Source organism: Callospermophilus lateralis, chromosome 4 (genome assembly GCF_048772815.1).
Source record: "Callospermophilus lateralis isolate mCalLat2 chromosome 4, mCalLat2.hap1, whole genome shotgun sequence".
NCBI lineage: Eukaryota > Metazoa > Chordata > Mammalia > Rodentia > Sciuridae > Callospermophilus > Callospermophilus lateralis.
In genome coordinates this window covers 152,605,868-152,726,576 of record NC_135308.1, presented here as the reverse complement: position 1 = coordinate 152,726,576, position 120,709 = coordinate 152,605,868, and the positions used below count along the sequence as shown (strand labels likewise).

The following is a 120,709-nucleotide window of genomic DNA, read 5'->3' as shown; positions in this document are numbered from 1 at the left end:
TTTCGGTCTCTGAGATTCCTGCCTTCCTTCCTCCCTTGCTTGCGTTCGTGTCCTGCAGTCAGTTACGCGGGGAATGAAAGCCAGTTATCTCGGGATGAAAGGGAACTCGGCGAGTTTTTTGCCTTTATGGTAAATGCCGCCGCGCGTCTCGTGCCAACGGAGTCCCACACCGTGTTAGGTGGCTTCCATGGAGCCTCTGATTTCACAGCACAGATTTTTTTGTGTGTATGGAACTAAAAGGAACCCGAAGAGGTTCAGCAATTTGGCCTAAGAGAAGTCGAGATTTGAATGCGGGCCTTTCCCTGAAGGTAGATGTCAAAGTACCGAGGCAGTAGGAGAGGGGGTAGCGATGGAAGAGGCTCGCGTTGGCGAAATGTTGACCAGCTGCCAACCACGCACTGTCACATACTTCCTGTGTTCGCTCAGTTTCTCACAAATTCATTCACAAATATCGAGAACCTGTGCTGTGGCAGGCACTGTTCAGTGCAGCGTGGGTACAGTGGGCCCCAAAGAAAGTCCCCGTCTTCGCGGAGCTTTGGTGCTAGTGAGCAACTAACTCTTTGAACAACTCTGTTATAATCATGAGGAAACAGCCTTAGGTTAGTTAATTTATCAAATTTGCAGATTTTGGAAACTGTGAATTTAGAGCCCGTGCTGTTTCTGTTCTCCCAGGCTTTTTGGTGAGAGTGGATAAATTCGTGTCCAAGTTCTGCACTCTAAGCAATTGTCTTTGATGCCACCCCCTCCAGCCTGTCCTTCTTGAGCTGTGTTGAAAAGGAAATGGAGTACAGTTTTTTCATCTAATAATATTTTTTCTATATTGTGCTAAGTATTCTGCTAGACTTTGGGAATTTGGAGGGGAAAAAAAAAAAAACTAAGCCTGTGGGGCTTTGGGTTTTTCTGAGGATTATACTTTTCATGCAGCAAACATTTATTGAGCATATTGTTGAGCCAGGCATCATGGTGTGTTAGTCAGCTTTCCATTACTATTACAGAATACCTGAAATAACCTAATAAGGGAAAAGATTTATTTTGGCTCATAATTTTAATGAATGGTTGATTGGCCCCCACTGCCTTCCCACTGTGGTGGGAAGTTGAGGTAGAAGAAACTGCTCACTCATAGCAACTAGGAAGCAAAGAAGTAGATTAAGGGGCAGGAGTCCCAATGTCCTCTGTACACCATTCCCCAATGACTTAACTTCCTTCAATTAGGTCTCACTTTTTAAAGGTCTCACTATCAGTAGTGCCATGGGCTGGAGACCAAGCTTTACCACATGGTACTTTGAGGGACATTTCAGATCTAAATTATGATCTAAATTAAGTGCTGCATCTGTAATGAATTGTAGGAAAGATTTAATCCATCTCTTGAAAAAGCACTCTTAGGTCATGAAACAGTAAGCCACAATCCTAAGATGATAATAATATCTTGTAATTATTAACAGTTTATAAAACATTTTAATATACAGTATCTCAATGGATCATTGAAAAAGGTATTGTCCTCACTTCATAGATAAGAAAACAGGGTCATGTGAATTAATTAACATCAATGGGACTGAAACTTTTAGCTGTTGACAAATATTTGTATACCTACTCTGTGTCCAGTAATGTACTAAGTGCTTTTTGGGTAACCTTATATTTATTTTTGGAATAAGGTTCTCCTGAAGAGGATATTAACAAACAATTATCTCAGTAAAGATGTTTCCTTTAAAAAGGGTCTTACACATGTCTTGGAAGTGTCTGTCTGCTAGAAATAAGCTATGTTTTTATGCTTTCAATCCTATACTTCTAAAAAGAGATGGAAAAAATGTGAAATCACATGAATTAATGGCTTGGGAAATTGTATTTTAGTAATTTTAATTGTTAATATTCTGATTTCATAATGAAAGGATCTTTGATTGTAATTCAAGTCATCCTTAAACCACTGATGAGCCTCTGGACCCTGAAAAATTAGTTTGTCCAAAGTCAATAGTGAAAAGCAGACACTGGGACAAAGCCTAGACTAGCCACTTCATCACTGTACCTCCCTAAGTATTAGTTATGTGAGACTTTCAGTGACCAGAGACTTTTATCCAGCACTTACTCCAGTACATATGGATTTTTAGGTGGTGTGGTACAAGGAATTAGGACTTAGAGCCTGTGTGATCAGAGCAATAAGTCATTTATTCTCAAGTCAGTGCTCTGAGAGAATGTAATAATATAGATGAATAGTGCCTCACTATGGTCAAAATATATTCACATGAATATCTGATTTAACCCTTATAATAACTGAAAATGTAAGGTCAATAGGACAGGCATTATCTTCTTTCTTACAGAGAAAGGGGAAGTTCAGGGTGTCTATTAGCTTACTCATGAGCAAATAAGTCTGCTAATAAGTGGTATCATTCAGGGGTAAGTGCTCTGGGCTCCGATAACAAAATGTTATGGACTTTCAAGTTAGTGCCAATGAAAAAGCCTGCAAATAGATACTAGTCATTTATTTTGGACTTTGATATATCCTGCTGTGGCATTTCCTCTTGCCATGACAATGGACTAGTTGGAATGTGCCAAATTCAAGGTCTTTAAGGAGTACCTGGTGCTAACAGCTTTTAAAATCCACACTTCCACTTGCAATACTTCTGTATGTTTTCTTTAGAAGAAAGCAGAAATTTAGAAATTAAACAAATCAGTCTAGTGATTGCAACTCCAGAATTGGAGTTCAGAGCATTCTATTCATTCAAGGTGAGGTAGTATAAAAAACAAAACAAACAAAAAAACAAAACAAATGATAGGTAGAAAGGAGACAAAGGAAGAAAAGGGAAACTGTAGCTTTAATCTGAAAACCTTGGGCTAAAATTCCTCATTCCTTTTCTCCCCAGACCAGTTTTCTCTCCTAGTCCTGTCACTCCCAAATTCTTGAGAAATCTGTAAATGTTAAAGTTACTGTAAATTCACTCACAATGTTAAAGTTACTGAACATTCACTTACTTACGAAAATTGCCTGGTGCACTGTGAATTTGCCTACGCAATGTACTAACACATGTATTTTTAGATTAGATCAAACAAAGGGAGATATCATATTTTAAGGCATCTGTAATATAGGGTACATTACCAAGGTTATCTGCTGATCAGATAGAAGAGACAATGTCAACCTAAAGACCCTGAGAATGGCCAGACCCCACCATAAACTGTATTGTGATCACCAGGCTGATGTCATACCCACATACCATTCCATGCCCATCCTTCATAAAGCTTTCCTTAGAAGTCTGAGATTCCAAAGCACTGCTTTTCACTCTCAAGATAACTGGCATTCTTCCCTAAAAATATGAATAATCACCTTTCACTTTTTTATATATATATATACCAGAGATTGAACCCAGAGGCTCTTAACCACTAAGCCACATCCCCAGCCCTTTTTTGTATTTTATTTAGAGACAGGGTTTCACTGAGTTGCTTAGAGCCTCAGTAAGTTGCTGAGGCTGGCTTTGAACTCACAATCATCCTGCCTCAGCCTCTGGAGCCATTGGGATTACAAGTGTGTGTCCCCTCCCCCCCAAGTAGAGGTTTCTTTGCCTCCTCAAGCACCCTAATGGTGATAAAGACATGATCTGTCACTCAGCAAACACCACCTATGTGAGGCCACTCATTCAGTATCCTCAGCTATAAAATAAAGGAATTGATCCAAGTATTATTTTTCTCTTAGTTCTAAAATTTTGTGATTTTAAAACAAAAAACATTGATTAGATATGTTCAATCTTAAGAAAAATGTATTAATAAGAGGGTTTGCACACATCAACTATCAATACTATGATATATGCAAATTATTGCTTGAGCATACCCACAAAGATTCTACTTCAGTTGAAATAAGCCAGCAGGATTGAAAACCACTTAGCCAATATTTTGGTAGAGGATCAACAACTGGACTAGATTTTAAACTCATGTGCTTGTAACTTAGTCTTTGAGAAATTAGAATAACCTGGCAAAATGTAAGTTACTCTTTTCTTTTTCTACCAAGAATGAAGACTCAGGCTTGGCATGTAGTGGTAAAGCACTTGCCTAGCATGTGCAAGGCCCTGAGTGTTTAATCCCCAGCACCATAAAACAAAAAGAATGAAGTCAACCTTTCAGCAAAGCTGATTAATATATTTTTTTAAAAGAAATACTTAGTGCTCTTTGGAGCACAGCATTGTCTTAGACATCATGAAAATTAAAAAGTAGAAATAATTGATCCTCTTTTGTGGATATAAGAAACAACTATACAATAAATTGATTTTACTGATAAGGAAATTGTACATAGTTACTGTACAGATTAAAGCAAGATAAATTTAATTGGAAGGGGAGAATCAGAGAAGCCTTCTTGGAGGAGTTGAGCTATAGAGAATGATGGAGAGAGTTTAAGAGAGCTCCCAGACTGGGAAAATGCTGTGTGAACAGGTCAGGAGGCCAAAATTAAGATGTTTATTGACAGATGATACTGACTTGGTTAAACTTGAAAGCCAGCCACAGATTTCTTAGAGATCAGTTTGGTCAGTGGGATAAACCTGAGAGATGTTTCATAATCATTGATGGCTTTATTACCAGCCAGTCCAGCTTCAGTTTATAATGTGTTACATTCCTGAAAACAACCTTACAATGCCAAATGACATAAAATTAAGTAAAATGGGGAGACAGGAAAGGAGGGAGGGTCTGTTGCTGGCTGGCTTCAGATCCTTATGCACATTTTGTCTCTGGATCTCATTTAGAAAATTAAATAGGATGTAGATGACTTCAAAATTTTTTTAACACTTAAACATTTATGATCACTGGATCCCAGCCTTTCAGTACCTTTATGAGATTCCTTAGTAATGTTTTCAGTATTCTCGTTGAGCTTGTTCCATTAGTCCTTGGCAGATTTACCTATAGTTGTTTAAAAGTGACTGTTTACGGTGGGGATCTCACATGAAATGGGCCCTGCCCTTTGGTAGTTTTTTGGTTTTTTTTAATCCAAGAGTTGGAATGTGGGTCAGACCTATTTGCATCTCACTCACTTGGAATCTCATCCAAACATCTCTTGGGAAAACCCAGCGCTTTGGGTGGCAGTGTAATAATGTGTTGAAAGAACCTGGACTGGGAATTGGAAAACCTGGTATTTACTCCCACCTCACTACTAGAGTCTCAGAAGCCAATGGTTGTCAAATAGGCTTGAAACCCTTCTGGCAATTTTTTTTTTTTTTTTGGTATGTAAAAATATGAAAGCAGAGAGACTCTTGTTTGAATTTTAACTTTGTCTCTGTGTTTGGGGATAAGGCACTTGTCCTCTTTGAGCATGAATTTCTCAACTGTAATGAGCATAATTTCATCTCCTCCACAGGATATTGAAAGAGTTAAAAGAGATGACTGTAGAAGTATCTGGCACAGGAGACCTGGCAAGGAGTGACCACTCAAGTGTTAACTGAACTGGATTGAAAAACTGAACATTCCTCACAAGGAATGCTGTGAAGATTCAGGACTCAAGGCTGTTATTCCTATGGGAGCCCAAATGCATGAATTTTCAGTTGTTGGTGCTGTGGCTGCGGTTGTTTTTAACAACAAAAAAACAACAAAAAGTAATTCCAACTGCTTTGGTATTTAAGCCTTTGAAATAACATCTTTAACACTGATATGGTATAAAATTTTGAGATAATGACTGGTTTTGTGTGGGCCCCCCCCCCCCCCCCCGTGTGAGATAAGGATCTAAAATGCTCCTTCAGCCCCCTCCCCATATCAATGCCTTTGCAGTTAACTTTATTGATTCATACATCAGAGAAAATACATTCTCACAACTCTTCTTCCCACCACCTTTTGCAGTAAAGCATTAATTTACTTACCAACATTTGATTAAACTCTTAAGGTTCAACCCTAGGAGGAGGTGGCAGTGGACAAAGAATTATTGTCATTCATCATCAACACATTTTAGACTTCCCCTCCAGTTGCCTATGAAGGATTAGCATTTTCCTGAAAGGAGGAGGACAGAATAAATTGCATCTACGGCCAAAGAACTGCCAACTCCTTTCAGCTGGGGGCACATACCGGGAGCTTTTCCCATATTAGTCAGCTTTATCTCAACTTTTGGGCAGGGCCTACATCTGAATTTCATGGGTTTCAGGGTCAGGCAAAACAGAATTGTAGGGTTGTTGAGGTCAGAGGCCACCTCTGTCAAAGGGTAGTGACCTTAACAGCAAGAGGTAGTCAGGCCTCCTCTTTCTCCCCCACTGCACCCCACCCCACCCCAATGACTTCATTCCAGCCAGTGCTTGGCTCATTGCTCCTCCCCTGCAGAGCTTTTTTCAACCTGGTAATAAAAAATCCTCCTGTGACCTGGTATTTTTTTTTACATTATTATTTTCTTTGTTCTTTTTTCTATAGAATGACCAAGTCTTGGACCTTGATAATGTATTGGATTGTATGTACCTTGGGAAACGATAGAGAGGAAGCTAGTCTGTTGTTCATGTATAGTGGGTGGAATGCCACCTTGGGTGCAGAAGATGATCTGATGCCCAGCTTAGAAACCGCCTTCATTTAGTGAGCATAAAAATTTCCCAGAACTTCTGAAACTCTCTGGGATCCCATTGGATTCTTTTACCACGGTCAAGGTTGATTTAAAAACTGCAAAGCCGCTTAGGACAGGGGAATGGGGGTGGGGGTGCTGTGGGAACAAAAGTAGTGAGGAGGAAAAAGACAATGTGCTATAGTAGAGAGGGCACAGAGGGACTGGGGAGTAGTTTTCAAATCACAGTTCTGCCCCTTAAACTGGGTGACTTTGGACATGGCACTCAATTGAACATGAGTGATTTTACCACTGACACGGCAGAGAGGTTGTGAGAAGTGGAGATGGTGCATTGATTGTGACTGATGCACCGTAGATCCCAAGAAATGAGGACTGCGTGGATTAGGGCAGATTGGTTTCAGCAGTGTGCTACAAACCTCTTGGTATGAGGTGAGAAAAGAGGATCGCAGACTCCTCTTTTGACAGTTGTCCTTCTGCCTTGACTACATTTCAATCCTGGAAAAGACATTTTGCAGTTTATTGTTTCTCAGGGGTGTAGCCCAGGCCAGGACATTTTTGGATATCATCCCTCCCTCCTAGGGGCACATTTTGACAGTTCCTTGAGAGTTCACTTTTTTAAACTTTTCTCAGGCTCTTCTATTCGGAGACTATTATAAATACCAAATAGCAGTGCTGCAGCTGTTTCTGAGGCTGATTCTCTCTCCCCTGCTGTCACGGTCAGACCTCATTCTTTTTCATAATAGATCCTAAACGACTGGTTTTAGCTCTTGAGGCATTTATGATGAGAAAGGGAGGCGTAAAGCTGGGGAGTCCTATTTCTCCCACCCACTAGCTCTTGTCACCCACACTCCTTTCCTAGCAACAGCTTTTTCTTCAACTCTGGCCCACATCTTCCGCCCCACCTATACCAGCAGCAGCAAAACATGGGGGTGAGAGGGTTGGGAGGGGGACTGAGGTGCAGGAGAAAAAAGGGGGGAAGAGCATCAGGGAGGAGACAGATGAGGCACAAAAGGTTCTGTCCCAAGGCCTGCATCCACACTGGCTGAGCTCAGGAGGCTGCCAAGGAAGCAGAGAAGTTGCAGGTTAGAAGGGCAGGCAGCAAAGTGGCAGGGAGCTGGTGTGACTGGAGGGCCGACAAAACTGTGTGGTAGGGCCAGGTTTGCAGTTAAGGGAGAACTGCACAGTGCAGGCTGCTGTGAGCGCCCCTACCTGCACAGGGCACCGTTCACCACTCGCGACAGACTGGAGCCCTGTGAAAAAAACAAACTGGCGAACAGGTTCAGGCAATAGTGGTGCTCAATGTTAGAGCTTCAAGATGGAAGGTTTTGTGGTTTTTCAACCTTGACCACATCTTGGAATCACCTGGGGAGCTTAAATACTGATGCCCAGGTCACAATCTGGGTCAATTATCCTTCTTAGAGTAGAAATGACCCTTCTACAACCTATGTTTGGTAGAACCAGGATTTGATTTCAGAGTGTTTTCCTCCTAGGCTCCAGAAGACTTATAGTAACCCCTTTTCCCATATCCCCTGACCCTGTAATAGGGAGTGTATTTATACTACCTCCCTCCCTAGGGTTTCCTATTTCAAAAGTCTACCTTTAAGAGGTACAAGAAATTGGGACAAATATTGTCCCATAGAGAGCTAAAACTCCTTCAACAGACTTACCTCTACCATTTTGAAGGACTTCAAGGCAAAAATTAATGGCAATGCTAAAAGGAAACTTTCCAAAGAACACTCTCCAGAGTGGTAGAAGAGAGGGTGGGGTCAGACACGAGGCAGGGTAGGGCTTTCCTGGTGATGGTGCAGGTGTATGGGCTGCACTCATGGGCATGAACCTTAGTCCATCTTGGCATCAGTTCCTGGAGCAGGCATCTACTCCTGTGGCTGCTTCCCCGAATCGCTGTCCAGCTGCCAGTCCAACCCATTCCTTTCTCTAGCTCTCCGCCCTCCTTACCCAGCCCTGCCAGCCCCAGTCCGTCAGCATACAGACTGTAATTTGGAATGTCAGAGACATATAACATGCTTGTTGAGGTCCAGAGCAGGGAGGCAGCCCTTCCAGCATCATACGAAGGGGAAGCCATGGTATGTCACAAGATTTCATCCCTCTTACCCCATTAGATTAGGCTAAATCAACAGCAAAAATTTTTGTATTGGACTGTGCCTGGATTGCAGTCTCCAAGGAGCCACAAACTCCCTTTCTGTCCAGACCAGGAGTATACCAGGGTCTGACAAAGGACACAGCAGGATGGATGCGAGGACACCACAGGCCTGCAACGTGGGTGAGCCATCCTGGCTGCTGTTCGTGACTTCAGCCAGCTTCAAGCTGGCAGAATTCTTTTCAGAAAAAGTCCTAAGAGGGGAGCGTTCCTTTATTGCCAAAACTCCTCTGTTATTTCTCTGACAAGTGACTGGCCCCTCTCCCAGCTGCCAACCTTGCCCATTCCCATTCTGGTGACTGGCTAAGAACCATCAGAGGGAGAGAAGGTGCTTTGAGTCATGTGCTCACGCAGCTGTTCACTTTCCCTGATCAGATCCTTCCCAGTTCTGAAGTTGAAGGTTTTAGAACAATTGGAAACCTGGGTAGTGCTCTCAGTTCCCAGGAGATGGGCACCTTGTGCTCTGGAGAAGACACCCAGTGACTGTTTGCCCTCATCTCAAGCTGCCTTCTTTTCCTCGGTGCTGGCAGCTCTGAGTCAGTTTTTGGTTGGTTGTGCTGTACAAGGAGGCACACATTCTCTCCCTTGAAAGTTCCTGGAGTGACCTCTCTACCCTTGGGCCTCAGACTCTTATTAATCATGATTATTTTTGTTGTACAGTTAATTACCTTGTGGCTGTTGCTTGCAAGTGGGTGTTGTTTGTTATGTGCTCCTGATACCTGGCTAGAGAATTTGGTAATTAATTTTTTTGTACCTAGTAAGTAAAAAGTTATACTTGACTACACCTTGTACATTTATAGAGCACTAGCTTTGAATTGCAAGAGAGCAATAGGGCTGGTCATCCTCATGTTATTTTAGTTATTAAATCTGAGAATCTATTTTTCCTCTCCCTTGCTATGGATTGTAGATGAAAGATCAAACTAATTTACCATCAGAGAATGAAACCCAACATTACTTTTTTTTTTTCATAGAACAATGTAGCTAAATATATTTAAGAGGATGCTATGTATAATATATAAATAATTTTCATCTTAAAATCATTTTCAGGTATAAATATGTTATATAATAGCAAGTAAGAGCTTGGCTTTAAATACATCTTTCAAAATGCAAATTAAATTGTCAAAGTCTCAAGGTCTTTAGCTAAGACCTCTACTACTGCCATTTCTGGGAATCTGTGGCTCAGAATTTCTCTGAGCTCCTAAATTCTTAACATTTGGGTAAAATGCAGTCTTTTAAATTTTCTATATTCTACTTCCCTAAGCCACAGAATCAAACTACAGTGCTGGAGAAGAATTTAATTCTTATCAAGTATTCAGTAATGTTGATGTTCTGTTCTAGAAGTTTATTAGCATTTAAAGCACTGCACTTGGAATATCTTTACACCCAGTGATCATTAAAGTATAATGAACTAAGTACCAGGGGAACTCTCAATATGCTGGTAGTGAAGAAGAATATTCTCTGTAAGAGCTGAAAGGCAGCCTTTTGCTCACATTAGCCATTATGCAAAGTGAGGACAAATTCCTGTATGAAGAACAGGTCAATTAGGCTGTAGGTACTATATTTATTATACTTAGTCAAGGACAGGATTCGTGGCCTACCTGGGCTTTAATGATTACTGCATGACAGGATGATAGGGAACTGGTTAAGCCAATCACACATGACACTTAGTTTTGTTGTGCTTACTTACACCCTAATGCATTTTAAAAAGAAAAAATAAAAAGAATGCTATTAATATATACACACCAAAGCCATTTCAAATGCAAAATGAAAAGGAAGCAGGTCATTTCAATACTTTTTATTTGAGTGTGAAACCATTCATATCTTGCACAAATGTACAGATAAAACTTTCCAGTTTAGCTGTAGACATGATTATCACACTGTGTGGTGTGATCAAAGATTTTATTTACAGAACAATTGCTAAAACATCCGATGTCATATTTCCATTTATTTCTTACCCATAGGGTAATAGGTCCACCATAATTGCTTGGTGCATTTTATAATACAGAAAGAAAACCTATGTTAATCTCTAACAAACCTCACAAATTGCTACAAATCTGACAGAAAAATGCCTACGAAAAAAAATTTCCAAAAGTACAATACATTTTTATTTCCACACATACACAGTATAGTATAGGCTCAAAGGCACAGCTTTGAATTTTTTTTTTCTCTATCAAAGTGTCGGAAATTATTATAGTCTTATGAAGGAACCAGGAAAGTTGTTTTCACACTTGGTGCTTGGTAAGTGAGAGTTTGGTCCAACCAGCTTCACAAAGTTAACACAGCAAAGCGGAATGTGATTCTCGATACCATAAATGCACATTCTCACAGAACTTAAAAAACCTTCTCCTGCATTTTGCTGACACTAGCCATTGTGCAAACTTAGGACAAATCCTTGTATGTAGAAGAACCGGTCCCCTACAGACCTCAATCAACTTAAGGCAATATAGAACAGGCCTCTTCCTTCCCTCAACAGTGCTTACATTCCAGGACAATGCAGGTGCCGTGGCAGATGTGAGTGTAACAGGGACCTAGAGTTTCCAGACACCTCCACTTAGCCCTGGTGCTCCGGGAAGCAATGCTGACACCATCGGAAGAGTGGAGGTGCAGAACGTGTCTAAGGGCTGTTCATTGTACAGAAAGGTGACAGACAGGTGGCCAGGTTCATTATATGCCCGTCCAAGAACATAGACCAGATTCTGTCTCTAGTATCCATCCTTCAAGACTAAAGAGCTTTTGTCAACAAGAAAATAAGTAGCCTACAAGGAATGGTTGCCAGCATAAAGCAGAGTCATGGAACAGAGGGAAAAGGCACAGCTTGGCCTGCCCAAGATAGTGCTCTATAGAAACAGTCAAGTCTGGCTTGGCTACAGGAACCCAATCCCACTGACGTTTAGTAAGTCCTGTTTCTGAACTAAAGTTTCTTCATCCTATATTGAACATCCTCCCATTTATTAAGATAATGGATGCTTAGGAACAGCCCGCGAGTTATGATGTATAGAGATAAAGTCTTCTGGAGGGTGGGTATTGGGTTTATTATTATTATTATTAATTATTAATATTAAATATGGATTCCTATGATAGCAGTCATTTAGCCCATCCTGTGGAGGCCTCTCCGTTGATGTAAGCAAAGCCAGGAAAGTGTTGCATGTGCTCGTACTCAGAATTCCTGCGCGTGGTCAGGGGTGTGTACATGTCACTAGAGTTTCCATACCTCGTGGAATGCACAGACGGGCTTGTGTAGCACGTGTTGGCTGTGGGTACCTCTGGCCATCGGGGAGTGACGGGGGCAGGATGCAGCCTGGGAGTACTGCTCATCAGACAAGGTTCCATCCGGGAAGTGGGGCTATTAAAAGGGTACTTGTTGGGGGAAAGAAATTCCACAAGGTTAAAATTAGCTTGAAGTCACATACACACAATTTCAGTCATGTTCACAGTTTAAATTTCTTGAGCTACTGTTCATGAGAGTTGATGGAATCAGTGAACTTCTGTAAGATGGAGTCTTGGTCTGAGGAAGCAATGAGTAGGAAAACTGCAAGAGATTCATAGCCAGTCTGTGGCTGGTGTTCACTCAGGTGATACTATTGGCTTTGCGCTCCTAATCTGAAAGATTTGGGGAAGTCAAACCCCAAAGGAGGAATAGCCCCATAAGGAATACCAGGGTGTGTGTGTGTGTGTGTGTGTGTGTGTGTTGATAACAGTATGTCCAGATAAACATAGATGTATGGCTGGATGGATGTATTTTATCATTAGTTTTGGAGATGTGACAAGTCCTACTCCATCAACCCAGCGAACAATATTGCCAAGTAAAACACATGACATAATTAAAAATAGCATTTTACAGTTGAATTCAATTATGAACTGCAGCCTAAAAGCAGGCTTTTGAAGAGAAAGCAAGTCAACAGCTTCAAAGGTTATTATTAGTGCCTATCATTTAGAGAACATCTTTCTTTTGGGTTCACATTCACTGAAAGATCTACAAGTAGGAAGTGGTAAATTATTTGGCTTGGTGTGATTGTGGAGGAAGGAGTCAGGATAAGCCAATGGAGGCGGCGGAGGGCGGGGGCTGGGAGAGGGCTTTTGTGCAGGTCAGAAGAACAGGTGTTAGTGGCTACAAGAAGAGGGGAAGCAGCTCTAGAAAGGATTAGGAAGAGAAGTGCCTGTGAAGTGCTGCTTCTTTTACATTCTTTTCTGTTTCCAAGACAGCTATGCAAATAAGCCCCTTTTAGTAGGATCAGAGGGGAGGAAGGGGAGGAGCGAAGGGCTCCCTTTGAAAGCTCCGATTTGCAGGCTAGTCAGCACAAAGATCTCCTTGCTGTGCTGAGGGCCACCCCAACAAGGACAGGAGCCAATCAACAATGATGGCAAGGACTGTAAGGAGGAGAGAGAGTGTGTGGATGTGTGAATTCTTCTGCTCCCCATCTGTCTTCCCTGACAGTTGGAAAGTGGCGCCCCAAGGGATTAGGTGGGAGGCTGCCTCCAGCGAGGGAGGCAGACAGGCTGAAACCTAGACAGCAGGAGGGGGTTGTGACAGTGGCTGCTCACTGTAGTCCAGGTGGACAAGGGAACCTCTCTGCCCCATTCAGGGGCAGTCTGAGGGAAGCAGGGGAAGACTCCTAGGCCTGAAGCATTGCAAAACCCAGCTGGCCAGAGATCAGGAAAGAGGGATTCCAACCTAGCAGCGAGTGTTTCCCCTAGGTAGGCCAGCGTGCCTTACAGCACAGCACAGCCCCCTCGCAATGAAGAGAACAGTCAGGAAAGAAGGAAAAGCGTGTAGGAGGTGTCTGGGGAGGCACCAGGCTGTTGCCAAGGAGACTGTGGACAGCACGCCAAGGCTTTCATACTCCCAAGTCAGATCAGAAACACTGGCGCCTACCCATGTGCTTTGCAGGATGCTATTGGTGTGGCAGCCATGGGCGGCCCTCAGGCCTGTGAGGTAGGCTTTTCAAAATCCCAGAGAGACTGACCAAGGAAACAGGATGCCAGCTGTTTCTTCCCCTTTCTGGTACTCTCCCCAGTGAGCCTGCTGGACACGTACACATGTCATATCATCTTGCCCCATGGTCTCTTGCTGGTACCGAGGCCACCCTCTGGTCTTGTGGCACACTGAGCTGGTCCTATCTGTTGCCTCTGCCTAGAACCCTTCTTGACTGCCCTGCCCCCAGCTCCTGGCACACCTGACTTTGGATCCTTTTCAGATCTCAGCTCAAATGTCACTTCTCCAAAAGACTTTTCTGGACATTTTTATCTCCAGAAGTTGAACGCCCCACCCTCCTTCTCTGAGGCCAGGACCTCACCATCCTACTGAATGGCTGTCTCATCTCCAGTGGGGCTTTGTTGTGTTCATACTGTATTCCCCACATCTGGCACGGTGTCTGGCACCTTGCAGGTGCTAAACCGTATTTGGTGAATGGACCTTGGAACATCACCACCAGAAAGAACTTTAGGGATCATGTGATCCAACCCCATATTATAGAAATGAACAAATTAGGACCCACACCAAAGGGACTTAGAGCTGGTGAAGGAGCTGACATATAAAATCAGTCCCACCCTGGGTAGCACATTTTCCCTATGTCAAACTGACTGCCCTAAACCAGGCTGTCCTGCTGCTGCCCAATCATAGGACAACACTCTTCTGGAAGCCAGCCTGAGAAGCTGCCCTCTTCCTTCACCAGGCTCCCTCCTTCCCCACAGACCCCAGGGCTTGGAATTCTGGCCTGGCCCCAGCCGGCTGGTTCTGAGGAATCCTCCCTGCTCCTGCTTGTGTAGGTAAAATGTCATGGTATGGACTGGAGCTTCTTCCCACAGAGCTCAAGAGAGTGTGTTTTTGTTCCTCGTCAAGGACCCTTAATGCAGCTGTGCCCAGAGGTTGTGTCATAGAGCAATTGCCTGGAAATGAGACTGGCTCAAAATATCTCCAGTGTGACAATACAATTCTGTTACCAATGAATCCAGCATGGAAAATTCTGTCCTGTTAGGTCAGCTAATTGCAAATGAGTCAGTGACTCGTTTTCCCCGTGGTGAAGAGACCATTGAAAGGAAAGAAGGCTGAAGTGCCGCTGCCTTGGCCTGGTGATTAAGAGGACCAATGAAACCACTATTTAGTCTGCTGGGAGTAGCAGGGGCTGGCCGGCCAGTGGCACCCTCCTCACCTTTCATACTTCACATCTGGTTTCACACAAGGTCCTTAGGCATGCTGGGCACAAACCCGGGGTCCAGAAAGCTCTGCCTGGAATAAAGGCACTTTTTGTTGAGGGCCTATAACAGGAAGTTACCATTCTCTGGGTCAAATCACAAGCTGTTGCTACCAATTTTAAAATGGAGAGAAATCACCAGCTACTGGCCCTTGAGAAAGGTACATGAGGGGTGCTTGTGGGCACATGTGTGTGTGTGTGCACATGAGTGTGTGTGTGTGGTTGAAGGTTCCACCAGAGGGCCATTGCATAAGTCCATCTCGGCGTGATCAACTCTTGGCCTCTTTGGAACTGAGTTAGGAAGTCTATTTTGGGAAATGACTCCCCACACTAGGGGCTGACTTCCCTACACTTGGAGAGGGAAGAATGAGCCCTTTATCCTTGCCCCTTACCAAATGGACTGCTACTTGAGTGAGGGGTGAAAGGTGGCCGAGTCTGGAGCACAAACTGTTTTCCTATGAAAGGCGGCTCTCACAGCACCCAAGTACTGCCAGGGCCCGCCCCCAGGAAGGCTTCCTCTTGGCCTCTTCTGGAAGAGGATGTAGCTCCCCAAAAATCTATCTCAGCCCACATCTGCTGAGCTTTTAGGGTCAGGATGAACTAAATTAATATATATGAAACACAGGATTCCCATGTAGTAAGTTTTTAAAAAGTTTTCATTATTATTAATGTTCTTCCTTTCTGAGTTGGCATAGGATCATGGCCCACTAATGATAGTCACTAACCATCTTGTCCCACTTCTCATTTTACAGGTAAGTGAATTGACATCAAGAGAAGGGAAATGACCTGCTGAGGTCACACAGCAACATAGCCCCAGAATGAAGATCCACTCATTCATTCATTTCATTAATAAGCACTAACTGAAAACCCACTAAGGGCCAAGCTCTAGGCAGGGCCTTGGGAATAGTGAGGAAAAAAGAACCCAGTCCTTGCCTTCACAGAGCTTGTTCAGTGAAAAAGACAGAAGTTAATTATATGATCACACAAAATGTATTAACATTACATCTGGTTTTACAAAGGATAGTAATATGTACAAATTGTGTTAACTGTGAGCAAGGCCCTCTTCTAACCTTTATCAACTCACTTGACCCTTACGGTGACCCTATGAAATAGTAGTGTCATTATCCCCATGTTTCAGATGAGAAAATTGAGGCACAGAGCTAATAAAAGGCAGAGTTGGAATTTGAACCCAGGGAACCTGCCTCTATATTCAGAGATCTTACAACGTTATGGTTGGCTTTTTTTTTTTTTCCTCCTTGGCCCAAGATACTATCCTAAGATGCTAAGAGTACCGTGGGCTACTTTTGGCCCTGGGCTGGTTTGGGCTGAGTAGCTGGAGATCTTGTGAGAGGTAGTGATTGGCTAACAAGGCTGGGTCTAAGCAATTCAGATGGGGAATAAGGAACAGTTTTCTGGTTCATTCTAAGCATATTCCCAGGCATACAGCTTCTGATTGATGAAATGGTATTTGAGCTCTAGGGCCCCTGTTCACATTCATGGCTGCTGACAGGGCAGAAGATTCCATAAGCATGCATTGAATGAGGCTCAGAAATATTTTATAGCTGTGTATCTGCTCTGGTATTTTCTTTTTGGTCAGACATGGGAATGGGGAGCTTGGGAATTAGTAGTCAACTATCCCTTGTTCACTTACTTTGATAAGAATGAGTGCTGTATAGTAGCAAAATGGTCTAAAATGATTCCAACCTTCCAGTGTGAAATCTCATGCATCTGGACACATGGATTCATAGGTTATGGGAATTCAAGCAGGGCTGGTAGGTTTACTTTTGTACTTTGGAGGAAGAAAGCAGGTATTATGCAAACGAGTCATGTAAACAAGGGCATATACACATTCTACATCAAAATTCATTTGAGTTAAAATTACTGTGAGCATGTAAATGCAGGAACGCATATGATCACTGCCCTCCTGGGATGTGTATATCAGTTTTTGCAGGCAAGCCCAGAGGCATTCATTTGCAGACGTTAACTGCAGTCACTCGGGTGCAGATGACCAAGTATGCTTCTTGAATTGTGGTTTTTCTTCAATTCAGACTGGTCATCCCCCAGTGAGTCTGATAGCGTGAATGTGGTGTTCACTGAGTCAGGATTGGGACAACTTGACCTTGGCTCTGGACAACTAAAACTAATTAGCCCTGCAGTAAATTTAACCCTGTGTGCTCAATCTTAAAGAACCAATCAATCAAAGGAAAGAAATAAGGTATCTGCTTCTGTTTGAAACTTTCTGAATTTACATTCTACCCTCCAAAGCACAGCAGTTTCAGTGCCACTGGCTTCAGGTCAGGGCTGAGACTCGGGAATCTGTATCTGAGTCTGATGAGCCATTCACTAGATACATGACATGGGTATGTGGCCTTCTGCAGCTGTTGCCTCATCTTTAAAAACGGAAGAAAAATGCCATCTTCCTAGGTTGTGAGGGGAATGCAATGAGTCCATGTATTTGAAAGTGCCTAGAGCAGTGCTTGTTGCACAAATGTCAATGAAAAACAATGGGTGCTTCCTCTTTAGGCAAGACTGTCCCTTGCCCATCAAGTTGGGTAGAATGTGATATAAATATCTTGACTTCACATGGAGACTAAGGCATTAACCATAAAGTACAGAGAGAGAAAGAAAGGGGTGTGTGTGTGTCTGTCTGTCTGTCTGTGTTGGGACAGGAGCATCACAAACCGTAGTGACAAAGAAGCTGGACAAGGACCCTGGGGCCGCTCATACCCAGTCTAGATAGAGAAGGCCCCTCCAGGGGCTTTGGTTTAGATCTTGGGTCCTTCTATTAAGACAGGCTATTATATGATAGTGTTCTACTCTCGGACTATTGCAGCCTCCAGAGCAGATGCTGCAGATCTATCTTTGATCACCAGGGTCTGCATAACCCTTGAGGAGACATTGGCTTCTTTTTATGTCAAGACTTTAAAATATCACTCCAGAAAACCAGCTCCTGAAATTTCCTGGAAGGGGTGTGGGGGGGGTAAAGGAGGGAGGGAGAGAGGGAGGGACCATAATGCCTGGAGCTGTGGCTCAGGGGACGCTATCTTGCACAGCAGACCTGCTCTGCCTCCAGCAGTGCTTGACCCCAGCAACCACTTGAAGAACAGATAAATGAATGAAGGAGCTGCCAGCGTGTGCCTAGGGTGACCCAGGCTGTGGTAGCAGTTCTAGACATTCCCCAGATCCCAGAGGGGAGGACGGACTCTGCTCCCAGGAGAGGCAGTACCTAAGGAGCTGGCATCTCTGGGTGACGTAGCTGAAGACCTATAATGAATGCCCCAGGTAAGCAGTTAGTGGAATCAACTTCATGGCCTGTCTGGGGATTAAATCAGGGCTCCGCTGGGTACTGTACATGGAAATCAAAACAAACACCTGTTGGCCCCCAGTGCCCCTGTGTTATGGCTACATTCTCCTCCTTGCTCTCCCCAGGAGGCCAGAGTGTGTGCTGACAGTTGATGTCATTGCGGCCTCCCTCCTAGTCTCATCCTGCTATCCTCTGGTCCTGCTGTGTCTCTCCTAGGCTCTTGCAAGTGCTTTGGAGCTGAGCCCTCTGCCTCTTCTTCCTTTCTGGTTCATCCTATGGGGTCCCTGAGAGGTCTCTTAGGCACAGCTCTGATTCTGCCACTCCCTGAATCAGCCATGGCTTCCCACACCTGCAGCACAGAGTGCATGCGCTCAGCTCACTAAACCATTGTTCGTGCTGATGGTACCTTTCATATATGAATGTTTAGGGACAGCCCATCTCTGAGAGGCAGCACAGGGTGGGGGGCCTGAGAGCCTGGATGGGAGTCACACTGCCTGGGTTCAAATGCACAGGCCAGTTACCCCGAGTCTCACGTTCCCTTCTGCAAGGGTTATCTAGAGGATGTGCATGGTGCTTCGCGCAGAACCTGGCCCCTTTTTAAGAGTACAGGAAAGTTAGCTGATCTTTTTGATGGTGCCTTCTCCTGTGACCTGGGGATATAGATTTAATCTTTACCTTGAAGGAGCTTGGGGTCTCCTGTAGAGTTAGGCAGGAAAGTTGGTGACAACAGGGTGTAAGACGTATGACTGAAAGCAGAATCTCAGAGAGTAGCACTTGATAAGGAAGTGCCAGGAAGGAAGGTGGAAGCCAGTACTGTCAGGAAATGTCACAAAAGAGGTAGATGTTTGTCTTGAATGAGAAGCAGAAGAGACACCCAGCCAGAGGAATAATACATGGTGAGGACAAGGGGTAGAGAGGGTGGTGGGTAGACCAGAAAGATAACAAGTCTTGGGAAACAAGTTAAAGAATTGAAACTGACCCTGAAAGCAATGATGTATCAAAGAAGAACTGTCATGGTCAGTTTTTTCCAAAGACTCTTCCAGCTGCAGTGTAGGGGATAGACACGAGATAGGGCATGCTTTAGAGATACAGAGGCCACCAGAAGGTCTTCTGTCACTAAGTTAGAAGTGATAAAGGCTGAGGCTGAGGCAAGGGCAGCACGGAGGTAGAGACATTTAGATGCAGAATTGAATGGACCTGTGAGCAGTTGTGTTTGGGGCCAACGCAGAGGAAAGATGAGCAGAATGCCTGGCTCTGGTGTCCCACGTGTATCCCCAGTCCACACCTGCCCCGGGCCACAATGCAGTTTGTTAGTGAGAAACCCAAGGAGATGTGTGGCCTAAGAATGATCAAAAATGGGTCCATTTTGGAAAGATTTTTCTGGTTCCAATTACATGTGGACTGGACTGAAAAGGGACAGACCAGTGAGAGTGACGCTGAGATGCTAGTCCTGACAGGCTCCATGACAGTGGAGCTGGGAAAGGAGACCAGAGGCCAGCAGTGAGAGTGGCCTCCTAGAAGGGGACAGCAGATGCATGGCCCATGGGATCCTGACATTAGAGAAGTCAGAGAGAGGAGCCGACTAAAGAACTGCTAAGTGATCCGGACCAGTGAGGGAAAGTGGCACGGGACTGCTGGCCAGGTAGCCAGCGTGGGCCAGCCACTGAGGGGCAGAAGTGACGCTGATGAAAGATGGTGCTCTCCTTGGGGACTCTCAGGCCACACAGAGTCTGCAGAAGGTGCTTACTGGTTGTGTTAGTTGACTGGACGTGGTACCAAGCAGGACCACCCACTCACCTGGGCAGAGCTCCTGTGATACGGGGAGTAGTGGAGTGGCCCAGAGATGGCCGAGTCGTGAGGGAGGGCCGGATACTGGCTCTGCATTGGGTGAGGGTGCTGGTTGCCATAGCTCCCGTAGTTATAGCTTCCCGTGTACCTAAAATGCGGCAAGCGCATTGAACAGGGTGAGTCAGAACAAGGAGAACAAATCAGTTTGACACCTTTAAAAATCAACCTCATCTATTTTTTCCCCTTTTTGTTCTTTTTCCTATTTTTCTTCTTCTTTCTGATTCCTATCTCCATGCAGCCTTGTTTTGGTAAGTTTAAAACCCCAGGTAGCTTTCCCTTCTCCCTCAGCGCCCTCGACACAAGCGCTCAGGGAATGGACTCCAGCTCTGAGCAAAACGCAATTTGTGATGGAAACTCTCCTCCTACCATGCTGAGCGGCCCCCCATGTTACATCCTGAAACCAAACAGGGGAGAAGAGAAAAGAAGTGGAGCTGGGATTTGTGTTTCTGTGAGCCCCTTCCTCTTCTTCCAGGAAGTGCCACGGCAGGACCCACTGGGTGTCAGAGACCCTTGTTGTAAGCCAGAGTCCCTTATATTTTAGCTGTGTGACTTTGGGCTACTCACAGTCCTGTTTTGCAAATTTGTGCAAATGTGGCACAGGGTTTTTCTAGGGATCATGTGTGTGAAGACACTGGATACCACAGAGCCCTTATAACATCTCCATGGCAAGGATGCTGACCTGTGACCCTGGAGTGTCTATTCTGCCATTCCTGCAGATTCAAAACACTCTCTGAAACAAAACTACAGTCTATTCTAAAGGTATAGAAAATACTCTAAAAGCCCCCCTGAGGAAATAATGGCTCCCCATTGGCCCTCAGGGGCACCCAGACCGTATGGAAGAGTACACCAGCCTCCAGGCCTGTATCCACCTTCAGGGTTTCTGCCTTGCTGCCTTTAGGCGGGGCCTCTTGGGGCAAGGGACCAGAGAGGGCCTCCCCAGCTCCTCTGGTGCCCCACAGCTGGTGCCTCAGAACCTGGCCTGTGAGTGGCTGCAAGGGAGGCTCCTTGAACTACAGGGTGGCATCTCTTTCTGACATCTCATTCAGATCTACTCACTAGGCCTGATAAGCTTAGGGTCTTTAACGAAAAACAGTGTGTTATGGGCTACTGTGTCAGGGGACACTCGCAAATGAATTGCTTTGCAGTTTATTCATCACACCAACATCACTGCCCAGATTTGAAAAGAAAAAAAATATGGGCAAAACAAATGATTTATTTATCTATGGTACAGAGCTGGAACCTCCAGGGATTCCCTGTGCCTGGGAAATAACTACCGCTCTCCAGGGACCTCCTACCCGCAGGTATGGAAGCCCTCCTCTAAACGGAGTCACAGAGACTTGGACCTAGTACAAAGCTATGGACATCTACAGAGCTCACAAGAAGCCTTTCAGGAAGACTGGACTGCTGGAGAGGGTAAAAGAGGAAGAATGCAGGCTTGGAGCAGACACACTTGCTCTGACCCCCAAGTCTCAGCTTCCTCCTCTGCAAAATGGGGTTGCTAACACCAACCTACCTACATCACCTGGTTGCGTGGGATTATGAGTAACAGTTATACACAGTACAATACTGAGCATACTATGACAATCCAACAAAGAGTGGCAGCCTTCCTATCCTTTGGGGAAATAGCTGCTAAGTGAACCCCACCTTAAATCTAAAGTCTCGCTGCATCCCAGAAAGTCACCTACCCATGCTCCTCTCTGTGGGGGTAAACTGGTATCCTGTGTGTGACGGAGGAGGAGGGCACATGAGTGCTCCTCATACAAGGCAGCTGTTGAGAGTTTTCAGCTGGGGACCCAGCAGCCGTAGTCACTGTGTATGTTAGAGACCAGGTATACGACTGCATTGCTCCTGCAGAGACAAATTAAGATGCATTGGTTACTAAGCTTTTCTTAGAACATTTTAGTGGCTTCCAATCACTCTTGAACTGAAGGTCAAAGTCTTTTCAAGGCTTGTGTCTCTGGCTTCGTGGACCTTTCCTGAAATATTCCTATCTGGTCCAGCCACAGAATCTTTCATTTTCTCCAGAGTACCACAATTCCTAGAACTACAGGACCTTTGCACATGCTGTTTCTGTTGCCCTAGCCCTTGTCCCTCTCTTAATACCCACTCATTCTTCATATCTTAATCCAGAGGAGCTATCTCCTAACCCACACCAGGTCAGGGCCTTGATGGCTCCTATTGCAAATTAATTCTATACCCATTAGAGAAAATGATATGATTAATGCCTGCCTCCCCTACAGACTGTAAGCTTCATGAGGATAGAGACCTTGTCTGCTTTGTCCACCATGAGATCCCCAGTGCTTAGCACAGAACCTGGTGACCAAAAGACTCTTAATAAAAAATTTAAAAGGAAGAAAGGGGAAAGGAGAGAAGAAAGGGAGGAAGGACACAGGAAATCTCAGGCAATGGAGCCCAGGCAGGCTCTGCAAATTAACTTTTCAGCACTCAACAGGTGTTAAAGATCTAACAAATTGCTTTAAGCAAACTTAAGTAGATTATTGGGCTCTGCCTGCCCAGGTCTTTTTGAAGATTATTAGACAGAGACCTGGACTGTGACCAATTCCATACATATCATTAATTTTATTTATTTTCTTTTAATTGGGTACCTTGAAAGTGCTCCTTAGCACTATGGTGGGGAGGGGAGCCGGACAAAAATAAAAGCCCTCAAGATGCTTAGATGTAAGATGGTTATTATTTTCAAAAAAGAAAATTTAAGAAATTGGCAATGAGCTTATAATAAACTCATTGGACAATTTCATTTCTGATAAGTTTTAAAGTATGTTAACATAGTGGGGCTGGGGTTGTGGCTCAGCAGTAGAGTGCTCTCCTAGCATGTATGAGGCACTGGGTTCGATCCTCAGCATCACATGAAAATGAAGAAATAAAATAAAGGTATTGTGTCCAACTACAACTAAATTTTTTTTTAATTAAAAACAAGTTAACATAGTGAAAATAAACATATGTGGAGGGAAGAGGATTCAACATCCTCTTTCTGGCACATGAAAAGCTGGAGAATTGGTTAAGGGAAGCCATTTTTTAAAGGTGAAATAAAAGAGAAAAATTTGGTCCTCCAATTCTATATTTTCTGCAGCAGACCATTTCTGTCTTAAAATTCCTCTGGGAAGTTAAAGAAAGGGGGTTTGCATTTTAAAAAATCCAGTTCATTTCATTTCCAGGGCTTTGCAAATGGCACAGGAGAGTTGATGCATTGACAGGGGCATAGCAGGAGGTGGCACAAAGTTAGTGGGGATCAGCACTGTGCCAACCATGTGATAGGACGTCGGTAAGGAATACCCTCCCTTAAAGAAGGTGGAGATGGAAACTCATTTTAAATACATTGCTTTATTATTAAAAGAATCTTGTTGTGAGCCCTTTTGTAAACTGGAGAATATTTTAGAATGCAAATAATGCCCTTCTCTTTTATTTATTTTTATGTGGTGCTGAGGATTGAACCCAGTTCCTCATACATGCTAGGTGGGCACTCTACTGCTGAGCCACAACCCCAGACCAATGCCCTTCTCTTTTAAGGAAAAGAGACAAAGATTCATCCCAAGAATAAGAAAAGGAGATATCATTTTTTGAGCACTGTGCTCAGGGCTTTTCAGACATTGTTCAGGGAAATATTGTCCCCTGTTTATGGGTGAGGAAACAGAAAGATAAAATAAATAAAGGAAGGAAGCACATAGAAATAAAGAAGATTCAAGAAGATAATGTGAAAGTGGATATGAAAAGAAGAAAAACAAAATTGAAGGTAAAAAATGAAATCAGGAATAAGGCAAAACACAACATACCCTAAAGATCCAAACTCTTCCTATGTAAGGATCTTAAACTTGACTCTGAGTTTTCTAGAACTAATGCTAAAAGGAAGCTTAACCAGTTAGGAGCCATAAGATAGTAAACAAATTTCTCAGAAGTAATATTATACTTGGAATTCAGATCAAACTGGACTTTCTTTCAGATACCCTCAGAAAGAGGCGACTGTGAATTGTTCAACAACACCCTGGACAGCATCCTCACAATAGGCTTCATCTTGATTCTTAGGACTGTCTCCTCATGTCAACATGGAATGCAGAGGAGGCATCAGAGAAAAGCACAGAATGTTAAATAGCTTGATCAAAGTCCCAGAGTGCTTTGGTGGCCTGTGGGACCCAAGACTGCCGCACACTTTCTATTCTATCACAATGTCTCTGTTATGCATCCTGATTCTGTGTGTACTAGCTAAAAGATCCTGGGCAAGACTCTTCAACTTTATGGGCCTTTGTTTCATCATTGGTAAAGGAGAAGTAATAATATCTATCTTGCTGGACTGTTATATTAATCAAGATATGTCAAAAAACCTGACATGTGGCATATTTTTAAATGGTATTCAAGCTCTCTTCATTATGAATTCAGGTATTCTTATATAAAACTTGTATTTTCATATTTTTCATTCTAGACCTCAAGGGATGAAGACAAGTTTCTTGGGTCAATTCTATCACTGGATGCTATAGTTTGATCCTAAGTGGTCCCCAAAGGCCCGTGTGTTACAGCTTTGATTCCCAGGGTGGTACCACTGGGAGGTGGTGGAACCTTCAAGAGGTGGGCATGGTGGCAAGTGGGAGATTTTTGGAGGGGACTCTGTGGCCAGGATCTCCAAGGGCTTTTGCTTCTTGGCCTCAAGGTGAAAGGTTGTGCTCTGCCACCGGCTCAAAGCAATGGGGCCAATCGATCATGGACTGAAATCTCTAAAACCCCAAAAGTACACTTTCTCTTTTCATAAGTACGATATCTCAAGCATTTTTTAAAATAGTAACAGAAAACTGCCTCACACATTAGTGACAGAACACTTATGGGAACAGTAATTTAAAATCAATTACAGCAAATGTCTAAACATGTTTTCCTCTAAAATCACTAGCGTCCTTATTCAGCAGTATGGCTGAGAGTACCTCCTCCTGCTTTATGCATCTATTCCACATTCTTCCTCCAAAAGATAATGACTTTGGAAGACTACATGTTAGGCATCACTCATAAGAAAATGCAAGAAGATCAGAAGGAAAAACCCCCAAATGATCACATCTCAGATGACTGTATTAAGCGTGTCTGCCCTCTATGTTTTAAACCTATGTTTAAAATATTATTATTTTAAAAATACTATTTTTATTAAACCAGGTTATCTCTGGGAATTTAGGGATGATTTTAAAAATTTTCCCTTTATTTTTTTCTAACGAATACATATTGTCTCTGCAAAAAGTAAAACAATACATTAAACAGATTTTACTCTGGGAAACATAATTGGTGTGGGGGGGCATAGTTTGAGAGAACAATGAGCCAGCCACAACAAGCAAGTAATTAACCCTTTAAGCCCCTGTGACCTCGGGGGAGTATAGCAAGGTCAGTGGATATTTATAAGGGGCAGTCCAGGAAACCAAAGGATTTTTTTTTTTTTTTCCAAGCAGTAGGAAGACATCATGATAATAGCCATCACCTGAGAGGCAGCAGCAGAAGTTACTTTTGTAGGAGCCCCTGGAGCACAGCAACTGTTCCTTATTCATCTCTGTATCCCCAACAGAGGGTCTGCCAAATAGTAGGTGTTCAATAAATTTTTGTTCCATAGAATTTGTTGTTGAAGGAATAAATGCTGCTAGAAATAGACGTTATCAAACAAAAAGCTAGTGGAACTCTTGGAAAAATGGGCTCCTGTGGTCTGGGGAACAAAACCTCTAAATGGCCATGTGCCAGCAATCTAACACGTCCACTCAGGCAGGCTTAAGCAGATTAACACCTACTGGCTTGGGTGAGAAACCCTTTTTGCCTGGGGAGCAGAAAAGAACACCCCTTGAATTCCCTCTCCTACCAGAGGGACCTCCAGCGAGAATTGCTGCGGCAGTCATTTCTTTTTAAGGAAACTAATGAGAGAATCTGTGCAGCTAACACTTTGTGCTTAATTTTAAAGACGGCTCTAGTGCTTTTTATTTGTTGGTAAAACAAGAACAACCGTCTCTTATTTGTCTAATTCCCATATTTCCCCGTATTTCATGCTCCACCCACTCCCTTCTTACATCCCTATTTATCAGAAGGCTGAGGAGAAGGTGGGAGTCCCTGATCCTTGAGAATTCAATGAAGATCTCACAAGAGGCAGGGAGAGCATTGAAAGTGCTAGAGGGGAACATTGCTTCCCATCCCCAACAAAACATTCCTCTTGCTGAATGTTTTTTGGTTTGTTTTGGAAGGGGTGTTAAATACAGGACAGGAAGGGAGCTGGGAGCATAATAGCTGTCAATAATGATTTGCTGAATACATTAGCAATGATCAGCTAACATAAGCCAGACCCCACGCTAGTTTCTCTTCATACACTGACTCATTTAATCTTCACAACAACCTTTTGAAGTAGGTAGTATTACCTCCTTGTAGAGGTAAGAAAAGTGACGGCCAAAGGTTGAAGGACTTGACCAGGAAAATGGCCGAGTTGGGATCCGAACCCAGATCTGCCCAACTCTAAAATCTTTCCACAAACAGCCATTCTCCTCACACCTGGATGGGTGTTTGAATTCCCAGAGATGCGGTTCAAATTGCAGCATGTCCTCCAGCTTGCACTCATGGTTGTCCCTATTGCCTAGAATGTTCTTTTCCTCTCGTTTATGTGGCTGGCTCCTTGCGATTCTTCAGGTCTTTGGTAAATATCACCTCCTTGGAAAAGGCAGTAGACTAACTACCAATTCTCTGAGGCATTTATAGAATTATGGGATGGCAATGCTGTTGGTCCATGGACCATATTTTGGGTAGCAAGGCTGTGGGTGTGGAGGGCCATTCCAAATCAAATTGTGAGAGCCTGCTCTAAAGTTGTGAAAAGTTAGACTGCTTCCCAGGCTACTTGTTATACCGTTCCCTTCAAATCTTGTACCAAATCATTTGAACTTTTTCCCCACTGGGATCCTAAGCCTTATAGATATTACTCAAATTTTCCTCTAACCTAAGCTATTTGTACTTTTTAAAGAAATAAGCTCCTTTAAGTGTTGACGAGATTCTAGAGCTGCCCTACCCTATGCAACAACCATTAGCCACATTTGGCTACTTAAACTTAAATTAATTAAAACTAAATGCAATTGAAGATTCAGTTCCTCAGCTGCACTAGCCACATCTGATGTGAACAATAGCCACACAAGACTAGTGGCTCATTTTTTAGATAACAGACTTTTAAAAATTCCATGATCACAGAAAGTTCTATCGGGGCAATGTTGCTTGATTTCTGCTTGATTCAGGAAATGTTAGTAAACATTTCCTGTAACCTTCAAGACTGAGACAGGGAAAGAAGATTTTATATCTATATTATATATATCCCATTGGCTGTCCTCTGTCCTTTAGATAGCTGTGCTTAGGAAGAATACCTCCTGGCCATGGAAACCTCCCATTTCACTAATACTTCCATGGCCAAAATCTGACTGACACAACTGAACAGGGGCAAGCAGATGAACCGTTTCCCAGAAAGAAATGTTGGTTCATTGTTCAGCCTCTGCCTCTCTCTGCAACTTCATCAACTGACCCTCTCTTCCTTATTTATGTGCTCCAGTCCCTCCTCACCTATTCCAAGCTCTTTTCTGCCTCAAGCTTATACACATGTTGTCCCTATTGCCTAGAATGTTCTTTTCCCCTCCCCAACATTTATGTGGCTGGCTCCTTGTGCTACTTCATGTCTTAGGCAAATATCACATCCTTAGAGAGGCAGTCTCTATCAACTAAGGCAGGTCCGCATTTTATACTTTTTTGTACCACACTTTTATTTTCACTTGTAGAACTGACTTTTTAATGTTATTTTATTGGTACCAGGGATTGAACCCAGGGGTGCTTAACCACTGAGTTGCATCCCCAGCCCTTTTTATTTTTTATTTAGAGACACAGCCTTACTAAGTTGCTTAGGGCCTCACTAAGTTGCTGAGGCTGACTTTGAACTCGCAGTCCTCCTGCCTCAACCTCCCCAGCTGCTGGGATTACAAGCATGCACCACTAAACCCGGATGACGATTTGAAACTATATATTTGCCTGGGGGGTTACTTCTGCATTGACTCTCGCCCACAAAAGCAACAATGTTGTCTTTTTCACTTCTGTACCCCTAGGGCACAGATGAGACACAGAATACATATTTAGTGAAAAAGGGAATGAGAAAACGAAGGAGCAAATCCGAGGTCCCAACAACACCAAGCCAAGACTTGATGTGCGAAGTCAGCATGCATCAAACAGTCTGGTTTTAGTCCCGGTTTATGTATTTATTTTAATTCTTTTCCTTTAAAGAAAAGGAAGCAGCCGGGATTGAAAGGGGAGGAATTCACGATAAATGAGTCACCAAGGTCTGCAGGCAGGCTGCACATGCACCATGTCCCACTCAGTGTAGCTGTCCTCAGAATAACTGGGCTTTTGTTATTTGGAAAGACTAGGGGTCAGTCATCTTTGTTACATCCTCAACTGATGTGCTGAAAATGCAGCTGGGCAGGCAGATGTTTTACAGTTAGGAGCATTTATGAGGAATTTGCTTCTTGTTTCATTAGGCATCCTAACATCTCAATGATTTAATTTGCTGGTTTTGTGTTGCAGGGAACCCATGGTGGGAAGTTGAAAACATGAGTTTAATAGTTAACTTTTATTGTCATTGTTGAAGGAGGTGATACTTAACGTGACATCATAAACAGGGGTTTTAGAGCCCTTCGGTGGCCCGACCCAGACAGCATAGAAGTCCAACATTTTCTTTAAATGACATTAAAGAATTACAGTCCAATGTCATGTTAAATGGGTGATAGTTTGGCACCACCTGCCATGTTTTTGAGGAGGAAGAGCCCATTTTCCCTAAAGTTAAGATAGCTGGACTTTGCTGGCCATGGAAAGGTGGCAAATCCGCAAAGTTGGGGGTGAGAGGACAAATGGACTGGATTTCACCTTGCAGAAATCCACTGAAATGGAATCCTTGGCCTATCTCTTAACATGACTTGGCCATAGACTAATAAATGCAATCAACATTGGCCATATATCAGGTTCAACTTTAGGGACCTAGTGAGTACTTTCTTTGTCCCTCCCTGCTTTGAAAACAATAAGTACAGTCTTAAGGAAGCCTATTTAAAAATATGTGAATTGTGGATATGGGACTAGACAGATGTGAATGCACAGAGTGGCCATTTTCCTGAGAAGCTGTAGCTGTACTGCTTTGAATTCCCTATCCTTGTATCAAAGAATGCCAGAAGTTCTGTGCAATGGACTTGTTTTCACTTTGTGCTCACTAAGCAGTCATGACACTGTCCTCTCTTTCGCTGCTGGAAAAATGAGGAAGTGTCCATCCACAGTGAGACTTTGATTTGTTGGAGGGTCATGGGTACGATTAGCCTTGACTCTCAACTAGTTCAACCTGATAATGCATCCACTGGTCAGTAATAGTCAGGGTATGCTGGAAACCCAGCAACAGAGCTGGGCCACTTAAATTTTCACTTACAGTTTAAAAACAAAACAAAACAAAACTTTTTAGCCAACTGATTTTTGTTTTACCTCATCTTTCCTTTATTTCTTGCTTACTGATTTTGGTCTTTTAAAAAAAAGATTGGTTTTCCTGTTTTTATCATAAACTACTTCAGAAACTTTTTGGGAAGTAGATGGGATATAAATCAAGCAATGATTTAAAAACAAATAAAAATTAACTGGGCATGAAAACAATGTTCTAAATTAACTTTAGGAAAAAAAATGGCAAATCCATTTTATAGGATTTACATAATTATTTTCTAATTTGCAATGCTGTTCAGTGAAAGTCCTCAAATTTAAGAAGTCTACCATAATAAATTTCTTAATTTTAGGTGTATGTCATGAATAAATAATTTGTGCTTTATTATAAGCCCATAAAACCATATATGTTGTTAGGAAATTATGTTTCCTCTAAGACTGTGACCCATTGCCTGCCAAGGTCCAGTCTAATTTAGCAATGGAGTATTTCAAAAGTGGTATTTGAGAAAAATATTATGCATAGTTTTATATAGGATGACATTTTAATGCCCCCCAGAGATATCTGAGAACAAAGCTGGAATGTGCCAGAATCTTCAAAGCTTACAGTCATCTGAAGAGAACCTGTTTCACATTTGTATTTCTAAGAAGCTACTTTTATGACTCTTGAACACATTGCACAAAAATCTCTGAACACATTTGTGATATTCCTGTGGCCTTGACTATTATCACACCTGCCACACTTTAGGCCTCCAAATTGCTATGAAGAGAGCTAGTCAGACTCACTAGCCGGATGGGAATTATGAGGAGCTAGCTTATAGAAATCTTTCCTGCACACTCTTCCCTTCTCTCATGTCCTGAGAGTCCCCTTGTTTGATAAGTTGACACACTGTGAGAAACCATTTCACTCAAATTAATTTCAGCTTAAAATGCAGAACTTTTTTATTTGCATAATTTCCCTGTTTATTTCAGAAGTAAGCATGTCATCACTAACAGACATATGTGTCTCTCTGGTGGCAGTAGGGACATGTGGGCAGGACTATTCAGAAACTGCTCCTGGCTGCTCCCACTGCCCTTGTTCCTCCTGAGGGAGGTGGGAGATATAGGACAGTTATCCAATCATAAAAAACACCTGAGTGACCAAAGAGCTGCGAACAGCATTTTGTGCTCAGTGAACAAAGTTGTTCTTTTCTCTACAATTTCTCTGAGTTAGAAAATTACCCACTATGAAGCTGGAGTAGAAATCAAAATATGATTTCAGGTACATCTATGTAAAAAAATATGGCGGTGCTCAAATCTACATTTCTCCAAAGAGGAGGACCCTCTGTAGCTGTCTACCCCAAGTGAAATCCAACCTTGACTTAATGCCACTTATTGACAACCCAACTTGTCAATACTTTGAAGAGTCCAGCTTCCTTAGTAGTGGCTGAGACAGGGCCACTGAGTTATTTGGCAAGTTTTTACCCCTGGAAAAGTATAAAAGAGGGCACACCTTGTAGGCTCTTAAGTTTCTGCTCATCCCCTCTCTGAGTAGTACTTCTGGACTGATTCCTTCATTTTGGGGAAGGAATTAATCCAGGGATATATATATACTCAAAGTTCCCAGAAAATAATATGATTTCCTGTCCCTTCAGGACTTTATATCAGTTGCTTCTTGTGCCTAGAATGGCTTCTCCCCATTCTCCAGCCTTCCCAGTCCCTCCAAATACATGTGGGAGGTGCCCCTCTTCCCTGTCCCTTCTCTCAACTTAGCACTGATCACACTATCTTGTAATTGCCCACTTGCTCATCAGAACATTTACCTCTAAATATCAAATCCCAAGGAGCCGAACCATAGTCAAACTGTTCATTGTCACACAACCATCTATCCAGAAGGGTTTAGAAGCTACTTGAGCCAGGTGTGGTGGCACATGCCTGTAATCTTAGTGACCCAGGAGGCTGAGGCAGGAGGTTTGCAAGTTCAAGGCCAACCTCAACAATAAGCCAGACCTAAGCAATTTAGCAAGACCTTGTCTCAAAATAAAAAATAAAAAGGACTGGGGATGTGGCTTAGTGGTTAAGTGCCCCTGGGTTTAGTCCCTGGTACAAAAAAAAAAAAAAAAAGCCACTTGAGAAATATTTTTGGATAAATGGATGGATGTGAGTGAGTGAAAGAATGAATGACAAAAGATAGCATCCTGAGAGGAGCAATCTGATCCTGTTCTGTTGGTCCCTCCCCCCCAAAAATGTACTTCCCAGTTTATTCTGAAAACAGCCCTATTCTAAGCAGAACTGGGATATGACTAGACCCATGCTGTGGGATCTGGAAGAAGATTCTAACTTGGGGGTGAGAAAAAGTCAAAAGAGAACCAAGGGATGGGTCAGGCAGACAATGGAAGGGGGTGGTCCTGGAAGGAAGAACAGTGTGAGAAGAGAGTTGCAGATGGAGAGCTTTTGCATGGAGCTGCCGGTTCTTTGCCCCAGCACTTAGATGAGGCAGGAGCTTCTCACCAAAATAAACCTAGTGGGCAGTGTAGGAGCTGAGAAGTGGTGAGAGTCGGAACCAGGTGGCATGAATGGGATAGGAAAGAATGGATCAGTCCAGGCGTGTACTAGGGCAACAGGACATGGGGGGTGTGAGGGAGAGTGCCAGCAGTTGCCCCCAATCCGTTCACCTTCCCTACCTGGTTACCCACTATCCTGCGTTTCACCATGTGATTGAGTCCCTGCTGATTGACTGAGTGGAAGTGTGGTATGCCATCTCAGACGTCCTCCATACCCTCTGTATCTCTGTCTGCCAGTTACAAACTTGGCACAGACTGAAGGCAGTGGTCCTCAAACTGGTGAACATCAGAACAGTTACAAGTGTGTTGAACAAGATTGCTGGGCCCCAACCCTAGAGTTTCAAAGTCAATTGGTCTGCTGAGACCTCCTAACAAGCTTTTTTAAGCAGTTTCAAGGAGATCACACTTTGAGAACCACACTTTGAGAACTTGCTCTAGGGTATGGCAGAGTCTAATGAGGAAATGTTTGCTTCTAAAAGGTTGCATGAAAAGAGATTCTCCACTGACAGAATATCCTGCCTGTATCGTTTTCAAACATGACAGATTTCTGTTGCATTAACATGTTTGGGTCTACTTGTTTATAGCACCTTAGCCTATCCTAACACAGAAGTTGAACAAGAACAAAGATTTGAAGCAGACTCCCAGATTTGGTACCTGGGTAATGGGAGGATAATTGAGTAGGACTAAATAAAAAAAAAATGAATTAATAATTATCACAGCCCTACCAAACCCTCCACTCCACAAAGAGCCTTTGGGAGATCTCTCTTGATACCTCCAAACAAATGAAATCTCTTCTTCCTTAGGAACACTATAGCATTAGTTTATACCTCACTTATTGCACATGCAACATTATTTCTTCTATTATTGTTATTTCTATACTTCTCTTATCCCTCTGTTAACTCCTGGTAGCAAGCCTTGGCATGTTAATATATATAGTTCCCATAACACCCAGCATAGAACTTGGCAACTTGGCTCATAAAATAGTCCTCAAGGGAAAAATACCTATATAAACACATGGACACATATATGTATATTATATGTATATAATGTATAGAACTTAGGATTCAAGGTTTGAAATGCATTTTTCTCTGTACTTTAAAAATACCGTTTCAGATATTGAATCTAATGTTGCTGATGAGAAGTCTGACACCATTCTGATTCTCTGTCCTTTGGAGGTTATCCATTTTTCTTTTGGGGAGCGGATAAGATGTCTTTATCTGTGATTTTCATCAGTGACTTTAGAGGGTTTTCTTTCTTTCTCTCTATCCCTCTCTCCCTCTTTTTCCAGTACAATGTTCATGAAAAGCTTTCAATCTTGTCTCTTTCCATTCTGTAAAACTGTTAGCCATTACTTCTTCACTTTCTATTCGTTCTCTGGAACACTTATTAAATGAATATTGAAATTTATGGATTAATTAGCTCTTAGCATAGCTTTTTTTTTTTAAAAAAAAGAGAGAGAATTTTTTTAATATTTATTTTTTAGTTTTCGGCGGACACAACATCTTTGTATATGGTGCTGAGGATCGAACCCAGGCCACACACATGCCAGATGAGCGCGCTACCGCTTGAACCACATCCCCACCCTTAGCATAGCTTTTATCCTTCACATTTCTTTGTGTCACATTATCAGAGAACTCCTCAGCTGTGTTTCATTCACTAATTCTCTTTCAGTGGATCTAGTTTTCTATTCGGCCTACCTGTTGAAATTTTTACTTCCACAATTCTTTGTCAAGGTCCCTACTTGATGCTCATGGGTACGATTTCCTCCTTTAGCTCTCACCCTAACAGTTCTTTTCAAATTGTCCTGTTAACTTCATTCTTTTGGACAAAAATTCTCCTTTTTCTTAGTTTGTTATTCCTCTTTCATGGAACTGGGCCTCCATCAATATTTTGGTGATATTTTTATTGTGGTAAAAAACATATATCATAAAATCCACCGTTGTAGCCATTTTGAAGTGTATGGTCTGGTAGCAGTGAGTACGTTTGCTGTGTTGTGCAATCAACACCACCATCCATCTCCAGAACTGTTCATCTTCTCAAACTTAAACTCGGGTTCCATTTCCTCTGCCTCCAGCCTTTGATGACCACCATTCTACATTCTCTATGAATTTGAGCATTCTAGGGTCCTCATTGGGTGTAATTGCATGATATTTCTTCTGTTGTGTCAAGGTTCACCCATGTTGCAGCATACATCAGAATGTCATGCCTTTTGAAGACTGAATAATATCTCATTGTATGTATCTAACCACATTTTATTTATTCATCCTTCAGTGGACACTTGGATCCTTTTCTACTTTGGGCTGTTGTAAATAATGCTATTAGGATCATAGATACACAAATATTTGTTTGGATCTCTGCTCTCAATTCTTTTGAGTATGCATTCAGACTTGGGTGGTTCTTGGTTGTGAGTGGCATCAGCCTCACAGTCATGTGCAGGGCAGCCTTAGTTTGGCTCATAACCAGCTCTGTTCACAGCTCCTGCCTTGCTTCTGTTTGCCATGGCTTAGAATACGGCTTCCTGTTTGTCCCCCTTTCCAGAGATATTTCTCAGTTTGGGGTTCATAGAGAGTTTCTTTTCTCGTTTTCAAGAATGGACCTTTTTTTCAAGATGGCAGAATAGACGATGTTGCTTTCCTGACTGCTCTGTGGTATGAACCAGAAAGCACACAGGAGCTTCTCAGCAAGGTGGATGGGAAAAAAAAGGGACTTTGTTTTCAAAGTGTATTGATTTATCTTATATATCACTTTAATAGTTTCAGTGGCTTCACTCGGGCAGTGGAGATTTAATCAGGTGCTTAATCTGCCAACTTGAAAACAGCAGCATATGGAAGTCACACCAATGAAGACATGCAAGTCACCCACAAATCCAGGAAGGGTCCTTGGTTTTAGCCCTGTCTTTCATAGTTTAAGATGAATGTTTTTCCAGAAAGCTCTTGCTTTCCACACCCGCTCCCCCACCCCCAGATCTTGCATTACCTGTAGTGCTGAGGCCAGTGTACTCTGGGGAGGGGTTGCTGACAGGGGAGGAGGGAGGTGGCACCTCCACGGACGTGGCAGACTTTGCTGGAGAAAACGAGGGCACTGGTGAAGGGGTTGGTGGGGCAGCCTCTGTCAAGATGATCTCCTCACGGACTTCTGCTACGAGTAGAGAAAAAGTGAGTTCTTAGAGCCAAATGTCAAGGCAAGTTGTCCTCAAGGGACTTTAAGAAATCCAACACACTTCCTAATCTGCGTGGCACCAGTTACTTCCCTGCTTAAAACCCTTGGCGACTCCCAGTCACTATCATGGCATTGAAGGTGCTTCCTGCAGACAAGCAGGCCCGCTCATTATTGGTTCCATGGCACTTGGCCCACTCACCAGAACTAAATTCTTGGGGATAAAGAAATGCAGCACAGAAGGAGGGAGGCACTTCCCACTGCCAGGAGGTCAGTCCCCAGTGAAGGGCCGGCTTACCAGTGCTTCCTTCCCCTTTCATGGCTCGCATGAGCTCGTTGGCCCGCTCCTGACAGTGCAGAGATTCCAACAGGTAAAGCACGTAGTCATCAAACATCAGGTGGATTAGGTGAAAAGACCCTGGTGAGAAAAGGTCCAACAGAGAAGTCAGTCATGTCATCTCACATGTCTCCCTCCACCTGGTGGACAACGCGCACTCCCACATTCTCGGGGTGTTCGGGGAATCTCATTTCTGTACTCCATTATGATCTCCCTAGGGTCAGAGGTTGCTCTTCTTTGTTGTGCTCCCAATTTCATTAATCCCCCTCTCTGTTAATATGCCACCATTAAAAAATGACAGCCACTGAGCCATCTTTCCTCATGCTTCTGAGTTCCCACCTACCCTCCGGCCTCCCCTCACTCTCTGCAGCTTATTGACATAGGGTCATTCATTTTTCTGCCTTCCTGAAAGATATTTTATTTCCCACTTGGCTTGTAAGTAGGTTCACGGCAGGGACTTTACCTTCTAGTTCACTGGTTTCTGCCAACGTACCCAACATAATGCTGGGAGCAGAATTGAAATTTCAAATTTGTAACAACTAAATTCTTTCCCTAAGTGTTTCTGAGACTTCATTTAGCACACGGGACTTAGAAAAGGCATCTGATTGAGAAGATTTGTTGTCTTCAAGCAGTGCTCTTCATTTTCAATGTAGGGTAGATTATTTCATAAAAGGGAATGTGAGCAGTCATTTTTAAAGATTTTCCTGTGTGCTGGTTTCTATGCTTAAAGTCTTATACTCTCTGGTTTCATTTCTACAACTCTCTTGGAAGGAGGGCTTTTTAAAAATTAGTGCATATTATATAGAATAGTAATTTTCATTGTGACACATTCAAACATGCATATAACAGATTTTGATCACTTCCTCTCCCCCGTTACTCCCCTTTGGTCCTCCTCCTGATTCCCCTCCTTGTCTCTTAATTGTCATGAAGGGCATTTTTATTCCCATTTTTCAAGTTACTCCCCTTAGTCCTTTTGAATGTTAAAATCAAAATCAGATATTTATTGAGCTTTTGCTTTGTGGCAACCACTATGGGAACCACTGTAGATTATGCACGTGATACTCATCATAACCATGGGAGATAATACTGTTACAAAGGAAGAAATTGAGACAGAGAGGTAAAGTAACTGTTCAAAGTCACACAGTTATTAAATGGTAGGACCAGGACTTGAACCCAAGTCTGACTGCTCCTGAAGTTGCTTTTCAAACATTATGCAATGTGATGCTCTCTAAAAGCAGGATGATAAAACCTACGTTGCAAAAGTGCCAGAATGAGGAAAAGTACATATCAGATCTTAGTAAGTGGTATCTATTGGATGATTATCTGGAGAACCACAAAATGACTGTGATTTGTTTCATAGAGTTAGAGTCAAATAAGTCAAAAGACAGCATTAAATACTTAAAAGGAAAAGGTGTCCATATAAAGAAATCATTTGCTGGGATGTTGAGCCGAGTTGACATGGATAGAAAGAAACAACTACAAATTAATGAATTAGGATGGAAAACACTGGATGGTCAAAATGGTTTTAGGCTAATAATTGTAGAACAATTTTAGAACCTTGGAAAGCATCTCCTACGAACTTCTGGTTTTATGGGTCAAGAAACAACAAGATCTGATAAAACAAAGGAACATGCCTAAAGCCACACTTAGGAACACCAGAGCTGGGCTCGGAGGCCAGTACCTGGGGGGAATTGTTGATCTGGGCTTCAGCTCTCTTCCTTAATGGCACCGATCTGTTACCCAATCCGTCTGTTAATTTTCAATCATCTTTGAACAACAAGAGTTTGTAAAGCTACTGCCACCTGCCTGCTATTGTGCTGTATGCTGAATACAAAGAATGCATGAAGCTCAGTCTTTGACTTCACAAAGGCTACTGTGGTCTTAGTAAGCAGAAATCCATCATTAAGGTTATTGGGCAATAAACAGTTCAGGAACAGAGCAAACAGAATACAGGAAAATAAAAATGGAGATAAAGATTAATGAGAGAAAAAATATTGCAGCTAACACCCCCTGCTTCATCTATCTGTAACACTTACCATCATCTATTATACTATGTATTTATCTCATTTATCTTTATGATGTGCCTCCCTCCCCTAGACTGTAAACTCCATAATGCAGGGATTTTTATGTCCTTCCCACTGACAGTTCTGTGCCCAGCACCCAGAACAGTGCCAGGCTCGTGGTAGAGGCTCAAGCAAGCCTGATATGAAAAAGAGAATAGACACAAAAGATATTTTTGTTGTTGTGATATGGTAATCTGATTGCATTTTCTTTTTCCCTATGAAAAAGCTTCAAACACAGAAAACCCTAAGTTTTAAAAATGAATGCCAATATACTTATCACCTGCCTGTATAATATCTTAACATTTTATCACATTTGAATCCATTTTTTTTAGTTGAAGAAAAGATAAAGCTCCCTGCATTCTCTTCATGAATCCCTCTGTCCCCTCATTATCATCCGAGTAATCACTACCTTGATTTATTGTTCACATGCATTTTATGTTCTTGCTACATGTATGTATATATGTATGTATGCATCTGTACATGTAATATTGTTTTCTGTTTGCAAATCCAATGTAAATGGTATAATACATGCATAGGTCTATTTTAATGGCCACTGTTTGGATACACCACAATTTATCCATTCTTCTGTTGTCAATTTCTCACCATTGTTGAAAAACTGGATGCAATTAATATTTCTCTACCTGTCCTGGTGTCTGGGACTTAAGTGGAATAGATGGTCCAACAGCACTTCCAACTTCAGTCTTATGAGATCATGACTCTTGCTCACCAAAATGTTGCATGATGTTTCTGGGCTGTGTGAAATTTAGCATTTGCCAGTCCGAATGGTATGAGATACTGTCATTATAATTTTTATCACTCTAATTACTACAAAGTTGCACATCTTTTCGTATGATCATTGTCCATTTGAATTTACTCTTTTGTGGATTGTTTATTCATATTCTTTGCTTATTTTTCTGCTAGTGTATAATGATCAGACAAACGCTGGGTATTTGTCTTAAAAAATCTAAAGAGGTTTATTATACATTGTATGATAGTTACATGCACTGCAAAATATCTTCTCCCTCTCTGTGGCTTTTATGTTTCACTTTGCTTATGGTCTACTTGTTAAACAGAAGTTTAAAATCCAAATGTGTCAATTTTGGCAATATTTTCCTTTGTGCTTATCCTTTTCCAAGATCATAAAGATATCACTTCATGTTTTCTTCCAAGAAGTTTAAGAACTGATTTTGTTGTTGTTGTTATTTTTCATTTAGATGTTTCTTTTCAGAAGTTGTAGGGAAGGGAATTAAATTTATTTTATTTACTCTAAAGTTCTTCTTTCAGAACATTTCTCCACTGATTTTAACACTTAGTTTAAAGAAGCTGATGAAGGCCAGCTTCACATCAGTCTGTCTAGGCCTCTCTGTTCTATTTCTTCCCTCTTTGTATGACATGGACAGAATGCCACACCTTTTTTTTTTTTTTTTTTTTTTTTAGAGGAAAAGCACAATTATTTATTCAAGGTTTTATGCTCAACAGTTTTGGAATGTGATTATAAGGAAATATAATAATACTTAATTTAAATGGCTCTTCAGTAACTAATAAGTATATCTTTTTTTTTCATCTTTCATACATTTGATTCAAGTGAGTTATGCATTTCCATTTTTACCCCAAATACAAATTGCAGAATCACATCAGTTACACATTCACAATGTTTACATAATGCCATATTAGTGACTGTTGTATTCTGCTGACTTTTCTATCCCCTACTATCCCCCCTCCCCGACTTTTTTTTTTTTTTTAGAGAGAGAATGAATTTTAATATTTATTTATTTTCTAGTTTTCATCGGACACAACATCTTTGTATGTGGTGCTGAGGATCGAACCTGGGCCGCACGCATGCCAGGCACGCGCGCTACCGCTTGAGCCACATCCCCAGCCCCGCCACACTGTCTTTATGATAAACCTGAGTCTGGGAAGTGAATCCTTGTCCCTTGCTCTTCCTTACCTTCAACATTATCTTTATATTCTGGGTCTTTTACTTTTCCAAAGGAACTTTAAGATCAGGTTATCAAAATCGAAGAAAGATTTGGGCTGGAATTTCAATGAATTTATGTATTAATTTGAAGAGAGTTAACATCTTTTGAAATTGAGTCTTTCCAAACATGAGCATGGTATAATTTACTTTTAAAAATCTGTCCTTGAAGATCTTAAAACAATTTCTTAGAATTATTTCTAGGTAGTTTTTAATTTCAGTTTCTATTATTCATGGCATACACACACACACACACTTATATACACAAATACATATTATATATTTGTAATTCAAGTAAGTATTATTCAGTTACTGAATCTATAACCTGGCTGAATTCTTATTTACTCTATTAGTTTGTGGTTTCTCTTTTCTTTGTCTGCAATCATGACCGCTATAAAGACAATTTTGTATTTTCCTTCCATTTCTTATGTTTTTTTTTTCTTATTGCAGTGACTAGGACCTCCAGCATGTATTTATTAGTAACAGAAGTCACTCCTGTATTTTCATGTCTTAAAGGGGAAAAACTTCTAAAATGTCACCATTTAATATGATGTTTATTGCAGATTTTTAGATAATCTTTTATGTTAAACAAATCCCCTTCTCAAAAACCATACTCGAAAGCTGAATGGCATCAAGTGTTTTTCTCTGTATCCCTAGAGATGATGGTATGATTTTTTTTCTCTTTTAATCTATTAATATAGTAAGTTAATTAGTCATTTTTCAGACTTTGAATCATACTTGAATTTTTGGCACAGTCCTAATTAATCTTGACTAAAAAAAAAAAAAAAAACTGCTACTGAATTAGATCTGCTAGTATTTTCACCAGAACTTTTTCATCTTTAATTTCCTCTTTTTTTGCATGGGGTGGGTGGTGTTTTGTTTTTTGGTACCAGGGGTGCATAACCATAAAGGCACATCCTGGGTCCTTTTTTAAATATATATATATTTTAGTTGTAGACACAATACCTTTATTTATTTATTTTTATGTGGTGTTGAGAATTGAACCTAGCACCTCACAGACAGTGCACTACCACTGAGCCACAACCCCCGCCACCCCCGCAGCCCCCCACCCCCAGCCCTTTTTTAATGTTTTATTTTGAGACAGAGTCTCATTACATTGTTTAGGGTCTCACTAAGTTGCTGAGGCTGGCTTTGAACCTGCAATCCTTCTGCCTCACTTTTTTGGGCCACTGGGATTATAGGCATGTGCCACTACACCAGGCTCCTCTACTGTTCTTGCCAGATTTTGAAATTGGGATTAACTTCATTAAATGAGTTTTACTGTGCTTCTTATTTTAATTTTAATTTTCTTAAATACTAATTTTCATGTCTTCATGTTTATTTTCATGTGCTGAGAATTATATGCTTCTTGTAAGTTTAGTAAAACTTGCCTATAAAAATATATTTGTCTGAATAAATATTGTCAAAATGGCCACTATACAGATTTAATGCAATTCCTATTAAAATTCCAATGATGTTCTTCATAGAAATAGAAAAAGCAGTCATGAAATTCATTTGGAAAAATACTCTTATTTTTCCAGATTAGCCAAAGCAATCCTCACCTAGAAGAGTGAAGCAGATGGCAATCACAATACCAGACTATACTTCAGAGCAACAGTAACAAAACCAGCATGGTATTGGCACCAAAACAGACATATAGACCAGTGGTACAGAATAGAAGACACAGAAACAAATCCACATAAATACAGTTATCTTATACTAGACAAAGGTGCCATAAACATGCATTGGAGAGAAAAGATGGCCTCTTCAACAAATGATGCTGGGAAAACTGAAAATCCATATGCAGCAAAATGAAATTAAATCCTTATCTCTTACTCTGCACAAAACTCAACTCAAAGTGGATCAAGGACCTAGGCTTTAGACCAGAGGCCCTGTGCCTTCTAGAAGAAAAAGAAGGCCCCCAAATCTCCAGCATGTGAGCTTAGGAACTGACTTCCTTAACAAGATTCCTAAAGCATAGGAAGTAAAATCAAGAATCAATAAATGTGATGGTATCAAACTAAAAAACTTCTTCACTGCAAAGGAAACAATCAAGAACCTGAACAGAGAGCCTATGGAATGGGAGAAAAGCTTTGCCACCTGTACCTCAGATAGAGCATTAATCTCCAGGATATATAAAGAACTCAAAAAATTTAACACCAATAATAATAATAACAACCCAATCAATAAATGGGCAAAGGAACTTAACAGATACTTCACAGAAGAAATACAATCAGTCAACAAATGTTTGGAAAAAATGTTCAACATGTCTACCAATTAGAGAAATGAAAATTAGAACTACACTGACACCAGTCAGAATGACATTTATCAATAATATGAGTAATAATAAATGTTGACGAGGATGTAGGGAAATGGGTACACTCATACATTGCTGGTGGGATTGCAAATTGGTGCAACCACTCTGGAAAGCAGTATGGCGATTCCTCCAAAACCTTGGAATAGAACCACCATTTGAGCCAGTTATCCCATTCCTTGGCTTATACCCAAAGAACTTATAGTCAGCATACTATAGTGATGCAGGCACATTAATGTTTATAGCAGCTTAATTCACAATAGTAAAGGTATGGGGACAACCTAGATGCCCTTCAATAGATAAATGGATAAAGAAAATGTGTTATATATACAAAATGCAATATTACTCAGCCTTAAAGAAGAATGAAATTATGGCATTTGCCAGTAAATAGGTGGAACTGGAGAAGTGAAATAAGCCAATCCCCAAAAAACAAAGGCTGAATGTTCTCTCTGATATGTAGATTCTAACACACTATAAGGGAAGGCAGAAGGAAAAATAGAAGTTCATTGAACTCGACAAAGGGAAATGAAGGGAAGGGAGGAGGGATGGGAATAGGAAAGATAGTAAAATGAACTGGACATAACTTTCCTAGGTTCATATATGAATTCATAACCAATGTAACTCCACATCATGTACAACCATAACAATGAGAAGTTATATTCCATGTACATATGGATGATATGTCAAAATACATTCTACTGTCATGTATAACTAAAAAGAACAAATTATATATATATATATATATATATATATATATATATATATATATATATATATATATATATTTGCCTGATGTTTCTCAAAGGAAGAGATTTTTCATTTACTTTATCATTTAGTCTTTATGTCTACTATACTATTTTGTATTTTCTATGATTTTATCTTTTTAAATCTTGCCAATTTTTAAGTGATTCTTTTAATGATGATTCCTTAATTTATCAACATATATCCTACACATTTATTATGTTTAATAAAATCATAAAATTTTCCAACAAATTCTAAAGTTATTTAGTATTCCTAAATAAGACATGCTTTAACAATTTTTTGAATATTCTCTTCCCACTACTCCATGTTATATTTTTCCTCAAACTTGGTTTTATCTTTTTAAAACATACTTTTAAAAGATTAGTTCTAATATTAGAGTAAGAAGTTCATTTATTTACATATTTAAATTTTTATCTCATCTGAAAACAGAGCCCTCACATTCTTTTTTTTTTCATAATTGGCTTTTTTGTTGTTGTTGTTGTCAATGGAACTTTATTTATTGATATGTAGTGCTGAGAATCGAAGCCAGTGCCTCACACATGCTAGGCAAGCGCTCTGCCACTGAGCCACAACCTCAGCCCAGAGCCCTCACATTCTTTCACATTTTTCCCATTGAGAACAGTGGGTCTGTGCTGCCCTTGGATCTTTGTAGACCTGTGACTACATGGACCAATAACATGGCAGAAGTCACACTGTGTCAGACAGTGGATCATAAAAGCAAGGAAGCCCCACCCTTCGGATAGTCGCTCCTGGAACTCCAAGCTACCTTGTCATCACCATTAATAAAATGGTTATATCAGCCTTCCCAGTAGACTGCAACAATGACCAGAAAATTGTGGTTTCTTGTATTGCAGACCTTACCTGTGGCTTTTTCTTTTTGCTGAAATGCATCTTTTGTTTTTTGTTTTCGTAAATGAAGACCTGTGGGTGCCAGATTCCCTTAGTCTTCCTATAACTGAGTATATCTTTTAGTTGTGGTGCTGGGGATTGAACCCAAGGCCTTGTGCATATGAGGCAAGCACTCTACCAACTGAGCTCTATCACCAGCCCTAGTTGCCCTTACTCTTGAATAACATTTACTATTCTATTGTCCTCTGGCAAATGTTATTACTGTAATCAACGTTCTTTTCTCTCTTAGCCTCTTTTAATTTTAACCCATAGACATGTGTGTATTTAAAACCATCAGTGACCGCGATAGCCCTTTTGTGCCATGCATCGGAGCCCAGGGTAACTGTGATAATTGAATAAGCATGGGCATTGTGATCAGGCAGACCCAATTTGACATACAACTCTGCCACTTGCCACCTTGATCTTGGGCAAAACACTTCTCCAAGCTCTCTTTTCACTTTTGTAGAAAGGCACCTATTTTTACCTGCCTTGCCGAGTTAATGTGAGAATTAAATGTAGTGTGTGCTTACTAATATTAGTTATAATAATTATCACTATTCCATCTTTGTCTTCTTACTGTGTCTAATCTTAGGGAAGTCTTCAAGTTCCACCTCAGTTTCCTCATCTGTCACATGAGGGCACTAATAGGGACCCACAGTATTATGTTAGAAGCGAATGAGAAATGCCTAATGTAAATTCTACTAGGCCTTTGTTGTGGGTGTCATTGATATTCGACCCCCAGGGGAAGAGGCAGCTGGTGTAGGAGAAGGAGCTCCACTTGAGCCTGGGACCCAGTTCAGGCTGAATCAGCCTGCCTCCTGCACAGTCCATACAGATCCTCTTCTCCATACAGAGAGGGCAATCCCTGCCTCCTCATGCTTGGAGAGGGCCTGCGTGACATTGTGAATGTCAAAATGCTGCAGTTTTTAGCAGGTTCTGCTTGACTCAGAGACAGGCCAAGACATCTGAGTGTACAGAAGCAGTCTAGAAGGCTGGTCATGGCCACTTGGTCTGGGAACCGCTCCCTGACAGACACCCATGGGGCCTCCCAACCCCGCCCAGGGGGTGAGATTTGACGCTAGTCCAGAAAACACACATGTAAAAACACGAACCACAGAAGTGACATGCAATCCTGCCCCCTCAGCTGTCACACGGGGGCTCTTTTCAAACTGTTTTACACTGGAGTGCTTATTGCCCTTCAGATGTTCCTAACAGTGAAAGAAACCCAGAGTGCAATGGGAAAGCCCAGTGCTGACTGGGGTCCAGGTAGCCTCTGAGCTGAAATCAGACCAGTCAACTGAAAATGTGGTGTATTTTATTGAAATAAATTTGCTCAGCTCCATCAGGACTGAAAGTTCACTGCCTGCCACCTTTACTGACTAATTTTGCTAGAAATCATTGCTTACAGCAAGGACAAATCTGGTTACTTTAGTTCACAGCATAAGCTCTCTCAGTGGAAAGGAATTAGGGAGGAAAGAGTGAAAAGGAATTAAGGAAAAGAAAGGAGTCAACTACCTTTGAAAGGGGCTGTTCTGGGAAGAGGTGATCGAATCCCCCACGGGATCCTTTTGGTATCTCACACGATCATTGTAATGGTCAGCCCGTGGGGCTGCCACCCATTCACAGCCCCAAGGACCGGGTGGGAGTTATGAGATACATGGAGCTGGCCCCTTGGGGTGGGGGAGGGGGCCAGGGAACAGAGGGCTCTTTTTCCTAATTAGCTGTTTTCATACAGGGAACACATGACCCAAACACAGCCACCAACTGGGTCTTTGACATATACAGGCAGAAAGGGGGAGCTGGGCTTTTGTCTGCCGCAAATTCTTTCAACTTGCCTGTCACCCCAAGCTGCAAAACTCAACAATGAGTCAGATGAGCTGGACCATTTCAGATAGTTTGCTAAATGGACTTGGAGGCAGGTATTATTTCAACTCATTCAAGGTTGAAAAATACTGTAAAAGTGAAATTGGGTTAATATCTCTTTCCTTTTCTAATTTTTTTTTTTTTTTTTGGCCATTTGCCTGAGCTTTCAGCATATTCTAAAATAGTGTGTGGTTCAAAAAGAAATAAACACATTTTAAGGAACCATACTTCTCAGTAATAAATTCAACCTATTTATAAACCCTAATTGTCCTAAGTGTCCAAACTTCCTTTTTCACATTGACTATTAATAAAAACAAATGAATCGCAAGAGGTAGTAGAAAGGGAACTGCTTTCCCTGTCTAATGGAAAGTAGTCAGTGCTATACTTAGTTCACGAATCAGCAAATTTAAAGGAATAAAACAAAAAGGGGATGCTTGCTTTGTGGATGTGTACATGTGTGTTTATGCGTGACACTGTTGAATCTTTGATTTTTGAAACAACGACAAAAATCTCAAATAGTTTTCAACCATTTACTTAAGTGAAAACAGTTATGCACCAATGATTTTTCCAGACCTAGAGGTAACATGTGCTAACAGTAACTCTGCTGACTGGAAGTCATCAAAATGCCATGCCTGATGGCACTGCCCAGGTAGCAGTCACCAGAGCATTTCCATACTCAGCTCTCCAAGAGAATTTCCATCTGTAGCCACACTGCAGGAAGGTTCAGAGAACTTTCAGAACTAAGATTAAAGAAATCTGCAACAAAATGCCTCTCTGAGTGGGCAAACATGGTCTTTCATGGACAGGGCTATTTAGAAAAAATGGTGCTCTGTGTTTCACCCCGTCGTCACTTCCTTGTATAGCATGACTGGAAAATGGTGACAGAGACCATAGAAAGTTAGATGGAAAAGTGTCAAATTAAACCCAGTGCAAAATCTGGAGCTGACCAGCTTAATTAGAGATGAGAAATAAAACCACATCTCTACTTGCAAAGTTAATAGAGAACTTAAGCAATTACCCAGAAAATTTATACCAATAGTCCTTTACCAAAATGCCTATAAAATGAAGACCAAAGTGTTCTGTGATTTCAAATGTCCCCACTTTAAGGCCCCAGACTCAATGCACACTTCATTCTTTTCAGTGAAAGGTAGAAAACTGTGTCCTACTATGTAGCAGAGGCATTCACATTAACTTGGTGATTAGGTTTCTGCCTGCAGAAACAGGACCACTGGGCAGAGATTTCAAGGCCTGTTATACTAGAAAGCAGCAGGTAAGGACTTGGGTAAGGAAGTAGAAAACCCAGGGGGCCAGTAAAACAAATGTCAATCATTTTAAAAATAAAAAGCCAATTAAAAAAAAAGTTTCCATCGGGTCACTTGCAAATGTTTAAACTTGGAGGCCTCTTCATGGGCCCACTTGAGAAGTCTGCAACTATGGAATTCTACAAAACAGTCCTGTGGAAGCGGCACGATAGCACTGGGGACATCTTGTAAAGGGGGGTGCCCAGTCATTACTGTTTACTCCTCTTAAACTCAGGTCATACTCTGTGTGTGATCCTCTCCTTTTCAGACTGGATACTTCATTTTCAGAAAGCAGTGTCATCTTTCTTCTCTGAAAGTCCCAACAATGTTAGGTCCCCAACATAGACATGTTTCCAACAGAGGAACTTGTGGCCTCAATACAAGTAGGACTGCAGCCAACTAATTCACAGAGGTGGATTCAGTCCATACAGCTCAGAGAAAAGGAATGTGGGGAGGAGTGGGGTGTTCTTACCAAAACTGGGGGCGCTATGCAAGGTCATGTCCCGAATCACTCGGGTGCCAAAACAGGACCACATCAAGAGGAACTGCTGGGCCACTTTCTTCAGGGACCCTTGTCTCTTGGCGGCCACCTACAAGGAATTGAATGGGGTTAACAGTGATCATCTTGACTTTTCATTTATTTCTATTTGAAAAATGACAGGGAGGCTCATGGGTCTTAATACTGTGGAACAATGTTCTGCAGCAAAAATACACTTAAAATTTGAATCTTATGCCAATACTCAGTGCACACAGTAGAGAGGCTGACGTGACTGAATCAGGGATGGGAGATGCAGAGTCGGGCTTCCACCTCCCAGGGCTGAGGGCCAGGTCTCCCCTTGGAACCCAAGAACTCACAGCTGCCCATGGCTCACTGGGGGCTCTGTATTAGCCAGCTGTTCACACAGACAAGTGAAGTGCTGCAGGACCCAAGGCTGCCCCTTCCGCTCCAGCTTACCAACCTTTACAACGCATCGGTCCACCATGGTATCCAGCCACTCGATGTAGGACTCGATGGGCGACTGCTCCTCCAGCAGGTGGTCAAACTCCTGGTACACTGTAAACAAAGGAGAGCCCCACACAACTCCTGCAGTTGTGTTTAAGTAGAGGTGCACCTCAACAGAGTAGGGGGTGCAGGATGAGCAAAGTAAAACTGAATGAATCAGACTCCAAGTCCCAGCAGGGCATTCACAGCATGAGGACATTAGCGCCCCCCCTGACCTTCCCTGGCTCATCTTCCATGCCTGTGAATGCTGTGAGGTCAGGCCATCTCATGTATTTGTCAGTTCCCAACATGCTCTGCTGTTTTATACCTTTTGTACTGAGGGGTCTAACCCTGCCTGGGGCCCTTGCCCCAAACTGATCAGTCCGCCTCTGTTCTTTCATAGCACTTTATTCTATCACTAATAACGCAGGGTTTACAGTCAGGTCTGTGAGTGTCTCCTTGCTAGTTCTTTGTCTGGTATCTTTATTATCTAGTGCATTATCTGCTAAGCAGCTGTTAGCCAATAAAAACAGGCTTGAATGAATGGGCGGAGGGGCTGCTGCTCTGTTGGTCCAGTTCACTCTGGTTCAGGGACTCCCCAACTGTCTAGTGGGGAGATTGGGGGCTGACACCCATGCACTGGGCCGTTGGCCTTCAAGCTTGGAACATTTCCTCAATCTCCCCTTCCTGACCCTGCATCACAAAGCTCAGTCCTCTTTGGTAAGATGCAGTGCATTTGTGAATTATTTGTTCAACTTCTGATTTGCCATTAATTCTGGTTGTGAGGCCAAGATGAGGCCTGGTTTCACATCCAGCTTTGCTACTTTGCCACATGACTCTGGGAAGCCCTCCCAGTTCTTTGGGGCTGTATCTTCTCATCTGTAAAGTGGGGGTGACAAGGGAGTGTTCCTCACAGGGCTGATGGACAGATTAAGTGAAGTCAGCATATGGTGGATTTGATGCAGAACTTGGCACACATCAGACAGTCAGAAAACTGCATCGTTATTTCAGTGATGACCTCTAAAATTCTTAACTGAGGAAGAGTGGGCTGGGGGCAGCTGCAGAGGAAGAAATGGGAGCCTGAGTTGAGATAGGGCTTGGCCAGGAAAGAAGCCTTGGGAGGGTCCAGTATCCAGCTGCCCTATTTGCCTTTGAAAAGACCTTAAGGGGAAAGAGTCCTCTAACAAACACCTTGGAGGATTTTTTTATATAAGCATCATAAGCTCAGACTGGGGGACTGGAGATACATGACCCTCAAGATGACAGTACAGAGGGTATATCTTGGAATTCAGAGGGGCCTGGGAAACTCTGAATAGCCCCTCTTCATGGGGACAGCTTCTCTGCAGCATCCTGAACAAGGTCACTTGCACCATATAGAAGGTGCAAGGTGCTTTAGCCATCCCCCTGCTCCACCCCTGATCTCAGCATCAATCTTTCTAAAATCCCCCCGGAAGGAGTACTGATCTCCCCCTTGCAGTCTTCAAGCTGCCTTCTCCTGAGATGCATGGCAAAGAAGAACCACTAGAGTGAGGAGGTGGCCAGGGACCCTGAAAGGCTGTGGGATACCCTGGGCAGGACAGAGTGATGGTGTCCTCTGGCCCTCTCCTGCTGCTTTTCTCCTCAAAGCAGAGGCCCTGCCCAGGTCAGGGTAGTGTTTGGAGCAGCACACACACAGTCTGTAGTTGGCAGTCTCTGTCCACATGGACATGAATGTATGCTGGCAGAAGTAAATCACTGTCCACCCCTTCTCAAGCATTAATGTGCCTGGAAGTTTCTCCTGCCAATAGGTGCACCGACTCAAGTGACCCTCCCCTGAAGCAGCTGTGGACTCCAGACTGACACATGCGGGGACACGCAGTAAGCTCTAGTCCTCATTGTTTATGTCACCACCAGGGAGGTATGCCTGGCATCCGGGGTCATACGTGGGGTCCTTTGCATGACATTGTGTGCTGCCCAACTGCACCAGCTGTGTTGACACATGTCAACTGGCCCTTCTGTCTGGGTCAACCCATCTGATGGGAACAATAAGGAGGATGAGACCCAGGAAGAATGAAGGGGCAGAATGCCACTTAAATAAATACCAAGATACTCTGTCTTTCTTTAAAAAGCAAAATCAGAAGGAAATGAGCCCTGGTGGAACACCTTACACTGGATGATGAGTTTCCGGTGCTCATCTCGAGAGTCCTCCATGGTGTAGAGGGTCTGCTTGGTGATGCTGTTCAGGTCCACGTTCCTCCAGTCCTCCAGCATTTGGAACGTGATGTCTGCACTGTGGATCACCGTCCGAGACGCCTGTGACCCAATCCAATCCACTCATTAGTTTGTGGGCTTTAGGTTAAAACACCTAACATTGTTTCCTTTTAAGCCTCTTTAATGAATCTGTATGTGGAATTCTGTAAACTATCCTGAAATTTAGGAAAACTCCCTTTCAGGAAAGCAGCAGACAAGTCCATCATTCAGAAGACTCAGACACTGTTTCCTCCTGACTCTTCCCTTCTCTCTCTCTCTCTCTCTAAGTAACTACCAAGGTGGCCTAGGCCAGACCAGACCCTGCTGTTCCCAGCTCCTTTGGTCTTGACCCCATCAAACAATGGGATGAAGGCCAGAGATCTGTCAGCTTTCTGATGTAAGCCTGTGGGACGGGCGGTCTCTGCTTCATAGCCCGCGTGTCTCTAGCACTTGAGAAGCAGCAGGGCCAGGCTGGATTTAGGAAATGTTCCTGCTCCTCTGGCCTATGATAGGTTTAACCCCAGAAATTTCAAAATGTGTAATTATCATGTAAATGCATTCTAGATTAGTTTAAGCTCTAGTTTTCTGTTTTTTGTTTGTTTGTTTTTTTGTATACTAGGATGATTAAAACCAATATGAATAATCAAGATGGAGGAAAAAGAAAATACATTGTAAGGATCAATTCTGTGTGTATGTGTGTATGTGTGTGTGTGTGTGTGTGTGTGTGTATGTGTGTGTGTTAGGGCTGTGACTTCCCCAGCAAACCTTCACTAGTAAACTTAAATTTACAAGTTGGAACAAAATTGGGAACAACATTACCAATATGGAACAATACCAATAAAAGCCAAGAAAAACATACCCTAGCTCGTTTCCTTTACTTGCATGTATTCAAAACATCATTGAGTAAAATAAAAAGATTGAAAATACACAAGGACATTGTAAATCTCATAATACTTCTGACCTTCCAGAGGATGGTAAATAATGTCAACCCTTGTTAAACCTAGACTGTCCAAGCACAATAGCTTACTTAAATAACTCTTGAAGTCTCTGAAGGCCAAAGAGGCCTAGAATATATAAATACATAAATTGCATCAGTGTCTAATGATAACAAAAGCAACTGGAGGTAAGTCAGGTTTCTGGATTCAAACATACCTACTTCATATCCTGGCTTGGCTGCTAACTAGCTCATTGATTTGGGACAGGCAAGATTAATCTCAGTTGTCTGTTTCATGAAATGGAGAAGTGATAGCACCTATGTATTAATGAGGGCTGCAGTTGAGGGTCTGGAGATAATGTTTAAAAAGCATAATTCACAGTAAAAATAGCTGCTGCTGTTCTGGTTGGTTCTCTTTGCCGTGGCTGTGTTGATATCTCAGGGCCTTTGCACGTGATGTTCTCATTCTTCTCCCACTTTGCCCCAGCAGCCCTGCAGTCTTGATGGGCTAGCTTAATTGACACACCCAGAGAGGGGCTTCCTCTGACTGTCTTATCTAAATAGAATGTGTATATATTCTATGCCTGTTTCCATTCTCTTTCCTTTGTAAAACTCGCATTTAATTTTTTGTTTGTTTGCTACCCCCACTCCCCGCTGCCCCAGGACAGGTGCCATTGAGCATAGTGTTTTGAGTAGGCTGAGATATGAGTGCCAAGTGGCTTGCTTGGCGTGCCTGGAAGAGCTTGGGTATGTGACAAGATCTTGGATCAGAGAGTTAGGGGGGAGTCTTTGGTTGACTTGTTAGTCTGGTTTGCTCTGTGTGTTTAGGAAAGCTCACTGGGATACTGGCGCAGGTGTTCTGTGGTATTTCATTTCTCACAACAACCCCGGTCCTCTGGCTGATCCAGGAATATGTCTGAGGCTGTCCAGTAGATGCAAAAGTGGTGTTTTCCAATTAAATTGCATACTGTCTTTGAGTGTGGGAAGTGGAAAAATCGCTCACGGTGGGGGCAATTTCACTCCCCAGGCTGTGTGTGTGTTTCTGTGTGTGTGTGTGTGTGTGTGTGTGCACGCTTGTGCAACACTTAGTTGTAGGCATGCATATGGATGCTTATACCTGCATGTGTGTTGAAGGGGCAAAGTCCTTCCTAAGCCACCTGAGCCCCAGAGAGAAGCACCAAGACCATGTCTGTGTTCCCTGATATGACCCAAGGAGCATCCTTCCAAGCTGGCCTCTGCCCTCAGGAAGGTTTCTTGGTTTTGCTGATGCTGTCTTCTGCCCTGAATCCCCTTAATTTATCAGGCTTTGCACAGGTTAACCTCCTTATTGAGGGTTTCCTTCCTTCCTGAAATCATCGCTGTGCCATGTACACCAGGCACAGGACAGGAAGTGTGAGATGTGTGGGGAGGTGCAGTTTTACTCTCTGGATTCTGTTTGGAGCCTTCCCTCCTTCCTTGACCTTGAAGAACCAGCATCACCAGACCCAGCAGCACTTTATGGGAGAAGTTGCAAACCTCAACACACAGAGGGGCAGGCAGGTAACACACATGAGCGAGGTGGGCCAACTCTAGGAGAGTTGGTGGGTGAGGAGGGCGGTGCCTGCTGAGATGCTGCTGCTGCCAGGGGAACTGCCCTCTGGGCATGATACCAGCTCTCCAAGGGTTTCTACACCAATCTGGGTATTTAGCTGTCATCTAGTTTCAACTGTTAGTGACCAATTGAAAAAAAATACCTGATCATATGCAAATCAAACAATAATCTGACATGTCCTAGGGCCAGATTTGGTCTGTGGCCATCAGTTGGTCACTGCTGCTTTAAGGCTATTAGTAATTGAGTGTGATATTAATGGGTGGCCTTAACAGACTTTAATTCCTAGTTGTAACTATAGAGTACATAGAGCACAGAGTGGAGTCTTTCACTTTTAGTTTATACACTTTCACGTTTGAACTTTTTTATGATAAGTGCATGTCACTTTTGTGCTAAAAATAATGCAGATCTGGAAAAACTAAACAAAATTGGGCAAATATTTAAGGTACTAGGTAGCTTTGAACTCTTGGATGCCACAACAAACAAATCATCCTGTTTATCCCTTTTGAATTATCTGACTCAGAGGCTCACAGTGGGGCAATTTCACCCCCAGGGTGAACTGGCCTTCTTGTCTGTCACAAGGGCTGGGTGGGCAGGACTATTGGCATTTAGTGGCTAGAGGCTACAGACACTGCACAAACAAGAAATCATGCACACCCAAATGTCAATAGGGACTGAAAAGCTCTGACTTAAGGGATCCATAAATTTGCAGCCTCTCAAATACATCTGAAAGGCTCAGGGGCAACTGATGTCAGAAATGATTTTGCATATGAGTTGAAACAGGTACTGGCTACCAGTTTTATTCTTCATCTGTAGAAGTTAAACACAGAAGTTAAACACTGTCATCAGCCTGACAGAGCTACAGGAAATTGTTTTTCTGGATTTTCCCTGGGATTTGCAATGACTAAGCAGTGGTTAATACACACAGAGGATATAGCTACCTGGCAAAGATGATTTAGCGATGTTTGCCGTCTCAGGATTTGGGAAAACCTTCTCGACACTGCAGAAAGAAAAAAGTTAATTGGAAATATGTGCATCCTTTATGAGTCTACCTTGATTTTCAAGAGGCAGATTTCAAAAAGTATCTTTCTCATTTTACCTAAATTTGTCACATGGCCCACCCCCACTTTATGCACCCACTGACAAAACCCTGCATTTGATTCTTTGTTCTCCTGTTTGGGCTTCAACAACTATTTCCTAATGGTGATATTTGGGGTACAGATTTCAAAGTCACTCACATGCCACACTTGCAGGTGTGAGAAATGGTGGCGTCAATCAACCGTGAGTAAAAGCAATTATTTACTTGTCTTTCATTTCGCTAATTGCAAGCTCAATCACTTCTCTCCATAAATAATTGCAGGAATCAAATGGAAGCTTTGAAGAAGTCCCTTTAAAAAGTAGTATGTCTAATAGGAAATCTTGATTGAGCCTCCGTGGTGTGTGGGGGTAGGGAGTGCTTCTAGGGTGGAACCCGGGCTCCACAGTGATGTGGTTTTGCATGTCTAATCTGACATTTTTATCAAATTATTTCCATAACCTATTTGCAGATTTTAATGGTCTCTGCCTTTAGGAAAAGATCTTGTTTCCTCCACCAACATATTGAGCTGATCCATTTCAAGTGAGGTGACCTTATATCTGTGAATTTTGTAGCAGAAAAGACACACTCCTGCTCAAGGTCTTAAAGTTTGAGTGGCATTTGTTACCAACACCCCCCCAAACACACACACACACACACACACACACACACACACACACATTCTCCAGATGCACTCGGGGCTCCCTGGGAAGAACGCTTCCTCCAGGCACGCACAGGTGGAAGGTTCAGCAGACCTCCTGGCTACCGACTTTGAACTGGTTGGTTTTGTCAGCATAATTAAAATGGGCACGGGGTATTCTTCTCATTAATTTCTGAACTGGTCAAGAAATAGTCCGAAATTTCCCTAGGATTATTCTAATTTGTACTCAGAGTTGGTTTGGTTTGAAAAACAGGGTGTGGGTGAAGGAATGGGGATGGGGGGGGCAGATGAACTTCTAATTTTCCAGGCCGATCAATCGTTAATCCTTCTCCTTAATTACTTTTTCTTTAACTTTGTGATGTGGAATTTAGTGCTGGAGAAAAGAAAAGAACTGAGAGCCGTGAAATAAAGCGGGCTTTATCAATAGGTGATGGGCACTGCAGGCGGCCTCAAAGCACCTCTGAAAGGGCTCCTTTGCCTGCGGAGAGAGGGTAATTTGATCGCCTTCATTTTCCTCCCTGGCACTTATTTCGGGCAAGAATAGCAAGCTGCATTCAAATGGGGCTTTAAGAAACATATATTTTAAAGCCCTGTTTTGCTTAAAATCATTTCATCTTTGTTTAATAGCAACAAATGAGCTGCACACGAGTCTCACACAAGCATGAACACATGGTGATAGAAAAATAGAAGCAGTTTTCTTAAGACCCAGCTAGTGCTGGGGCATGAGAGGCGATGCTCTGCAAAGATCCACAACCCCAGGCCCCTTATGAGAAATATTAATTTGGCTTTCTAATTAGGCAGAGACTACATGAAGCCCTGAGCTGTTCCGTCTTCAGCTATCACAATTGCAAAGCTTCAAGGAAATCTCAGAGCTCCTACTTACCAGCTGTGTGGCTTTGGGGAAGTTGCTTTGCCTCTCAGATTCTCATCTGTAAAATGGGGATACCCTTTCCTATGTTGCAGAGGTGGCATGAGGATGAATTGGAATAAGGAGTATGGTGGTGATAAGCAGAGACTTGGGCATCTGAGAGTCTGGTATTAAATTCTGTCTCTGTCACTTATTACCTCTCTAAGCCTGAATTCTTTATGTAAAAGGAGTAGTAGGCCGCGCATAATAAACAATTTATGAGAATTAAATAAGTGCATGCACATACAGTCCATAGTACAGTACCTAGTGCTCTACAGTCAAATGGTAGCTGCTAGCTGTTATTATTTTAATAACAATCATGTACAATGTTTGGCACTAAAATATTATATTCTGCTCCTAAATTTGTACTTACATTCAAATTTGATGTTCCTCAAATTTTCTGGGAGGTCGTGGAGAGCCACTTTTAGCCACTCATCCAGCTGCTTGGCAAACTTTCGAATCACCTGAGTTAAGCTAAAGAGAGAAATGGTGCTTTTTGAGTGCCACGTGTGTTGCTCAGTCCTCCCCAGAGGTCCTCTTTCTCCTAATCCTGTGTGGGCTGCTACCAGTAGGCTCAGTCTTCTTAACAGCTCAGGGACAGAGCTGGAAGCCCAGACTTTGTGGAGAGCAGGTGGGTATGGGAGGGGACTAACCAGGGCTAACCCTGGTCCATCATGCTCAACTGTAAAGCTCACTGCAAGGTGAGGTGTCATCCAGAACTCTTTTTGCAAGAAAAACATGTTCCTTCGTATTTAGGAAGATGGTGGATGAAGACAGTGGGTTGTAGCCTAAGAAGGCTGTTTTGCAGTTGGCCTTCCTCCTCATGCTGTCAAAGCCCACTCTGGTCCATGTCCCCTCAGACAAGTTGAAACTCATCTGCAGCATATGGAAGACGCCTTCCCACCCAACTTACCAAACTGCTGCCATGTGTCAGGAGCTGGGAAGTAGCCATATTTTTTAAATTGGCAAAGAGCCCTAATATGGGCCTTCCAACTGTACTAGATTTGGAGAGTTAAGGACAATTTTGAGATAAGAAGTGGGAGGGGGTAGGGGTAAGAAACTGTGCAAGGGATGGTAGGTTGCAATATGAGATGGGACTTTGGTGTTGAAAAGACACTGAGTGCCCCAAGTCTCACCATCAAAAACATCTGCTCATAACCCCACCTCCTGTTTCCTCCATCTGAAGTCCTGCTTGGCCACACTGGATATGTGGACCTCTCTGATGCTGATCACCCACATCATTCCTGCCTTCAGCCAATGCCACCTACACTGCCCTGGTTCCGTCTTTCACCGTCTCTCTCCCATCAGATCATGCTCACCGACCTTCACCCCACCAGGCATTCCATCCATTTTCTTTGGTCACCTGCTCTTCCCTTTCCATGACTAACTCTGACCTTCTCCAAGACGCCCACACCTCTACCCTCTAAGTCCCCTCCCCACAATAGATGGTGTCACCCCCTGTTTCTCAGGAAAGACAAACACAAAGGAAGACCACCACTGACCTTCCACCACCTACGTGGATCATCTTCTTTCTTCCTGAAAGAATCAAGGAGCAATCTCTCCTCTGTCCCAGGACTAAACTCCCTGTCCCACCCTCTCCTGCCTTTTAGGAACCTACACGACCACTGGCCCTTCCCTTCTATATTCAACTTTTTACTCTCTGCTGGATTATTCTCTCAGTATTTTAATGTATTTAAGGATGCTTTGCCTTAAAGAGTAAAATAAATAAAATACTCATTTCCTCAACTCTCTTCAAGCTACCACCATGTCTATCTACCACTTTACAGACATCTTCACAGAGTGTTCCAGACTCTTTTCTGGGGAGGGGATCAGGGATTGAACTCGGAGACACTCAACTACTGAGCCACATCCCCAGCCCTATTTTGTATTTTATTTAGAGACAGGTTCTCACTGAGTTGCTTAGTGCCTCGCTTTTGCTGAGGCTGGCTTTGAACTCGTGTTCCTCCTGCCTCAACCTCCTGAGCTGCTGGGATGACAGGCGTGCGCCTCTGTGCCTGGCATTCCAGACTCTGTCACCTTTTCTTCACTTCCATTCACTCCTTGCCTTGCTCCTGTCCCTCAGCCTAAACAGCTGTCACCTGGGCAGCAAGCTCCATCAGTGGTGCAAACCCAGAGGACACATTCTGGTCACCTTGCAAGGTCATCTTGGCAGCACACATCTCTAGTGCCCACATCTGCCTTTTGGACCCCCTAACTTCCCTTGGCATCTGTGACTCCTCACTCTACTGCTTCTCCCAGACACGGAGCCCATGGCCCTCTCCCTGGCCGTTGAGTCTTCCAGATCTAGCCCTGGGCCCTCTTCTCATAAAGCCCTTTTCCTTCCCTGCTTAGTGATCTCTCTTTGCCCTCAGCTTCAGTCAATATCTACAACCACTTTCATGTCTGCAGCGCAGAGGTCTTTAGGACTCCAGGCCCACTGGGTATATGACCTCTCTATTTATAAGTGCCAGAGTCAGGTCAAACTCCACATGTCCAAAATAAATTCCTGATTTCCCCCTCAGACCTGTTTCTTTTCTCATGTTAAAACTCTACTTCCCATGAAGTTTTGTTTTTAACTTGTTTATTATGAGAAGTTCCAAACACACCCCAAGAAAGAATAACAAAACAAAACTCCAAGTACCCATGACTCAGCTTCAAAAATTAGCAATATTTTGCCAGTTTTCTTTTTCAGAGTGTTTTAAGCAAATTAATAATATCATTTACCCCCAGAAACTAAGTGTGCTTTTCAGAATCACAACGTTTGAGCATGGATGTGTGCACGCACACTTACGAACACGCATGTAACACCTCCACACCATGAGAATGCTCAGCACGGTGAACGGTAATTCCTTAATGTCGTCTAAAGCCCAGTCAGTATTCAGATTTCCCTTTTTCTCTCTAAGACATCTGTTTGTTTGTTGGAATCAGGTCCAAACAAGGTCCATATATAGCATGCAAGATACAACATTGCTTCTTCAATTTCTTAAATCCTCTTTTTTCTATTTTATGTTGTTGATTCATTGGTGACACCATGTTACTTGTTCCTTGGGGTGGCCCAATCTATGATATGGCTGATTTCTTCCTTGTAGTGTCATTTAATCTATTTATGTTCAGTTTCAGTTTTTTAGGCAAGGAAACTTGGTCGATGCCCCTGGGATGTGAGTTGCATTGTATGATGAGGATTAAATGTCTTGGTTTTCTTCATTAAATGTGCTCATTTGGCCTCTTGTCCCATTACAAATATTTCAGGTTTTACCTCCAAGTTCCCTCTCAAACACTATTCACTTTCCTCCCTTTTCTGCCACATTCAAGTCACCATCATTGCTCATCTGGACTATGACATTAGCTTCCTGAGTCCACCCTACCTCCTTCCCACCTCCACCCATCCCACTGTGAAAGGGATTTTGGCAAAACACATGCAATGCTGATCAGTATTGATCCAAAGTCCTCAATACTTTCACATATTCTAGGAGGACATGAACCCAAATCCTTGCCACAGCCCCCAGACCCATCCTCTGGCCTTTTTAGCCCTCTGCCCACCTTCTCCTTCTCCTTCCTTCTCCTGGCCTTTGCCCCCTTCCCTCCTCTCTCCAGGGCCTTGGGGCTGGCCTTCTTTCTGCCAAGAGCACCTCTCCTGCTCAACTGCTCCGCCTCCATCTCACCTGCAACCGGATGTTACTTCTATAGGGAAACCTTCCCCTGAAGCCCCTGAGTCCCTGCTGAGTCCTCCTTGAAAGGCCTGTGGCTGTGATTTGCACTAACTGGTGTGGTGATCTGATTACATCTCTCCCACTAGAGTGTGTGCCCAGGCAGAGGGCAGGGACTGTGTTTGTTCATCACCATTCTTCAGCCCCCAGCATAGTACCAGACACAGAGCAGGCATGCAAGCCCTGCTAAGTGGAATGAATGGATGAATGAATGACTCCCAAAGGCCAGACAGACCGCCCTCCAATATATATTCCCCCACAAGGTCCTGCCCAAACGTCACCTCTCCCCACTCTGATGACTGAATCGTTTCTGCCTCGGCTGTGGCTTACTCCATTCCCACAGCACTGGCTTTCTCTCTCTCTCTCTCTCTTTCTGACTACTGGGGATTGAACCCAGGGGCACTTAATCACTGAGCCAATCCTCAGTCCTTTTTCTATCTTTTAAAATTTACATTACTTTCTCTCTCTCTCTCTGACTACTGGGGATTGAACTCAGGGGTGCTTACCCACTGAGCCATATCCCATGCCCTTTTTTTATTTTTTATTTTGAGGCAAGGTCTCACTAAGTTGCTTAGGGTCTCTCTTAAGTTGCTGAGGCTGGCGTTGAACTTGAGATCCTCCTGCCTCTGCGCCCAGGCACTGGGATTACAGGCGTGAGCCCCCACGCCCAACTCCCCTCCTTTCTCTTTCCCAGCTCTCTAGGCTCCTGTGCACCTCGCAGGGCTTTGTACTTGTGTCTGCTGGTAACATGACTCTCTCCCTTAACAGCTTCCAGGGTTGACTGTGGTACTTCCAATCACCAACCTCCCCACATTCTCAGATCCTCACTGTCTCAAAATTCTCTACATTTTGCTACACATTTTTAAAAATCTCTTTGGCTTCCGTGATGAAAATGGACTACAAGGTGGCAAAGGCAGAGAACTCAGTTTGGATGTTCTGGCACAACGTGGTGATGGTGGAGATGGTGCGAGGCCAACAGGCTTTCCTGATGAACGAGCGGATGTGGTGCATGAGGACAGAATCAAGCGTGTCTTTTTGAAGCAAAGGAAGCTAAGCCCCCCTGTGCCTTGCAGGGCACCTGGTACACGGGAGGAATGAATGTTGAGTACAGAGGGAGCCAAAGGACTGCGGGTGTCATAAAGGCCAAGTTCAGAAATGGTACCCATTGTCTGAACACTGGATCCAACTTCTAAGTGAGAAGACTTCTTAGAATGTCGGGAGGCTTTAGACACCAAAGTTTAGAAAAGTTCTGGTGACAGTCCGATGGTGGGAGGGCTGCTTGCCCTTCTCCATCCATGATGTGTTGCAGGTGCTGACACGGGGCTGGAGCGGGGGACTGGACCTTTGTCTGGGAGCAGACACTAAGCAGCAGGACTGTGGGTGGGCCTTTCGCTTCATGCAATCATTTGCTTTTATTAAGCTGATGAAAAGTGGGGAGGAAGTCAGCCCAGAAAAGATTCTACTTGGGAATTTGGAATTTGGGCCTGTAGTCTTTTAGGGGTCATCAAAACATTCAAGCTGCTTTGCTGTGGTGTCAGCCAGCAGTGAGGAGCTGTCTTCCCTGTCACCTGCTGTGAGAGATGCCTCCCTAAGCCCCAGGCTGGCCACTCCCTGCAGCGTCTGTTGAGGCTGTTACCCTGTCGAGGATGGCTCTCCCTCTTCCAGGGGGTTCACCTGCAGCCCATGCTTTCCTGAGCTGTCCTTCCTCCCCTCATGTCACTCTCTGGGCTGGGATTCCAGGGATGGCCGAGCACGTTCAGAGACATGAACTCTTCCTCCCTTTTATGCACATGGCCCCTGTGTCTGTGGTTCCCACTATGGCCCCCTCCTGCATCTTAACTCGCACTGGCAGGTCCCTGTGTGACCTCCGACGGTGATGCTGTTACAACAACAGCAAAGTGTGATAACAGCAAGGACTGTTAATGAGTGCACCGTGCCAAGTGCCGAACACCTCACACCTCCCTCTCGTTAATCCTCACCTCAACCCCATGAAGTAGGCACTGCTGTTAGTCCCAACAGAGAGGTGAGAACCCAGGCCCAGAGAAGCTGTTCCATCCTCCATTCGTCCAAGGAAATGTGGTAAGTGACAGAGCCAAGATTCAAGCCCAGGTCTGTCCGATTCATGATTGTTCTCCCTCTGCAATCTCAGATGGTGAAAATACCCACACCTGCCCCTCACAGGTGCCTGGGTTCTCCTCATCTCCAGAGCCATCTCCTGATTTTCACTGCTATTCCTTTAACACCTCAGGGTTGGTCCTCAGTCTTTGCTCTTTTGATATCTTCTCCTCTTTGCCAATCAAACCACACACACACACACACACACACACACAGAGTCTTATGGTCAAATAATTGCTGTTAACAACCACTACACCAAGATCACTTGAATGAGGTGAAAAACCTAAGTTTGAGAATTATATACCTTTCCTATAAATAAAAATATACGATTCATGTATACCCTGTAATAGTGTCACTTGTCACCTGAAATTCAACATGTTTTCTGAGTTGGAAAGAAGCAGGGGTCTGAGTCAGTGAGTTGGGAGTGGCACCTCAGCCTGGCCAGGGTGGAATTAGAATGTCTAGAGCTGATGCTCATTTCCATCCAGACTGAGCACAGGGCCCAGCACACAGAAGGCACTCAGACAAGATGAGAAGTGAATATGTAAAACTGAAAAGTCAGCTATTGGATGGACCTCCATCTTTTAAGTAACTTTATCCTTTTGATTTAATGTGACAGGAAAATAGATTTATAAGTCAAAACTCACAGTAGTGTCAGGTGCAGTGGCACATGTCTAATTCCAGCACTCAGGAGGCTGAGGCAGGAGGATCTAGAGTTCAAAGCCAACCTCAGCGATTTAATGAGGCCCTAAGCAATTTAGCAAGACTCTGCCTCAAAATAAAATATAAAAAGGGCTAGGGATGTGGTTCAGTGGTTAAGCACCTCTGGGTTCAATTCCTGGTACAGGGGGAAAAATCAGTGGTAATTATTTAACTATGTAATATGTGTGTACATAGCACCTGTAATGAAATATTAGAAGCATGTGAGATTTTCTTATAATTGTATGTCTTACCAATCACTCAGAAGGTACCTTTGTGATCCAAAGTGAAAATAGAGATTTAGCTATTATCTAGTTCACTTTATCAACACACAAGAATGAATTCAACAACACAAAGCCTAAGTGACACACGTTTATACATAAATATGATTAGAAAGTTGAAATTCTGTCTTCACATAGAACTGTTGAATAATGCAGAAAAGGCTGAGAATAAAATCTGGCTATGATCTCACCTGCAGGTGACTTTTGTGAGCCTATTGGTGTATCTGTTCCATTTGATGGAAAAAGCATCATTCCTACCATAATAAGAAAAGGCCGGACAATCTATAAACTCAAGATTTTAACTCATCAGAGAGTTCAAGTCACAACCATGTAGCCTGGAACTGTGAGGCCCCAGAACCACAGGACTTGCTTCAGACTGAGACAGTCCAAGCAAAAGAGAATCCCACTGCTCTCCTCAGCTCCAAACTGGCTAACAGAAGCACCAAGTCTCAGGCAACTGTAGTAGAGTAACATAGGAGAGGCCCTGCGGCAGGAACATTGAGGAAATTAAAAGCCTGAGAAACAACTTCCAACCTAAGTGAAGGTGCCCCAGAGAAATTAGAAGCTGGTGGCACCCTGAGGGTAACCCTAGCAACAACAAGGCCCAAACCCAGTGACCTTCGGAACAGACTGACTCCACTCCTTCCAGTCAGAGCCTAGAAGAGGCATGCCCATTTCTAGGCACAGATACTATTAACCTCAGTGTCTCCTCTCATAAACACTGTTCTGCAGTCAATCAAAAATGATAAGATACACACAAACATTGAGAAAAAGAACTTACTCTCAAGAGAAAGCAAGGAGCATAACCAGCCTGTTAAACGTGGAATTAAAATAGCGACTATTCATATGATTCATAGCAACACGAATCTCATGGAAAAGATGAAACAGTAAGTGTGAACCCAGGAGGGATTTCAGCTGAACGCAGGGATTATACAAAAGAGCCAAAAGAAATGTTAAATATGAAAGGAAAAACAAAATATGGTGACAGAGATGAGCAATGCTCAACAGTCCCTTTACACTGACATATCCAATTAAGGGAACCAGTGAATCTCCAGGCAGGTGGTTAAAAATCATTTGATTCAAAGTCAAAGAGAGAAATCAGTGAAAAAAGAAAAACAGAGCTTTCAATAGTTGTGGGACCTTATCAAATGGTCTAATAGTCCTGTCTTTGAAATACCAGAAGGAGAACATGATGAAATGTCTTAAAGCACAGGTCCTAGAAGCTCAGAAAACTCTTAAAAAAGGCACCTTTCACACAGAAATACAGAAAGAGGTACAAAGGACAAACGTGCAAGTCAAAAACAATGGGATGAAATCTCTAAATAACACACACACATTTGTCAATTCAGAATACTGTACACTGTGAAAGCATTTTTCAAAGATGAAAAAGAAATCAGTTATTTTTCAGACAAACACTAAAATAATTCCTTACCACCAGATTTGTAATGTTATCAGAAATGTTCAAGAAAATTCTGCAGGCAGAGGAATATGATATCACACAGCTAGTAATGTTTACCAAAGAAATGAAGTTCAAGACTCATTACAATGAAGATGGATATAAAAGACTGGCACCCATATCTTGAATCACTCTGAAAGATAACTACCTAAAGCAGAAGTAGTTACAATATTTTCTAAGTTTTTAGCATATATAGAAATGAAATGATAATAGCACAACAAATGCATGACAAAATAAGAATATACAGTTGTGATTCTTATACTACATGTGAGGCAATATAATAGTATTTGAAGGTCTATTTAACTGAAGATATACAAGCCCTAAGCAACCATTAAAATTTTTTTAAAAGTATAAGTAACAAAACTGAATAGACACTTCACAGAAAAAATACAATTGATCAACAAATATGTAAATAATGTTCAACATCTCTAACAATAGAGAAATGCAAATCAAAACTCTCTGAAATTTTATTCCATTCCAATCAGAATGGCAATTATGAAGAATACAAGTAACAATAAATACTGGTGAGGATGTGGGGAAAAGGTACACTCATACATTGCTGGTGGGACTTCAAAATGATACAACCACTCTGGAAAGCAGTATGGAGATTCCTCAGAAAACTTGGAGTGGAACCACCATTTGACCCAGCTATCCCACTCCTCAGTTTATACCCAACGAACTTAAAATCAGCATACTATAGTGACCCAGCCCTATCCATGTTTATAGCAGTTCAATTCACAATAGCTAAACTATGGAACCAACCTAGGTGCCCTTCAACAGATGAATGGATAAAGAAATTGTGGTATATATACACAATGGAATATTACTCAAGCATAAATAAGAATGAAATTATGGTATTTGCTGATAAATGGATGGAACTCGAGAATATCATGCTAAGCGATATAAGCTGATCCCAAAGAACCAAAGGCCAAATTTCTCTGATATGCAAATAATTGCTAATCCACAACAAGGAGGGGGCACTAGGGAAGAATAGAGGTACTCTGAATTTTACAAAGGAGAATGAAGGGAGGGGAGGGGGTATGTGCATAGGAATGATAGCAGAATGGAATGAACATCATCACCTGACATGCACAGGTGTAATTCTACATCATGTACTGCATCATGTATAATGAGAAGTTATACTCCACATCATGTATACTCTACATCATGTACTACATCATGTATAATGAGAAGTTATACTCCACTCATATATGATGTGTCAAAATGTATTCTACTGTCATATATAACTAATCAGATCAAATTTTAAAAAAGCATAAGTAACAAGCCATGGAGATAAATAGACTGATAAAACAGAATTAACCCTGTGCTGGGGCTGTGGCTTAGTGGTAGAGCACTCACCTAGCACATGCGAGGCCCTGGGTTCTATCCTCAACACCACATAAAAACAAATAAATAAAATAAATGTATTGTATTCAACTACAACTAAAAAATAAATATTAAAAACAAAAACAAAACAAAATCAACCCTAAACCAGACACAAAAAGAGGGGAAAAAAAGAACAAAATCCAATGAAGTTAATAGAAAACAATTAGCAAGATGGAAGACTCCATCCATATAATATTATGACACTAAATGTATAGGTCTAGATAGAGCAGCTAGAAAGGGAAGTTGTCAGATTGGATTTTTTTAAAAAAAGGCAAGACCTCAGTCTATGCTGACTATAAGAAATTTATTACAAATATGAGAGACAGAGACAGAGGAATAGGGTGGGAAAAGATGTCATGCAAACACTAATTTTTAAAAAAAAACTAGAGCATCTATGTTACTATCAAAGTGGACTTCTGTATAATAACTATTGCCAGGGATAAAAACAGATATTACATTTATGAAAATGAGTCCATTTGTCAAGAAGACATTACATCCCAGCTTGTATGTATTTAACAGTAAAGCTTCAGAATCAACTTCAAAATACATGATGCAAAAATGGATAAAAATGGCAAATCCCAAAGTAAAGTTGGAGATGCATTCAACAGAACAAATGTATAGAAAGTCATTGAAAACAAAGAAAAACTAAACATTATCAATTAACTTGACCTAGTTGATAATCTATAGAACACTTCACCAAATAACAGCAGAGTATGCAGCCGTTTCAAGTATGGAAAAAAACATCAACATAGACCACATTTCTGGAGATAAAACAAGCTTCACTAAATATCAAAGTATTGATATATTACATATTATATATCAATAATTAATATTGATATATTATATGTGTAATCTAACCACAGGGAAATTAAACTACAACTCAATAACAGAAAGATACCTGAACAATTTCTAAATATTTAGAAATCGAACATTCACTTCTAAATAACACATAGGTCAAAGAAAAAGCAACAGGAAAGTAGAAAATATTTTTAATTGAATTAAATTGAAACTACAACATATCAAAACTTGTGGGATGTCTCTAAACAAAGACTAGAAGAAAAATTACATCATTAGATGACTTTATAGAAAAGCAGAAAATTTTGTAATCAATGACATAAGCTTTCACTTAAAGACATTAAAAAAGAGGACCAAAACAAATCCTAAATCAATTAAAAATACAACAAAATTGAAAATAGAAAGACTTTAAGAAACCAGAGAAAACAAAAGCTATTTTTAAAAAAAGATCTATATATAACATTGATAAATCTCTAGGCATACTGATCAAGAAAAAGGAAAGGAGGGCTGGGGTTGTGGCTCAGAGGTAGAACGCTCGTCTACCATGCATGAGGCACTGGGTATTGATTCTCAGCACCACATAAAATAAAATAAAGATATTGCATCCACCTGTAACTAAAATAATAAAGATTAAAAAAAAAGAAAAAGAAAAAGGAAAGGAGACATTAGGAATGAGAAAGGGGACAGACCCTATAGTTTTAAAAAGGACAATAAAGAAATAACAACTTTAAGCTCATGAATTTAAAATTCTAGGTGAAATTCTACACTGACGCTTCCAGAAAAAAAGAAGGGAATATTTTTCAGATCATTTCATGAAGTCCGGAAAATCAATCCACCCAAATCAGAGAAAAGTATTACAAGAAAAGAAATCTGAAGATGAACAACTTTCATGAACTTAGATATAAAATACTCAATAATTTATTAGCAAAATTCAGATCTAGCAATGTACCATCTATAAATCATGACCAATTAGATTTACCCTGGGGAAGAAAGGCTGCTACAATATTTGAAAATAAAACCTAGTAAAATCTGCCATATTAGTAGGCTAAAGAAGAAAAACCATATGATGATCTTGAACCAAAAAAAAAAAATCTAACAAAATTAAAAAATCCTTTCATGATAAATTCTCAGCACACTAGGAATGGAAGGGAACTTTCTTAATGTGATAAAGGGCACCTGTAAACCCCTATACCTAGCATCATATTTTATAGTGAATGATGAATACTTTACCCTTAAAATCACAGAAAATGCAAAGATGTCTGCTCTTGCCTAGAGGACCTAGCCATTGTAAAAACATAAAGAAGAGAAAGGTTATACAGATTGTAAATCAAGAAACAAAATGGTCTTGCTGGGCATAGTGGTGCATATTTGTAATCCCAGTACCTTGGGTGGGGGGGCTAAAGCAAGAGGATTATAAATTCAAAGCCAACCTCAGCAACTTACAGAGATCCTAAGCAACTTAATAAAACCTTGTCTTGAAATTAAAAATAAAAAGGGCAAGGGATGTTGCTCAGTGGTTAAGAACCCCTGGGTTTAGTCCCTGACTCTAAAAAACAAACAAAATGGTCTATAATCCTACATTACACATTTATACTCATAAAATTCCAAATAATCTACAAAAAGAGATATTAGAATAAGTAAATTTAATAAGATCTCATGACAGAATCAACACACAAAAATACAGTTTCTGTAAACAAGCAATAAACAATTAGAAATTGAACTTTAAAAATAAAGTATGATTTACAATAGCACCCAAAGCATGAACTACTTAGATACAAATCTATCAAAACATGAGCAAGATCTACATGCCAAAAAACTATAAAACACCAATGAAGGAAATAAAGAGGACTTAAATAATATGGAGGTATATACCATGCTCATGGATTGGAAGATTCAGTGTTAATAAGATGTCAATTATTTCAAAAATTTTCTACAGAATTCTCAATCAGAATCCCACAGGACTTCTCAAGATTCTACAAAATTAATATGCCAAAGCATAGGATCAATTTTGACAATGAGTAACAAAGTCTCACTACTTTAAGACTATAAAACATTACATACAAGAGGAAGTGAGGGGAAAGGAGGAAAAATATAAGGGGGAGAAATGAATTACAGTAGAGGGGGTAGAGAGAGAAGAGGGGAGGGGAGAGGGGAGGGGGGATAGTAGAGGATAGGAAAGGCAGCAGAATACAACAGTCACCAGAATGGCAATATGTAAATCAATGGTTGTGCAACTGATGTGATTCTGCAATCTGTATATGGGGTAAAAATGGGAGTTCATATCCCACTTGAATCAAAGTGTGAAATATGATATATCAAGAACTATGTAATGTTTTGAACAACCTACAATAAAAATTAATTAAAAAAAAGAAAGTTAAAAAAAAAGACTATAAAACTATAAGACTACAGTAATCAAGCCAATGTGGTATTGGTGAAAGGAGGAGCAAATAGACAAATGAAACAGAACTGAGAGTTCAGAAATGAACCCAGAAATATATGGCAAATTAATTCTCCACAAAGCTACAAATCAATTCAATAGAAAAAACTACTTAATAGAAAATAGAATTTTCTATTAACCTTATAAACAAATAATACTCATAGACAAATGATACAGACATATTTGGATCTTCATCTGCAAAAAAACAAAATTGAATCAAACCTTGATCCCTTACACTTCACATCATATATAAAACTAAAAAATGAATCAAGATGGAAATGAGAGGTGCATGCTTGTAACCCCATCTACTACTCAGCCTAGCTAAGGGGAGAGCATCACTTGAGCCCAGGAGTACTAGACCAGTCTGGGCAACATGATGAAGCCCTGTCTCAAAATAAAAACAAAAACTAGGGAGAAAATTATTGTGACTTTTCTTGGCAGAGTTATTAGACAATGCTGAAAGTGAAATCAATAATTTTTTTTGTACCAGAGATTAAACTCTGGGGGGCACTTGACCACTGAGTTACATCCCAGCCCTATTTTATATTTTAATTTAGAGACAGGGTTTCACTGAGTTGCTTAGTGCCTCACTTTTGCTGAGGCTGCCTTTGAACTCATGAACCTCGTGCCTCAGTCTCCTGAGCTGCTGGGATTACAGGCGTGTACCACTGCACCTGGCAAAATTATTTTTGCTAAATCAAAATTCATTTAAAAGTTCTGTTTATCAAATGATAATACAAAAATCAAAGATTAGGGGAAAATATTTTCATAACACATGTCTGCTAAAGAATTATAACGAGAATATATAAAGAATTCAATAAGATAAAACAACCCAATAAAAACAGACAAAAGATTTGAACAGATATTTCACCAAAAATAGATACATGGATGGCGAATAAGAATATAAAAAGCTGCTGGGCACGGTGGTGCACTTCTGTAATCCCAGTGGCTCAGGAGCCTGAGGCAGGAGGATCATGAGCTCAACGCTAGCCTTAGCAAAAGCGAGGCACTAAGCAGCTCAGTGAGTCCCTGTCTCTAAATGAAATACAAAATAGGGCTGGGGATGTGGCTCAGTGGTCAAGTGCTCCTGAGTTAAGTCCCCAGTACCTACCCCCCAAAAAAAGAATGTGAAAAGATGCTCAATATCCTTAGTCACTGAGATAATGCAAAATTAATCACAATCAAATGCTACACTTTTAGGATAGCTAAAACAAACAAAATCCCAATTATACCAAGTGCTGTTGAGGACATTGAGCAACAGGGACCGCTAACATTGCTTTGGAGAACAGTGGCAAATTCTGAGAATGTCAAATATATATTCATTACACACCTTGGCAAAGGAAATGAAAGCTTTCACAAAAATCTATGCATATTTTGATACTTGTATATTTAGAGTCTTGAAAAACTGGAATCAACTTAAATGCCCTTCAACTGGTGAATGGAACACAGTAGTACATCCATGCTGTGAAATACTAGTGAGCCCTTAAAAAGAACAAATTGCTGACACAACACGGGCTATGCTAAATGAGAAAAGTTAGACTCAAAGGCTACTGTATGACTCCATTTATACAAATTTTTGGAAAAGGCAAAAAACTATAGAGACAGAAAGTTGAAGAGTGATTGCTAGAGGCTGGCAGTGGGGAGAGGGATGGATTAAAGAAAATGAGGGATTTTTTTTTTAAAGTGAAGGAATTATTTTTATTTTGATCATATAGAGTAAAAGTAGTGATGAATGGTAATGAATGTAATTCAGGTAATACTCCAATAGACCTGAATTTAAAAATTCAAGTTAAATGAACAACAATTATAGGAGGTATACAGTAAAATTGGTTGGCACACATTCATAAGTCTTACCTTTCGGAGTACATGACAGATCTAAGACAAAAGACATTGATAAAGCAGAAGAACTAAGTGACAATAAAATTGATCCAAAATGTGGCAAAAAAGTTGTTAAATCTTATTGATGTTGGATGTGGGTGCACATTAAACTCTTCTTTTCTGCATGTTTTAAGTATATATTGGCAAAATAGAAAATAAAATCATTAACCAAGGAGAAAAAATAATATTGATCCAAATAATATATGTGTAAAAGTTTATACCTTAGAAACTTGAATTTCTGGGCCTGGGGTTATAGACTGCTTGCCTAGCATGTGTCCTGGGTTCAATCCCCAGCACCACAGGAAAAGAAAAAGAAAAAGCTAAGTTTCTTTTTCTTAAGTATCAGTGGAACACTCACTAAATCCAGTCATATATTAGACAATAAAAAAATCTAAATAAAGTCCCAAGAAGAAATAGTTTGGGCAATTGTCTCTAATTAAAAAGTAATAAAAAAGATGATTATGAATCATATAACCAGAAAACAATAGCCCTCAGCATTTTGATATTTTAGAATACCCTTTTAAATTCTTGATAAAAAGAACTCTAACATGAAATTTTAAAGTGCCTAGAAAATAGTAATATTAAAATATTACACACCAAAACCTAGGAGCTATAACTAAGATAATGCTCAAAGAAAAATCTAAGCCTGAAATACTCATTAATAATCAGGAATGAAAGAAAATAAACAAATCTAGTATCTATTTTTGGGTTAGTTCTGTTGTTTTTTATAAAACCCAAGCACCAAACACATAGGTAGCACTCAATAAATATTTGTTGAATAAATGAATAACAGAGTGAACGTGAGAAAAGTAAAAGGAATAAGTTAATAAAATAAAGGAGAAATTAATATATGAGAAAACAGAAAAAAAAAATAGGAAACCATAAAATACCTAGAGTTTATTTCTTGGCAAAAACTTACACAAATAACAAAGAAAAGGCAGAAGGTACCACTACAGAAACTAAAAGAAAACATAATAAAGCAGAAAGTCAATCATCATACAAATACAAGCCCATTTGGTTCAGTGATAAGCAAATAAATTTAAACATCCGGAAAAAAATGGAAAATTTTCTAGGAAAATTTGCCAAAACTTAGAGAAGATAGAAAAATCTAAACTGACCAGTTTCCAAAGAAAAGGAAGAAAAATGTTAAAGATCTTCCACCATAAAACATCAGGCATAGATGCTTTCAAAGGAGAATTAGTTCAATATACTCTTCAAGTGCAAATAATTATGACACTTTGTAAACTGTTTAGAACTTAGGAAAAAAACAGGGAAGCTTCTTTTATGATTTTTTTATGAAATAAGTATAACATTTATAGCAACATCTGACAAAGATTAAATACCCAACAAAAACTGCAAATCAATCTCACCTAGGTCTTTTGATGAATAAGACCCAAATAAAACATTAGCAAATAAAATCCTGCAGTGCGTCTTAAAGACAATAAAATGCTATGACTAAGTAGGTCTGTTTTGTAGGAATGCAAGAATGCATTTTGAGAAATGGACAGTATGATCATCTTGGTAGATGATGAGAAAGTGTTGGATTATAGATAACAACTGTACTTCACAGAAATTTTTAATGAATTAAAATGGTAATTTTTTTAAAGTGCTAAAATATGTCAATTGTCAAATCAACTAGATGTACTGTCATTGAAGTCTAGGACTTCAACATGTTCTTGAGGTAGAAGCCAACATAATTAGACAAGGGAAATAAATAAGGGGTATAAAAATTAGAAAGACAGATATAAAATTGTCTTTATTTGTAGATAATATGATTTGAAACCTGAAAAATCCAAGAGAATTTTTTTTAAAAGTATGCAATGGTAAGATAATTAAATTTAGTTTTGGTTAGGCCAAATATACAGCTATCAATAGCTTTCACATATAAATATGTTTTTAAAATATGTAAAAAACCACTAGTCACACGAGACATGAAGGAAAAGATTGTAAAACAATAGTACCAATGCCAGACACTCTGGCACATGCCTATGATCTCTGTGACTCAGGAGGCTGAGGCAAGAGGATTCCAAGTTCCAGGCCAGTGTGGGCAGCTTGGCAAGGCCCTGTCTCAAGATAAAATAGAATAAAAAGGGATAGGTATATAGTTCAGTGGTAGAGTGTCTCTGGGTTCAATCTCCAGTATTGGAAAAAAGAAAAAGCAACAAAAAGATGACATAGCTAAGAATAAATCTGTTCGGAAATATATGATATTTATATGAAAAATATTTATGACATTCCTGAGGGTCACAAAAGGAGGTCACAATAAATGGAAAAGTAAACTGACTAAGTTAGAAGTTTTCAGTTTCACAAAGATAAAAATCTCCCTAAACTGTAGTATAATCTCCTGTGTGTATACACAGTGTGTATGTGCATATTGTATGTATGTAAACAAGTGGTATATAGTTAAATCAATAAGCCAACGCTAAAACAGCTCGTACTGGAAAATAAAATGTGACCGTAACAGGAAAATTCTCAAAAAAGAAAGTAAGATGAGGAGCTAGCCCTACTAGATTTAGAATATGTTTTTAAAAGTACAGAACTTAAAACAAGTGATCCTGGAACATGGATAGAAATATCAGTAGTATAAGATAAGAGGTTTAGAAATAGCCCCAAGTACATACAAAATTTACTATATGACAAAGGAAGCATCTCAAATAAGAAAAAAATCTGAATAATTAATGGAAGGTTGGGGGACAAGAGAGCTACAGAAAAAAATGTGAACTTGGATTTCATATCTTATACCAGGATGCATTCTAAATTAAGCAAAAAAATAAAAAAGAAAAGAAAAAGAAAACATTAAACCATAAAAGGATTAAGACAGGCCATGGAGAAATTATTTCACAAATGGAGCAGGAAAGACTTTTTAAACTATGACACAAAATCCAGATACTATAAAAACAACCCATAAACTCAAAATAATATAAACATAAATATATTTTTTCATATGGCATAAGGTGGGAATATTTGGGATTCTTTATCACATATAAGTGGTTAACATCCATAATAAATAAAGAGCTCCTAAATCAATATAAAAAACATCTGTCACAAAATAGGAAGTAGATAAGACCAGCGTTCACAGGAAAGAAAATATGAATAGCTCATAGATAAGAAGAGATACTCAAGAGAAATGAAAATCAAAACTTCACTAAGAAAAGTATCAGTCACATGTCCTTTGAACCAGGAACTTGGCCCTCTAGGAATATATACCCCATGCAGAGAAATGAATAATGGCTCCCAAATACATGTCCACCCAGAACCAGTGAAGGTGAACTTATTTGGAAAAGGCCTTTGCAGATGCAATTTATTAAAGGCTTTCCAATTGATATCAGTCCAGATTAACCCATTGGGCCCTAAATCCAGTGACAAGTGTCTCTGCAGAGACAAAATGAATAGAATACATTTATGTTGTTTTAAACCACTCAGCTTGAGGTACTTTATTACAGCATCCACTGGAAACAAAAACACTCCACCATGAAAAGAAGGTATGTACAATGTCATTCCTCACAACATTGCCTGTGGTCTATGAGACTGGAAACATCTAGAGAACCAATTAAATTCAATATGGCGGAAGCATCTACAGTTGCAGAAAAGAAAAAAAGCACTTTATAAACTGATGTGGAATAATTCTCTCTGAAACAGTCCCAATAATTCTCTCTGAAACAGATGCCCCTCAAAATGGGAGGACTTATTTACAAGAGACAAGTCCTAGAGGTGTGGACAGGTATAGGGGGACTCTTGCAACCTGGAGCAAGGAGCAGCTGGGTTCTCACCAACCCCTGGGTCCAAAAGATGATGTGGAAGAGAGACTGCCTGAAAGGGAGTAAAGTTCTGGGGAAGGACATGGCCAGTAGAGGCAACCTCTCGGGGAGAGGACCAAAAAAATCTCCTGACTTCCTTGTCCTTCCCTCCCTGGGAGGAGCCCATGGGGCAGTCCAAGTGGTCAGTACCCCAGGCAGAGGGCAGCATGGAGTGTGATGGATAATGAATCTATAGGGCCCCTGTAAGCTGTCCAGCATACTTTCCAAGCTGAGGTTATTTTGTTTTATAACAAGGCACGCAACAGTCCGTGCAGTGTTACCAAAAAAGAAAAATATAGTATGCATTGGTTACATGAGCATAGCAGGTTAAGATGGATCCCCCAAGATGATGATTGGCTTTGATGCTCTAGGGAGTGATGGGGTTGTCTGGGAACAGGAGGAGGCAGGGGAGAGACTTTTCACTGTATACCAAACTCTTACCTTTGGAATTCTGAACCACACAAATGGTTCAAATATAAACATTATGTTCAAAAATATGAACTTTAATTTTTAAAAGTTCAGTGTTAATGATCTTGCCAGGGGACAGTACATGATTTTAATCAATAAAAGAGAAGCAGGAGTAATCAGTGCCAGGGATCCCCCACAAGGGGAGATGAGAACACGCGTGCCCACCTGTCGGGTAACGCCTGCAGCACTGTGGGCATCAGCACCCCGGAGATAGCTTTGTAGAGGATGGAGTCGCACACGCCGACGATGTTCACCACCGTGGAGGAGCCCAGCACGGGCAGCATGTGGGGTGGCATTCCTTGCCAAAAGTGCAGAAGGAAACTTTGAACCTGTATCGACCCACAGAGAAAACCATGAGTTTAGATGGGGCTGTCCGGGAGAGCCCTGGGACTCTGCCAAGGCAGCCCAGTCTGCAACGCTGTCATCTACCTCCCCTGCAGCAGCCTGGTGTGATGTAGGGAGCCCTCCCACCCCAGGCCATCCCTGCACATGTGTGTGGCATCTGCACTACTGGACAGACAGCCTGAGGTCTCCTCTGCCTGGAAGAGAGAAGCACATTAACCCACTGGCCTCTTGGCCCTTGTAATGCTTTTCAATGTCTGAGAAGTGTTTAAGGAAGGGAGGGTGGGGTATTGGTTTTAAAAAGGTCACATCATGAGTACTCCTTATTCTTGAGACCACTGCTTCAGGGGGGAAAGTGGGGGAGGGAAAGACGTGGGAGTTGCACATACCGGGAGTGTAGCCAAAGGGAAGAGAGTAAGGGCCACATGCACAATTCAAATCCATGCGCCCAAAACAAGGTCAAGTGCAGGGACTTTTCACATCTCATATCTTCCTTTTCCCAAAGAGCCCAGCCAATTGATGCCCAGATGGAATGGCAGGTGGTAATATCTGGGCAGAAAGCTACATGGGCCATGAAGCATGCTGATCAGCTTTTTCACATTATTCCCTAGACCATTAGCACTGAGCAGGAATACAGCAGGCACTCAAAATGGAATTCTGATTATTGTGACCATAGCAGGAGTTCAAGCCTCGTGTTGGTGGACAGATGGTGGAGTGTATGTCCAAAGCGAGAACCCCTTGGTGCTCCCCCACCAACATCTTTCAACATGTGAGCTCAGAAACATGATAGAATAGGGGGTCAGGGGTGGAGATAAGGTAAGGGAAGTGGAGGGAAATGGACCATGGTGAACTCATGTAGGTAACAAATACCCCCCAAGTATCCAGGATTTAGTTGACATTGAGGAGCAGTCCATCCTGAAGCTGGGGAATGGGCCCAACTTGGTTTCTGGACCACATGTATTCTTTTTCCCCCCTCAGATGGACAGTCTGGAGCCCCACATATAGCATTTTACATGTTCCTCTTTCCCCAAATCAATCCTGATCAATGTGGGAGCTACTTCAGTACTTTGGGGCTGGTGTTCTTGCCATCAGCCTTCCTTACTGAGTGCCTCCTTGTGCCAGGTGTTCTGCATAGCTCCTCTCTTGTAATATGGGGATACTCTAGCTGAGAAGCTTTACTCCCACACCCAGAGTCACTAAGCCTCTGTCTCGGTCCTTCCACCAATCGGTCTCCTGGATGATTTGTTGTTTTTTGTGGTAACTGGGCTTATACCCTATTTCTAAGGCCACGTCTCTCCCCGGGCTGCTGTCCACTTCCCAAACGTTTATCCTGGAATCCTACAGCATCCTTTTGGCCCCTCCTAGGAGGAGGGTCTTGCTTTCTTCTCACCAGGGAGAGGGGGACTCTGCTTGACTCCAGCCCAGAGGTCTGAGCACCGCCGACTTTCCCGCCACCCACAGCCTGACTGAACTTCCCAGTGTAAGCTCGGGATAAGGAGCTGGGGGAAAGGAAAGACCCTTCTGACTTCCTGGGAGAAAATGCTCATTTCCAAAAGCATGACCAAAGCAATGAATGAAGTCAGATGTTTAAGTTGTAAGCCTTAAGTTATAGCCTGACTTATTCCATGACAATTAAAATATTGCCAAGTTTTCAGCCAGATAGAAAATTAAAACAAAATCTGGATGAGCAAAGAATGACTTACAGGATTCTAATCCTGGCTCCACTAACAACTAGGGGTATAATATCCCTAAGCATCAGTTTCCTTATCTGTGAAATGAGGACACTAGTGGTATTTACTACATAGGTTTGGCAAAGATTCATACAAAGTACTTATTTCAGGCTTCATACAGCATAGGTGTTTAGTAAAGGTTAGCTGCTATTATTGTTGTTGTCTACATTAACAGAGGCACCGCCACTACCAAGCCCACGAAATCAGTGTACACTTGCCCAAGTGTTCAGGGTACCCCTGCCTTCAGTCTCTGAGTGTCACCAAGCCAGGATTCCCCATGGTGGCTTTGCTCACCTCTCAAGGTTCTTATTCTATTATTTGAGATATCTGATGGCTGACCATTGGCCCAGCCTGGGGCTGAGGATGGCCATCATCTTGGACAAGGTGCTCACCCTCCAAAGGACCCTCCTCTGTCCTGCTCCCAGCTCATGCCTGCTCCTCCCACTCTGAGTAAGAAGCTCTGTTCAATTGATCCCTAAGAGTTGGTAGATTCTAAATGCATCTGCCTTACTTGGCTCCCCTTGCAATGTAGCCCTATCTATCTATATCTATCTATATCTCTATATCCGTCTCCATATATGCAGTCAGTTTCTAGCAAAGAGTCTGGAAAAGATCATCTGTTGTGTAGAGTAAAACAAATCTGTGGGAAACCAGTGTCTTTAGCAGGCATCTGTCTGTTTCAAACTGGCTCAGACTACATGGGGAGCCCTGATCACTCCCCAGTTTCCTGACGGCTTTTGTAGAAAGGCTGTCATCCCATTGAGACCTCCCTCCCTATCTGATTTAGGCCATTTATTATTGATCAGTGTTCTGGTTCCTCTGGGTGAGAAGGAACAGGAAGGAGGAAAAAAAGAAAGCTCAAGAATTGAGACCTGGAGGTAAGGCATGACATGGACAGACACAGTGTTCTCTTCAGGAGAGAGAGAGGACCTGACCTCCTGGTAGACTGGAGAGCAAGGGGAGGGACAGGCAAGAATCGAGGCTTATGGCTTCAGCAGCTGGTGGAGGGTGGTGAGGATCTAAAATTTGGGAGAAACAGATTTGGGGCAGGAAATTAAGAGCTCAAATTTGGCCGTGTGCATTTAAGTTCATTATCTGTGTCCAGGACATATGGGAGATAGCAGCTTTTCTAATGTGAAGAAAATGATCATTAATAATAAGTTACATAAAATGCCTGGCATTGTAGGCATTGAAAGCATGGAAGTATATGTCTAATAAGACAGGTTCTTATTAGGTTCGAATAAGAACCTAATTCTGATAGGTTCTCCAAATTCCTTGAAAGCACTATTAGTGAAAGGGAATAATTGAAAAAGATTATTTAATGTAAAATTTTTGGGTTATCTGTTTCAAGCTCCTAAATTCTCAGCTCTTTTCCCCTTCATCCAAAAAAGTATCAGGAGATTTTCTTAAGAATACCTAAGCAAATTTTCTATTTCTTTTCCAGGTCCATGTTTAGTTTATTGCTTACACATTGGCAGCTTGCAGAGACACATCTGAAGGCTGGTAACTGGGGCACTTAGTTGCCACAGGATTGAAAAGATCTCATGAAACTAATAACCACCCTAAATACCTACCATTTATTATGTTCTGGCACAAAATCAGACTCTTTATACATACAATTTCATATATATCCCATGTATTTTACTATAGTTAAGTATAATTATTATCTCCACTTTTTCAACAAAAGACGTTGAGTCCATTTTGCCACTGATTTTTCTACATTGAAGGAGAAAGTCATGCTCCTCAAAGGTAAAGTAACCCCCTCCTCCTCCACTTTTGTGGTTGAGTACAATGAATCATGTCTTGATCAGCCAATATCCCTGCCAGGGGAGCGGAATGGACTTCAGACTAAAGGTTTCAGGTGACAAAGGGTGAGTCTCTCAATTTTGGGGGGTTGCATCTAGTAAGCATTTCTATGATTGTTCACAGTTCATAAAGAGTTTTTAACTGGTCATGCTATTTTTATCTTCATTTCTAAGATGAGGAACTGAGGCTTTTAAGGCAGAGCCAGGTTTTTTAGCCAAGCCTGGGACTCCGAGTATGGTGCTCTTCCTATAGGGCCACTCAGCTGGACCACTCACTGCATGTCCTGCATCCTGACGGCTAGCTTGCATGCTTTGATGCTCTCTAGGCCGTGTCTCGCACACCTCTCTAATATTGTGTGTAGCAACACTGGGTGCTCAGTAAGGGTTGGAATTAGGGGAATGGAAGTGAAATGAGATACCGAGCGTGAGTTTTCAGTTAAATAAAGCTGCGTGGGAACATGAGAGAGGACTGTCACTAATTTTGTTGTTTTTGAGGGACAGCTATCCATTATAGGTTGGAGTCCTTTTTCCATATTGTGTAACTGCCTCCCATCCCCAGCTGTGTCAAGATGGGATCATGGGACCAGCTCTTGCCAATCACACAACAGTAATGGTAATGTGTTTTGTTTTTGAGTTGATAAGGGGGTATTATATCTTTCCTATAGCCTTTTTCCCCCTCTCTCATCAGCTGAATAATAGAACTCCAAGGCTCTGGGATGGGGTATAGCCATAAGATGGAAGAAACCTTGGTTCCTAAACCACCCCCAGAAAACAGCCTTACAACTGAGATCATCCACATTGGATTTGACATGAGGAACAAATTTCCAATCATCAGTTCAGATTGAGGGTTATTTTTTGTACTGCAAAGCATTGTCTTAACCAATCATGATTCATCATTTGCCCGGATCTCAGTGATCTGTGGAACATAAGCCATAGCCAAACCACAGTTTAAGAGAAAGCAGCCATTTTTCTTTCTTAAAAAAATTCCACCAAAATGGTCGCTCAAGTAATTTGGAGATTTTAAAGGACATTTTAGGAATCAAGCCAAGAGGAGGAAGATGAGTACTTCTCTACCAACAAACACTTCTGTTTTCCAGAGCTGTGTCTCTGAGTCAGGTAACAGTGAGTATGGGGCTCAATAAACACCTGCTACCTCGAGGCACAACTGTGGAAAGGCAGGAAAATATGGGCAAAGAGCCTGTGTACCTTACATCATCTTCACCCCCTCCTCCATAGGACTCCCCATCCCACAAAACACAAAAGGAATTTCCAACATATTTTCTACCAATAACTACTGATTTTTACAGCTCTTTTCATGCCTACATTATCTTCCCTCAAATTAAATGTTCATATCCAATTCTAGGGTTGTGTTATTGCTCTTTTTTGCCTGAAATGTATTTCTTCAAACAGCAAGGGCTCCAGCTAAGAGGGTAAAATTTGTGGTTTCCTGCCATCCCTCTGGAAGGCTTTTTGGGATGGCATTTTAGGCAACAGGATTTTATTGTTGATGTGGTTATATAATAGGTGCCTCAATCCTTTCCATTTCCTCCTCTCTATTTTTTATTTAATTGTAAAAATGAAATGGACTGCTTACATTGTTTGTGTTTAAAGATGGCCCTATAGGCAGGATTTGATGGGAATGTGGATCAGACCTTTAAAGGTAACTAGCAACTAAAATGTAGATGGCCAGCAAAGTAGATGGCCTCGGGAAAAGGCTAAATCCAAAATATAAGAACTTTTTTCTTATTTTTCAGAATCTGTAATTCTGGGAATACTGAGATTCAGGCAAAATGGTCTTCCCAGTGTGCCAATATGGCAGGATATGGTTCACTAGTTAAATCAAGGAAAACTCATGTCACCTGCTATGCATATATAAGCTCTATAAAATGGGAATAATAATAGCATCTGCTTTGTAGGGTCCCTGTGAGGACTAGGGGAGCCAGTGGGGGTCAAATGCTTCTAGACACCAGGCCCAGCATCTGGCAGAAGCTCATGAAGTAGGAGCTAGTGTCAAGTATAATATTTTAATACAGAGTATTCACAGCTCAACACTTGTTGACCTACCTCATCAAAGTTGGCTCTTATTACAGTGTCCAGTATTCTCTGACAGTGTGTTCTGTACATCATAATAAAGGTAGAAACCTGCGGGGCGGGTGGAGGATCAACAACAAAGGCAGACATTAATACACATCATGGCTGCCCTTGGAATTTCAGGGTTTAAGTCATTTGTTCCCTGTTGGAGGGACTGATTTCCCTAGGTGGTGTGCTCGGGCCCCAACCCCCTGCTCTGGGCTCACATGGCACTGAAGTATGCATCTCTATCAGGGCATCACCCCAAGATACAGAAAGCCCTAGTTCCTCTCACTGCCCCCATTGTCCACCCTGAGTCTGTAGGCTCTAGGAAAATAAAAATGGCATGTTACTCATGCTCCTGGACCCAGGGCCTAGCACAGTGTCCAGCACATAGAACTCAGTGGGGCTTGTTGAACCAAATTCTCCTCATTGGATAAATTACTGAAAAACTAAAACCCAATGTGTATTTATGAGAAGTACTTCTGTTAAAATCACCATAAGACATTTGGAAATTCTTTGAAATCTACTCAGTAAAAAACAAACAAAAAACCCCCCCAAAAAACAACAACAGCAACCATCTCCCCTTCCATTCATTCAGGAACCTTACCATGGTGCAATTAGTTTGTTGACCAAAAAAAAAAAAAAAAAAAAAAAAAAACAAATTTGACAAAAAATATTTATCTAGTTCTTAGATTTAAAAATACCTTTATAGATATGTTCTTTTTCTTCATTTCAGAATATAGACATGCATTTTATATAGATTAAATTTGCTTAAGCAGGCATCTATCTTCTTGCTAGACTATAAGACTATAAGCTTCTTGGAAACAGAACTTGGGTCCCTTCCTCCACTGCATCTCTGCTCCTGGAGTGACCTGTAGGCTTAGTAGAAGCTAGATGCATGTTGGGGTCCTGGCATGTTAGAGACATGCTGCTCCCAGAAAACCTACCCAGGCTAGTTTCTCTAGTTGCTGGCGCCCAAATACCCTGTGATCAGAATTTTCTGATTTACTCTATCCATAAAATCTTTATTGTCTATAAGCTTTCATCAAATCCCCCACAGCACATGGGAAAAGGAGCTTGATTCTGTGGAAAAGCAATCCACAGGAGAGGGCTTTTCCCTTGTGAAATGAGACAGCATAATGTTTTGGGACAGTTGTGTAGGAGGGTGGATAGGTAGATGATAGAGTTGAGTAGATGAGAGATAGACATGGAGATAGAGGATGAGAAAGGTAGGCAGTAGATAGGTCAGAGTAAAATTTTAAAATTTAAAATTTTAGAATGGTTTTGGATTTACAGAAAAGTTGTAAAAATAATATGGGGAGTTCCCACAGACCTCACACCCAGTTGTCCTTATTGTACATGACTCTGGTACACTTGTCCCAACTAAGAAACCAGTACTGATACGTTATTACTAACAAAATTGCTATGTTATTTAAAGTCACTGTTTTGCAATGTAAGTGTGTGTGTGTGTGTGTGTGTGTGTGTGTGTGTGTGTGTGTGTAAGAGAGAGAGAGCCACCCACTCCGGCTACCCCTTCAGGTATGGTTACCTTCTCCTCAGGCAGGCTGGCTGGCAGATTTAGATCTTTGACATTTGGAAACTCTGGCAGCAACGTTCCAAGTTTGGACCGGGGTGAATATGCCACTGTCTGTTTGCTCACTTCTTTCTTGCCCGTCTCGCTCACCCAGGCGGCTCCTTTCTTGGAATACATCACATCATAATATTGGGAGCTTTCCTTCACCGCAATGCCGTAGTAATGGTACCTGGGCCACAAAGAGACAGAGGGAGGCCCACATGCACTATAATTAGCTGGGGTTTTCTGAATTGGTGCTGGTGGTGGGGTTCACCTAAGGTCAAGGTGGCTGGGTACATCCTCCCCAGGGCTGGAAGTGTTAACTCTCCTATAAGGCTTGATATCTCTTGAAAACTAGAATTAAACCAAAGTTCCATGTTGCCAGCCATCAATCAGGCAGGTAAAAATAACCAAAATTGCCTCCTACAGAAAATGTTAAGTCAAATACTTTGCAAAGCAGAGTGGGGATGAAATTTTTCCATTTGTACTTGATCTACTGCATGTGATTCCAGGGCACAGCACTTGATGTCCCCCTCTGTGGGGACCCAAATGGCAGGATGTGTTTATGACTGCTAACTGCATTCCAACAAAAATTCATCTGGCCTATGATTGTGTTAATTAAAAAAAATGACAGTCTCATAGAACTGTATTTTTAAAAAAGATAAATCCCATGCTTCAGTTGACATCGAATGTCAAAAAAAGACCAGAACTTTTTATTAACTCAAAATGAGCTTAATAATAGTCATGTTTTCTATCAAAACCAATAAGGGTTGGCAGCTATGCTTTGTTTGGATGTCAGCCCCATCTATGAGTACCTGCTACTACTGGACACTTTGCAAAGTGCTTTATATACATTGATTTGTAAATAACCCTATGAAATGAGGACTATTATTGTTTTTCTAAAGACGAGACAATGCAGGCAAGAATGAACAAGCAATTTGCTCAGGGACCTAGAACCATTTGGGACAAGAACATGTTCTTTTCTACAGGTCTGTTTGACTACAAAGTCATTATATTACATTAGCAGAAACAGCACAGTGATATTTTAAACTTTGAGATGTGTCAGGATCTCTTAGGGAATTTAGCAAAAATTGAAATTTTTAGACCCCCTTCCTGGGACCTACTGATTTGGAACATCTGTGAACAGGGCCCAAGAATCAGCACTGTAACAAGCACCATCAGTGACCCTGAAGCATATCAGGGTAATCTCTGGTACTAAGGGCTCAATTTACTTAATCTTACTAAGTCCCCAGAAGACTGGAACCAATTATTACCCTACCTTACAGACAAGGCAACTAAGGTCCAGAGAATTTAAGTCACAACCCCAAGGTCCCCCAGTGAATTAGTCGTTGAGGCAGGATTTGAACCTCTATAAAGTGCTTTTAAACACTAAACCAGGGATCCTCAAACTTGACTAACAGTAACTCTCCTGCCCCTCCTGCCCCCAAGATTCCAGGTTAGTAAGTCTGGATTTTCACAGTCCCGGGCTACACCAGCCGGAGGCCCTCAGGGACCTTGCTTTCAGAAACACTGCACCACACGTTCACTACTTTTCTCCACCCATGGATATGTGGTGACAGTCACAAGATAGTGAACCGAGAGGCACTTGGATGAACCAGAAAGGTTCTCACAGGGAGGGAGGAGCTGAACACAGAACCTTCCCTTCCCGACCCCATTACTTCTAGTACCATTCTGTGATGTTTCTGCTGAGTGGGCACCTCGCCTCTATCTGAATGCCTCCTGGGACGAAGAACTCGGGCCCTCCAAAGGCGGCCCAGTTCATCTTAAGCCGATATAGTTATCAGAAAGTTCTTTGTGTTGAGCTGGTATCTGCCGTCTGTGCCTTCTACTGCCCAACTGTCACGTAACTGCCTTTCCATCAGAGGCGCTCCTTGGGGGAGGGGCTGGTTCCTGTGGCTCCGGAATCACCCTTCCGTGGGAAGGCAGTTAGGACAAGCCTCCCTCACTCAAAGAAGTTCCCCTTTGTAACTTAAGATCATCTGTGTCTATCTCTATGCCTGTATTTATCTATACACATAGTTATCGCATGTCTAGACCAGACCACTTCTTGATTAGTCAGCAGGTATGTTGCTAAACTTGGCAACCACAATAAAGCTCTTGGTCCCTTCTCAGCTTTTCTATTTTGGTTCTGAAGGGCACATCAACACTCCTCACTGGCCACCCCCCACATTTCTTCGGTCAAGGTGGATTTGCTGGGGAAGAGCTTTTCATTGACTTTCCAGGGGCTGCCAGGGTGGAGGTAGACCTGGGAGGATTCTTCTGGAAAGGATACAATACGCTTGAGTATACCAATTTATAAGGAGGATGTTGCCCCATTTGTCAACCCACAGGTTAAAGAAAACAAAAACATGTTCTTACATGAAAACAGAAAGGAACTTTCTCCAAGTTTATGCAGGAAGGGAAACCTTCCTGTTCTTTTTGACCATCTTCTCTCTGACTTTACTATCTATCTTTACTATTTCTACTCTTCTTGGAAATGGGCGACAATGTATTATTGGAGCCAGTGACTCTTTAAAGACCCTAAGTTGGACAAAAATCACTCATTTTCATTCATCCGACACCCACCCCTCCATCCATCCATCAGTCCACTCATCTGTTTCAACCAACATTTTTGTATCTTCCACAGTGTGTTCACCAGCAAATAATGATGGAAGAACTTGACTTCTGTACTGTATAAGCTCATCAAGGTTGAAAACTTTAAACAGATATCACAAATTTTCTTTAGAGTAATCACCTTGGAAAATTGTTAGGAATTTATTTCAAGATGTTCTTTGCTCAAAATTTTTCTGGTGGTCCCTTTAGAATTTGCCCCGACAGCTTCTGAGCCACACAAAAAAAGTTAGTCTCATTATTCTCAGAACTTTACCAAAAACAGGTTTTCCCCCCAGTTTGATCATCCATTTTCTTTCCCTAATGTTTCCAAAGTCAAACCCCCTATCCCTCCTTGGAGGATAAGAATGTGTTTGCTGCCAGGAGTGACAGAAGCAGGTTAGGGGACTGGGGGTTTTGCATAAGGTGGCAATATGGGCATGCTTTTGAAACACCCCCAGAAAGAAGGCCTACAAGTCCTATATGGCTGTTTAAAAAAAAAAAAAAAAATTGTTGAGGGTTTCATACTCACTCTGCTGACCTGCTCACTCCATGCTAAGGCACCCTCTAGTGGAGTCGCAATGAACATTAGCATAACAAAGAAAGCTGCTTAACTCAGGGTCAGCCAAACCCCCAGGGCCCCTGCCCTTTCCATGGAATACCTATTAACTTCCAACAATTTTTGAAACATCCTTGAGACAAGTCCTATGATGTGGATTTTAATGAAGCCTGAGCAGGTAGAGATCCCCTTCTCTCTGACACACCTGAGACAGGTGTCCTGTGGTGGCCTCCTTAGGTCTTCCCTAAGCATCGCCTCCCCAGGAAGCCCTCCCCATTTTGTTGGAAATCCAGTTCTCTTTTTCTTGTCTGTCTTGCCCACCAGAATGTTCCCAGTACCTAGCACGAGGATATCGTCCCTTGTGTACCACAGGCCTTTTGGACCAGCCAGAGCATCCTGTTGGGTTACTAGCCACCCATCTCTCCTCTGACCTGCTAGATCCTATCAGAGCAGACTGCTCAGCAAAAGCAGTCCGAGGAACCTGGAGTTGGTCCAAGAAGCCACAAGGTGCTCCTTGAAATGATGTCCAGCCTATTTGACAAAAAATATCCTTTAAGACAGGGTGGCACAAAATCAGATTCCATCGAACAGCTGGACCAAAGGGTTCCAAGCTACTAAAGGGTTTCTCTCCCAGTGGTCCTGAGAGAGGGAGCCACTGTCCTCTGTGTTCCCTCTGGGCACTGGCCTGCAGACAGAGGTCAGGATGAGCAGTCTGGCGTCCGGCCTAGCTCCAGGCCCAGAGAGGCCCTTCTGTGGGCAGCAGAGCAGTGAGTGCTTACTTTGACTGTCCTCGGGTCCCGAGTCTTCTGGTGGTCAGCTGAGGAAACTGCTGCCTTATGATCTGTAAGTCAACACAAGAATCAGTTACCCACAGGCTGAAGTTGGGGCACAGTGACTGAGTTTTTTACAAATGACAATCATATGAGGGGAGGAAAACAGGTTCTTGTGGCCATGACTTGTTAGGAGTCTGTGGAACCCTGGAGAAGACAGGGCTGGGGAGACAAAGGGGAGCTCCCGGATGGTGGTGGGCTCTGATCCTGAGAGCCTCTCACCTGGCCCCTCTGAGTTTCACTCCCCCCTACTTAACATAGAAGAGCATTCTAGACCACTAGAACATCCACTCCCCACTCAAAACCCTCTGTCACACTTGAACCCAAAACCCACCCTCAGCCTCTGTGATGGCCCTGCCCCCGCTCGCTCCCCACTGGCTTTCCTCTCCTGCAGTACCACCCAGATTCCCTCCAGCTGGCTCCTAATCTCAAACCTTTCAGAATTTTGGGCACTGTCATGCCCACAGGCCTTTTGGACGAGCCAGTTTTGAGCAGCACAGCCCCATCCCTGGCCACCAGTGGGCCCTGACTTATGTCTTCTTATCACTTAGCACCATCCAGAATTACCTTGCACACTAAGATTGTGTCTCTTCCTACTTGAGTGCAAGGTCCATGAGAGCAGGTCCATGACAGTCAGGACCTTGCACAGGGCTTGGCACATGGAAGAGCTTGATTCATATTTGCTGAATGAAGGATAAAACCTCTGATCCCTGCCAGGACCGCCCTTGACCTGTCTGCAGACGAGGGATGGTAACCGCCATGGCCCAGGACAAAAATAGATTCACAGGCAACCTGGAGGAAAGTCCATCGCCTAGCTAGAAACACAACCAGGGGCCTCTTTCTGGGTTCTGAGATGATGTTCATGGAGAGCCAGTATAAAGCCTGTGTGTAAGAATTGTGCATTTGGACTACCGGATCAGGATCAGGTCAGAGCTCAATATTTTTTAGGCTGGATGCCCTTTGGCAACTTCACATGCAAATGACTCACTTTCCCTATTTGTGAAATGGGAATGATAAGAACCATTCCCTTAGAGAACACTTGTAAAAATTTAAAAAGTAAATGTGTGTAAATAATTTGCAGCAGAGCCTAGCACTTAGTAAATACTCTGTGTTATCCATCATTACCACTGACTATTCTGACGACTCACATCCTTCTAATTCCATGGACTTGACTTTTCAAGTCTAACTGAATTCTCCCAGGGCCTCTTCCCTTTTAGCTCAGCACTGAGCAGACATGCATGGTCGGAGAGCAGCCTGGCACTGCTCTCCCTGGGAAGAGAGGCTGTAGTTGATTTCCCACAGGTAGGACATAAACCTCGAGTGCTTTTTCCAGAGATGGGGATGAATCTCTCTCCCTCCATTCACACCATCTTTCCCCCACGCCTTACTCTTACTGACTGATTTACTCACTCATTCAACGGACAGGTACTGGGACCCTGAGAGCTGTTTGAACTTGAACATACTACTCCACCTCTCTCTGCCTTCGTTTCCTCCTGTGATATCCAAGGACTCAGGAGTTATGAAGTTATGAAGTTACCCTATCTGGGGGGGACAGATGATGCTGCCCCCTAAGTGACTTGGCCTTTGTGTGATGGAAAAGATGTGGCCAAAGGAAAGAGGAACTGAGAATCCAGAGTGGGTGGCATGAAGATGGCCTATGTTGGGAGCTGACCATCTCCACTGTAGAGGATGGGTGGGACAGCAATTCCTCATCCGAAAATGGATGAAAATGATCACAGGATGTTTAGAGAAGCTAATGTGATGACATCATAAAGCCACTTCTGGAAGTATAAAAGAAAAGAACTTTAAAAATATTCTGGTGATGAAGCATAATGTCATGAGTGATAGCAATCCTGAAAGTGAAGACATGATTCAGTCGGTTCTGCGCCTTCTGTGAGAGTGTGACTTTCTTAGTGACATATCCCAGTATCTTTCACACTAACTCTTGTTAAACTAAGGACCTGGGCTTCTCGCTTCCTCTATGTCCCTCCCAGATTGTTGTGCCCTGAAAAAATATGCAATATTAAAGGTGGGCTGATGAGAGCCTTCTTGAAACCCTTGGCCCCCACGTGTGGTCTAGGAGCGCGTCGAGGCTCAGCGGCCCCATCACGCTGGGCTAAGGGATGGCCAAACTCTCTAGACCCTCATCACGGGACAGGTTTCAGAGTGAGGATCTGACGCGCTGCTCATGAAGTGCAATACTGAACAGAGATGCTGGTGTAGATAGAGGGGACACAAGAAAAGCGTCAAAGTGGAGCTAGGAGTTCTTCATGTTGGTTAGAAACGTGATGATTTGGGTTCTGAGTTTCCTAACCATCCATGCAGGGAAGGCAATAGAATAGAATTATAAGAGTCCCAGTTTTAACAAGGGGAGCACATGCTAGGTGCTGAGCTGTGCTTTCCTTATGCTCAGCCCTGGGAGGTTTCTCCTAGGCAAACGGGCACAGCAGTGAGGCACCAGGTTGGACCCTCTGATGCTGGCGAACATGGAGAAAACGGGACGACTCAATGCCGTCAAAGCTGGGAGTGCTCAGGTTGCTGAAGACAACACTTGTTATACCACCCCTCCTGAAGGCATTTTTACAAAATATATCAAGAGCCCCAAAATACTCATAAGGAACTCATCTAAAAGGAAGGAAAAAACCAAGCGTGAGGCTACTAACAAGTGTGAAAAATTAGCAACAATATAAATGTCCAATGACGGAATGGCTAACTACAGGACAGCACATGCACTCAACAGAACTCACGTGCCATTAGAAATGACGGCAACAGAACCATCAGGATGTGAAAAAATGCTAGGGCAAAATACTGAGTGAAACAGCAGACCTGCACCATGTTATGCTGTGGTTATGCTTTATGTACAAATGTAGGAACACACAAGGAGAAATGAAAATGGGCATTTGTTAAGGTAGTGAGATTGTGGGTAGAACAACATATTGGATGATATTTGTGTACTAAGTCAACTTTCTATGCAAATGGAAAGGCATTTTCTTATTAGAAATATCCGTAACTGAAAAAGGAAGTTCAAGAAAATCTTGAAAGCAGCACGAAAATCTACCAACATGCTACAGTGCTAGTTTTTCTTGTCCTTTTCTCTTTAAAAAGCAAATCACTCCCCATTCCCTGCAAATCAGCTGTAAATAATAAAAGAAAGCAGCATTGTTGTGCTTGGTTGCTAAGTCTTCTTATTACTTGATTTAAGAGACTGGGCTGGGTTCTGAGGTCCTCCGAAGTGTTTATTTGAATGGTCTCCCACACAACATCCTCCAAACACACAGGCAGAGCCCCGATGCCTGCCCGAGGCCAAGGGACCAAGGGCTGCAGCTCTGGCCCACTGGGAAGTGGGGACGGGTCTTCTGGGGCCATTTGTTCCACTTTTGTGAGTTGACGCTGCACACAAGCGATGCATTTATGATTCTTGGCACTGTCATGACGTGGGACTGGGAATTCACTGACCAATTTTATCTGTGATTAAACCTGTGCCAGGGTTTTCACTTATTCCTTTTGAATAGTATCCATGCAAGCAGTTTGCATCTTTGTGACCAGCATCACCTGCTGAGTCACCCAAGACAGGCTCCTAACCCTGCTTAACCGGATGATGTCCCTTTGGTCCTGCCTTCCAGACATCTCCTGTGCCCCGCAGCTTCTGATTGCTTCTCCACTCCCCGACCCCCACCCCATCCTCCCACTGGCTGCCCTGCCTGCCTCCATTCTTGCTACCTCACCAGCAGACTCTGTCTAAAGGGCAAATGCGATCAATTCATTTCTTTGTTGGAGGTGCTAGGTGCCTTCTCTCAGCCTGCTCTGGATAAAATCCAGGCCCTGCAGGTTGGTCCACGAGTCTATTCCTGCCCAACTCCCCAGCCACAAATCCAGCTCCCCAGGTTCCATGCTGGTACTGGTCCTCCCACCGTTCATACTACCTTCTCTCCCAGGACCACCAAGCCCACAGTAACCCCTCCTACCCCCGAGAAACTGCTCTCCTTCTTTGAGTGTCTGTCTCCCACTTCCCCTGTTTCATGTCCCATGAAACCACAGGAGCACCAGGCCCCGCTGCTCTTCTCTCCGTACAGATGGATAAACTGAGGCCTGAGGCCCTAAGCCACCTACGGAGCTACACAGTTCACAAGATGCCTCCAGTCTGACTGGACACTCCACCACACCAACGTTATTGCTTCTAGATGAATGAAATGTCCCCAGACCCTTCATTCGTTCCTTCAGCAGCAGCCTTGATATCATTTAGGTCACATTCCTGCATTCCCACATTAAGCGTGTTTGAGGAATGAGATGATTTCTTGTTTCCATCTTCAGGGAAGATTTCTCCCGAGTCCCCCCACTACTCTGAGCCTCTCTGGGCATGCTCTAGCAGCCTCTGCTGAGGACAGGCTCCATCTCTCCATATTCCTATAGCTAGGGAAAGTGGAAACAGCCAGGGGTGGTGATATCGCAGGCATCTGCTCACAGCCAGAACAAAGTAGAAATGTCAGGACTGGGGACGTAGCCCAGTGGTAAGTGTGAGACCCAGGATTCCATTTCTAGTATTGGAAAAAAAAATCTTTTGGTTTGAATAACTGAGGTCACCAAGTAGATTTGCTGATGGAATGATCAGCCACTCAGAGGTCTCCAACATTCCTCCAAGGCCACCTGAGTCACCAGTAGCCCACATACTTCTGTCTTTTCTCTCGCCTCGTCCTGACCACCTGGTGTTGGCGCAGTTCTCTGAATGCTCCCCAGGCCCTCCTCTCTGCACTCCTCTATCCCTCCTCACCACTGTGTCCTTAAAGGCCTCCTGCCTTCTGTCCCACCCACCCCCTAACCCCAGCATACACTCCACTTCTCCAGGAACCCTTCCCAAGGCCCTGACCAAGGCAGAGCTCTTCCTTCCCAAACCCTGGCTGCACCTGTCACTTTCCATCTATAACCCGGTTCCACCCTCCATCTTGACCACACCCTGATCCGACCTGCATCCTCCCGACTGCCAGCCCAGGACCATGATCCTCACGGGACTGCTACAAAGCCCCCTCATCACCCTGCTCCAGTCAGGCCCCTCTAGACTGGGTCCACACCAGCAGGTCCCACCCAATGCCCCCTTCCTTCCAGCTCGCCTCACCCAGTCCCTGTGCTCCAGCCACACTGCATGGCTCCATGGTTCCCAGACGTCACGTGCTCTCAAGCTGGACTTTCCCACAGCTGTTCTCCTTGGCTCATGCCCCTTGCTGCCTGGTGTCCACTCATCCTTCAAAGCTCATCTGGCACCTATTTCCTCCCAGACATCCTTCCTGGGTGACTTGATTGGTGACCATAATTATGCGGTCCATCAAATCTTCTTTTAAGTAATTTGTTTTTAAATTGTAAAACAGAAATTGTATTTACGGTATACAATATGATATTTTGATATTTGTATATGCCATACATCGTGAAATGGCTAAATTGAGCTAATTAACATGCATCAATTCATATACTTCTCTCTTTTTAAAATGACTGTTTTAAATGTACAGTATGTTGCTATCAATTATCGTCTCCGTGCTGTACAACCAATCTCTTGAACTCACTCCTCTTTCTAACTGAAATCTTGAGTCTTCTGATGAGCGTCTCCCCAGCTCCTCCACAGAATCTCTGACTACTCAGTGGTCCATCAGTTCTACAAAGGCCTTCCCTGAGCCTCTAACACTCTACACGAACTGGATCTCCAGCCCATTTTCTCCCGAGATTCCTCGAGTTCAACAAGCTGCAGCCTCAAAACCCATAAAGGGGTGGCTGATGGCACAGGGCTCAGATTGTTCAAGAGCAGCAGCTGCTGGGCTCCTACTGTCAGTGGGTGTTTTGCCAGGGCCCAAGGGACACGGTGCTGAGCACAACCGAAACAGCCTCTATTAAGGAACTGACATCTCAGTGTGAGAAGACCACTATCTTATATCAGGGAGATGCCACAGGGGAATAAATGCTACTGAGGGATAAGGGAACATGAAGGTGGGGGTATTGTTTTGCTAGAGTTTGGAGGACTCAGTGGTAATGTGGCATATGAGTGGTGAATAAAAGAAAAGAAGGAATAAACTCTGGCCATCTGAGGGGAGAGAGTTGCAAGAAGAGGGAGCAACCAGTGCAAAGGCCCTGGGGTGAGAGCCAGTTTGATTTATTTCAGGAAGAAAAAGAAGACCAATGTGGCTGGAGCAGAGCCAGGGCACAGGAAAGTGGTAGGAGATGAAGTATGGAGGCTGAGAAGGGTTGATGGGACAAGGGCTTGTGTGGGGCACTGCACGCATTTATAAGCACTTCTGCTTTTACTGAGTGAGATAGGGAGACTTGAGAGGAGTTAAGGAGGGGAGTATGGATGAGATCTGACTTAAGGACAAAAGGATCAGTATGGCTGCTGTTCGGTACTGACCGGAGGGTGGAAGCAGGAGTAGTCTGCAGGCTACTGCAATGGTCCAGGCAGGACATAATGCAGCTGAGTACATTCATTCATTGACTCAATAAATGAAAGAATGAATAAATCACTGCTTTCGTCATTGGCCACTGAAGTTGTCAGTGTTGTGTTGATATAAATAATGCTAGAAGCAACAGCTTTGTGTATAATGATTTTTTGTTGATATTTTATTCTTGTCTTTGTTTTCTTTTCCCCTCAATATAGTTTCTCAAATGGAAAGCTGCTTGATCAAAGGGGAGAACATGTCTATGTCCTGAAAACACACTGTCAAATTGCTTTCCAGGAAGTGTAGAAGGGCATTAACACTTTGAAAAAAATGTGCTAAACTGCAAAGCAGAAAATCCTCTTGTTCCTTCTTCCACGTGAGCCTCAGGTTCCTTCTCTGCTAAGTGATGCTCAGCTCACCTCACGGGCCGGCTCGCAGCAGGGTGACGGTGGTAGAGAATGGGCACCCAGGCTGGTCTGCTGGTGGAGGCAGGAGCTCAGCCAGGCAGCCTTCACGGTACCCCTGGCTGCAGGGAGGAGAGAGCTGAGCAGCTGCCAGGTCGGGTGGGGCAGGGGTCCGTCTGCTAACACCCCACCCTGCCTCCCTTGTCCTTCCCCTCCAGCACCATCCTTTCCAGCCTGTTCTCCTCCTACGCAGAATTAGCACTATATACTTTCATCGTTTTTAGGTTTTTTCAGAAGATCCTCATGCAATCCGTTACAGGCTTTTGAGACACATCGCGCTCTCCCAAGCACTGGGTTTGTGTGATTAGAATATTTGATGCTGGTTGTGAAAATTCTATTACCTAAAATTAGTTGATGGCCAAATCCTCTCGTCCTCCGAAAAGAGAGAAAGACAATTTGAAATGAGGAAAGGGAAGCGTGTTAGGAGCGGGGTGGGGGATGGGAGGAAGCTCGGTGCCACGTCACATTTCACCCAAATGGAGGTCAAGACTTTTCCCACTCGGAGCAAAGAAAGCGCTGTTGCAGATGGCACCTCCTTCCTGCAGCCGCAACAAAACCCTGTGGGAAGGGGGTTTGGCTTTTTTTTTTTTTTTTTTTTTTTTTAAGTGTTTCTTATGGGCTGCAAATTACAAATTATTCTCTTCTCCTTTCACCAAATAATCAACTGGTCCCTGAATCTGAAAGCCCAGCACAATTTAGTTTGAGTCTCAAAATGCGAGGTCGGTTCAGCCCCATGAAGGCTGTTCAGCTTTTAATTTCTGGAGCAAGACTCAGCAAACAGTAAAACACTTTTGTGGAGCTGTGAAAGTTGAGCTTCGCTGTTTGATAAATGAGCAGACGGGCAGGCAGCCCCTCTTTCTCTTTTTGTATGGATTCAATGAAGCCTGTCTAAAGAACACCACATGCTGTTCTAGCTACTGATCTAACATTCCGCAACACCCCAGCCTTCCAAATTCCCTTTAATTACTCGCGAATCCCACCCTTCTCTCTTTCAGCCTGGGCAGACAGAGCTGGGGGTTCTGGGGGCGGGGGTGGAAGCAGAGAAGCCCTGGAGAAGCTGCTGGAATTCTTTGAGGTGGTGGTCACATGACTCAGCTACACCCTCCAGGTTGGAGGAAACCCAGCCTGCGGGATACCCACACGTGAATTTTATGGGTGCAGTTCTTAAAGAAATACCAGTTACCGGCTAGCATTTGGGAAATGACTTGTCTAAACAATTACCCTCCTGTAAGTAGTGAAAAGAGGGACTCACATCCACTGAGCATCGCTGGGGGCCAGGCACTAACCAGGAAGTGTTATGCTCAGTATTAAATTTTATTCTAGAAAAGCACTGGAGGAGTGGACGATGGTGCCCATGTTAGAGGCGAGCACTGGGAGCTAAGGCAGCTCAAGGCTGCTTGCACTCACTGGCTCTGCTCTCCTCTACCTGGAGTCAGCAGGTGTCCATGTGGCATTACATCAAAAGACACCTCCAGAGCCACATAAGGAAGCTACTCATCCTGCTACAGTCCGCCTCTGTTGGTGACCCTAGGCTGCATTGTCTCCATCAGTTTGATCTCCAGACTTAGTCACCAGGTTTTTGGTTGTTTCCATAAATTCAATCCACCCTCAGTAGGCAAAGATCCTCCAACAAGAAGTGATCTAAAAGAGATTCCAGGGCGAAGGAGGACGAACAGATCCCCACACGCGCGCGCGCGGGAGGAGACAAAGCTCAGGTGTTGATCAAGAGTCAAGAAGGCTGAAAACAGCTTCCAGAGAGGCTGGGGGTCCCAGTTCAGGGGTCTTCTGGGTGTGGGAAAAGAAAGGCGTTTCCAGTAGAAAGAAAGTAGAAGCGGTTCCTGTTTTATAACCAGGTACTGCAGAAATCTTGTGTCTTCTTATTATGAAAACACTTCAGACATGATTTTTTTTGAAGAAGAGAATAAGAAAAATGATCAGGGAGAAAAGTTAGTTAAAGGGGTCTAATTGTTACAAATCATCTGGAAGCGTGATAGTCATTTTCTTTTTGGATTCTAAACCTAGTCCCTTTCTCAGAGGAGAAAAAAGCATGAAGCCTGGTGGTAGGACGAGGACTTTGAAACGTCCTACCTGGATGCTTCCATCTTGAAAGGAGCGTTTGCCAGAGAGATTCTGCTACACTGAAGTAACGCTACCCAGTTAATATTCTTTTTTTTTTTTTTTTTTTTTGGTAGCATTTCCTGGATGTAGCACTGGGGGATTAAAAAGGTAGGCTCTTCAGGTTCCAGAGGAAATTTCCCAAGGGAAGTTTCATAATTTCCATAAGAAATTCATACCTAGTGCAATGAGGCAGAAGTAGAATTTCAAATCACATGTGTGGATGGATGAGGATTCTGTTAAAATCCAGGGCTACACAGCTTACCGAGAACCCATTAGTTATCCCTTGAGTGGTATCATGGGAGGAGGGCAAATGCAAGAAGTCTAAAAATCCCCATGTGGACCCCGTATTGTCTTGGGCTGGCTGGATCAGGTGGCACACGTGCATGAAAGAAGACAGTCACCACACACTGATTTAGCTAGAATGAGGTGAGTTACATAAGATGCAGGTTAAGTTAAAAATGGAATAATTCTGTAGATGATAATAAGAGAGGGTGCGGGAGGAGATGGCAGTGTGTGTGCGATGTGGGAAATTTTTAGAACAATTGTTCTCAAAATTGTTCAGAAGGAAGAGCACCCAGAAGGGTTGGAACATTGATATGTTTGTGATGGTATGTTAAAAACATGATGTACTAAAGTAAAGGAGTGTTGCTATAATACACTGAAATCTAATTATAACTAACATGCACTGAGCTTTACATTGACCTGGCCCTGTGCTAAACAGTGTCTTTGTGTGTGTGTGTGTGCGCGCGTGCCCGTGCGCAGGGAGCTGGTTACAGGGGATTGAACTCCGGGGATTGACCACTGAGCCACATCCCCATCCCTATTTTGTATTTTATTTAGAGACAGGGTCTCACTGAGTTGCTTAGCACCTTGCTTTTGATGAGGCTGGCTTTGAACTCGCAATCCTCCTGCCTCAGTCTCCTGACCCACTGGGATTACAGGCTATGAAACCACGTCCAGCTAAGCAGTGTCTTTAAAATTGTATCTCAGCAATCCTCCAGATGATTGCTCTCTTTATTCCATTTGATAGCTGAAAAAACTGAGGCCCAGAGGTATTAAGAAAATGCCTGAGTTTATGCAGCTAGTAAGTGGTAGAGCCAAATTTAGCCCCAAACAACTTGACATCAGAATTTTTACAAAGCACTACACTGAAAAAGAATGAACAAAATATGCAATCTGATGTGAAAGCCGATATTCTGACTTAGACACTCCATGGCATGTACCTGTTTAAGAAAAATATATGCAAGAATTTAAAGTTTTAAAATAGAAAAAAAAATTCTAGCTGTGTCATTAATTTTTTTTTTCTTTTGTAAACTGCAAAGAGATCATCACTGAAGGATCCCTCCAAAGTACCCTCATCTTCTGAAGGTGACCATGAAGTGACACAGAAATCAGAAACCATCTGCAGATGTGCTAGTGACACACCACTCAAAGATCAGGACTAGAGGCAAGATGGGCAGGTTGAAGGGACTCTCAAGGGAAAAAGCCATCATGTTAATGGGAGGACGCACTCATCGCCATTCCAGGTGCACACAGTGCTGAAGCACAGGTCCACCAAACAGGACTTTTCCTCATTGCTCAAGGATGACCAGCAAGGAAGAAGGGGCCAAATATTGGAGGAAGAGCCACATACAGCCCCACCTGCCAATGACCTCAAGGCCTCATTGGAAAAAGGCAAGATATAAATAAGCTAAACTGTACAAGTACAGCTCACCTGTCAGCCGGCTCCCCTTCACCTTGCCTCTTGCCTCCACTGTTGTCTTTCCATCACTCCATCCTGCCACCAAGTCCAGCCCTCGGGAGTCCAGCCCTGCCCCTAAAGGCATGAACTTGGAAAACCACTCAATTTCTCTGGGTCTTAATGACCTCATCTGAAAGGTGAGATCACATCACCAGATCTCTAAATCTCAGTAACAGATTAAACTCAGACATATGAAGACTGTCATGTATTGGCCAGGTGTAGGGACACAGGCCTGTAATCCCAGTGGTTCAGGGGGCTGAGGCGGGAGGATCATGAGTTCAAAGTCAAAGGCTGAAAACAGCTTCCAGAGAGGGTTGGAAGCATCTTAGCAAGGCCCTAAGCAACTCAGTGAGACCCTGTTTTTAAATAAAATATAAAAAAGGGCTGGGGATATGGCTCAATGGTTAAGAGCCCCTGGGTTCAATCCCCAGGGACCAAAAAAAGAAAAAAAAAGAAAAAAGAAAGAAACTGATATGTATTAATGAATTATCCTATCCATTCTAGGTACCTTTTTTAGACTTGAATGGAATTGAGCAATCTGAAGCATCAATAAGCTTTTAGGGGAGGTATATTTTTGAAAATAAATGGTCTCCTTATGTATTTAAAGGACATCATCACAACCACCTAGTGCCTATCTATAAATTGGCCTTTTCCTGAAAAGATCAACAACTTGCAGTACATAAATCATGTCACCATCATGCAGTCTTAGATGATCACATTAAGTCACCTATTACTTCCTCAAAGTGCAGAGTATGAGCTTTACAGATGGTTCCCCATTTATGATGGTTCAACTTCAGATTTTTTTACTTTGAGCTGGTGTGAAAGTGTCACACTTTTAGCAGAAACCAAACATTGAATTTTTAACTTTGATTTCTCCTGGCTAGAGATTTGCTGTACAATACCTGGCTGTGGTGCTTGGCACTGGCAGTGAGTGACTGCCACATGGTCTTGTGGGGGAACAACCTATACTCTACAGTGTACTATGTTGCTAGCATTTTTGTGATTTAAGTATTCAATAATACATGAGACATTCAACACTTTTTTAAAAATAGGATTTGTCTTAGATGATATTGCCCATTTGCAGGCTAATGTAGTTTTCTGAGCATGCTTAAGGTGGGTTAAGTTAAGTTAAATACATATCTGTTTCTTTCTTTTTTCCTTTTTTTTTAAATGCATTTTCCATGTACGGTATCTTCACTTCTGATGGGTTTATCTGGATGTGACCCCACTGTAAGTCCAGGAGCATCTGTAGACCCTACACACTTTCAGGATCCTGGGTTCCATTCTATAGATGTGACATATAAGAGGTTGCATGGATAACTGGAATGCCTTTATGTGGACAAAAATGGCTGGTTGCTTATCCTTCCTTCTTACTGACCAATAATTTGTTTCCAAGAGATAACAGACTACATTTTCCTGCCTCTTTGATAGCCCAGGGCAGCCATGGAGAGGTAAGAGAGAATCTCTAGGTTGGGCTCTGGGAAAGTTGCTAAAGAGGACTGATTTGGCTGGGAGTTTGGGGCTTTGCTCCCATTTCCTCTTTTTGCCTACTTATTGCTTGGAATATGGCTTTGGAGTCCAGCAGCCATTTTGGACCATAAGGTGACACAGAAATCAGAAACCATCTGCTAGGAATGGCAAACCATAAAAATAGGAGGAGGCTGAGTCTCCAATACTTTATAAACCTCTCTATATACAGCTGCGCCATCTTTTCCTAAATGTAGTTTATATAAGAAAAATAAGACCACTGATTTTTCAAGCCTCCGTTTAGGGATGGGGAATGGTGAATTTTGCCCACATCCCCAACACAATTCCAAACTGATATACCTTCAGATTTTCACCCAGGGTTTACTTAAAGAAAAGGCTCCAGTGTTTAGCTCCTTCTATTGCACTCTGCCATCAACAACATAGATCCTGAAATCAGCTATCACCTGGGAACAAAAATAACATTTCTACTTCCAGTTTCTGGTTCCACATGTAAGCAGCTAGTGAAGTTGGTCACTCTGTCCCCAAAATAGGTAAAACCCTGAACAAACTGAAAAATCAGCAACCCTTCTTGGATTCTGGGAGAAGGACACAGGGCAAATGACTGCCCCCAAGACTGAAGAGACATTTGGGGAGCTGCAACTGACTGGAACAGACACTCCTGAGTGGCTGGGACCCACTGCCAGGGGAGGGAACCTGAGCTGGAACTGGTGAGTTGCTAAAGGTTCCGTGAGGACAAGTCTGAGAGCTAGAAAATGACTCTGGGGGGATCTGGTAACAGGGGTCCCACACAAAATTGTGAGTTTACCCCCAGGAGCTCAACCAGGTTCCCAAAGTAAATATTAAAGGAAAATCCACTCATGCTTCTATCAGTGGGGAAGGGAAAAGGAACCATTTTGCGATATGCCAGAGTACTCCCAAGGGCTGCCCTCAAATAGCTAACTGAAGCTTAACCTTCTGGACTTTTATCAAAGCCTAACAAACCTGGAAGGAAGGGAAATAATCAACTCCAGTCAACTCCAGCCTTCTATGAGTAAGAAGCCAACTCTAGCAGTCCTATCAGGAGGGTGGGGGAGAGCCTAGAAACACCTATGAAGTTCATGGTCCAGAGGTGGAGACTCACTAAAGGACTGAGACCTAGTCATAGAACTAGAGAACACTCCCCCACCCCCCCACACCTTACCACCACAATTCCAAAGGAATTTCTTTCAACTGATACCTCATGCCCAGGCAGCAAGTAAAAGTTACAAGGCAGACTAAAAGGTTAAAAAAAAAAAAAAAAAAACACAATTCGAAGATACAGAGCAAACATCAGAATCAGACATGGCAGAGATTTTGGAATTCAAAATAATTATGAATTACTTGCTAAGGAACATCATGGATAAAGAACAATATGCAAGAACAGATGGGTAATGTAAGCGAGGGATAAAAATTCTAAGAAAGAACTGGAAAGATACACTAGAGAAAAGAAACATTATAGCCAAAATGAATACCTTTGATGGACTAATTTGGTGACTGGACACAGTTGAGGAAATTATCTGAGCTTGACAAACTCTGAAATACAAACTCTGAAAACAGAAAAGCAAAGAAGACAAAGATGGTGGGGATGGGGGGAGAACAGAATGTCCAGGACTATGAGGGCAATTATGGAAGATGCAAATATGCATAGTGGGAATATCAGAAGGAAGAGGACACAAGAAATATTAGAAACTACACTGGGCTAGGATTGTGGCTCAGCGGTAGAGTGCTCGCCTAGCACGGGCAGGACCCGGGTTTGATTCTCAGCACCACATAAAAATAAAGGCATTGTGTTGTGTCCATCTACAAAAAAAAAAAAAAAAAAAAAAAGATATTCTCTCTCTCTCTAAAAAAAAAAAAAGAGCGAAAGAAAGAAAAGAAACTACAGTGACTGAGGATTTCTATGAGATGATAAATCATAGATGTAAGAAAAAAACAAAACAAAACAAAAAACCTTGGATGGCGGAAATCAGAGGGGAAAAAAATCTTACCTATAGAAGAACAAAGATAAGAATTGTATCTGAATTCTCCTTAAAAATAATTAATCAAGAAGAAAGTGGGATGGAATGTTTAAAGTGCTGAGAGAGAGAAGAATTCCACCAACCTAGAATTCTGCACACTGCAAAATTATCCTTCAAGAGAGAAAAAATAAATAAATGAATAAAAAATAAATAAATAAATACAGACCTTCTCAGACAAGCAAAAATTAAGGAAATTTGACTCCAGTAGATCTACCTCACAAGAAATGTTAAAATAAATTTCTTTAGAGAGAAGGAAATTGATATAGATCAGACTCTTAGACCTACATAAAGGAAATGTAGTAAAAAAGGAATAAATGAAAGTAAAATTAAAATTTCTAGTTATTAATTGATCTAACAGCTACTTGGGAGGCTAATGCAGGAGGACCACAAGTTCAAGGCTAACCAGGAACTGTCTCAAAATAAAATAAAAAAGGCAGGGAATGTAGCTCACCAGTAGAGCACTCACCTAGCATGCACAGGGCTCTGGGTTCAATGTGCAATTTTGGGGGTGGGGAATGTATAACTGATATGGTTAAAAAAAAAAAAAAAGGAAGCAGGGGCTGGAGATATAGCTGAGTTGGTAGAGTGCTTGCCTTGCATGCACAAGGCCCTGGGTTCAGTCCCCAGCACAAAAATAAATAGATAAATAAGAGAGAGAGAGAGAGAGAGAGAGAGAGAGAGAGAGAGATAGATTATCATACAAATGCCCAACTAAAACCACAAAGGGTAGAAAAAGAATAGAAGATAGAAATAAAAACAGAACAAGGCAACAAATAGAAATCAGTAACAACTATGGTAGATATTAATCCAGCTGTATCAATAATCACTTTAAACACCAGTGGTCTAAATGCATTAATTAAGACAGAGGTTGTCAGCGTGGATCAAAAAACACAATCTGACCATACGTCACCTACACAAAGCCCATTTAAAATATAAAGACATATAATGAAAAGTAAATGGATAAAGAAGAAAGTACTAAGCTGACACTCATCAAGAGAAGCAGGAGTAGCTAAATTCATTTCAGTCAAAACATACTTCAGGGCAAGGAAAGGCATCAGTGATAAAGGAGGACATTACATAATAGGGGGATCAATTCTCTAAGAAGGCAGAATAATCCTTAAAGTGCTTGTGCTTAACAATAGTGCACTTAACTACATGAGGAAAAAATATAGAATAGTGAGGAGAAATTTAGGAATCCACTATCATAGTTGGAGATTTCAACACCTCTCTCTCAGGAACGGACAGATCCAGCAGGCAGAGGACCAGAAAGGACACCATGATCCGCGGGATATAATTGAGATTTACAGACTATTTCATCCTACAACAGCAGCACACACATGCTTCTTCTCAAACTCACATAGAATGTTCATACATTCTGGGTCATAAAAGTACAACTCAACAAATTTTAAAGACTAGAAATCATATAATTTCTTTTATCAGGCCACAACAGAATTGAACTAGAAATCAATAACAAACAGATAACTGGAAAATCCCCAAACACTGGGAAATGAAGCAACACACTTCTAAACAACACATAGGCAAAAAATAAATCCCAAGAGAAGTTTAAAAATATAAAATGAAAACACATCAAAATTTGTAGGATGCAATGAAAGCAATGCTTAGAGGAAAATATATATAATTAAATGCATGTATAGGAAAAGAAGATATATCTAAAACCAATACTTAGTTTCCATCTTAAAAAACTAGAAAGAAAAAAAAAAAGAAGAGCAAATTATTTCCAAAGCAAGGAGACAAAAAGGAATCATAGGAAGCAGAGGATAAATCATGGAATTGAAACCACAAATCAATTGAGAGTATTCATGAAACCAAAAGCTGGTTCTTTGAAAAAAATTAATAAAATTGATAAACCCATAGCCAGACTAAGTAAAAGAGAAGGCACAATTTCTAATATCAAAAATGAAATAAGGGACATCACTACAGGTCCTACATAGCAAAAGGAGAATAAAGGAATGACTTTATGCCCATCAACTTGATAACCGAGAAGCAATGGGCAATTTCTTGAAAGACAATATTTGCCAAATCTCACATAAGAAGAAATAGACAATAATATATCTATTAAAGAAAGAGATCAATGATTAATAATCTTTCAAAACAGAAGGCACCCGGCCCCAAATATACTCACTCATGAATTCTACTGAACATTTAATAAAGAAATTATACAAATTCTATACAAATTCTTTCAGAGGATGGAAGCAGAGGAAATGCTTCCTAGCTCTTTCTATGAGATCAGCAGTATCCCAACACCAAAATGTGACAAGAACATTAAAAGAAAATCAGAGACAACATTTCTTATGAATATAGATGCAAAAATCCTCAACAGAATATTAACAAATTGAATCCAACCATGTCTAAAAGGAATTTTATCTCATGACCAAGTGGGATTTATCCCAGGCATACAGAGCTGATTTGACATTTGAAAATCAATTACTATAATCCATGATGTCAATGAGCTTAAAAAATTATATGATTATATTAGTAAATGTAGAAATAGCATTTGACAGAATCCAATACCCATTTGTGATTTTTAAAAAACTCTGCGAACTAGACATAGAGAAGAACTTCCTCAATTTGATAGAGAGTATCTACAAAAAGCCCATAGCTAACATCATACATAATGGTAAGAAACTCAAAGTTTTCAATGGAAAGTCATTCTCTCTTACTACTACTTTTCAGCACCCTACTGGAAGCTCTAGCTAATGAAAGAAGACAAGAAAAAGAAACAAAATATATGAATTGGGAAGGGAAGAAGTAAAACTTTGTTCACAGATTACATGATTGTCTATATAGAAAATCTGTCCAAGATTTAGTTAAACAGAAAACAAACAAAAACCTCCTAGAACTATAAAGAAATTACAGCAAGGTGGTAGGATACAAGGCTAATATGCAAAAATCAATTGCTTAGGAGTGCTTGGAAAGCAACTGGTGAGGTAGAGATGTTCTTTGCTCGAAGCCAGAGTTCCAGTTTATCCTCTGGGAAGGCTTCCTTAGCTACTGGCTAAATGCACTGATGCTCCATCTCAGTGCAAGCTGAGTTTTTGGTTTAGAGTCTCCAAAAGACAGTGGAAAAGAAGAAAGATGATTTTGGTAAAATTAAAATAGCCATTTCAACTTCCATGAGTCTCCCAGGGCTGCAGGTTGGGGGACGGGGACACTTAGTACTGGGGTTTCCCAGAACAGACCTCCCTAGATCGCAGGCTGCCCCTCGTCCCCCTCCTGTGGGGGCAGCAGTTCCTTGTGTCCATAGCTCAGGAGCCTCACTTGCCATCTTCTCTGCAGTCACTCTTCAGTGAATGTCCCCTCTGCAGGGCTCGTACCTCAGGGCCCACTCCTTCACCGTGGAGCTCAGCTCCCAGCAGTGGGAGGGCAGGGCCCAGGACAGACATGAGATAAGTGAATATTGAACAAATGGGTGGACTCAAGTATTGAGGAGGAGGCAGAATGGGCAGTGCTGGTGAGGGTGTTCACGGCACCATGAACACCCCAGCTGGGAAGACGGGAGTGGGCCTTTCTACACTGCGATGACCAGCACACTTACCCCTGGAAGTATAGAGAGGCTGAGATTTCTTCTCCAAATTTCATTATGTAGAAGGTCAGCCGGTGACAGTTATTGACTTTATCAAAGTCAAAAGGACAAAACCTGCCTCCACACATACCCACCCTGTCTCCGAAACAACTTATTTCATGTAAATGAGATGGTTAAAGGCATGGAACCTGGGTCCACATCCTGAATCCACCACTTACTTGCTGTGTGACCTTGAGCAAGTCACCTAATTCCTCTGGTACTCATTTACTCATCCACAAAATGGGAATAATTATAGTTCTTACCTCATAGAGATTTTGGGGGGATTAGGTGAATCTGACATATGAAAAGTTCTTAGAACAGTGCCAGGTACACATAAAGCCCTATGCAAATGTTTGCTATTTAATTTTATGAGTAAATTTAATTAAACTTATTTAATTAAAAGTTGCATTCTAAATTAGACAGAGCTAGACACTTCTATCATCTATTAAAAAGAGTTGCCTATTACGGCTGGCTATAACTCAGTGGTAGAGTGCTTGCCTAACAGGTATGAAGCCCTGGGTTCACAAAAAAAAAAAAAAAAAAAAAAAACGAATTGTCTACTAATAAATCATTTTAAGCTTAGGCAACTGAGCTGGGTATGATGTCATGTGTATGCTAATCTTGATCCCTATCACCTTGTGTTTGTTTCAATTTATTGTTCTGTTGTTCTCTAAAAATTTATTTCACTGCTTCCGGGGGAAAGCTAGAGTTATATTTGGGAAGTGTTTTTTCTCAATCTGATGAGCCTGGAGGGGCCTGTCGCAGGGGGAAAGGTCAGGGGGAGCAGATCAAAGCATGTCCCCTCCCTCACTGCAGGTCCCCAAACTGGGCATAGTAGAATTGAGAGGGGAGGGAGAGTTTTGAAGCGGATGGGAATTCAGTTTTAAATTGGAGAACTGATCTGGACTTTTAGCGCCTATGAGAATCTAAATTATTGAGAAGAGGCTTGTCCTTATAATCAATAACCGAAAAGCTCTTAAATCTGCCACGAAAGCATCGGTTTTCAGCAAGAGAGGTTAGCGACAGCCAAACAGAACACAGCAGAGTGGCTTTCTGCCTATGCTTCTTGGAGTTCACCTGTTTCACAGTCACACTTGCTGGGGCTCCTCTGAGGTCTCTAAGGAACAGTTTAACCCTGGAAGTGCAGTGAGCTGGCCCCAATCCTCCTACACTGAGGCTGCGGGTGACTCCCCCTAAAGTGCTGCAGCAGCCCCAGGTGGGGCGGGCTAGAGAACACATCACTTCAGCAATGGCACCAGAGCCACAGGCGCTCTCCACACACGGTCAGCCAGGCCCCGCCTGACTCCCGCTCCCTTCCCTCCACCCCCTCCTCCTCCACAGCCACCAGCCCTCATCCCCGAGAAGCCAGAAAAGGAAAGGGCCTGACCAACCCTCTTTCCCAGGGCAAATTCCAAGCCACTGGACAGCAGAAGCTCCAGCTTAGATGTGAGGCTGACTTTTTACGTGGGACTGACTGGACTTTTTAATAGCCAGGAATGAGTTGTAATTATCCAACCAAAACAGACGTGATGGCTGAACAGGGGCTGGGCTGTGCGATCTCCCTCTGTGTCATCCAAGGGCAGAGGAGGAGTTGGAGCTTTAAGGCAGTTCTTCACAGTCAAAGCAGCCGTTCCCATGTGTACCTATGCCAGCCCACCCCTACTCAGCAAAGGGGCTGCTGGACATGGACACAGGATCCATTTCCCATGGTTTCCACACAGGTCGGACATGTTCACATGAGTCTCACGGTCCCTGGCGGGAACATTTATGTAAGCCAGTCAACCTTTAGCAAGTATCTGAGGGCTTATGAGGTGCCAGGCCCTGCTCTGGGGGTTGGGGGATGCCTAAAAAAATAAGAAAGGCCTTGTGGAGCTTCCACTCCAGGGAAGGAGACCAGCAAAGCAAGTAATGACTCAACATTATATAGACATATACATACAGATGTGTACATATGTCACACACATACACACATTTGCTGTTTTTTCTCAGTCTGACAAAGTCTAGAGCAGCAGGAGGGACAGGTACCTGTCTTTATGGTACACACACACACACACACACACACACACACAGATAGATAATACATGTCTGTATAAACACATATACATGATACAACATATATATACCTGGGGGATAGATCATATAGTGATGAGTGCTATGAAGACGAAGCATGGTAACATGGTAAGCAAGTAGAGGAGGTGGGATGAAGTGGGACTAATTTTAGATAACGGTCATTTCTTCCACTGGCAGAGCATGTCACAATTTTGAACAACAGTCTCACAAGCTCTGTCTTGTTTTATCCCTAGAGTCGCTTGGTGAGGGACTAATCCAGTCTGAAGGTAAGAAAATGGGAACTCAGCAAAGTTAAGTGCCTCCAAGCCAGGTGACCTTTTATCACTCCAGCCAACAGCAAAAGCAGACGTGATGCTGGTGTAGCTCGAAGCTTCGGCGCTCCCCGTACATCCTAAGTTAATTCTGGAACCAAAGTCAGTACAACATTCCTGGAAGCCAGTGTCATGAAGCGTGGCCGTGGACTGGGAAAGGGGCTTTACATTTCAGAACTTGCAGCAAAGCAACTGCTGCCATCCATTTCATCAAGAGCAGTGTCCCCACCAGGCCCCGGGGACAGCGTTGGTGCTGTCACCTCAGCCCATGGGCAAGCTGAATGGGGACTACTATCAATATATTTTCTCTCTAAAAATGAATTGAAATACTGAATCTCGCCTGCTCTGAGCTAAGGGTTCGCGGCTGAATCACGAAAGGCTGTCCATGACTGCCTCCCGAGGCGGAACATCCGGTCCTTCTCTCTGGGGGCGACGAAGGCTACACCGTGCTGGCCCTTCAGGCAAGGTGAATGGATCTTGGTTTCCAGTTCAACAAGCTCCCAGTGGGAACCCTCAGGAGGCACCTTCTGTCCTCTGAAGCTGGAAGGACAGCCCCAATCCCAGCGTATTTCAACTTGATGGTGAGACAGCCATAGAGAGCATTTCTGTGTATGCTCTTAATACTATTCAAGTATGACTTTGCTTTTGGACTGAAGATAAGACTGTTTGGATGCTTTTTTAAATGGGGCCATTTTGGAAGCACTATAATTCGTTTTAGGGAGGAACTGATTGTTTGGAAAAATATCTTGAAAAGCCATTTGGTGTAAGTGAAGCCTCTCTGTGGGCAGACTTGTCAACAGGAACTAAGGATCTAAGAAGACAGGAAATTTGATAGGGTTTGTCCCAAGAAGGAAGGGGAGAGAAAAATGAGAAAGAGAAGGGAATGGGAGAGGAGAGGGAGATAACAGAGTGGAGAGGGGCTGGGACCAACGACAGGAGAAGTTGAAGACCAATAAACCTCCACTGTCGTGGGAACCTGAAGAAAACTGGCAGATGGGGGATGTCTATCTCTGTCCTTCTCTGGCGTGGCAAACCCCCTTACAAACGTCAGCCTACTTCTGTGGACTGCCTCGTGAAGAGCAAAGAGGCTGCCGTGTTTCATCTCTATGGTGTGGAACAGGGCTGTCCAACAGAACTTTCTGTGATGATGGAGCACCATCCAATGGAAGCCCCAGTCACAGGTGACTCCTGAGCAGATGCAGGTGGGTCATTGTGACAGCTAGTGAACTGGGTTTTGGATGGCCACATGTGGCTATGAGTACTGTCCCGAACAGCACAGGGGTAGAGAAAGGGGACATCCACAGAGGGAAGAGCTGTGCATCACAGTGATGCTGAGAATGTAAGCACCTTGGAATCTGCTGAAATCCGGAACAGACTAAAACGAGAATGGAACTGGGGGGCTGATGGGAAGGGGTGGGCTTCAACTAGTTTTACCTGGAACATGAGGTCAAGGAAGCCCCAGGCTGACATTAAGAATATCGAGTATTTGAGAAAAAAGAAATTGAGGGCCTTTACATAGGCAATTGAAGTTTCTAAAAATGGTGAGAGTTTTCTTTTCTTTCTTTTTTTTTCATTTTCCAGAATCTAAGCTAATGAATGTGTGTTTACACCTGTGCACAAGCATCTCATGAAGACTCTGTAGCACCAACAGCTGTGATGGGGGGCACATGGCAGGTACTTAATAAATACCTGGGTTACCAGAGGAGTGAGTGAACGGTACCTTCCATCATCTACCAACATCATCTCCCTCGATCCTACAACATCCCCACGAGGAAGTGGAGAGGCAGAGGCTGAGAGGCTGAGTGGCAAGTCCAAGATTCCCAGTCTTTTGGCTCCCCCACTTTGCCCCTGCATCCAAATATCAGAGGCCTTCTCTGGCCTCTCCAGGGTGCCTGCCGAGAGAAGGGCAGAGATGCCAGTGGAAACTGCAGCACCCCGACACCTGGCGCAGCTCTGCTGTGACCCCCTTCACAGTGTGCTCTGGTGTCCCTACCTGCCAGGTGGCGTTTCTTTCTGGGACCCCTACCACTAGTTACCACAGTGCCTACCACCAAGCCATCTCTTCAACACTAAGGGACTCAAGAGAGAAATGAATGGAAGAGTAAAGGAGGTTTCTCCGTTGACTTTTTAGAAGCTTCTTTCAGTTTGGAGAAATAACATTAATGCCTCACAAAAACATGTTTCCTCCCGAGTCCACATGGAGCATCTTCCCCATTCACTGAATGAAGTCGATTCTCAGCCACTCACTCGGTTTTGGGACTCTCCAGCATGTTTGGCTCAGACCTGACCCTGCACTTTTATTTTATTTATTTGTTTGTTTGTTGATTTATTTATCTGTTTTCCTGTTGATGATTTATCTGTTGGGGATCTGAAAAGGGAATTCCTGAAACTGGCCTCTTTATGCCATTTCAGTCCTTGATAAATCCATATTCAGAAAACTGGTAAAGAATGGGGTGGGAAGCAGATCAAGCTTGCTACTTCTTGTTAGCAGATGCCCCAAAATTACAGTTTTTAAAAAAATCTAATAAAAGAGCTAATACAAGAAAGAAGAGTTTGGATGTATTGACTCATGTTGAATGGGATTTGTGCGTGTGCGTGTGTGTGTGTGTGTGTGTGTGTGTAAAATCCAGACTTTCAGCCATAAACAAATAAGTGATTGGACTTAAAGAATGCACTAACAGCTTTCATTGACCTGTCATAGTGGTCAGTGCTAATAATTTTTTGCATACATAGCCCTAAGCATAGAATATATTCTTATCATATGATAGATAGTGTCAGGCTTGCAGTGATGTTACTGAGAGTTTTAATCCTTGCCAAGGACTCCCAAACCTCCAATCTGATGATACAGAACCATTTCCCAGTTTCTCTAAAGTATTCATGTTACTAAGCCAAGCAGTTTGCCTGACCCTGACTCGATTGAGATACACTTGATACACTCAATGTTTCCCACTCAGAAATTAAATACAGAGGAAACTCAAGTGAGACATTTACTTCTAACTTTAAACCATTTCTCAATTGTTTGAAAAATTTTATAGCCAAGTATTACCAAGTACTTTAGCATTACTTTGCTTTGGTGTTTGATTTGAGATTGCTTTGTTAAAACTGTTTGAATTTTTTTTCATGAAAATATTACAGTAAAGCATTTATTTTGATATCTTTAACAAACAAGAACAAAAATACTTTAAAATGCTTAAAGACTGCAAAGATAACTCAAAGTTTCTGGGGGCAAGGGGTGGGGTGGGGATCAGCCAGGTGAGGCTGGACTCACCTTCCCAAAGCTGGCGGCATTGACAGGCTGAGTATCATTCTTCTCACAGAAATCCAGGTAATGCATGTAGAGGGCACTGCGGGGAATACAGACGCCCTCCGCAATCTCATAGTTCTCCTCCAGCCTAGGGGAAAAAAATGTCCAATGAGTGATAAATGCGTCGCCTTCCCCAAGCAACAGGGGTTCTTTCTTTCCAGTCCTCTTTTGGAGCTGGACAGACCTCAGAATTCACTCTCCTCCTACAGATGGGGAAACTGGGACTCAGGAAGACAAAGTGAGCTGTGTACGGTCAAGCATGGAATTAGTGACCTTGCACTAATCAGGATCAGAATCCTGCGTCTTTGGGTATGATCTCAGCCCACTTTTTCAGTCCAAATCCCTAGACCCTCTGCTCCTTACTCTCGTTGTCCTTCATGCGTTCTGGCTAGATCAGGTCCCCCCAGACTCCCAAACTCTTCAGGATATTGCAGACAGCTCGCTCTGCCAGGCTTCAAAAACATAACTGTTTGTGGAGCCATTTCTAGTGGGTAGAAGCCAAAGGATGATGATGTCACCATCTTGGAGAGTCTCGGTTGACAAGAGCAGCAAAGAAGGATTGATCGTCTGGGGAAACAGATGCCCAAGTAGAGGTTGTAGAAAGAGCTGGAAAGACACTAACCCTCTGAATGGAGGGAGGATTAGTGTCACAGTAGGGAGGTAAGCCCTTGATTACTTTAGGATCACTTTCTCCTCTGCTGTATAAGGATTAATGACCCTGTAACCAATACCTTCTCAATGAGTACAGTTAGGGGTACTGTAGGAGAGAGCTCTCTAACTGGATTCAAATCCCAGCCTTGTCACTTGCAAGTTACTTAACCTCATGACCCAATCTCCCTTCGGAGGTGATGATTTGTAATTGCCTGCTAAGGTAATGGACTATCAGACCGGATAACACATGACATGCATTTGCGTGTGCCTAGCGCACACATGGCAAATGCCCGGGGGACCTCATCATCTCCATATTTCATCTCCATAAACATCCTGGGCTCCCATCTGTCCATACTCTGGGATATTGGAGATATAAAAGAAAACTAGATAAAATTTTTTTAAAAAATTTTTGACCCAAACACCCAGAAGTTAGGCATTCAAATGAATCCTGTGGCCACTGTCATAGATACTTTGGAAGGTTAAACACCTCTTCCAGTAAAACTGCTGTGGCACTTGACAATTTGGGAATTTCTCTTTGGACCTTGTCTTCAAAGCCTGGGGCATATACTGTTGAATAAACTCACCAACAGAAAAGATTTCTCCTTTGATCATGAATTGGATTTTAGGAATCAACCCAAAGCCATTTGGAACTAAGTCTGGGGGATAAAGTGGCAAATAGTTCTTTCCTCTCAATTTTTTTTTTGTTTTTTTTTTGGGGGGGGAGGGGGGATAAGGCATGACTCTAAAGCAATGAAATAAATGTCCTCAAGTGGCTTCAAACTCTCTCTGAGAGCACTTGCCAAAGAAGTGGTCCAGCACTGTCGTAACTCAAGTGGAATGAGGACAGGGCCTCCCAAGGTGCCCACTTGAAAGGGCAGTGCTCATTCAGCTCCTTCCAACATGTGGTTGAAAAAAAAATCATTTCAATCATTTCATATTGAAACCCCATGTGTGAATGCAACCCTAGGGTCACTAGGGTAAAGAACGAAGCCTAGTGCAGAGTGGTCCCATTCATTTCATCCATTGCCACCTCTTCTGGGAAGGGGAACGCTAAGTGACCCCTGATAATTTTCAGAAATGTTCCAGGAGATGGTTTATATATTCCTTTCTAGGTGACCAAATGCACTGAGACTGGGATAGTTTCTGAGTTACCTCCGAATCCTTGAAGTCTAGCATATTCCTTGGCACACAATAGGTGCTTAATGAGGGATGGACAGACTGTTTCAGTCATTTACTCATTTGACAAAGATTTATTGATCTCTTATCACCTGTGAGGTTTGGGGACATCATGGTGAGTAAGACAGTCCTTGCTTGCAAATAATGAACAAATTAATGGTAGACAGATGGACAAAGTCATAGTTAATCTATAATTCAACAAATATTTATGGAGTGCCAGGCAGTATCTTGACATTAGGAAGTAGTGGTGAATGAAAGACATGCCTTGTCCTGGAAGGGCTTACGTTCTAGTTTATGTGTCCCCCAAGTACAAATTGGAACTCTACCTGGGTTTCCCTGGGGGAAACAGGTTTCACATAGAAAATAGGTTTCTTAGGATTGTCCCAAGCTTCGGGTCCAGTATGGGTGAAAACCAGCCTTTGAGGTTAGCCTGGACTCCCACCTGCCATTCACAGTATTATTTCTCTATAAACAAGTTCACAGGTCCAAATAACCAGCCTAGGCACAAACTCATAGGGGCCATTGGAATAATGCAGTGTTCACAAACTGGGGTCTCACAGACGTGCTTTGTTTGAACAGTATTGACCCAACTTTTAAAATCCAGGGCATTTCACATAAGAATCTGGATTTCTGGCTTCTTGTGAAAAAACAGATCTGGCAACCCCAGGCCCATATTCCCGCATGACAACAATTGGCCGTGGTTAGATGTGCCCTGGAGTTGGCCACAGTCCTCACTCCTCCCTGTTTTTCTTCCACCAAGTCTATTTTCTGTTCCTTGCCTGGCTCCGTAAGCACTTGTGTTGGCATAAGGCATGACCTACGTCCTAGTTCACTTTGCATTTTATTTAGGGAGAATTATACACAAGAAATAAGAATATTTAAGTACTGTGAACTCCTGACTGTAGGTGCAGCTGAAGATGGGAAAACTGTTGTGTAGGTGAGAGTAGATAAAATTTCATAGAGAGATTGTGGTTGAAATTTTGCAATGACAAATAACAACTGGCATTTGGTGAGCTCCTACTAGGTGCCGGGCACTGGGTAGGCATGACCTCATCCGATCCTCACAATGCCCATGTGAGGTAGGCATTGTATCTGTCTTTCAGATTAGGAAACCAAAGCTCAGAGAGTGTAAGTCATTTGCTAATACAGTCAGTAACAGAGTCTGTCTGATGTGAAACCTCTGTGGTATTCTGCCATGGTAGTGGGAGGGAGTTCCTGGCAAGAGGAACAGGGCCTTGGATGAGGAGACAGGGGTCTGAATGGGAAGGAGGATTTGTGAAGGAGTATCTAAAAGGAAGATCCTTGGGGGGGGGGCTATGGAGAATCTTTAAATGCCCCACAAAAGAACATGGCTTGGCATCACATAACTGGCAGTTGGGGATTGCTGTAAAAATGTTATCTCAGAAGAAGGCAGTGGAGTGGTATTCAGAGAGGATTAAAAAAGTGACAACAGAGTGGTTTAGACAATTCCTTTACCACTGTGACCAAAGATGTGACAAAACAACTTTAGAGGAGGAAAAGTTCATTTGGCACTCATGGTTTTAGAGGTCTCAGATTGTAGATGGCTGTCTCCATTGCTCTAGGCTCAAGCTGGGTGGAAGAGGAAAGCTACTCTGGACACAGCCACCAGGAAGCAGAGAGAGAGAGAGCGAGCTCCACTCACCAGGGCCAAAATATATACCCCAAAGACATGCCTCCAGTGACCTACTTCCTCCAGCCACATCATACCTATAGTTGACACCCAGTTAATTCCTATCAGCAGATCAATGCACTGATTAGGTTAAGGCTCTCATTACCCAATTTGTTTCACTTTTAAACTTTTTTTTTTACACTCACACATGAGCTTTTGGGGATACCTAATATCTAAACCATAACACAGAGGCAAGAAGACCTGAGTATTTCTGGGAGGCAATAATAATAATGTCATCGATAGCAAAAACAACGACCATTAACTTAAAGTTTAATATGTTCTGTTTGTCAGCAATGGGTCAAAGATAAAAGAACGTCAAAAACTAAAAAAACAAAAACAAGAGCAAAAACTCCCCCAGTTTCATAGGTTGCAATTTTTTACTCGAGAGTTTCATTTAGCAATCTCCTTAAAGATGGGTTCTATTTTAACACTTTAGATCATTGTAGTGTGGAACATTTTCCAGTCTAATGCATAGACATGAACAGCTGGGCAGCTGGAACTTGGTGCGTGACGTGCTGTGGGGAGGATGAAAGTATCCCTTTTTGCTTATCTATGCTGATGACTTCCTAAAGTTCATTTCTGTCAGAAGAATCCATGGATGTGTTCAACAAATATGTACTTCAAACCATTCAGAATTCACCTTATGTATGATCCCTTGAAATGATAGAGAGCCAATTCTATTTTTTTTTTCTTTAAGCATGGGAGAAGCATGGTCAATTTATTCTTTGGCAAATCACTCTGTGCCTCTAAGGTAGGTAGCCAAGATGGACTAGCAAGGGGATGGATGGATGGATGGATGGACAAGTGAGACCAGGTAAGAGCTCAGGCAAGACATGACAGGCATGGACTGAAGTAGTGGCTGTGGTGACAGAGATAACATGTAGGGCATGGGACTCCTTCCTGTTTGCAGATGTGGGGAGGGGAGGGAACCAAAGCAAGATCTCAGATTCCCGACAGGGCCAAATGGGTGAACGGGGCTCCATTATCCATGGTTAAAAATGCCCAAACTGTCAAGCTCTGGGAGGAAAATGCCTTCAAATGTAGTGTCAAAGAGCATGGGTTCCCAGGTAAATACCTGGTTTCTTCATCCATTATTTATTACTTAAGCCCCGTTCCTATTGTTGTTCTTGTGACCCATTTGTTCATTAGATCTGGCCAAGAGATCAAGATTTCAATACAAGATCCTGGTTATAATACTCCACATCAAATGAACCCATAGCAACAACCAACTATTTGAATCCAATGTGTGTAAGTCACAGTTCACATAGGCTGAACTAATTAAGCAGTTACCTGTCAAAGCCCGGGGCCTTCCAAGCAATGACATTTCCCCCCACGTTTTGTTCTTATCGAAGCTTCTGAGCCTCAGAGTAGCCAGGCGGCTTATGACTATGAAGCATTTTAATAAGCTGTATGAACGAATGGGTGTAATTGACGGGGAAGGGCACCTCTGGGGCTTGATGGGTTCCTACAGGAATAGCATCCTCACACCTTTCCCCAAACCACCTCACAAAATCCAGAGGCCGCGCGTGTGCCGGAGTTGCTAATTGGAATGTCCGCTCCCTGACCAAGGCACAGCAGAGAGAAAGCAGTTAATTACTTCTCTTCATATCTGATGATGAAATTTCCCCTGTCTGTCTCTTTTAGAGGACATCATTAGTATGACAGGGTGCACAATGCTCCATTATACCTGGATTTTTTTTTAATGATCACAAAAAAAATTCCTGACTTGTTCCATTTTCTTATCTTCTGCTTAACCACTTGATCATATTTGAATTGAGCCCATCCTATTATGGAGACATAATGGAGCGGGTCTGGAAGCTCGCGTGAGTCATGACCTGAGGCTCATCAGAGCTTTCAGTGTGTGGCCTCCTAGGATGCACAGGGGGGGTTTCATATGGGCATTTGACTATGAAGAATAAATGTTTTGGCTCCCACCATCATGTCCCCCTCTGTCTTCTGGATAAACCTGTGATTTCTCATATATGCACAAAGCTGTATGTTCTAAGCGTCCACTTCTCAATTCCTTGCAGGCATGTCTAGAGTGGACATTTTTCTTCTATTTTACCAAAAGTCAACATAAATTTTTCTAAAGCCACTTATCACAGAGATCTGAGACTGTAAACTATGCAAAAGAGATAGAAAGAAAAAAAGAGAAAGAAAGAAACGAAGGAAGGAAGAGGAAGGAAGGAAGGAAGGGAGGGAGGGAGGGAGGGAGGGAGGATCTGCTAAGCAATCACGACAAGACAAAAGTCTAAGCCCATCAACAGAGGATGGGGTTGTGGCTCAGTGGTGGAGCACTTGCCCAGCATTCACAAGGCCCTGGGTTCAATTCAATCCCCAACTGTGCAACAAAACAACCAGCTCCCTCCTCACATAGCCCAGTGTCTCATCAGGGACCCTCCAGGGGAACTGGGCTGCCTGAAATAATCACACAAGAGACAGAGACCCCTTTTTCTTTGGGGTCCTGTGACAATTCCTTTGACTGTAAGGGTCCGCAGAAAGACAGCGAGCAGGCACACGCTGAACCCTTTTATTGAGGAGAAGCCATTCAAATGAGGCAAGGAGTCAGGTTTCAGGGGGTTGAGTCTAGCTTCATGATGTCTGCTGTCAGCAGGTGACTGACATCTAGGAAGGCCACATCCAAAGGCAGAGCAAGAGAAGGGGACACATAAAGGGCATTTCCATGGAACATTCTATCCCAAACAGGGCAAAGGGTTGATATCACAAAGGAACAGGTGAGCACAGCTCAATCCATGGGGCAACACACCTACGTCTGAAGACACGCCCTCAACTTTCTGGACCAGGGCATCGTCCAGGTCACTACGAGATGTAGTGACTGGCTAAAGCCTCTCCACTCCAGGATGGAAGGCGCGGATCATTCAGAGTGGCTCCCCACAACCCAGCTTCCTTACTGGGCATGTGAAGTCCCCACCATGTGATGTTTGTATTCACTATCACTACCCCTACAAGGTGAGTAAGGTCATTTCCATGACATAGAGAAAGAAGTGGAGGGTCAGGGAGAGAAAGAGACTTGCCCCAAGTCACAGACTGGAGTGTGACCTCAGCTATGATGCCTTCAAAGCTCTTACTGTATGTCAGGGTCTTTCAGTCATTTGGTCAGTCAGCATATATTTATTGAGTATGTACTATGTGCCAGGCACTGCAGAATGCAACTACCAACAAGAAGACACCACTCCTGCCCGCTCCTTTAAGAAGCTGACAATTTCTCCCAAGGAAGGTAGGAACTAAGGAGATAATGCCATCCCACAATAAACACCTACACAGCAGTGGTGTTTAGCTCTGATTAAAGCTAAGGCCAACTCCATACCAGGTCCAAACAAAATGAAACAAAATTTAAAAATCCATTTTAATAAACAATGGCAGTTAAGCTCATGATTAGACAAGCCAATCAAGCATGTTTGGTGGACCTCAATACTTCTTGCAGGAACTCTGCTGGCCTGGCCTCCTTGGTATTGGAGGTCTTCTTGGGGATCAGGTATTTTCTCCTCTTAAAAAGAGTGAGACTATGACCCTCTGTGCGTTCAGCCTTGGTCTCCTCCTCCTTAAACAGAGGTACTGTCACAGGCCATGCAGTTAACTGTCCACCTAACAACAAACCATATATGTGATGGTGGCCCCATAAGGTTATGATAGAACCAAACAACTCTATTGCCTAGTGCCCATCACATACAATTATACACAGTCCATATACTTGATGATATTAAGTGGCCGAGTTACTGGTTTACATATTAACTATACTACAGTTTTATCATAATTTTAGAGTGTACTCCTTCTATTCACAAATTTATTGTGAAGCAGCAGGCCCTGTCACACAAGCAGTGGCCTCAAACATCTTGTGTTACTATGTCTCTTAATGGCATCATTTTCTCCTGTGCTTGATTTAATCTTGTGTTATTTTGTTTATCACATTCTGGGAGCAATAGGCTGCAATTAATATGTATGTATACGTACACATACACGTACATACACACAGTCACACATGCACACAGCCTAGGCACATAGCTCCACCATCGAGGATTGTGGAGTGCACTCTGATGCACACGCAGATGCAGTCACCTATCCACGTGTTCTCAGGATGTAACCCCAGTGTTAAGTGATGCAGGACCATATACTCCAGCCTGCTCTGCAGGGGCTTCGTGGGGATTAAACAAGTTGGCCAGTGGCATTACCTGTGAAGGTTTGCATATGAGGTGTCTCTCCCATGTTCAGCGGTAAAATGATCAGATTATGAGAGCTGTGACCTGATCAGTGGATTAATCCATTTGTTGGATCAGTAATTTGGATGGATTCCTGGGTGGGACGTGGCTGGAGGAGGTAGGTCACTGGGGGCTGCCCTTGGGGATTAGGGATTATATGTGTCTTGTCCTGGCTTTCTCTCTCTGCCTCCTGGATGTTCTGCCCCATCTTAGGTCCAGTTGGGGCAGTTGGCTGACCATGACTGAACCTTTGAAACCATGAGCACAAAATAAATTTTTCCTCTTCTTTTTGGAGGTGGTAATGGGATCGAACCCAGGGCTTGGCCCATGCTAGGCAAATGCTACATCCACAGCCCTCTAAATTGTTCTTGTCAGATACGATGTTCACAGTGACCCAAGCTGGCGAGCACATTACCTAATGAGCTGGGCACAGCACAAGGTGTGCTGAACCTGAGGTTTGGCCAATGTGGAGCAAAGGACTAAATCAAAGATTTATTTCTGCTCTTGCAATGACTGACTCTGATCAGAACCCAGAGCAATCGAATCCCTCTCCCAGGTTTGGTTATAGCTGAGTTAGTGTTCTAGAAAGGTCTGGGCTTACCTAGGTTCTGGAATCCTTCTGCTCAGTTTTTGGTTATTCAAGTCCACTATTATTGCTATTTTAGAAAAAAAAACAACTAGGCATTGTCTAAAAGCAGGGTCACAGGTTTTGAGTGTTGTCGATGCTTCTGAAGCGGCCCAGGCCCAGATCTCTGGTGGCTCCAAGCTGAGCTGCACCTTCCCTACCATAAGCCCACCCCTTTGAGCTTCCCTTCCACCCATTCCCTGTCTCTATCCACCTTCACTTCACGTTGCTGTTACAATAGGACCCCAAAGCACATCTGCACATGTGCCCCTCTGCACACATGGGGCAGGGTCTCTCGATGTTGGCATCAAAAAATGGAATCACTGGTGTACACACTTAAAATGTTCATGGGCTTGCAAAACTGCCCATCAGATGATTTACCATTTCTTATCTTTACCTGTGGCACAAAATACTATTTTTATCCTAAAAAGAACCGAGCTCTTCAGCAAGCATCTCCGCTCTGAGCCCTGGGCGCCCTCACGCGGTCCTGCTCCATTTGCCTTTCCCCCACTGGAGCTGTGCTGCAGCGGGACTCAGTCACCCCTCCTGGCATTGGCGTCCCTCTGGTTGTATTCAGAGCTAAAAATGTTCAGCCTTCCTTTTGGGAATCCTGTGGCCTAACTTGTATTCTGAAAGCAAATATTATGTCAGTTAGGTCACTGTTGAGTAAAGAAGCAAGTCAGAAATGCCAGGTCCTGGTGACGTCCAAGGAGCGTAGGTCTAGGAGCCATGACCTGGTCTCAGACTACAACCTGCTTCTTCAGCACAGTGCCAGGCCCCATTCCCTACCTATGACCTCTGAGGACATCTTAAAGAAAAACAGTACATTTATTTTGTCTCATATTAATTTGAAATATCGACATCTTGTCAACCACTCAAGGGCCCATTTGTATTTTCTCAAAAGAAAAAAAAAAAAAAAGCCTGGCTCCTGCTAAGAAAGTGACACTTCGACATTCTCTCCTCTAATTTGGGAGGGGGGAAGCCTCTTTCCTCTTCAAATGGCTGAGAGGAAAACTGTCCCCACCCTGAAGGCACACAGGCATGCCCAGGAAGGGCGTCCTGTGTGTGAGGAAGCCACAGAGGGGGAGGGGCGCTGGTGGCAAGGGCCAGGAGGGCTGACCAGGCTGCTTTCCATTTTGAAATTCTCTGTGTGAATAGAGGTTATTGTGCGGCTGGGATTCCAGCAGTGCTGACTGTCCCCAGCGAGTTGGGATTTACTAACCCTCGTGACCGAGGATGCTGGAAAGTGTTTGGCAGAAGGTATTTGACAATATTTGCCTGTTTTCTGCTGGGAGCTGCCTCCAGGTCACGTGGCCATGATTATTTTAGGCTGCCTGGCTGCCGAGTTACTTGTTCTTGGAGGGGGCCTGTCTCCTGGGTGGTGGGGAGGGGGCGAGGCCAGGAGCTGGGAGGAGGAGAAGCCAACAGTCCCAGCCCAACTCCAGAGACAAGCCAAATGTCCCAAGAGCTAGGCCCTATCAGCCTGGCACCAGGGTGCCGAGGTCAATGTCCTTCCCTGCGTATCTTCCCACCTTCCGGACAGCTGCACATGCCCTGGACAGAGATGGGACAAAGTGAGTGTAAAAATCTCAGAGAACGAGATTCTGTTGTAGAGTGAGGCTCCTAGTTTTTGGGGTTTTTTATTTTAAGTACTTTGCACCATGGGTGAAAATATAAAATGGTAAAGTTGTCAGTGGGCAGTTGTGCAGCCCCATTAACATTTTACGTGCTACACACAGCTAGTCGACTGATGCCAACTCCCCCAGCAGGTGTGCAAGGGGCACATGTGAAGATAATCTTTGGGCTCTATTTGTAATACTAAAGATGAGATTTGGGTACAGCTTAAATGCCTACCCAGAAGGCACTGGAGAATCAGTTCTGCTGCTGTCTTGCATGCAATTCTGCACGGCAAAGTGAGGCCATTCTTCAGGAACTAGCACGGCTGTAACTTCTGCACATTCCTCTAAGGAAGAAAGCAAGCCGTGGCTCTAGAGTAGGATGGGCTGTGGAACACTATGCTCTTTATAAAGGAGAAAATACTAAGTTTAAAAAATAAAAAAAGCACACAGTTCAAAAAGTTCTAGAGGCACATGTACATATAAATGCACAGGCAAGTCCTATAAACACACAAATGTACACACACGTCACTAGTAACAGGTTGCTTTAATGAACAGGCTACGAACTGCAAGAAGGAATGGACTTTTTGGACAAGGAAATGTATCACTTGTGTAAATAAAAGAAAAAAAACCCATATTTATTGAGTGTACTTATTTCTTGACTTTTTTTTCCTAAAAAGTTAATAAAATAAAAAGAAAAAAAAAGGAAGACAAAGCAAAGAAGAGATTTTAAATGTAAGCATCTCAGTGTTTCCAGGGATACATCAAATCAAGGATACTTCAGTTCAGATTTATCTCTGAGCTCCCAGGCAGCCAGAGCAAAAAGGGGACACACTGTAAATTATACTTTTTCCCTGTGAAAAGGAGGGTGCTTCCAGTTCCTTTTGAGAAAAAAGTGTTTATATTTAAATTATATCCTATACATAATTACTCTTGGTCCCATGGCCTCCACCATGGTTTTAAGCATCTGTTTCTAACTTTAGAGAAATGCCCTACATTTTCTTCCCATGGTTTAATGGCTCCCCTGCCAACCTCTCCTACTTCATCTGTATCCCTGTCCTTTCAGGCTATGCTCCAGCCACTCGGCCACCTTCCTGTGGATCCTGGAAAGAGCAGTGATGCTGTGGGTGTGCCTGGGTCCCCACTGTTGGGAGGTCATTGCTGAGTCCCTCCCTGGAGTTAAGCTCAGCAGGATGTAAAGAGAAGCCCAGCTCCCAAGCAACATGCCCCCTGGGGGCCACCTAAGTCAATGCTTGATGAAGGCTTAAGCCCACAGCCTCAGTCAGGGTCACCTCTGAAGGCCATTACTGCCTGGGAACTCCTTGTGGATGTGGCCACTTTTTGTCCTCTGAATAAACCACCTGTTTGCAATGCTGTTGAGTCTGGAGAGCCCAACCTACAGCAGCAGAATCTATGTCAAAGACGTTCCCTGAGTGGCATACTTCTCTGCCCCCGATTTCCCTAGAGGGGGGGGCGTGTCAGTGAGGGCATGTCGTACATTTATCCACTGAACTGTCAGCCAGAGGGGTCTTCCTGTGCTGCTCAACTGACACAGCCACTGTGATACTGTCCTATGAGCCATTTCGAAGCCTCTGCCCAGAACTCACCTCTAGGGGATACATTTCTTGTCTATT

General features: G+C 42.6%; 1 protein-coding gene across 5 annotated transcripts; it reads right to left on the bottom strand.

Annotated features, from left to right (window-relative positions):
- Positions 1 to 10,511: 10,511 nt before the first annotated feature.
- On the bottom strand, positions 10,512 to 109,903 carry Rfx4 (regulatory factor X4). Of its 5 annotated transcripts, none has more exons than XM_076853253.2 (16): positions 109,832 to 109,903; positions 109,065 to 109,188; positions 85,522 to 85,583; positions 81,550 to 81,763; positions 79,992 to 80,069; positions 74,216 to 74,379; positions 55,405 to 55,505; positions 53,330 to 53,388; positions 49,785 to 49,929; positions 47,615 to 47,709; positions 47,128 to 47,245; positions 35,451 to 35,570; positions 34,973 to 35,134; positions 21,689 to 21,851; positions 19,953 to 20,091; positions 10,512 to 12,017 (listed from the first exon to the last, which is right to left on the bottom strand). In XM_076853253.2, the coding sequence occupies exons 2-16, from the start codon at positions 109,128 to 109,130 to the stop codon at positions 11,745 to 11,747; spliced, it is 1,959 nt and encodes a 652-aa protein (XP_076709368.1). In that variant the 5' UTR covers positions 109,131 to 109,188; positions 109,832 to 109,903; the 3' UTR covers positions 10,512 to 11,744. The 5 variants fall into 5 exon arrangements, with proteins under 5 accessions (XP_076709368.1, XP_076709366.2, XP_076965358.1 ...); XM_076853251.2 differs by lacking the exon at positions 109,832 to 109,903 and adding an exon at positions 109,464 to 109,573; XM_077109243.1 differs by lacking the exon at positions 109,832 to 109,903 and adding an exon at positions 109,464 to 109,573 and having other exon boundaries at positions 34,973 to 35,131.
- Between the last annotated feature and the right edge of the window lie 10,806 nt (positions 109,904 to 120,709).

Excerpts from the sequence above, each read along its gene's own strand:
- Rfx4 (XM_076853251.2), bottom strand. The coding sequence starts at position 109,564 with ATGTTTTTGAAGCCTGGCAGAGCGAGCTGTCTGCAATATCCTGAAGAG. Across the intron at positions 74,380-79,991 it reads TAAGAGCCAACTTTGATGAG|GTTCAAAGTTTCCTTCTGCA; the intron begins GTAGGTCAACAA and ends GGGTCGATACAG. Across the intron at positions 53,389-55,404 it reads GAGGAACATCAAATTTGAAT|TGTCGAGAAGGTTTTCCCAA; the intron begins GTAAGTACAAAT and ends TTCTTTCTGCAG.